At 32.8% G+C, this 144,179-nt stretch overlaps 2 protein-coding genes across 2 annotated transcripts; one reads left to right on the top strand and one right to left on the bottom strand.

Annotated features, from left to right (window-relative positions):
• Nucleotides 1–62,217: 62,217 nt before the first annotated feature.
• On the bottom strand, nt 62,218–83,771 carry LOC129000229 (uncharacterized). The gene is made up of 11 exons (XM_054427184.1): nt 83,730–83,771; nt 83,257–83,392; nt 74,256–74,411; nt 68,989–69,119; nt 68,545–68,665; nt 67,259–67,317; nt 66,564–66,599; nt 65,734–65,857; nt 63,655–63,746; nt 63,059–63,086; nt 62,218–62,341 (listed from the first exon to the last, which is right to left on the bottom strand). Exons 1-11 carry the CDS (start codon nt 83,769–83,771, stop codon nt 62,274–62,276), a joined length of 993 nt encoding a protein of 330 aa, XP_054283159.1. The 3' UTR covers nt 62,218–62,273.
• Nucleotides 83,772–97,490: 13,719 nt separating this feature from the next.
• Nucleotides 97,491–143,811, top strand: LOC128999981 (protein big brother). The gene is made up of 7 exons (XM_054426807.1): nt 97,491–97,685; nt 106,693–106,779; nt 108,186–108,296; nt 133,196–133,312; nt 133,541–133,660; nt 140,356–140,442; nt 143,425–143,811. Exons 1-7 carry the CDS (start codon nt 97,512–97,514, stop codon nt 143,464–143,466), a joined length of 738 nt encoding a protein of 245 aa, XP_054282782.1. The 5' UTR covers nt 97,491–97,511; the 3' UTR covers nt 143,467–143,811.
• Nucleotides 143,812–144,179: the final 368 nt, after the last annotated feature.

The raw sequence follows: 144,179 nt of genomic DNA, 5'->3' as shown, positions 1-144,179 counted from the left end.
TTTGAGAGAATTACGATAAGCCCATATTGATGCAACGGTTTTTTCAATTCATTTTCTTAATTTCAAATCAAAGGACTGCCTGTTTGATTTCAAAACAAACTTTTCAACTGATTTACTTTTTTCTAAGCGTTTCTGTATCACTTAAGTTAATAAAGCCCTTTGGTGGTACCTTTGATAGAGAAAGTAACTTTATAAATTATTTATGAGAAAATAGTTTCAACTACCATCAAAGAGAAAAAATGTTTATCATTCGAGTTTAATCTTAAATTGATAAAGTCAGCATTTTTACATTGAGTACAACACGTATCAAATGGTAAGTATTTTTTTTATTGGATCTACAAGTAAGACTTATAAACATATATTTAAAGAAATGTAGATAAAAAATCTCTTCGAAACTAAAATATTGTAAATATTCTCGGATGCACTCAATACAGTTAAATATTTATGCCCCACTGTATTCATAAAATCTACGTCAAAGAGATTATGACAATATTTTAACCTAAGGTGTGTACATTTTGTTAGATGTTTAATGATAGGGAAGTAGATGGTAATCATGCTAAAACAATACATTAATCTGAATACTTCATTTCATCTATTTTTTGTGTGGCTTGTTTATTTAGTACACACAATTATATATGATTATAGTATTATAGATTATAGTGTTAGAAAAAATGATACTTTTATTATATCATATTTGATTTGATTCCCATACCTCGTTTACAGCATTATTTTTAGTCATTGAAATTATTTCTGTAGTAAATAATACGTTAAATGGTTTCAACAAAATATTTTACTAGTAATAACATTACAAAAGTTGTTTAAGACTTAAGTTTGATTCTCAATGTGTGCACATTTTTTCTTAAACTGGAATTATAAATTAGGCTATGATTACTTTCTTTATCATATAATATCTCTGTACCCCGGAGAACTAGAAACGTTTTCTTGTTCAAGTTATGCATTTAAATAAATTTATGGAATTCCGAAATGTAATGGAACCTATACTTATGTTTATGTCTTCAAAACCCCTCATGCATGCTTAAAAAATGGGTTGCTAAATTTTTAAGTTAAAAGATTTTCAAAACATGGAAGTATTAAGCCAATTTTGATAATCAGACATAATAAAAATGAACTAGTTATTATTAGAGTTATTTAGTTATTAGTATTTGGTGACTGTTTAATAATCAAGCATACGTTTGAATTTATACGTGTAAATAACAATATAACAATGACAATAGAAATCTAAGTATAGAACTCAGAACTTTTAAAACACAATTTCCTTTATTATTATTTATGTCAGATCCTATTATTAACAATTTGGCCTAAAAAAAATACTGGAGGAAAATTAAATTTTACCTAATTTTGTAGCAAGGTTTTCTTAGCATTGAAAGTTTTGTTTTTTAACGATACAAATCCCATTTGCAAATGTAGGGAGTGTTAAGATAACATGTAAGCCCATGTCTTCCACCCGCACTGCGGTTATTTGTTTCTGTGTCGTTTACAATTAATTGCAGAGCCTCACAAAACGTTAATCTCAAATTAATGTAAGATCTTTTGGGGTTTGCAATTTGTTCCTACACTCTTGATTTTTTATATAGCTGAACTTGAATACAAAAAAGAAGGTTGGCTACTAATGAAGTTATAGTTCATTTTTCTTGTCATAGTTTTTACAACAAACCTTTCTTGTAAACAGTTCCTCATTGAGCCAATAGACATATTCTTTGATAATAGTGTTCAGTTGGATTATTTTGGTCTAAATGTTATTTTAAATTTAGTTGTCAAGCTGTGTAGTCTAAATGTTTAGTTAGATAGTTGTCGTTTGCAACTCGTGATAAATAAACAAAACTTCTGTTAGTAGCCAGTAAAATACTACCCGACCTTTGTAAATTCCTGGAATCATTCATTATAATATAATTCTTCTAATTTGCAACTAAATGGCGTAAACAAATTAACATCTGCTTGGTTAAAAGATAGTGAAGATAAATTGTCGAGTTTTATAAAAATTGCATGACACTGAGCCTTGCTTGTTACAAACATTATCTTTCAAGTTTACTAACTAACTTTAATAACTATAACCTAAATTTTGTAAACATAATATCAAATCAATAGAAGTATCTTATCATAAAACAATCTCTTATAAACTAAAGTACTAATCATTATATGAATTTTAAATATATTCAGACATTTATTAATTAATTGTAATTCATTATTTATATTGTAAGGTATTTATTCCGACGGGGGTAAAATTTACACCTTATAAGCCTCGGATCCTTGTAAGTCCGGTGTGTCCAGGGCTCAATTTAATTTTTTTTATTGGCTAGGCTCAGACCACACGATTTTATCATTTACTCAGTAAATCATTGGTCATCATCGTCGCCCAAATTAAAGCCAATACCCCCGATCATGTTTCATTACAATTTCAGTTGGTTGGAAGAGCTAATCAAACGTCACCTGAAATAACCTTTGTTAGCCGTGAACTACAACTACTGCTTGTGTGTTACTTACGCTCACAAAATAAAATTACAACTGAAAAGGTTACTTCACCTTTCAATAAAAGCCGATAAATCGTAAATAAATAATAACTAAAGAAAATTTACTTTACGACTAACAAACTACGTACTTGGTTCTCAGAGTTATTTCACCCGGATGTGACGTGTTGAAAATATCACGATTTTTAAGTGGATTAGACTGGTTTTATTGTACTAATTAATGGACCACCAGACAGGACGGATCCCTTTTACTAGCTACTATCCTCGGCCCTGTGATGAGTGATGAGCAATAAGTGATGGGTGATGAGCAATGAGTGATGAGTAATGAGTAATGAGTGATGAGTGATGATCAATGAGCAATGAGTTATGAGTAATTAGTGATGAGTGTTGAGCAATGAGTAATGAGTGATGAGCAATGAGTAACGAATGATGAGCAATGAGTGTTGAGTGTTGAGACATGAGTGATGAGTGATGAGTTATGAGTGGTGAGCGATGAGCAATGAGTGATGAGTAACGAGTGATGAGCAATGAGTAATGAGCAATGAGAGATGAGCTCTGAGTGATGAGCTCTGAGTGATGAGCAATGAGTGATGAGCAATGAGTGATGAATGATGAGTGATGAGTGATAAAAGATGAGTGATGAGTGATAAGTGATGAGCGATGAGTGATGATGAGGGATGATCAATATTGTTGAATCTTATGAATCAATCGAATCTTTTATCCATTGATTTCTTATTTATAAAAAGCCCCAATACCTAAAACTTCTTTGACTTGTGCAAAACAGTCTATCTGTTACTATGGTAGTGTTTCAGCAATTACTTTGGAAGGTACTCTGAAGGTCATAAATATTTATGAGAAATAATAATATAGTTAACCCTGTGAACTATATACTTAAACATCGTTAGTCATTGAGATGTATACTGTGATACTGCAACATTGTTTATGTGTAATTTGTGTATTACAAAATAATTCTAAACATAGGCTATCTATAGCCCAAGCAAATTAGGAAAAATAGAGGAACAAATCTATGTATTCCCAATTTTTTCAAAAATGTGTCGGGGAGGGTCCCCTAATGAATATATGATAGGTGAGAATAAAATCACCCTGCCGCTCTCTGGTGGTGGGAGGTGTAAATGCCCCAATTTGCAGTTTTTTGCTTATAACTTGAAAACGGCGTGTCGTAGCTTAAATTGTTCAATGTAAACGTTAAAGCTTATTAAATTTGCTACAACTTTGATCGTATACATTATTAGTGAAAGACGCATAGTTTTTAAGATATCCGCGTTCAAAAAGAATTAATAATGTTCAAAAAAAATTATCATCTCACATTTTTTTTTAATCTTATTTGTTCTCCTTCTCTGTTATTTTTCAGAAATATTGACGGAAAGAAGGTTGTAGATAATTAAATTTACTTCAATAGTAGGCTATATACACATATGAAAATAGATAAGATGTAGGTATAAAGTTACAGTGTTTTGAAGATTAAAAGAGAAAATCATGAACTACACAAATAGTTGCAAAGTTTTGATTTTTTATCATTGCACGATTTGTATGGTTTCCGATAGTTGTTTAGGCCAAATATAAGTATAATTAAGGAAACAATTTGTAATAGTTATGTAAATAACAATTTGACAAAAATAAAAAGGTTATCTATTTATTACGACGATCCAAGTTAAAACAATTAAAACATACAAAATAAATACATACTCAATTATAGAACTAATGTTGACTGAGCCTTTGTTCTTGCAAAAACAAAGGCTGAGGTAACATTAGTTCTATAATTAAATATTCTAGTTCTTGCCACAAATTCATGTTATGATCAAGATTGATCTTATTCTTTTCATTGTCTTCTTCATCATCATCTTCACATTGTTGTTGCATGGTTCAGGCAAGCTCCCTCGCAGGTACATACCTGGGAACAGTGGATGCCGTTTTTTCTGCATCCACACCTGGATCCACATTCAGTAGGCTCAGTCAACATTAGTTCTATAATTAAATATGAATGTATTATGTATGTTTTAATTGTTTTAACTTGGATCATCAAAATAAATAGATAACCTTTTTATTTTGTCAAATTGTTATTTACATAACTATTACAATTTTTTCCTTAATTATACTTATATTTGGCCTAAACGACTATCGGAAACCATACAAATCGTGCAATGATAAAAAATCAAAACTTTGCAACTATTTATGTAGTTCATGATTTTCTCTTTTAATCTTAAAAACACTGTAACTTTATACCTACATCTTATCTATTTTCATATGTGTATATACTATTGAAGTAAATTTAATTATCTACAACCTTCTTTCCGTCAATATTTCTGAAAAATAACAGAGAAGGAGAAACAAATAAGATTTTAACAAAAAATGTGAGATGATATTTTTTTTTTGAACATTATTATTATTTTTTTTTTTTTTTTTGAACGCGGATATCTCAGAAACTATGCGTCTTTCACTAATAATGTATATGATCAAAGTTGTAGCAAATTTAATAAGCTTTAACTTTTACATTGAACAATTTAAGCTACAACACGCCGTTTTCAAGTTATAAGCAAAAAACAGCAAATTGGGGTATTTACTCCTCCCACCACCAGAGAGCGGCAGGGTGATTTTATTCTCACCTATCATATATTCATTAGGGGACCCTCCCCGACACATTTTTGAAAAAATTGGGAATACATAGATTTGTTCCTCTATTTTTCCTTATTTGGACTTATTTGCTTGAACTATCTAATATCTATAATGATTCTGAATTGCACCTAATTGTTTATTTGTTTAAGCGTGTTTTTAATATATTCTATCCACTCTCGCACGAGGATTTAGTATGAGATCTGTATTAATTGCACTTGTGTTGTCAAAATATTATGGATACCTATATAGTTTCCTAAGTCTTCCAATATGTACTAAATGAAATTTACATGAAATTGCATGAATAAGGAAAACATTAATAAAGACCAAATATATTATGCATTTAGCGTAAAAGTATTAATACAATTATTTATCATTTTTATTTGGCCAATCTTAATTATTACATTGTCTTCTTACAGTTACTTTAAGAAGTTTGCCTAAATTAGTTATGTTTATCCTAATGTATAACAAAAAATCTGTGTTTACAATATTTCTTACTAGAACAATGCTGCACTATAAGGTGTATAATAGCTGATAGTGTTATTAAACAATCTCATTGCTTACGTTTTATTTCTGCAGACGAATTAATCAAAATCTTTATAATTTATTTCCTCTAACACTGTTTCTGATAATACCTTTAGTTATAATGCAGCAGACAACATACACCTAACTCAGTATAGAGTAAACAGTTTCCAGGTAAACATTGTTCGAAACTTGATAGTTCTACACGTGGTGTAATTGTTATATCAACATTTCATGTCTGTTTAGTCATAGTTGTGATTCTGTTTCAGTTATATTTAACCTGAATATGAATCAACGTAGTGTTCACATGAGGAATAATACACTAATATTAGTGCAGTAGAAATAACTGAAAATATAGCTTAAGGCGGAACTAATTGCAACAGAAATGATTCTTGCTGTGAATGGTAGGTAGTATGCTTCTAATCAACATACTAAAAGTATACATCCGTACTGTGGCGCAAAATACGTTTTTTTGGCCGCCATCTTGAAAAAAATGTCAAAATTTGAATATTCTTAAAAATAACTTTTTGGGTATCAAATTATAGGAAATTTAATGCTGAAAAATATTATAATTGTGGTTATAAGCACTATTTAGAAATACGATCGTAGTACAAAATACCCCTGCCGCAGCAAAGCTGCAGACTAAACGAATTTCCATTTGTCTTAATTGATTTTCAAATAAATCTAGTAATTCAGTTTTAAAAATCTTTGTACAACTAAATCTAGAGTTCTACAAGACCAATTTTATTGCCCAATGGGTCGTTGGAAAGCTTAATTCGTGTAGATTTTCAAATAATTATGAAAGTTTGATTTTTTAAAGATTTGCTAGGTGGAACCAAGATTTGTTGAGGTTGCAAGCATGATCTTTTGACTATAAATCGATGATAAATAACTCCATTTTTAAACAATATAGGTTGTTTGGGATTTAGCAGTGTGCTTTAGGTAGATCCGATCTTAATAATCAATAATTCCAATGGAAGCTGGTTTTCACTGAAGGTTTTTAGATAAAAACCATATAGGATATTTTAACTGCTAGAATACATTTTTAATTGAAGTAAAAAATTAAAATATCCAATTTAATTTTTTTCGTAGAGTAATACATTTGATGGATTAATGATGATGCTTGATGACAAATATGTCCTTGCATAGCTTTGACACCAAAATTATGAAAATCGATCGGAGAGAAGAGCCAAACGAACTCGAAAAAAACAAATTTATCTCCCGTAAGTAATGTACAGGGAGACAGTTTGTGCATGTCTCGAAATATACGTCAAAATGAGTGCTGATGCTTGATGGCAAATCTATGGTGCGTCCATACCTTTAGCTTTAAGCCGGATTTACACTATGTAGCAAAACCTGCTATATAACTTTTGCTATATACCATTGCTATATACTTTTTGCTGTATGAAAAATTTACAAACAATTTTAGTGATTCTGGTGCTCGTGCTATATGTTATATATAGCACAACCTCATTCGCATTCCGTATCGAAATGTGCGCTGAAGAGACATTGTTTGTGGCAGCTATCGTGGTGATCTTGGAAGTCAGAGAGAGATACAGACAGGAGCGAAGATTTTAGCAAGTTTTAGGTTTGACCGCTTCTTGCTTCGAGAAATAAGTACAGTGTAGCAGATTCATTACGGGACCTTAATGACTATGAATACCCTGACAATCCATAATTAAAACGCTAAATAAGGCGACAGTAACTTCAAAAACGTTTTACGTATGATCACAACGCCGATTGTCCACGGAACGTTTCAATTAAGTTTATAGTATCAATAGCCCCGATATTAACATCCCGATCCTAGGCACTGCCACTTTCCGTTTCCAGTCCATCCATTGTAAACAAAGATCGCTGAGCAAAACCGTTCAGTGCTACATATAGCAGATGCTAGACGAAAAATATATGTATATCATTGCTACATATGGCAATGTTAGATGTAGCACGTATTTCTTTTGATATTTACCGACTCCCGATGGATAGCACAATTATTGCCATATATAGCAGGATCTGCTACGTATAGCAGTGTTATATAGCACTTTTGTAAAGTTACTTTTTCTACATCTAGCAAATGTTATATAACATTGCTAGATGTTACACAAATCTGCAATGTAGCAGGTTTAACTACATAGTGTAAACCCGGCTTAAGGCCAAAATTATAAAATCGGCCTTGTAGAAGAGCTAACCCGACTCGGAAATGAAAAACCAATTATTTTTATAGATGGCAATAATTGATTTACCAGTATGCATAATCTAACCATACGAAAAATGAGTTGATAATTTAACAGCTTATTGTTATATTGTTATTTAATTAAATTTTCTTTGATTAAATATTGTTGTTAACAATTTGCATTTGTGTTTAAAGTGTGTTTCTTATGTTAAGTGTGTGATTGTAATGTTATGAGCTTAATATGTACCAAATATTAGTGAGTAAAGTGGTGTATGGATTTCATAACCATTATTTTACTAGAGACCGTTGCATTACTTTAACCACAATGGGCTCTGTTGCTAGTCTATTATATAAATAACATTAGGTTTAACGAAACGAGTACCAAGGTTTGCTGCTACAATGAAACCGATTAAGTGTGTTTTTAGTAAAATATTAATTGTTTAGTTTAAAATAAATAAATCTTCAAAGTTTTATCAAAATATATCCATAAACAAGGAAACTACAACTTTTTACCATATTCTCCATAAGAATAACATGGGGATTTTAAATTTCCAATTTTTTGAATTTTCCCCGTTACCAATACTCGTACAAAACCCCTTTGATATACTTAACTATTTGTTTTTTAAGCTCTTTAATAAGGTCTAGAGAGAAATTGGGAAATTTTACGTTTTAAGGGTCAAAAATGAAAAAACGAATTTTAAAAGTATAAAATAACTTATAAATAAAAAACTTTTCAAACACCACGTTTTTAAACGCATCTTTTTTCGCCCATAGTGCATCACCGTTTACAGTATACAGGGTGTCCGGTCATAAGTGTTAAATAAAATTTTGCATTAAACTACATGGTAATGGTGACAGAATGTCGCAAATTTGAGGTTCCCAACTTCAACAGTTAGAGAATAACAAATAAATTAAGATTTTTCAAAAATTATTGTAGTTGTTATGAAAAAGGTTACTTTACTCTGTTAAAAATTCACTTACTGTCAATTTCAATGTCATTTTCAGAATCTTCACAAAATTTTAAATAGATATAACACATAATCGTTGGGGTACGGAAAAATATTCTATTTAAAATTCTTCGTTAAACAAATTATTTTTATATCGACGAAAATGTAAATAACATTCAGCAATTTATATCTCGGTTGTTGAGTTCCGCTGAGTTGATCAATTATGACTAAAAACTTCCTTATTTAAAGGACTTTACAACGGTGTATATTGTTTTTACCGTATTTAAATTTCCTAATGTAATTCGATCATTATTATGAAAAAACATGGTAGGGCGAAGAAAATCTATTGTGAAGAATAATACATTTAAGTGCAGGCAACAAACAATTTGTATTTTTTCTCGCATGCAACGCTTTGTTTATAACTACCAAGCTAAGAAAAGAAACATAGTAGTAAAATGTGTTTGTGATAAAGTTACGGTTATCGTATATTTTTCATATAAGATTTAAATTATCTCCCGGAATTTCTAGTTTGTTGAATGGATTTAGTCAATAGATTCAGGTATTTTACTGATAACAATACTTTATCCAAGCGATAAGAAAACAAAGCGAACCAGTAGTCATATCTTAAAAAGATCTATCAGTCACATGTGGACAGTTGGCCCTAATCGGTCAACTATGTCTTTTTCGATTCGGGAGTATGTTGAAATGCATTTTATTTATGGTTTGTGTAACGGCAATGCGTCGGCTGCTCAGAGAGAGTACCAGAATCGGTATCCTGATCGCACCACCCCCAGTACTCAGGTGTTTACTAGAGTGCATCAACGTTTGCTGGAAACAGGATCGGCTGAGAAGAAGAAGAAAGAAGTAGGACCTGTGCATGATGTTGCAGCTGAAGAGGGTGTAATTCAGAGAGTTATGGATAATCCTACTACTAGTGTTAGACAGCTTGCCCTTGAAACTAGTATGTCCCGGTGGAAAGTACATAAAGTGTTTAAGGACAATAACTTCCATCCGTATCAATTTACAAAGGTCCAAGGATTGGAGCCTTGGACAAAGTATGTCATTGATTTGTTTAATGTGTTAACTATCCTTTCATATTAAAATTAAAGTGTGTATTGTGTTTTTTACTAATGTATTGTGTTTTTTAATTACAAATTTTCCAAAAGTCTTAAAAAAAAACTCTTTAGTTTGATGGAAGTGTAGTCTGGTCAATCATAAATTATACACACCATCATCATCAGTGGTCAGCTCATAAATAGTAAGTAAAATTTTATTATTTTTACAATATCTGTTTTGGCTTGACCGTGATTTTTCACAATAGTGCGTAAAATTCACCACGGATTTGACAGTAGGTAAAAGTTGTAATACATCATTGTAAAGCCCTTTAAATAAGGAAGTTTTTAGTCATATTTGATAACCTCGCCCGAACTCAACAACCGAGAAATAAATTGCTGAATGTTATTTACATTTTCGTCGATATAAAAATAATTTGTTTAACGAAGAATTTTAAATAGAATATTTTTCCGTATCCCAACGATTATGTGTTATATCTATTTAAAATTTTGTGAGGATTCTGAATATGACATTGAAATTGACAGTAAGTGAATTTTTAACGGAGTATTATAACCTTTTTCATAACAACTACAATAATTTTTGAAAAATCTTAATTTATTTGTTATTCTCTAACTGTTGAAGTTGGGAACCTCAAATTTGCGATATTCTGTCACCATTACCATGTAGTTTAATGCAAAATTTTATTTAACACTTATGACCGGACACCCTGTATTTTAAATTCAACCATTATATTCTTTTCCAGCATGAAATGTTCTATAATTTGATACCAAACCAGATTTTTTAACAATAATTTAAAATTTTACACTTTTTTAAATGGCGACCTAAAAACCGTATTTTGCGTAACAGTACAAATGTATATTTTTAGTATGTTTTTTAAAAGTGTATTACCTACCATTTCTAACTGGAATAATTTCTGTTGCAATTAGTTCCACCTCAAACCCTATTTCTACTGCACTATATGACATGAAGTTGAACAAGACGTTATTTAACATCAGAGTGCTAACGTTATTCCCCATCAAAGGAGTGTTGTTTATTTAACTTACGGTGATATAATTATTTTATTGAGGGGTTTCAATTTAACTCATGAAGTTCCGGTGTCTAAGTTATGAAATTCGTATACAGCTTATTTAATAAGACGAATGGATCTACAAATATATTTCGTAATTTGTGATTGACAATTTAGGACACTCTTAACCATGAAACATATTAAAATCTATATTATGATATTTGTATAATTTTTCTTCTATCCGGAAATTCACTAAATGCGCATAATCCAGTATTTGTTTTCCACCACTAATCTATGTTATCCTCTCATAACAGTGTATCAATGTAGAGCTCTGCTACAGTTAATCCTGGTGTGGATCAGTCGGATAGATTGTGTTGTGATGTAATGCTATTATAAGTAATCAATTTTAGTAGTACAAATATATAAATTGTATTAACTATGTTACATTGTATACCTCCAACAACAATAAGTTTTAAGAAAAACAATTGGATGTGTTCTAGATTACTTGAAATCAAATAAAAATGTATGAACGATATAATTATAATAATTAACTTTGTCACAACAAAGTCAAATATCTCTAATCCAATGATATTTCAACTGTGTTTTGGATTCAAGCTATCCCTTCTGGTGATGTTCACAAAGGGCTATAATTCGCTATAAGATCCGTTTCGAAAGATTTACTTTGCCTAGGGTTTCAGCCTATAGTCGAACGACTTATCTTACCATGACTTACAACTTTCCACTTGAAGAGAATGCCGTTATGCAAATTTAATTAAGTTTGTTGCTTACAGGATAACTTTGTGCCATTTGATGTTGTTTTATTGGAGGTTAAGGCTTGTATTGCCCAGTTTGGAGAAGTGTCCAATGATAGAAGCCAGTACTCTAACAGACTATTGTCAGATCCTGCAAGATGGCTAGGTTGTGGACAGTTAAGATTTGATCATACTCTCAAGTATCTTTTTACGGCATTTCTCAAGGAAACATTTGTCTAGCACTGGTTGCAAAAAACGAAGATTACATGTTAACGTCCCACTATTTTCAACAACCATTTAGCATACAACTTGTCATAGCTCTCACCTAAAATGTGTTACTGGTTCTACTCCATTCGATATCGATTTGACCTAGAAGCAATTTGTCAATGGCCTATCAATCAATATAGTCATTACAGTAACTCGAATTTGTGGTTTAGACCGCTTTCTAACAAGTAAAGTCAAAAAAAATAATAGAAGCATGGATAAACACGAAATAATTGTTTGTTTGTTTGTGTAAGGGTCTTCAATTTTGCATCCCCTCCGAATAAATATACAAAGCGAAACTAAACAGTTTCATAATTTGTTTACACATTAAAAATAAAATTAGATCTGTAAACATAGGGAATTTCCAAAAAAATTTTTTTATCATTAATATAAAATTAATACGACTTATTTGAAAAAAGAACCATGCAAGAAACTGATCATAACAGTTTGGTATAGATACTTTGGTAATTATGTTTAGCTATTTACTTAGAATTATAAATTGGATCCACCTTTCAAAATTGTCTAAAAAGAGAAAAGTCCAAGGTCATAAAGAAATATAAAATATATCTTAAAAATTTAAATTTTTTCAAGTCATTACTCCAAACATAAATGAGCGTAAAATCTTGTGCTGGTCTGTTAAGTGGTGTGTGAACCAAGAGATCAAACTTTCACGCCGGAGGCGTCTAACAGTTTGGTTTGAATATCACGGACACTGTATAACACTTTGATTCAACTACTCAAGTTGTGTTTGATTTATCCCCAGTGGCTATACTACTAACTCAGTAGTATTCTGTGTACCAAACCATGCCTTTGATTACCAGTTAGCTTTGACGTGTAGTTTTCTTCTTTTTTCCACCTTCAAATCCTATGACGCTAGTTCTAGCCCGGAACTGTTATACACATTACTTCAGGCTAGTACTAGTAAGTTGCGGCATTATCACATGGATAAAATGCATTGGTGATTGGCGGGATTTGAACCCAAGGCTTTGAGCACAGAAGCCCTGCGCTCTACCACTAGACCAGCTCGCTCCCATCAAGTGTAGTAAGTTTATCTAAAGTATAAATACACAATAATTTGTTATGCTGTCTTAGTCATTAATGTTATAACATTGAAAAGTTAGATTAACTGTCTGTCACAAACACGAGTTTTTTAGATACCAGTTTCATTTCAATTTATTATAAATTGAAATGGGGACAACACATATGTGCGTATTTTAACCCAAATATAAGTGAAGTATGAGTGTTGAATGTTGTGAGATGATCTGTGTAGCTTTTGTTACTGATGAAGACGTTTCAGGCTGGGATACAGTATTAGACTGGGTAGTATTAGGCAGTATTTGATAGACAGAATTAGGCAGTATTAAGGCTGGGATCATTTATTTAAATCCTAATGATCAGGTACAGCTGGGTCCAGTTTTGAACCATCAAAAAAGCTACTAGCTTTTACTAGTTTTTTTTTTTTTTTGTTTTTTTTTTTTAGCTTTTGTTTGTTTGTAAAGTATTGTAAATAGTGTAAATATTATTTTTAGTTCATCCTTGACACAGTCTATCCAGAAATTCTGGTCAACGACGTTGCAGCAGGTATTAAAGGTATTAAAGGGGTTTTTTTCAAAATTGGTTTACAGAGTATAACACAATATGCCTTTACCCAAGTTGTGTAGAACTTTACAAACGATTATTCAAAAGGAGAAAAATCTTTATAATCATTACAATAATAATTATTTTTTTTCTTTTTTTTCTAACTACTACACCATTTATAATGTAAGCATATGTATGTTGTTTTTTATGGTATACAATTTTTTTTTCCAAAGAAGGAGAACTTGTTAGGGTTAATAGAGGCTAAACCAAGATGATTACAAGCGCAGCTATAAACTGTTCTGCTCCATGAATTCTGTTCCATTGTTCCATTTCTATTTGATCCAAGAAAGATTATACTGGCTTGTCCTATATTTTCAATTGTTACAACACCACTCCTTTGAAGCAAAAATAACATACAGTCAAAATAATACATGTTTTACTTCATAAATTATTAAGTCGATTCAAATTATGACTGATGTAGAATCATTAACAGACGGTTCTCTACAGGTAAATTTACGGTTGTAATTCATATAGTCAAATAAAACATACAAATAAAACTTATGTCACTGTGTTTGGTATGTCATTTTTCCAATAATGAAATTTGTTTTATGTATATGACATTTTGCATTTATCACGCCAATAATTACGATCAAACCTTTCTATTTTTAACCCATTGTCTGAGAGTAATTATCATTCCGTTTAGAAAAATATTATTACTTGTTACAGCAGTTCTCCATCGCTATACCTTTATCTTGAAACAATCACACCACACTGGTAGTTTGGCAAACCTTGCATCCAATATTTCCTTAACATTCCATAAGTATGTAGCAAGTAATTGTACATAACTGTATCCATTTGAAAAAAAAAACACAAGCATTTTATAAAAGTTATATTTTTAACATAGAAAATACAAAATTATAACTTAATTTATAAAATACACATAACCTTAGGAGGCTAATATTTATGCTAATTATTTTTATTACTTTGTTAGACTGGCTAACATTGTTCATTGTTTTCATTGTTTCACCTGAATGAGAAAAACCACTCTTAGACAATGGTTATGGCCTTACTTTTTTCGGCATATAACACTAAAAGATTGTTAATATTTTGAACTCCGCATAACATTACACTTATCAAATTCAAATTACTGCTAAACCATTAGTAATAAATTTACTAACTCATTGGTAGTAAATATAAACTGTATTATGATACTTACCGTTTTGATTGTAAAGAATATGTCTTCTTCTTATCTCAATTTTTCCTTTAGCAATAGCTTCCATCCATTTTAAATGAAAGCACATAAACAAAACTGATATAAAAACAGTAATAAAAGTTACATGTATAAAATAAATGGCAATTAAATAGTCATTTTCAACCACGGCTTGAAGTTCTAAAAACTTTTTAGAATACAGACGGAAGCCATTCGAGGAATTTTATAATTTGCTTGGAAAGGAAGTTAATCCGATACGAAAACTTTTCGTTTTAGCTCTCAAAGCTTTATTGTTTTTCAAACTTTCCCAGGTATGAAATCCTAACTGATACAGTTAGTGATGAAACAAGACTTGGGCATGTTTTCTATCATCCCAAAGATTACCAGTTAATAAGCGGAATATATATATAAATATAAAATTAAGTATTTATAGCTGTCAATACTAGAAGGTATGAATGTGATTTAATCATTTGCCTTTTGAAGGAGATTAGTAAGATTATTGCTCTATAGGGTTTTATTTCTGTTAATGTATTTCACCTATACTTAATATTATATTCATAAGCTGTCGAAATAAAAACTTGCTGAATGGTAAAGTAATACATGATATATGATTATATTGTAAGATTACTCTCTTGCAACTTAACATAATGTAACATGCTAACAATAATCATCATCTCTAAATTATAAACTTTTCCTACAGTCACCCGACAAAGTGGGCTTCCTTGCACTGATTTTAGTACAGAAAGCTGGTAATAGCTGCATTTACTTACTTTGTCACACACTTTTTACTTAGTCGCACACCAGTATTTCAACCACACAACACAAAACAGTGTGCTTTTACTATGCACGTAATCCGTTTAAGCTTGGAAATAGATTGGCAACACAAAGATAGTACCACTACAATCAGCTGGTGTAGCGTTTCCCATTTCGTTCAATGTTTGAATTTAACCTAACCTAAAAACGTGTTGTACAGTGTTTGAAAGTCTAATTTTTATATGCTTTATAGTAACTGTAGAAAAAATATAATGTGTAATACGAGTGCAAACTGCCTTTGCCCACTAGTTACACAAATAAGTAATATATATAATTTAGTTATGATAATTATTTATAACCCTAAACACATGTTATCCGCTAGAAAACTGCAATAATTAGTTCTTACTTTCAGTGAATATTATAGTAGCAACTTCCGTCATAAAGCCAATGCCAATGGTAGAGGAGGGAAAGATAAACAAGAATAACAGTAAGATGGAGTGGAAACAGCTCTCGAAATGGGAACAGGAACTGTTAGGTTCACCATTGACTTTCAGTGGCTTTAATCCTAATACTCGTATACTATTCTACTAATACAGGCATATTTTTCCATAGTAGATTTAAATGTATAGAATGCTTTTTATGATCCTAATCTTTTCATTTAGATTATTGGAATAGCCTCGTAGTAGATAGAAGAATGTCATTTAACGGGTTATAGTATTTTGTTTAAAAAAAATTTAAGTACTGTAATATGATGTATAAATAGTTTATATATTTTTTAAATCAAAGTAAATTCCTTATATTTTATAAATTAAAATTTTGTATTAAATATCGTATAGTTCTGAGAATAGTCAATGAAACAATTTTGAAATTCAATCTACAAAGATATCGAGTAAAGGTTAGGTTCAATTAACAATTATAAGATACTTTTAAAATAACTTTTAATATTAAGTTAACAACTTAAGTAATGCAATTAAATAAATCAGTCATTTATTACAATAACTGCATTAAAAAGTCAACTTTTATAACATTTTACTGGATGAAATTAGTTGCTATTTTCTAATACATGTTCTTTACAGTATAATACATTCAATCTCATCAAAAGCATTGTTTTTTTAGCTAATAGACAAACTGGTAATATGTATAGAATTTATACGTTAAAATAAAAGTATGTTTTGCATCAAAATTGTAATTTTAGAACCAAGTCTTTGGTCGCCTACAGCAGAGAAGTTTAATCTCTGTGGTTTATCCACCACTTAATTTAGCGGCCTGTTCCTCATTTATGGATAAAAGTTATATCGTTGAACTTTGAGCTTAATTTAATTTTTAAAAATATACTTAAATGAAGTTCTAATCCCCTGATTTATTTTGCTGTAATAGTTTGACAACAATGTTTTTTATAACAAAGATCAATTTTTTTTTAATTCAAATAGTAGGCCTACCTTTTAAGTGGAAACTCAATATTTGAAGTCTATTTTCCACCTTATGTAGCAAGTTTTGGTTAGGTTGTAAAGAAAATGTATTTATATTATCTTTGAAAAAAAATCTAAATTTTTGGTTCTAAATGTCTCAAATAGTAAACATTGAGAGCTTTACGTTGTAGTTGTTAAGTTATAACGAAAAATTGTGGAAAATAGCGAGTTTCGATTTTTGTAGCAAATGTCAACCCCATTGAATGATGATCGTATATAATTTAGACAATTCTATTAACTTTGTAGGTATGGGCTATGATTCAAGTTTAAACTATAGCTATACTTTCTGTAACAAGTTTTTTGTTGTTTAAGTAGTTGCAATACTTATCAACTACTTCAATCAATTCAATCAATCAATACTTATTGATTATAGTACACTGTTAATAACAGAAAAATCTTAATGGAAAAATAATTATAAACGTACAGTAAAAAACATAATTTTATGTACAACCAATTAAACATAAGGCTTTGTAAAGCATATTTATAAAATCTCATGTATAATTGTGATTTACTCGTTTATTCCGTTCACTGTGTAGTGGAAAAAAGCCACAATAAATTAAGGACAATAGTACAATTCAATGTTACACTTCACCTCATCATAAATACACCATTGTTTATAATTCCATTGTCTGCCTCAGAATCATTGTCTAAACATTCAAGAGCTCTACTTACCTGTTTTATTTATAGCCAAAATAGTATTAATTTTTTGCTAAAGTAATTTTACTACCTGGATCTGTACGCAGCAGTGTTCATTTTATGAAAATAATCATATTAAAACTGTGTTAAAAGATAATTTTTCGTTGACCCTAAATATAGAATACGTATTTATATTTAAATCTTTTTATATAATCTCTTTCATGGATATATTTCAATGCACTTGTTATTCCACCATAACAGTATTAATACTGTAGGAAGTTTTTTTTTGTGCTAAGACGCTAGAAACGAGCGGGATTTGAACCCGGGACCTCAGCGACCGAAGTACCACGCTCTAACCACTAGACCAGCTCGCTCCCTCATACTCTAGGACGTAGTAAAAACTACGTTTCCTAGATCAAATGTTTAGTATTTGAATTTATTTATTAATTTATTTTACCTTCCAACGATCAAGACAATTTACAATAAATATTAACTTGAATTAATGACTTATTCCAACTTAAATAGTGAATACAAAAATATTTTTTTTTCTTGAAAATGACATGCAATGCAAATAAATTAAATTGAGAAGTAACAAAATAGGTAAACAACGGGCTTAACTAAAATATCTACAAAAATGAGCTCATTTGATATCAGGTACAAAACATATTAGAATAGAAATTTCCTATAACAAATCAATAATTAACGACCAATGAAACATGAACAATAAACTAGAAGTATAAATAAATATATAAATTATCAACAACAATAAAGATAACAAGATGGTGGATGTTAAACTATGATGAGCGGTAGAAGTCTGCCTGAACCCTCTTCCAGATTGTAGTCCATTAAATTGTCGAAACTGGAACAGAAGATATTCCCATTGCGAAGCTAGGTGTCCATGGTAGTGATATCCAATTCCATAGTGTCTCCTTCCGAACATGTCTTGGGATCTTGTTCCAGATGGAATACTGTGTCTAATTCTGACAGCAAAGCAGGACAGTCAATAAGCCCATTTTGAATTACACTACTAGACTGGTACAATTTTGTATTATTCTTATGGCAATGGTTAATAAAGTTCTTGCAACACAGCCATTGAATGGTTAAGTAAATGTTGTCCAGTGATTTGTAACAAGCAAGCTCTAATATACATAAACTCACGACGGTATGGGTTTTAATCTGTGTGTAATGTCTCTGGCTCCATTTACAATAATATTATCAACTCTATGTTACACTTAGGCTTAATTACCATCATATTCATCATAAAGTATGTACACTAAGTGCGTCACTGCTTTCTTGACAAAACAAAGTAATTAATATTAATTTCAAAACAAAACTCACACAATCCATTCTAATTTACACTCGTATGCAGTCTTAGTTTGTTTTAGGGTTAGGTCTTTATGTATTATTTAAAGCTATTTTAGATATCAAATTAATATTTTTATAAAAGGAGCGTGTGATAATTATGTACTAATGACGTAACATTTAGTTGCAAATGTTGACAGTGTAAGATAACATGTAAGCGCCTGTCTTCCACCCGCACTGCAGTTATTTGTTTCCGTGTCCCACGATTCCACAAAATAACAACGCTAAACTTAAGCGTACATACAAAACATAAAATACAAAATTTTCTTGTAATCATTTTCAAATCAAATCATTTCAAATATATCATTCACTTTTAAAGTAAAATATTGTCGTTGAAATTAAACCTTAAATGAATATTAAATGTAATAATTAATGATCTTATCAAGAGACTCAAAAAAGTATCTTTTTAAGCGTGTTCGATTTTCAGTATAGAATTACAGAGCAGCATTACTATACAATTTATCAAAAACCACAATCAAGTATTGGAACCTTTTCTCTATCAATTGTAATAACTTAACCGAGTTTTTGACCCAGTAGCAGTTTTACCATTGTATAACACAGAATAATATTGTAAGCAAAACATGGAATTCTTTCCAAATTTTAAAACAAATACAAAAACCAACCATTTGCCGTTATTGGTATGATTTTCATTGTTGTTGAGGTAATATACTGTAAACTATCAACATGTTAAGAACTTACAAACATAAGAGTTTAGCATTTATAACATAACTTGGCATCTATAGTAAACACACACAAATAATTTTATTGATAATTTTTTTAGTTATAGACAATTATATTGACATGGTAATAGGAAAATAAATTATATTACCATAGATCAATAATTTACAGCCAATGTGATATGTTAATTTGAGTGTCACCGTTTGAAAGCCTTTGTAAGTTAATCAATCACAGCTAATTGTAAGGATTAAATTGGATAATCGTGTGTCACGTAAATGGTTGTTACGAGTATAAAGTGAATAAGCAATTTTCGACACATCTCTCACTGTTCGTATTAATGTTGTAGTAGATTGTTGTAATGTAGTAATGTACATTTTAAAACACCGACAGACTTGTTTTTAATCGCCTCCTTATCTAATATCTTAAAAATAGGAAGTAGATGTTGTTTCAGATATCTTGGTAAGACCTGAATGCATTTTTACAATTTAATAGCTTAAAAACTCGGCATTTTCGTTGTAGCCCCTTCGTTAAGCCTTTTAAAATATTTGTTAAAATGTTTTATGACTTTCATTTTTATTTTAAAGGATGAACTTTGGTATATTTTTTAGAGGTCTAATTCCACCAAAACGACATAACACCTTCTTAAGCGGTGTACCCTTATGGTCATAGGGTTTACGTAGGTTTATTCAAGGTCTCGAATATTATTTTAGTTTGTGAAACAATTTTAGGCTCAATTAATTCTGTGTTAATTGCATTTCTGCGTTCCACCTAAACGTAATTTCTCAATTAGAAAGCCTATATAAAAGGGTATCACAATTCCAATTAGTTTTTCCATGAAAGAACATTCGAACGGTTTTACTGAGTAGTTTTATTTTAATTTTTTTTATAATTTACAATTATTTAAGGCATATGTGATCAAACAAGGTAATCATGCTGGTAATTAGAATTTAATGAAACTGTTTAGCATTATTTTAGGATCTATTAACTAAATTGCAAACAGTGATAATGTTAAATCTAATTGACGATTTTACCTAGAGTAAAATGTCATAATATATAGATATGTCATAACTTATGGAGTAAAGCTATATTAATTATAAGTAGTTTTTTTATTGCAGGCTTAAAATGGAAAAAATAAGGGAACATCCATTTTATTTTATATAATTGAAAAATACAGCACGTATTTTTATAGAATACACTTCTATTTAATTCATTCTTTATTGTTTATTGAAGACTGCATTTATTACACCTAGTATATATTACACGATACACAGTAACTTAAACAATATACAGTAAAGTTTAACAATAATTATAAGTGTGTTTAGGTTATTTTGACAATTTAAAAGACGCTGTTTGTTTTTACGTATTATAACAATACCAATCATTAAAATTGTTTTTTTTTATGCAGGTAACGATTAATAAAAAAACTATATATTAATTTTCCATGAGTTTATTTCAATTCTTTTCTAACGAAACAAGTGATGGGAGTTCAAACTGATGATCATGGGTTATTTGTTTTTTAATTATCCTTGACAAAATACTTTTGTATACTAGAATAAAAATGTATTTTCAACCCACGATAAAATTGGGCACAACTGCTTATAATATAATCCATGTTATTCTAGAATAATATATACTATACACTTAGGTATTGAATTAAACACTTCTACTAACAATTAAGTTCGTCACTGATATATAAATTATTTTTAATTTTTGGTAACACATTGTAAAATAGATGTAAAACACAAAGTGCAGGAGAGGAAAATTTCCAAAATGGTCAGAGCCTTACTTTGGCAGGCTTTGACGGATGGACCAGTCTTACCAATCGTTTTTGGGCTTACATCTCTTTACTCTGCAAGCGTTCCAACCTGTTTTAAAACCCGGCTCGACACCTTCATTTTTTTTATAATGAAACCTATTAGTTACAATCATTTAGAAGATCCACAACAACAAAATCATCACCATTAGAATATATATACATCTGAGGCGAATTAGAAATGAACAAAACATTATTTCTACCAATGGACCAGTTACGCTTTTTTCTTTGATTAAAACTAACCGCTTTAGTTTTAACACTGCCAAGCTTGTATATCCTCTACATCACTAACCTTAATAGATATTTTTACTCTTGTTCATTTACAATGTTATTTTCAATATAGCTAAATCAATCCCATCTTAATCAAACCTCTATTTTAGTCAACATGTAAATACGTATTATAAACTTTAGTTGATATCATATGGGACAACCCACTGCAAGGTAAAGACGTTTGACAAAATAATCTGTTTGCTTTTGTACTTTTTTTTGACAAGCACAAAAGTTTGGCGGTAAACATATTAAAAAAAATGTAACGTTTATTATTTCTATAAATTTATTTTTATTATATCTTTATGTAAAAAAAAATTATTATCTTACACACATAATATCAAATGTTACGCAATTATATCGTTTCCAAATATCCAGTCTTTGTGTTACACTAGAAAGCCAAATCACGTAATCGTTCTAGTTTGTACGAAAACTTTGAATTTTACACTAGATCTGTGTCCTTAAAGTCCTGAAAACTTGTATTTTCAGTAGTTTGGGATTGTGGAACTATGACAGTTTATTACCGTAACACATTGACTTGATGGTTGACTTCAATATTAAAAATTATTTTTCGACACTTTTTTCACAATGGCAAATATTTTTACATGTATAATTTTGAAAACATGGTTTATATAATAAATTGTTCTTCTATATTAAATATTTGAATTGATTAATCCGAAAATTTTAATTTTAATGGGTAGTGATTTGTATTTGTTTTTATTGAAACTTAGCTGTACTGCAGTAAACATAAACTTAAATTATCTTAATACTACTTTTAACATAAAGAAAAAAAAGGATTTTTATATTTTTTTAATTAAGAGTTATGTTTCAGCTTTTGTTTATTAACAATTTGGTAAGCATTTCAGAAGTTCAAAACCATTCGTCGTGAAATACAGGTTCTGTATGCGTCAAACAAAATGTTATTTAAAGTGCTACAATCACAAAAAGTATCGTGGACCACAAAAATCCTGATATTGAGAGTGAAGTGGCTGTCTGTAGAATACAAATGAGTTTTGAGAATTGAGAAACATGTTTTCATTGCTCATACCCATATAAATACTGTAGTTTTAAAACTAGCTATTTTACACTAGAGTTCTTTCAATTAATCAACCGAATATATTTTTCTGGATTTAAATATGTGAGAGAAGCGGGTCAAATAATAACATAACAAAAATTGAATATTTACAATTTCTCCTGTCTCATAATGAATTAAATACATTATAATAATGCAATGGAAATATTTATATAATGACCATATTAATATGCTATCACATAAATGTATTAAATATTTAAATATTTGTATTGACATCGGCATTAATGGAACTTCTAATTAATTTTAAGAGAAAATGTTGTTTGGATTACTAATTGTAATAATTCACCTTTTTAAGTGTGGCAAAATTCCTGGAATGAGCTGCGAGGATTTTTCCTATTGATTTTTGGTTTAATAAAACTATCAAATTATTTAAATAAAATTTAAAAATACATTATATTTACACAAGCTGGAAACACAATGTGTATTTATTTAATTATGCTTAATATGCCTTGGAGTTTCATTACAATATGTCGAGCGGTTTCGGAGTCCATAAGGTGCATTATGTATGTATGTACATAAATACTTACATAGTTCCTTTTTTATAGATATAGATATTAATTACAGCATGCTCTTTAAGATTGACCATTGATATTATTTACAACAACTAATAATTTAATACTACTAGGATTTTTATTCATTAAAATGTAAAGCTGTGAGTATAATGCCAAGCAATAATAATTGGCGACCAATACCGCCCAATATTGACACAACGACGCCAATGGTTGGCAAAAGCAATTGTGTTTACAAATTATTATTACTATGTAATCCAATTTCTAATCAGAGAACACAAACTATATAAAGAAAACGGTTATGTCAAGCAGATATTTCCTGGTTTGGTACAAGTTAATTTATCAATTTCAGATTTTTTTATTATAAGGTTTTATACATTTGGCGTTTTAAAGATTTTTGTAAATGGCCATACAGACTTGTAACTATCTACGAGGATATTTTAGTCAGATCACTATCAATTGGTAGCCAACTGTCAAATAGCTTCTGGGATTGGAAACTATCTCGCTTGGAATCGTTCTAGCTCAGCTACCCAAACAATTATTGCTCGCATAAATGGCAACATACTTAAAAATTATCTTTAAAAAATTCAAAAATAATTATAAGTAAAAAATTTTTTTTATTAAGAATACTTCTTCTTAAGAATACTTAGAATATAAAAAGTATTGTTCTCAATACTTACAGTGGATGGATCACATCTTCCAAATATTCTGTGTGTCAAGTACTCCCAATAACATTAATTTGGAGAAAACTACTAATATGCACATCCAGGATATGGCACATACAGCATAAAAAGCTGTTGGTAAACTTTACTACAAAATTATGAATTATTTTTACGACTCATAAATAACACCATGAATACAGTACCATGAAACATCTTACTAGAATTATAAATGTGAAAGTTTGTGTGTTTGTTTGTTTGTTTGTTTGTATGTTTGTATGTTTGATTGTTTGAAGTTCAATCACGAATTAACTACTGGACGGATTGGGCTGAAACTTTGCATGATGATAGCTAACATTCCCGATTAACATATAGGCATATTCTTATCTCAAAAATCCTTTCGGGCTTCGCCCCAGTGGCTCTGTAAATCCCCTTGTTAACATTATGAGTATTCATATTAAAAGGGAATTTGTAAGGTACCAAATTTTAAGGGGGGTAAAAACGTACTACGAATAAATTAACATCAGAACTTACCCGATTTTTAACCACAATAGCCTACTCCTAGGCCTATGTGTTGGCCATAGCTTGGGCTATGGGCCAAAGAACGTAGGCCTATTTTTATTCACAGTGAAGTACACTTAAACAAATCCACAACTAAATATTTATTCATAATAGCACTTCGTTTCACATAATAAAGCTAAACCGACCGACTTTGCGAGTATTTAACGCCGCCGATGACATAACCCCAAACTGGTGTTTATTTGTTGACAGACGACAGACGAAACTAGACCAGCTCAACAAGTGAATTCGATCAGCTGTTATCTAGTAGTACTAAAGTTTGCCGCTTGAGCGCGTAAAGCCGCGAGCGGGCAGGAACGAAGGATTTTACTAAAAGACAGGATTATTCGTTCGTACGCCGTCTTCGAAGTAACTCCGTCGTTACATTCGCCCGTTATCAACGCTTGCACGATCATCGATAATTTGTTTACCGAAGGTTAGCTATATTAGTTAATCACATTGCTACGATTTACGTTTAAATTTCCGTTTAACATTCGCATTCCCGTTTCCAAATTCGATATTTAATAACTTAAATTTCGCCGACTTGATTCTAGACCCGCCAGTTCCTGCTTGCCAGTGACTAGCGGTGATTATCGTTTGGTTTGATTTAAACCAATTAGTTTCAAATTACGATTTCTACGAATGATTATTACGTACGTTTATTCTAATTAATTCACCATTTTAATGCCCCGAGACTTGTCGTCTGAGTTCTAAACCCCGTCTTTGGCGGGCGAGAGAACCTAGTCTTGGGAGTAGGCTGAGTTGAACAATCAGCTACGTAAATTAATACTAAATTTATTTTAAATCATCCCACGTAAAATTGTCCGTCCAGTTATATTAATTAGGCCCCGACGACTCTGTAGGAATTGATTTTACGCTATATTTCGTTCTATATTATTTACCTAGGCCTTTAGTTAATTATTTTAAAGCTCATTACGAGTAATTGAATCACATTGGCTTCAGATTGAATACTCGTCGGCCCTACAGAGTCATTCTAAAAGTTAGGCAAAATTCTCCAAAACACTTTTACAAGACTGGGATGATATAGCTCCATCTGAGCGTCTGCAGGATTTCCTGAGCGCTTCTAGAGCTCTGAGCCTTCGATTAAATTTAAATAAATTGATCAGTCAAAGCCGTGACAACTTCGTATCGACACCTGGATTTTTCTCGGCTCCTTCTGAGCACTCCGGGGAAGAAATTTGAGTGTGGCCGGTTTTAGGGTAGGCCTAGCCTGACTTGGTGAATACTAGTTTATTCCCCCCCTAGAATTTTTCGTCACAAATTAAAGAATTTAGTCAGCTGTTGTTGTCAGCAAGTTGGTTCTATGATATGCAAAAGCATTAAAAAGTTATAAGATTTACCAACAGGATGCAGCACTATTATTTTTTTGCATTTATGTAATCAGCTAATTTGAACTAAGCAGCAACAAAAAACTGTGATACGCAATGAGAACTGTCAAAGTCGGATTGTTTACAGTTATGTTTATTTTTTAATTTAATGAATAATAATGTGTGATATTTTACGAATTTTTAGTAATTTTTTTTCTCTATTGCTTAGGTGAAGTGGTAGAACATCATGGCTATGGTAGTTGTGTAGTACTATAGTATAGCGTAAATTGTAAGAAGCAAATGTTACCAAACTGTCTCCTCCCCCATTGCAAACGCAGAGCTCGAGTATAACTGCAATAAGCATTTTACACCAACCCCGTATGAAGGACGGGTACTCTGCTAGTTAATTAATAAATAATTGTTTTCACATAATCTATTTGCTAGAGTCAATAGACAAATGGGGATTAAACGTGTATAAATGTGAACGTGTCTTTGGTTTGAAGGATAAATGTGCAACACAGTTAGAGGTAGAATTAGTTGCAACCAGGGCTGTAATGAATGTTCTTGCATCACCTCACTTTGTCTAACATCACGTAGGAAATTGCATCATACAGAGGTTATCAACTAATGTAATTGGTTTCCAGGGTTACACTTTAATATATCTTATATCTTAATTGAAATAATACTAGGGTAAAAGTAGATTTAACAAGGGAGGCTAAAAGGCCATTTGAAACTTGAATTAAAATATAAGCACCCTTTGAGAGGATCTTTAGATTTCCTCTTTTTTATAATTTTCTAGCAATGAATCTAGTTTGAAGTAAGGATTTTTTGTCATGTCTGATTTAACAATTATTAGCGCCTTCTTTATGCTTCTATATGTTTTAGGAAGACTTGAATATCTAATATGTCGTTTAATATTTTTATTTTTTATTTAGCAAAAGATAATTGGAAACAATATGAAGTTTTTACACTTTGAGAAAATATTGTTCAGAGTCAACAAACTAATGATTTATTATAGATACATCAGTAACTATGAAAAGTGGTGTTGATAAATATTTATGTATTAGGTTAATGATTAGGTTTCATCATTAGTCCCACTTATATTATTAATATAGAGTGTATGAAGGGTAAGCGAAATGAGTTCATCTTGTATGAACGAATAATTAAATATCTCTAAACCTGGTGGTCCGGGAATACGTTCAGTGAAAACTTATTTTATGTCAGGTCAGGTTTATAAGAGCAGCGTATTTATGTTAATATTTCAAAAGTGAGATAAAGCAAACAAGAATGTTACTTTAACATTATAAAGTTTTGTGCATGATTTCCATTGCAAAGTCTTCCACACCACTCAATGTAGCTATCATTTTTTTATGCGAAAAGTCATAGAAAGACGTTATTTTTTACAAAATGGACACAAGAGATGAGTAGTTTACAACGGCTTTTTAGCTTATAAAATTGTCACATTTTATAAGAAACTCTTCTTCTTTTTCAATTTTTGTTACAAGGTCTGTGTTACTTTGATCGTACCAGTGATCAAGGGATAATTTATGGTAGTAAACTACTATGGTTTCAGGCTTCTGTCTATCATAAGGTGTGGCAAAAACATAAAGTCATCTATCCCATTTGGTTAGAACCGTCGTTGCCATTGTAGAACACAAATGCAAAAACACTACACTAATACCACCACGATTATTAAATATAATAATGAAAAAATTGTCCAACACATTCATTATAGTTGACAAACCTTTAACCTTTCAATCGCATTATACATCAGTCCATAAAACCTGTTCATTAGAAATTTTTTTTTAGCTTTTACATGTATTTCAAATGCATAAAACACCGTTATATCTACTGCTTATGTATATGAAATGTTAAGATCAATTGATATTAAATTAACAATCATTGCAATATTTTTAACTTGATATGACTTTGAACTTGGATTAAATGTCATAGAGTACAAATGCATTTCGTCCATGTTCTAAATTGATCTGCGAATTCCATCTACATGATAACGTACTGTCCATGATTTAATTAAAAGACAAATAATAATAAAGTGATGAATGTTAACTAACAAGGTGAACTAAATATTGCAACAGATACTTCATTTAAAGGTTTTTTAATTTACAAAAAAAACATTATTTTATTAGATATAGGCTTTACTATAATAATATATTATATGATCTTCTAACATTTTCACTCTTCTAATATTCATCGGAAATGACAATACCAATCTCAATGCAAACACTATAGTAAATTAAAACGCGATCTACCACTCCAAGAAACACGAAAACCCTTTTCATCAATATTTTAAACTTCTCTTATAAATTCAATAATCTTTATCATCTCAGCTCATCAAGAGTTACTTTGTATTATCCAACTTTTAACAACATTTAAATTTATTGCTATTATGTCAAGGATTTATGTCAAGTTAAAATTGATTAATGTCAATGAATAAAATCATTATAAACTGTTGTGTCTATTAAGATAACTTATTTGCAAATATTATTCATAATTAATTACAGGCTGTGTAATGTAGGTTTATGTGTTGCATTAAACACATTACACGAGTGATGAAAGTTACTATTTCAGATATTACAATGTAATTTATAGTTTAGTTTAATATTTTGGAATTCTAATTAATTTAGTCAAAAACAATAAAAACGCTTTGACCTAATGACAATTAATTTAAATAATATATTATGATCTCAAATGATTATATTTCCATAAATAATCAATCAAAGATTGACTTTTCATTGATTTTTTGTAATTTTTTTTTTTGTGAATTCTTAATTTCCCTCAAGAGAATTAATAAGCATGATGTTTTTTTTTTAACAAACACACTTTAAAATATTTCATGAAAAACATTAAAGACTGCTTTGTTGATGTTCACGAATTCAAATATTTGTTAGTTCCTCAATAACTTTTATTTTATTTTTTAATATGAGTACAGTATATATAGTAGCCAACGTAAAAATTAAATACATATTTTTTTACGGTTTAAGCATTCATCGGACATTTTACAAGAAATTAAAGTTACTTTGGCACAACATTAAAAAGCCCCATAACTTACGTCGAGACCACGGTATTTTCTTATATCATAGTAATACTCAAAAACTAAACAACGCATCATTATACAAATTTATACTTGATTCGTTTGTCACACAGTGGCCTAAACATAATTACCAAACTATTTGTAAAAGCCTTTAGCAATGCAGTGTGAGATTGCTTATTTTAACTTACCTATTGGTATAAAAAAGTTATCTTATTTAATAAGAGTGTAATAAATGTGGTGTTTAAAACACAACCTTGAAATGTTGCATTGATTTGATGTTACTGTTTTATACTTCCCATATAAATGTCACTTTACATGAACATGCCACTGTATTACATAAGTCCGAGCCGTGGTCTCCAAGTTATAACAACATTAAAACTTTATAAGAACCTACAGAACCTGTCTGTTCGTTTTATTTTATCGTTGGATTCATTTTACATTCTTTCCCATGTTACCATTGTCTCTTAGACTTAGGTCTTGAACTTTGGCAGTGATCATATCTCCTGAAAACTTATAACCCGAGTAAGTTTGATCTGGAAATTATAAGCTTTAGCATGACAAAAATACTGTCAGCTGTTTAATTCGAAGTGATTTTGTATGTTTATTCTACATGATTTTTCTAATGTACAGTAGACAAATTAAATAGCAAAGTGTTAATAGAAGGTTTGACTGCGATTTGTGATAAAAATAAGTTTACGTGAAATACGTCATGTATTATTTATTTACAATGGTAAAAGCATTTAACATTTGCAACATGATATATCAACTCCTAAAAGGTTGAGCGTTTTAACAAAGTTACCTGTTAGAAAGACATACTGTTGTATAGCTGTACGAAATATATATAACAAGTTTTAAAAATTGATTATTGAAGGGTCACAATAAATATTAAATCCTCACTTAGCGTGTAAATCAAACACAAATTTTATTAAGGCTTTTATTTGGCTTTTATTAGCCAAAAATCATTAGCAGAAAGTAAAAAGAATTGTTAAGACTTAAGAGTATAAAGTATTTAGTTAGTAAACTTTGATTTCAAAAACAAAGTTATAAGCAAAGCCTCCTTCATTAAAACTTATTTTTTGGTTTATATTTTTAACTTTCAAAGCCTGTTACCTGGATATTTGATCAGTTATGCTAAACATGTTTCGCTGACAGAAGATGTTTGTGGTTTTATAAGAAGAATTTACATCAAAATATTCTCCTGTAAACTGTAAATGTTGTCTGAGAAAGTTCAAATCATAAGCAATCAAAAACTTTAACCCTTAGCCTGAAACTTTTAGTTCATCGATCAGGCGTAAAGGTATATATTATAATCGTCAAATGCCATTCAATTTGAAAATGTTATTTTTCTTACAGTTTTTTTATAAAAAACTAATAAAATAATGATACTCCAATTTACGTCTCAAGAGCACTTAATGGAAAATAAGATTTAAAACGTAAATTTGTTTAAGAATGAATAAGCTATGTTCGCGAAACCTTTCTGAATCGGCGAGTATTATTTTGCGTTAATAAGACACACCTAAGTAAAAATACAACCAAACGCGAGATTGGAAATAATTCAACCATTCTAAAATTAAAATTTTTAGTTATTGGACCATGTTGACATATCAGTATATGCACTTCATTAATAATATAAGACCTAAAGTAGAATTTTCGTAACAATCCTAAAAAAAGGCGCGAATTCGATGCTGATACAAAAACCACGATCGAAAACCTCTTGTTAGCCTCATGGTTAACTATATTTTACGTCATATCACTAGCTTGTTTTAAATTGTTTCGAATTCTATATTATTATAAGTTAAACTGACAATCGGAATGGCCTACAAGGTTTCTAATCAACATTAAACGTTTTGATTTTCATTTATAAGCATATTTTAATGGTACAAAACGTTATAAATTTGTTAAGTTAGTCTAGTGTTTAAGTGTTAAATGTGGAATAGTACTGTTGCAGCCTATGGTCTTTACTAATTAGCCCTTAGGTCATTCAAATTACCACTTACTAACTACCAGTAACTACTAGCTAGTCTAATCTCCTTGCCCTAGTTTTAGTACCCAGAAAATACAGGGTTGTAGTGAAAATTACATCATTCCTAAAAGTAAAATCACTTTTACAGGGCAAGTGACAGCCCATGACAACTTATGTTTCCAATAAATAATAATGTGATTATTATGTATTAATTGTGCTTTACCTTTAGGGTATGGTTGGGAAAATGTGTTACAAAATAATCTAATGTGGAAGGATACCCCTACACAGTTATAAATATATTAGTATTTATAAATTTTCAAAGTTAAGTTATTTAAGAGTTATTTTACAAAGATTAGGTTTCCATTTAAATGCATGATTGAAAATTTAAAACTACATGATCAAAATATAAATAAAGTTAAGTTGACCTTATTTAACAACTAGTTCTATTAACATATATATATATTCATATAAAATGTGTTTCATCATACTGCATATTCGCATCAATGCTTTTCAAATGAAAAAGGTTTTAACAATATACTCGTTTGTAAATTGAGGTCGTCTTGTACATCGTGTACGTTGTATATGTGTTACCAGCGGTGATTAATGTAATCTCCCATGTAAACACAGACCTGTACAAGATGTGTCTGTGGTGTTGTACATGGTACGTTGCACATGTGTTACCGTAGTTAAGCATTATTAAGCTATTTGTTAAATAGAATCATAAAATTATTCAATTTATTAAAACTATTTAAGATTATGTTTAAATAGCTTTAACATATATATGAGATCAAATTATAAAAGAATTACGATAGTTGTATTTTTTTACAATTCCACGTAAAACTAAAATGGGTTATGATCTACTGGGTGGCGCATAAAGAACGCATGGATTTGAGTTGAGTGGTGAGAGCAATAGGAGCGTAGTGGAGGGACTGGACCTGGTTGTTTTGTAGGTTAGGGTGTCCAGTTTTAGTAGCAATGGTGCAGTGGTCCGTGGTACATCGCATTTTTGCGGTAGAACATTTATTCAAAAGTAATTAAATCTGTTTAAACTGTTCAACGGCTTTTCTGCACAAAGTATGTTCCGCGAGTCCTCAAAAAGTACGGTAAGGCCCAAGAATTCCCACTTTCGAAAGTTACACCAAACGTAAAGTTTCAAATCGTGTAGTGGTTTTTTATGCAATTTTTTTGAGTCTTCTGCTGCCAAATAGCGCCAGTCCTGCTTATTAACATAACTATCCAAATGAAACTGCGCTCCATCATTAACATCATAAACAAAACGCCATCAGTGGCAAGAACATCAACCATTCTCTCAAAACAGTTTTCATTGTTCGTAATCACGTTCATAAATCTTCTGTACGATCATAATTTTATAAGGATGAAATTTTAACTCATCTTTCAGGTTGCCCTGCAACGAGCGTCAAGACAAGCACACAGTTGTAGCGCATCGCCTAGTGTAGCGGCGAGGGCTTTGAATAACAGACGTCCTTACTCTGTCGACATTTTGTGGAGTTCGTGCCGTGCAAGGACGACCTAACCACTTCTGCTTCATAGCTGATTCAGTTGTGCGAAAAGAAGCTACCCAACAAAGTATTGTGTTGCGATCGGGTTTTGTTTTGAACCATTGAACTGTTATATAAGATTCATTATTTTTGAATAAACGTTCTACAGCAAAAACGCGATGCGCCAGGTCGATTGCACCATTGCTACTAAAACTGGATGCCCTAACCTACAAAACAACCAGGCCCTGTCCCTCCACGGACGCTCTTATTGCTCTCACCACTCAACTCAAATCCATGCGTTCTTTATGCGCCACCCAGTATATAGGTTGTATCTATCTATAAATTTTACTTTTACCGTTTTACCGATGTCCTTTCCATGTTTATCATGTACTTACAATGGCCCCTTAGTGTTAACTTCCCTGCGGATTAAAACGAAATACTAGTACCGAGTGTCCATAAAATAATCATCAGGTTTTAATTACATATACATAACTTATTTTTATCTCACAACACTGGTACTCACACGTGGCTGAAGAGAATGTTTCTAAGTTTTATAATCATATTTACTGTCGATCGTTTTCCTTTTGGTTTACTTTGATTAGTTGTTTTTTTATTCCTACAATTGATGAAACCCTTCTCTGTGTTAAGATGTGATATCAGTGTTCCTAAGTAAATCTAAATGGTGTTTGCATATCATGTTGAAGCAAGGGTCGTTTCTCCAATTTGTTTGACGTGAAGACCATGTTCCAGCATGATGGGACTCCATCTCATTGGAACTGCGATGTCTGAAGTTTTTTTAACTAAGAGACTCCCTTATGGTTCGATTGACAGCTGTGCTGATGATGACTTAGCTCTTCTAAGGTTGCCAGCCCGTTCCTCGGACCTTACTGTATGCGATTTCGCTCTGGGGCTATGTCAAGGACAGGAACATCCTGACATTAGCTCAGACCCTTCCAGAACTTCCACAAAGGATTCGCGTTGCAGTGAAAACAGTAAGCCAACGTTTGGGCAGAGTTACAGCATAGACTGGAAACATATTTTGCTGAGCACATTTTTCAAAGGGCAGGACATTGAGCAACTTTAGTGATATCAAACAAAACTTTAGAGTTTTCACTTTCAACCCACGCAATTTTTCGTTTCATTCATGTATCTGTAAGTTCAATAAAGCATTTTAAACCCGATGAATATTTTATGGACACCCTGTAAATTCCTAAATTGTATTTTTTGTGGATCTTTTTAAATATTTATAAATATAGATATTAGTTCTCAAACGTTAAGTACTTAATTTACCTGCTTAGTCAATTTGATTATAGAAATATTACTCATCAAAAAGCCTTGGAACAATCGTTATTATTGAAATTTTTGTATAAAAAACAGATAAGAAAAGAAAGATGGAAAACGTTTGATATATAAAAATCTACATCAAATAATCCGTCAAAACTGTTCAGCGGAGGAAGATATTCGTTGTTTTATAGCTTTGACAAATACTGGATGAGTGTTAATAGGATTTATTTGTCATTCCGAAATTGTAAGCTTACCAGTTGGTAAAGCACGTTTAAAATGCATTAATCATATTATCCCTATAACACAATAAAGACACTTGAAATCATGGTGTGTGATTATATTTTGTGTTCATTTTAATACTTAATTTGATATAAATGTACAAAGCGTGTTATTTTAATACCCAGACTTTTTCAAACCATCAGACCAGATAATATTGGATTGGATTGTTAAGTCACAAAGTGTTTTAGAGGCATTTGTGTTATGGATCTTTTTATGCTCCTGTTATCCTAATATTTAAGTATGTTTACTACATTATTCACGAAATGTTTACTAACAAATAATACAATTCTACAAACCTAATATAAATTTAAATTGTTTCAGTTTATACACAATAAGAAGGTCTTGATTAAACTTGAACAAGGAAAACATTATGAGCTAAACGAAGCATGTAACGTGACCGTAGTGGTTAAATAAAAGCTTTTAATTAAATCCTTAAAAAGAAATAACCTCTTAGCGACTTATTAAACACTAATGAATCACGACAATGTTTAGTTAAATCTAAAAGTAAATAGCTACCAAATTATTATTTTCAAGCTTTTTGAGTGTCATTTAAAATAGGTTAAGGGACTGAATTTCTTTTCAAATAACAGCTATAGTATTTAAGGAATAGACAAATTTGTAAAATATATATATTGTAGTTTAAAAACGGGTTGTATGGATAATAATAGTTGGTAAACCCTTAGGTGACTACAAATAAATAAGAGCCTTACTCCAAAAACCAATGCAAAATAGTTTTCTTTTGCTTTAAAATAAGGTATTGTTCTACAGTAATATAAACAAGTGTAGGATCTTCGGACTATATTTTGTTATTTAGCTGAAAAGAAATTTTGTTTAATATGATGGAAATGTGGCCGGATTAATTAGATTAGTAAAATTACTATGTAAAATTAATTTAGATCGCAATTTTATTTTTGTAATTAAAATCACAAACCAACAAATGTGTGTTTGGCTTCAGCTAATCTCTCTTTAGTAAAACCTAATTAAACCAGTGATAAGCCTATCGGAAAGTTTAATCAAATAGATTGCTTTATTTGTTTAATATGATTTTAAAAAAATAGATTGTATTATAAATTATTGAATGTGCCTCGATTGTTTACAATTGTATAAATAGCATAAAATAATACTCATGTGTTCAGAGAAATATTGGTTGAAACGATAGTCTAAGACAACATTGAAATTTAGTTGTCGTTTAAAAAAAATCAAAAATTATTTACTGTTTTAACAGTACGATTTTTAGTAAAAATGCGAGTTTTATTCCTGACACTTTTAACTAAAATATGAACTAAAATTCTGTTTACCACCATTAAAAAATATTTTTATACGCATGATGGAATATTTTCGAATACTTTCGAAGCACTTATGATTGAAAGACTTGAACAGTTTTATGATGTCCAACTAAAAATCTCTTTCTATACTTGAGTCGTCCTTTACATAATAACAAATCAGTAAGCTTAGTTAAATAATAAGTACTAAGTTTTTATAAAAATTAGTACTTGTGTTAAAGTAAAAAAACTATGATAAAAAAATCAACAATGTTGAATTTAAAATTTCAAAATGGCAATGGATTTTTTTATTACAAAAGATTTTAGATTTTGTTCAAAAGATTCTAAGAATACTAAGTTATCATTCTGCTGTTTTAGTCAAACAACTCCATGTTCCAAAATATTGTTTGAAAATACGATTTTTAGTTTTAAAGTAAGGCAAAATGAGACGTAATCTTCCTAACAGCCATTTTAACATAAGCAACTACAGTACATTTTCTGCCCCCATTTGCATATATCTAATTCGAATTACTGAAATGTACTCGATTGAAACTAAGATCTTTCAATCATAATCGTTTTGGATGTATTCGAATAAAAACTAAAAATAAGATGTTTATAATCAGAACAAAGAAAGTAAATTTTTGTACGTTTCGCCGATTACACAGTGACTCGTTACTACCCAATTTTTATGGATGTATCTTTGATTATTTTGTATGAAAAACTGACCCTATTTTCCGAACAAGCTAATTCCCGAACACCGCTTGCCAGAAAACTTCGTAAGCTGTTTAATTTATAGCATCTCTTTCGGTAAAGTTGTTTTGGCTGTGGAATTATAAAACTTAACTAGTATTCTAAAATATTATGAGCTAGTTTACTGAATTTAGTGAACTTCGATTTGTAACCATTTGTTAATCAAATAAAAAATAATCAATGTCTAATTTGATTGAAAATGCTCAATGGTAAATTAATCTCATACATAAACCAGGAGCTACAGAGTCTTTGTAAAGTAACGAAAGTTGCCTATTACTGTACAAGAGGAACACGCTTTTAGTATAGAGTAAAACTAGTATAAACAGAAAATGCCCACGACGGCTGGCACAGCTGATATAGGCTATGTGTTACAAACAGCTGTTGGAATTGACGGATAAATCACTTGGTATCTCAAATGTAACAGGTGTTGAAGACAGTTCAATATACAAGATTATACTGTATAAGTTATCCGTGCCGTTGTAAATAACATATATTGCAATATGGCCATTACAAAGCTTCATTTCTTCCATAAAACTTACTCTGGATAAGTAATTTCAAGCAATAAAATAATAATTTATATTATATAATATGGTAAATATTTTTTCGTTCCGTCAAGAAAATAATTAATACCTCGTATACAATATTAACATTTTTTTACGTAGGGTATTCAATATATCCTACGACGGGACAAATAATACAATTTAAAATAGAATAATAAATCGGATATATTTACATGGAATTAGGGAGATTTCAATAAAAGCCCTACGTGTACTTTGATATCAAGAGAAAAGTGGTCCTCTGCTGAATACGAATGTGTTTTTGTATTTCTGGCGCACAACTTCCTGTTTTATTACCTGTAATAAACTTTTTCCTCCCCCTACAAAATAAACTCATTCCCAACGTAATTATTTAAAATCAAATTTCATGTAAATTATATTATCTTTGATAATATTCAACTGTTTTATAACCTCATTTCCACTAAAACGTCTTAACGAAAATGAAGGAAAAATATTTTAGGATAGAACTGGATTACAGAACCGCATCATCAAAATATTTATTAGTAGTGAACACTTAAATCACGTTAGAATTCTTTTAAAATCCACACTAAACATCTAACAACAAAGTTTTGCCTGAGAAATATATAAAATGTCTGACCAAAATGTGTGTGCGATTTGTCACATTGTCACATCAAACTATAGTTTCATTTATCAGAGCACGATTTTAGGCCAACTTGAAGTACCAAACTAAGTGGAACCAAGACATCAAAGTTTAGCTAGTTGGAAGTTAGTTCAGAATTCAAAACTAAAGTCTCAATCACAGCAATTGCCACAAAACTTAGTTTTCCTAGAAAAAGGTAGCATAATCAAATAAAATACTGTAAGGGCTGGGCTGGTAGCGTTTGCACAAGACTTCTAGCATAAAGGACCGAGTTTGAATCTTCCCAAACCCCAAATTTGACAAATCCGTCACCCGTAGGTGAATCCTAACTTAATTACGCTTCAGATACGCCATTTAAGTCAGAGTTTTACTATGAAATATTAGTTTATTTATATACACTATTGTTGTGTTAAAACAAACAGTAACTTTGAGCTAATTAGAATCGACATAAAGAGCTATTTAAACACTCAACAGTAAAAGTAACAAGACCCACGATGTACACCTCATTTGTTCATCTAAGCTTTATAGTAATTAACGCAGCCACTTGAAACACTTTTTACTACATTTTCTTTTTATATGATAACTGTTTTGTGTCGGCGTTCAAAGTTTTTGTACACGATCGTTGGGTGATAAACAATGGAACAAGAATATTTTCTTGTTTGAATTACTACCAAACATACCTACTTATTATGACAATAGAATAAAAATATGGATAGTGTATGTTTTCGATGATGTCTGAAAAATCATTGTTGTAAAAATAATATGTAATTACCGATTTGAATTTATTGCAATTTTAGTCCAAAATTTATATGATTCTGAAGTCAAAATTAGCTAACCTATATCACAGAACTGTGTTGTATTGAGCAAGATTTTGCTTACGTCAACCATTGCTATTTAAAAGCAGGATACATACATTAATAGGGACAGTGACAATATTCAATCAATTTACCAAAATTCACCCCATTTCAATGTTTTTAATAAATGTGCTTACTTGCGAACTCTTATCCTAGAAAAGTGTATGAATTGTGAACAAATTCGCTTTACATCGGTACATTGAGATACAAATACAAAATATATGTCTTCACAAATTGTCCATACAGCTCAAAGAAATATTGTATCCCTGCTTTTAGAACACATTTATGATAAAACTTACAGCTCAGGACATATGGTCACTGTCAAAACTGGTGAACAAAGTATAAGGGACAATGGTAATACGGGATTGTAAAACTAAGGGAAAACGACGATGAAATAAAACTGAACGGACAGGTTTTGTAGGTTCTCCTAAAGTTTTAATGTTGTTACAAGTTTGGGCCACGGTTCGGACTCATAGCGTGGAGGAATGTTTAAGCTATATTACTTTGTTGAAAAATGGTGACTTACAATCTTTTATGTCAAGTTAAATTTAGATGGGCATAAGGAATAGGGTCATTATGTTAAAGTGGTTGTAGTAAGAAAATAATAATAATAATTGGATACTGCTTCATCGTAGTTTCATATTTTTATTACTTTTACCATATTCTATTAACATGATACAGAATTTATATCGCGTCAGTTATAAAATTTATTTAATTAATTATACTAAAAGGTTAGTACGTATTGCATTTTAAATGAGTACTTATTCTAAATGGTATTTTTATTGCATATTACATACTTATTAACTTATAATTTTTGCACATTCGATAGATGCACCATTTCAATTTGTATTATGATTTCAATACAATTTGTTTAATCAAATAGATTTGTTTATTACCAAACATAGCACAATTGATCCATAAAAACTAAAATTATAATTTGGTTTGGTTTTACTTAGATGGTCTAGATTGACTTAAGACCTAAACTTTACCATTGTTTAAAATTTTATTCAAGTACGAAAGCAAGTACTGAGTTGGACTAATAATCCCTAGATAAGTTTTTAAAAGGGTTGAGTTAAATTGTTCTTTAACCAATTTACATGCATAGATTGGACAACCTAACAATATTGATTGTTTTAATGTGTGTTTGCACTATATGAATAATTATACGAATCCAATGGATTTAGGTAAAATGAAAATTTAGTCTCAAAAACCTTCTTATTTAGTTTAAACACTAAAACTAAGTTAGAAACTACTATACTTTTGGTATTTCTAGCTACTAAAAATGAATCATTTCATTGTTCATGAAGGTTCAGGCTTCACAAGGAAGTTAAACTAACCAAAGTACTAAACTGAGCAACACCAAAACAGCAAAGTTCAGCAAGTCCAAACTTAGTTCAGATATCAATGCCAAAGTCTCAATCACAGACTGGTCTCAAAGCTCAAGTTATTCTTGGTAAGTTCTAGTTCAGCATAAAATAAACTATTGGCTGGTTTTTGTTACACACTTTATGTCGTTATCAATAAAAATTTAGAATTTGTAAGTTTCAAAAAGTTTAATTGTTTATCATTCGTTAATTTCGAAGAAATAAGCTGATGTTTTAGGTCAAACTTATTTTAAATATTAATATTGGTATTTAAAATCAAATCCCAGTACTAATTTTTCCGTTACGTTGGTCTGAATAATTGTTTGTGAGAAAATATTTTTTTAACGAATCAAGTAACTTACCACTCTGCCTATATGTACTTAACTTATAACAAATTTATAGATTACTGGTGCTAAACTCTCCTCCTAAAAATGTCTGCAATATTCTAAATTTGTTCAGGAGTTAAGTTTGTTTAGTTGTTGGGTTTTAGCTGTTTAGCTTATTTTTGCACTAGTTGAACTAGAAAGACTCATAGCAAGTAAGTTTAAGATCAATCGATTTGTACCATAGCTTTAATCCAGCTATTTGTTTCTTATCTGGAAAAAACTACATTTGTATCATAAAACTGTGATGGAATTTATTAGACAAAAACTGAACGAGAATTAACTATGCGCTACTATAAATTGATAATATTAAACAGTGCCTATTGGTACATGAGAAACCATCTGGTTTGCTGAGAGAAATTAAAGCATTTATTCCTTAGTTGAGTACCACTTTCATAATTAGTTCAACTAATCAGCCAAGTAATCAGGGGGATTAATGAAGTTATGAAGATAAGTAATCCTCAGTATAATGGTTGGATCTAATTCATCAGAGAGGTTTGATGGCAGCAAATTATTCTTCAGTAAATTCTTCTTATCAAAGCTAGTTTTGTAATCATTGACTTTTTGTGACGGATGCAGAATCGAAAATAGAAAGTATTGAGAAATAAGTCATACTTTTCGTTGATAATATAAATGAGTGTTTTAAAACAGTTATGTTCGGACAGTCAAATTATTTAATTCTTTTAGCACCAAAGCAAACGAGCTATTAGACGTATCTCTTAAACCAAATGTGTAATTTTGATTCAATATAAATCTAATATTACTTTTAATGAAATTTTTTAAGCTACCTATTTCACAAACTATACACAGTATCTCAATTTTTATTTATTTTCTTTCTGAAAATATAAGACGTTTATTAACTTTACTTTAATTAAATTTAAATTTCACATGTTTAAGACTATTGATTGGTAGAGGAAATAATTTCGATGGTTTCATTAATTTTAGTGAGTTAAAACATAAAATTTAACAAGAAAACTATTTTGAGAACATTTATCAATTATATTCGTTTAAATTCCACGTAGAAGTAACTCCATAAAAATTTGACTGAAACATTTAACCTGGAAAGTAACGAGATCCATTAACACAATGTAAAAATTATTTGTCCATCAAAAGTGTTACACAAATCATCTCATAGCAGCACTTAAAATGGGGTTTGCCTCATTCACTTTTCAAACGATAACTGCTATTTATTATTTTTGAAACTAATTAATTCATCGTTTGTGTTTCGCCAAAATTGCATTTAGGCAAAATCGATTTGATTTAAATACCTAAAAACAATTACCATGCACGAATTTAATTATTATATTATTTTTACTTCTACAATTTAAAATCCTGAAAGAGCTTAGAAGGGGCAAAGGAATGAGTGATAGTCGAACAAATTATAGGGTCTGATTGGTTTACTATATATTTTTTACTGCACCCATCGTTAGTACAACTAATTCATTGAACAAATATTTCGTATATAATTAGCTCTTTAATTTAGCTAATATAGATTTTCCATTATTTTGCTGACAATAATGAATCTATTCGGGATTATAATTTGCAATTAATCTCTATTCGTTTTTCCCAATATTATTAGTTATAATGGTTTATTCAGTTTAAATACGAAAGCAAAAACGATAATATGAGCAAACAATTAGTGTGGGTTGTTTACAAAACTAGGAATGACATAGTAACATTTTAAAAGTACATTTAATTACTCGCGTAATGTGTTTGGCGGAGAAATTAAAACTGTATTAACAGTTTGTAATTTGTTCATTCGAAATATTTAGAATATGTTGTTTTTAGCTATACTTAGTTTAAAGATAAGTATTTAGTTAAGAGGATGAGGTTTACAACAATTTCTAAGAAAAGTCCTCAAAAATTTATGAAAAGCTATTGTTACTTCGTAGCGGGATATCAAGTTTATTTTTAATAAAGAAACTAATTTATTAAAGAGTCTTAGTAGCAATTGGTATTATTAATCTCCAAAGAAATTAATGTCACTAATGTATTCTAGCAATTGATGCAAGCCTAGTTGAAAATCTTTTCGCTGAAAAATCAAAATGATTTAGTATATTTATGAAGAAATATAGAACCATGCGAGTGTAGTGATACTCTGACTTTTTCATATTTTTCAGATGATTTAATAAATTATATAATCCTTGAATTTAAGTGTTTTATAGGGTTCTTCTGTATTTTAAAATAATTTTTCGAGATGAAAAGATTAAATCAGAACAAAGCCTGGAGATGGATCATGTTAAAAAGGATCGCAATGTAATACCTTCAAGCACTGTTAATTTATTTAATTTTTTCAGTGAAACGGTTCAAAAGTGATAGAAAACATTTGAAAGTATTTTGGAAATTAGAAATATAAATATATCATACCCAAATATTTAAGTTATTTTTGTAAAAGCAATTAACAACTTCACCATTAATTGATTATTGTACGAAGAAACAGACAGACGTGTTTTCACAGAAAGATAACATGTTCGATATATTAATTTGCATAAAGTAAACATTATTTTTATATGGGGAGAGGTTGTCGATCAATATGATATTTTAGAGCTCCAACAAAAATTGGAAGAGTTTTTACTGGATTTATTTGCTATTTCTAGCTATAATGGCATAAAGTAAACGTCACATTGGGAGAAGTTCTCGATCGCTAAAAATGTTATTTTAAAGCTTCAACACATATTGGAAGGGTTTTTACTGGATTTATTTGGCATTTCTAGGTATAATAGAATAAGGTAAACATTATTTATCACTTGAGGAGAAGTTCTCGATCGCTAAATGTTATTTTAAAGCTTCAACACATATTGGAAGGGTTTTTACTGGATTTATTTGGCATTTCTAGGTATAATAGAATAAGGTAAACATTATTTATCACTTGGGGAGAAGTTCTCGATTGCTAAATGTTATTTTAAAGCTTCAACACATATTGGAAGAGTTTTTACTGGATTTATTTGGCATTTCTAGGTATAATAGAATAAGGTAAACATTATTTATCACTTGGGGAGAAGTTCTCGATCGCTAAATGTTATTTATTGGAAGGGTTTTTACTGGATTTATTTGGCATTTCTAGATTCGAATCTTAACCACGTTTGTAAAACATGTCAATAAATTATGATTTTACATTGTAGCTCAATAGACAGACACTTGTAAAAACAATAGATGTAATTGTAATCCACCTGTGTTTATTTTAATATTCAGTTTTGTAAGAGCGCATTTAAGCACGGTCATAAAACAATTTTGACTTTCTAAAGTATTGTATTTCTGGATACTGTAAAAGACTATAATAGTATGATTTTTTAAATGTTGTGTATTGAATGCGTTGCTATTAAAATGCTTAGACCAATAACATTTTTGACTCAAGTATAATGCCCATGTGTGCATAAAATCTAATATAATAGCATGCTTACGCAAAGTACGCTGTCTTCGAGCCTTATATTTTTTCAGTAAAACCAGAGCATAGTGGGACAATATCGTTAACATTTTATAATATCAGAAAAATTAAGGAATCAGAAATTAAAGGCTCACTTGATTACTTAAAAACTAATTAATTAAGAGCAAAACTCAGGTTAATATATGTAATAAAAACATAAACACTGACAATCGAACAAATACCTTAAGCATACTTGTATTTAAGTTCGTATTGTGCTCAGGTAACAATACAATTCAAGTACCCGAGGAACGAGCTTTGCTCGGGGAAAATCATAAGTACTTTTATAATTGAAGAGCGGATTTTCTCAACAGTATTAAACCAAATGATTTTCATTAACTTAATCTTTCTTTTCATATAATATCGGGAACTGTAAATAATCTATTAAATATTTTGAAAGAAAGGCCTGCAGTTGAAAACTGCTACTCAAATTGTTATTGAAATAAAACCCCAAATCAAATACAATGTAAAACACGTATAAACGTTCTTTAACAAACATTACAGGAATCAAAAAAGCTTAAACAGAAAATAAAGGTTTGGATTAAACTTGAAAGAAGAAAACAATAAGAGCTAAACGAAGCATGTAATGTGACCGTAGTGGTTAAATAAAAGCTTTTAATTAAATCCTAAAATGGAAGCCCTCTTAGCGACTTATTAAACGCAAATGGTTCAGGACAATGTTTGGATTCATTTTAATATAAATATTAAATAAACTTATTAACTTTCAGTCCGAAAAAAGTTGCATCAAGAATATTGGGATATAAATCATAATGCTTAATATGCATTTGATTCATTATTTTGTGTTTTAAGCACTTGTTGTGTGATAAGTATGTTATGCTTCTTCTAATTTAGCAATTCCACTAAATTGTTTAATTTTTACATGCTTAAATTATACATATTAAATACTAAAATTAATTTTTTCTCAATACTAATAATAGCTATACTGATAAATGTTAACCAACCCTTAAGTTTATCTAGTATAAATGAGAATCATAATCAATGAAATCTTTAGATTCATAAAAAAGTTTTTCAGTGTTTTGGGTTTGGATAAAGATGATTTTAACTGCTTTAAATTAAAAATATTGTTAAAAAATAAATCAAATACCTTTCAAATAAAATTATTTTGCCTTTCATTTTCATTATTACAATCACAGATTAAAACAAACGCATGTTTATCATTAGATAATCCGTCTTTAGCAAAAGCTAATTAAACCAGTAATAAGCCTATTTGCGAGATTAATCAACTAAATAACATTATCTGATTTAACACGTGTTCAAATAAATAGCTTGCGCCTCCCCTTGATTGCATTTGCATTAATGGTTCACAGTCTTGCAAAATAGAACAAATAATACTTAGAATCAATTTAGCTAGAACTATCAAAAATAAAATACCCCCAACGTATCAAACCTGCAGACTAAGCTGATTTCCATTTACCAGGATGAATTTTTACTAAAATATTCCCTAAAAATGTTCAAATTTATTTCCTATTTAAATAACATTAATTTTATGAGTACTTAGGTTTGCTACTACAGGAAAGGTAGTTGTTAACATTGAGGGTTTTTTGTGTTGATAGCTTAGTATAAAATAAACAAAATTGACAGATTTGATAAAACATATAAATAAACACGCAGACTACAACAGTTTATTTATTTTTCATAAAAATAACATGGGAATTTTAAATTTACAATTTGTTTATTATCTCCGTAACCGTTAAGCATACAACAACGCTTCAATTTGTTAGAAGTTAACTTTTAATTCAAGTGTAATTTTATAAAAAAACCTCTATGTAACTATAAATAGCTGTGCTACACAATATAAAAGTTGTCAAGAGAAATAAATAAATAAATGTACAAAATTATTTCATAGTCCGGTCATGCTGGTACTCGAACTTTGGACGGAGGGTGTTTTTGGCCTCTGGGGACCTAAAAAAAAGTAAATTGGTCCCGGGTTTTATTCTGCTAGACTAGTATTTTATTTTATTTTATTAATAAACCTTTGTATTCTGTGATCACTGCTGTAAACCTTTTGTCTTGTTAAAACAGTCATGCTAAAATCTAATGTCAGTATAATCTGTTCAATTCAACATTTACAAAATCCTTTAATCTATCCGCAACAGCAAATCCTCCGTGTTTCATTAAATGCGGTTTTATGCTTTGTTTAAATCTCGTCATATATTTAGAGTGACTTTGCAATCGGAATTTTATCCCTCTAAACCCCAAAACTAGTGTTTTACATCAATAACCAAGCATTTGAAACTAAAGAATTTGTTAAAACGTTGTAGCATTATATTTCTAAAGTTATTTAGTTTTTAGAATAATCATAAGTCTTTAATTCATTAGTTTTTATTTGTTAGAAAATTTAATTAAATCCATTTTGTTCGATGCATTGTATTTATTTAAATGGTGTTTTTATAAAGAACAATTGAGAACAAATATTAATGGAAATCAGAAGCAAAAATTAACATGACAAGGGTAAACACTTCATGACTCAATATTCATATTTCCACGAACTAATAGAACTAACTTAAAAACCAATCTAAGCCAATTTAGCATGTTTAAGGTTATTTTCATGATTAAAGTATAGTGCATCATGGTCCCAAAGATACTTACGGATCATCTTACTGTAACAAATTAGTCCCAAAGCAACGTTTAAATACTTTACTTTTGGAAGTATGTTTGGTTAGTAAAGAGGAAACCCCAATTAAGGAGTATAACGGGTTAAATTGCAAAGTATAAACTTTGTATGTAAAATCATCCTATTACAGTTTATTCAGTGAAATTGATTGGTTTGTAACTTCTCTAAAAACAGCCACTTTAACGTCTCAGTAGATAAAACAATTCTTCTGCATCGGCAAGTTGAAGTTGCAGTTTCATGTAACAAGATTACAACTTTGGCTATCTTGTGGAACTTGTCTGCTTGATTTTATATCACCGTTTATCCCCGCAAATTTTATATATTTTACTGCAATATCCTTTTGAGTTGGTTTTATTTTTAGTATTGTTTTCAGTAAAATCATAATGTATTTATTTTCAAAAGGGTCTCAATGAAAAATTTTCTACTATAACATTAAACTAATAAACCATCAGTAGAGACATAGTGATGCGTTTTACCTTGAAACAAGAGTAATTAACTTAATAAACTGGTATTTGTAACAAAAGTCTAAACCTGTATGAATTTCAACACATAACCTACTTCAACTATAACTTACTCTACTCCTAGTGTTATTGATTTCAGGTATTGAATGTTGGATTGAGCGTTTTATCATAGTTAGTTCTACAGGAACAATATCCTAAACCCGTAGCAAATAATAGTGAGCCAAATTCAACAGTTAGAATAAACTGTTCGACGGTGAAACGTAGTGTTTCAACTAGTTTCGTTTCATAGTGAAGCTTAGGTAGTTTAATAGGTAAGCTGGGTTTTATTTATAACTTTTCAGCCAAATCCATAAACACAAGTTTTGTTTTATAAAAATAAATGATCATGTGTCAAGCAAATGATCTGGCAAATAGGTATACATTTTGGAAGCTAATTAACAATCGCGGATTACACATTTCATTTTAGTCTTCATTATAATAAGGTGCATAGATTTGTTTAGTTATTGATAAGATACAATTAAAGTTAACTGATTTCAAAACAGCCATTTAGCAAGACTACATTTTCACTCCCTCCCCCCCCCCCCCCCCACCACATTCAAGCTACTTCCAATAATATAACTATATTTGATTGGTTCTAATTCTATCTACTGAACTGAAATAGAAACTAAGTGGTTTAAACTATCAACATTTTGAATCTATTTGAATACAATATATGCAAATTAGTAATGGGGCGTTAGATTGTAAACTTTTTCGCCTACTTAATATTACGAGGTGTGTACTCATAACGAACCTGTATTTTAAGTTTGTTTATTTGCTATGAACAGACACTATTGCTGAACGAACTAATTCTCGTCAACTGCGTGCCAGAAAACTTTGTAAGTTTTTGAATTTACAGCATCTCTTTTCAGTAAAGTTGTTTTGGCTGTGGAATTAGAAAACTTCACCAGCTTTCTGAAATAGTGCGCTAAATGAGGTTATTTGCTGAGTACTTTTTCAAACTTCGATTTGTAACTATTTGTTACCAAAATAAACATTACTTCAGGTCCATTTTCAGCACTCTTTTCAAATATGCTGATGGTATAGTAGGTCTGAATCCAACTATCCGTAGCTAACAACTATATTCAAAGGTATTTAGTACCATACAAGAACATGTGTAGTTTACACTATGCCAATATATATTATATATTGTTTACGTTCAAGGTTAATTGTATTATATCAAATCAATTAAAGTTGCAAAACGCCCACGACGGCTGGTACAGCTCATATAGGTTATGTTACAAACAGCTGTTGGTATTGACAGATAAATCACTTGTTATATCAAATGTAACAGACAGTTTAGTATACAATACTATAGACGCTGTCCGTGCTGTTATACGTGTAATTTGGGACACATTACACATTTGGGTTCCATTTTTAAAATTAGTTATTTTACACATGAGCTCTTCAACTAATGCAATTTTGTGAAAACATGATAGTTTTAGTACCAATACTCACACCAACACAAAACCACTCGTGTGTTTTTGTTGACATGAAATTGTAATATATCTCAATTTTACGGTAATTTTTCAAAGATTTTGTGGTACGTGTAAAATGTAGTAAATTTTATGCAGCTTATATGATATCGTCAAAACCTGCATAAAATTTACTAAATTTTACGTAGCCTGCAAATATTTTTTTTAATTAACGGTTTTCGTGGAATTTGGCATCAAGTATTTTAAAAAGCCATCATTTTTTTTAATATTCAGTTTTTATTCATATTAAGCACAAAAATAGTGATCAATAAGATAAGTGTTTTTACAGAATTTCAACGCTATAGCTCAAGCAGGAGCTATGAATATTTTTGTAAAAATCACATACAGACTGATAAACCGAAAACGGAATGAGATGGGACACATGCTATACAAGAGTTTTGTTTCTATTGCCATGCTGAATAACGTGACAAAGTTTGTTCATATGGTTTTAAGACACCCTGCATAAAACCAATTAGTCAATATTGCAGTTGTGGGCTACTACAATTAATTTTAGATTTTTGACTAACCAAACGCTCATTGGCTCATAATTTTTTTTATCAGGCGAAGCATAGGCCTACAGTGTGGGCATTAATGGATAGCCTATTGAATGCCTGTATACCAGTGCCTTCATATGAGGACCGCACCTTGTTAAGTCTTAAGGAATCAATTTAATCTAAATATATTTCTGTTTCCACTATTATGCACGTGCCCATAAAGAGTCGTGTAACTAGGTAGTTTTTTACATGAAAGGGACAAGAATATACAAATTTACTACTGTACTACTGGAATCTTTTGGCCAATCAATTTTGGTTTACAGTGTGTTTCGGGGTCTAAATTATTAAAAAAATCATCAAAACCTTCTTTTGCACCTTCTAATCTTCAGCCACTCCACAAACATTTCCCCGTAGGAATAGGCCATATGCCAACGGTGCAAAGTAAACAATTCTTAAATTATAATCAGTTATCATCCTCCCAAGATTTAAGAGAAAATATTATAAACAATAATAAATCTCTCATAAAATCTTTCAACGCTCGGCCTCACTAACTTATCCAACAATCATTAATCTGTCAAGAACGTGTAAAGAGCTGATGCACTTAATTAACTATTATTTTGTGCAAAAAATCCCATGTCGTGACAGGCAAAGCAATATAAGAAGGGATAATGTATGTGATGTGTTTACAACAAATTATGAAGCTCGTAATGAAAACTCTACGTGTGCCTCGATATCAAGAGAAAAGTGGTTCTCTACTGAATACGAATGAGTTTTGATATTTGAGATTCACTGGCGCACCGCTTCCTGTTTTACTACCTGTACTAAACTTTTTTATTTTCCTTCAAAAATGATAAATATACGCGCTTAGCAAAAATATACTAATTAAAATGTCAAGTAAATTATTAAATTTTTGACAGTATTCTTTATTTTAATACCTATTTAGAATCAAAACATTCTTTGATTTAACATTACTATACAGTATTGCACTTCATTACAGTAATTTCAACTACGTATACAAAACATACACTTAAATGTCAGTAGTAAGTTTTGTATTTAGCAATACTAGCCTTCACAATTATATAAATAAATGTTATTACAAATTAGAGTATGACACAATTTTGTTTCTTGTTATACTACTTCAGTCAAAAAGTTCCCAGAATGAATTCCTGTAGACATTTAGAGCGATCGCCAGCGGGAAATTCGCCTTGCAGTAGTTGGTACGACTACTGAGGAGGGCATTTCGGTTATGGGGGTATAGTTAAGGCTGACAAGCCGTAGTCTAGCATTGGAAAGCACTTTTCGTGTACCTGCAGGTCTACATTGTCGGTTACTGTCGGTCGTGTACCTGCATTGAAAATGACATTTCTTGAGTTTTCCTCATCGTAAAAACAGTAAAAGTAAAAACCGAATGCGTATATTTATCATAAATAAATATAATCATATAGCCATTCAAAGAAAAATTTAAGATCCATATACAGGGTTATATAAATAAAGAAGCATGGTTCGGAAAAAAACTTATCTTTATGTAAAGAGAATAATCATTACAGCACAGTGTTGTTGCAGAATGATAGTACAATAAATATGGTGTCATTCGTGGCACAATGCTAGTAATAATAAAGTTTAACCCACTTTTACAACAAAGTATAGTTTCCTAGCCAGAGCACGATTTCTCAAAGACCAATTTTAAGTACTAAACTAAGCAACACCAAGACAGCAAAGTTTAGCTAGTTGGAAGTTAGTTCAGAATTCAAAACTACAGTAGTCTCAATCACATCGGACACAAAGCTAAAGTTTTCTTATGAAAGGATTGCGTAATCATTGAAGATAAACAGTATTATGGGTCTGGCATATAAAATTGTCCGAATTTCTGTAACTTTTGACTATAAGCTGTAAATTTTGTTTTGTGTTTAATTGATTACATGCTGAATGACAATGTTTTTAGCTTTTTAAATCTAAAGACTAGTTAAAGTTGGAGTTAAAAATTGAGGTAAATTTTCAATTACTGTGGTTGTTGTGTTTCAATATTTTATCATATCATGAATTATTAGAGTAGCCTATCAGCAATTATACACAGAAAAGACTTATTTGTGTAAAGTCAATGGTATCAGTTAAAGAGTAGTTTGTTGTGAGCTCAGGTTGTCAAACACATGAGTGAAGAGCTTCTGTCTAGAAGGGCAGGGTTCAAATCCTAACAAACACGGATTTTAGTTAAGAGATCATTTTGTGACCCAAAAGGATTGGATCCTATACTTGAGGCTAGTGTAATATGTATTATATGATTGTAATAATTTGTTTATATGAAACGTTTATCAAATTACGTGTCGTTGAAAATGGAACGCTATAGGGGCTCTATTCTCATGAATATGTACATTATTATGTCGCAAAAACTGTGATATTGTGCTGCTTACTGTCATAATAAAAAGTTAATTAAAAATTATATAATAAATGTAACGAGATCCTTTTACGTGTAAACCTCATTTATTCATCAAAGCTTCTGTAGTAATTATCTCCGCCACTTGAAACAATTTTTACTCATACAACGTTTAAATTTGAAAATGTGATGAATATTTAATTTGTATATTTACATAATATGTAAATATATTATTATTAAATAATAATAATAATAATATATTATTATATTTAAATTATATTATTATTTACAGCTTTTCTAATTATCATTTTAGTAAAAAAGAATTGCTAATGTAAGTTTATTTTACTTTCAGAGATAATATGTCGTTGTAAAAGGCTAGTAAGCTATTATCGATTGGAATTCATCTAGATTCATTTCCTATAATCTCACAGCTGTTTCTTCGATAGAATTACACTGGAATATAATTAAATGATCAGCCAATGGGAGTTGCCGTGGTGTTATGTTACAAGGATTACTGGGCGGTTTTGCTAGTAACTAGAGATAACGTTTTGAATTAATTAATTTTTAAAACTTAGTTTATGTAATTGTAATTGATCTTTGAAAATATGAAAGTCATATTTGTGACCAATAAGTGTTTCAGATTTTTTCCTACAAAACAAAACTGAGTTTTTGCCAAATTGACTGGTGTGGGATCATGATCATGATCATGATGTAACACAAAAATGGGCTTTGGTAATAAGTATTCCTCGGTAAACTGAGTAGTCCAATTCCTTCCTTATTCCAAAATAATAACGTTCAACTGTGCAATAGATATTTTAACATCATTCATGGCCTTTCTTGGAATACTTTCAATATTTCTCAACGTTTCTCTCTTGAAACTACTTCACGTATTATGAAGCCCATACATTTTTTCCCATGAAACCCCAATCAAGGTAATAGTGTATTTTACAAAAATGTATAACAAATTAATTTTGACTTTTAGCGAATTTCCCATATAAGCTATTACTATTACACTATTACCTATATTACCTTACACTATTTACGATCAGTACCATTAGTTACTATTTACTATTTACTACTATTTACTAGTTACTATTTACCATTAGTTATTTACCATTACTATTGCTGAAACTTCTGTCTATTCCTACACTTCCTACTTCCTACACAAATAAAAAAACTCAACTGTTCAGATCACGTTTTCACAAAGGGTTTAAACCAACCAAAGTACTAATCTAAGCAACACCAAGGCAGCAAAGTTGAGCAAGTTCAAAGTTAGTTCAGAATTCAGATATCAATGTCAAAGTCCCAATCACAGACACCGGTCACAAAGCTCAAGTTATCTTATGCAAGTTCTGTGTCATCATAAAATAAACTACGGGGTTTTGTTGTACGAGGGAACAAATTTAATTTAACCCTCATTAGTACGAGTTTTCAACATTGGCTTTCGATAGGATCGAATGCTTTATTACTACTTAATTTCCAGATAAAACATTAACTGTATCGTTTAGAGTTCAAATGTTAATATAAGCATTTTAATCCGTACTGCACCGATACATGGTGTTAATCTAAATGATTACTTGTGAAGAAACAATCGCTACTTACTAGTGGGAGGCTCTGTCTACACAAACCTTAGAGATCATGTTAACAGATTTTCTGGTTCAAAACGTGTTGCTAAAGTTTACTTTAGGAATTAAGTTTCACGAGTCTTAGCTTATATTTACTCAGATTGGACGAAAAAGAATCTTCTCATAACAACTCATAACTCATCTCATCAACCAATCTGAACGTATTAATCTTTCTACAGCTATGTTTCTCATCTAAAAAAAGGTGAACTAGTAATAAATGCAATTAGAATAAATGTATACGGTAATTATTCAATTGGTGGAAATTAAGTGTTGCCAACAGAATTAGAAAACATTTGCTTCAATAAAAAAGTATTTCAAAAATGTATATTTTATACATAGAACATTTTCTTGATTAGTTAAACTTATCAGCCAAGAAATATTAAGGGCTTAGAAATTTATAAGAAAAGTAATTCTCAAAGTAATGGATTGAGCTCATTCATCACAGCTGGCTGAATATTTCATCATATTTTTCTAATATTTGATTTAATTCAAAGTTTTCACTTTTTCTAAATATCTTATGCTTGATCATGATAAAATATTATAATATATTTGTTTAATTTCATATTTTAGACTGCAATTATATAATATAATGAAAATCGTACATAGTTAAGCCTATGTTATATATGTTATATTTTTTTACTTTTCGAAAAATTAAACTCCATGACCAACGAATGCTTGGTTATATTTTGCTATGCCTTGTAATAATTTCATAAATAAATATTTTTAAATGTTTTTTTAGCAAGAGCGTTTATTTGTATTTAACGTTAAACCTTATATCACGAACGTAAATGGGTTATTTTACGTAGATATTTAAGTACGAAAAATATGTACTTTTAAATGAGCATTAATCAAATATTACTTGTAACAAAGATAATTACATTTCACATGTCATTTCTCTCGTGAATTGCCACTGGCGTAGAAGGAAAAGAAAAAAAGGAAAAAATAAATAAAAAAACAGTTTTTACTATTTCAAAAACTGTCTATGTTATTTTACATCAGAACATTTCTTTCAAAAAAATACTATACATTGTTTAAACATTTATGTGAAAACCTCATCTCATTTCAACATCTTCTTGCGCTGCATTTCATTCTTGTGAAAGATGATTACATTTATTTGTATAAGGCTATTGGTTTCAGCCGCTTCATCACATTTTAGTTTATTAAAACTTAAATCTCAACTAAATAACTGGTTTCAGAAGATATTTGAAATTATTTTTGTTTTCATTACATGCTATTCCATGATGATTAATTTGCAATAAACATTGTGACGCTAAAAACTTTAACGCAACCACAAACAATAAAAAGTGAAAGTGACCGTATAAAGTAAAGAGAACATTTAACAAGGTAACAAGTTCTTTAGAAACGGTGTTAAACTCATTTGTCTATCAAAAGTTCTACAGCAATTAACTAATTCATTTGCTTTTTGAATTTACTTTTTATAGGTTTTAAACGCATCTACGCAATGTTTAACTTTTACGAGTTTGTTGCTACGGGGAAGGGAGAAAGTATATGATAAAAGATAGAAACTTCCAAATTTGATGTTTTTAAACCACAAACAAACAAACAACTAGTGCATGAGTTTCTTTTTCACTAAAAGAATAACAAAAAATGTAAAATGTACTTTTTTTGTTTTTTTATTGGAAATCTGCTTTGCTGTACAAAATTGTTTTTCATCCCTACGCAATGGCTGTAATGGACATTAAGTGTTCTTATTAAAAGTTTGAGGATACCCAATTATTTAAAACATGAGAATACCCAAATTCCATTATAGCCATCGTGTAGGGATTTAAAACAGTTTTGTACAAAAAAGCATTGTACTATTAAAGGTTTCAGTGAAAAATGAACAAACCGTACATTTAAAACTCTTATGTTATTGTCATAAATAAAAAGGGATTTAGTTTGTTTGTTTGTGGATATTTTTTTATCACATTTTACCCTTAAAATGTGTACAAATAAAAATAAAAAACAATTTTTTATAATTTCAAACCCCAATGAAATTCCGATCTTATGGTTCTGCTGGCTTGCGAACGCAATGAATGTTATCCAGCTCTACATATTTATGCCAAATTTCATCCAGAGTCTTAAAATAACTCGAGTTCACGGACTTACTGTATATACGTATGTATGAAAATTTAAACGAATAGTGTTTTTTTGGACACTGGGAACATCAAATAAAAAATCTAATCTGTCCCGGGTCTAGATCTTTTCGTGACACCTGTGATAATATCTTATTCCGTACAGGGAAATTCACTAAAATGACTGTTTTATCCGATTAATTTTTACCTTTTTAAACTTAGTAGGCCTACGTGATATTAATTGGTCGAACAATTTGGCTAAAAAGCCGAGGCTTGAGTATTGGCTAGGGTTAAAAAAAATTGTAGCCCTTGCGATGGATTAGGCCCATATTTTTTGTCATACAGCTCTATTCTTTTGAATGATGAATTCATCAAACGATTTTTGTAAATTGGATTTTTTTTCTGCTGATACGGGTTTTATCTATCATACACGAAAGATTGTGTAGTTTTTTTACATTTAATAGGTATTAATCTGCCAAAAATAATACATTTGAGCTCAAATTACTTAAATATATTTTATTTAGAGTTTTCTACATGTTGATAATTGTAATGGATGATATTGCACTAAAATATACAAAACGATAGGTAGTATTTTTCAATTCAGAAATGTTATAGTCTGAAATAGCTGGTGTTCTCCAATTGATTATTTTCTTATTCTTTTCTTTTTTAGACTAAGATCATTGTTTCTGATTAAAAAGCAACAATTAATATAGCATAAGTTTTAACTCGCAATTGGGAAAAATTACCATTTTATAATAGTTAATTAAATTCGTATTATGATTTTCAGTTAATCACGAAACATTTTCCACAATCTCGTAATCAGTTTAATTACAAGGTAAATATGATTACTAGTTTAAACAGTTAGTTTGTTGTGTTATTGTGTTCAAAGGCTAAGCCAATAGCTACGGTTGCAAGTTAATTCATTGTATGTGTTAGAGTGCGTTTATACTATTGCAAACAATTCCAATAAACTGATTAGATTAATGTATAAAAAACTATCATTTGATTATTTTATTCATCAAACTCAAGCTTTTGTATAACTCAGACTTAATGTCTAGTGATTCTCTTAAAATTCCCCATACGGATCAAACAAAAAGCTATGGCGAAAAGTACGGCTCTCCGTTGTACATTAAAATCAGGCTTTCATACAACTAATTTTTTTTAATTTAGTTAATTAATTCTACTCAAATGAGAGTGTTGCTCGATAGTAGGAATATTTTAAGTACATTATAAATTTTATTAAATTTAAAGCATGAGAAAGCATTGAAACTGAATTAAGGTACGGCATTTCTTCGAAGAAGATCTTCAATACAGTGAAGTGTACTTGAACTCCAGATTGTATTGTATTGTATTGTTGTTCAATTGGACCAATGTTACTAACCACTTGTAGACTGAATGACGTTTGACTTTACCTCTCTGGTTACCATTGATAATACATCTGTATAACCAATGGTACCAAAGTGACTGATATGAATGGTTGGCTAAATCACTCGTTCCAGGGAAATCCACAAGAGCAGGCTGCAGTCCCACTTACCCGAGTTTAAGCGCGTAGAGTACCTTGAAGATTTATAATCAATTAAACTACTCACCTCTACCACAACACTACTCCAACACTTAATGTGGTTTAAACACCTGCATTTAAGTAACCCAATTCGTTTCTTTGTGTTACAACCGGTTTCAACGCCGTAGAGACATCTTCAGGGATACAAGGATAAAGTTGTCACTTCATTTGAAGGTCGTCATAGTTTGTAAAATACGGTAAAACACTTAACACGAACATTGAACGGACACTAATGTTTGACTTTACAATTACTTAACATAAATATTATAATTTATTAAAAGTTAGTGTAACAAACAACTTTTATCCTTGTTCGCCTGAAGTAAACTCCACGTTGTTGAGACCGGTTGCAACATAAAGCAACGAATTGGATTACTTAATTGTAGGTTATTTAAACCAATTTAAGTATTATGGTATTATACAGTGATGCAGAGGCTAACATCCATCAATATGATATTCCAACACTCTACTCCAACCAGCACAAGAACCTGTATAATTTTATTCATATTAGGGGTTTTGAGTCCTTTAGACTAATTGTCGCACAGTCCCATCATTGGGTATTTTACAGAACATTCTCCTGAATTCAACACTTTTAAACACAATATTTTTGTTCTGTTTTTCATTATAAAGCCAAAACATATAGATTATTATACATAATGAGTTTTACACAACTTAAAACGACAAATTATGAAACGTATTCTTCATTAGTAAAATATGAAACCAGAAATAGTTATTTGTGTAACTAGTGGGTAAAGTGTCACTTTGCTACACACGAAAGAAATGTTTCTTGAGTGCAACAAAGGCAGTTTGCACTCGCATTACACATTATAATTTTTCCTACAGTTACTACAAAGCATATAAATTACTCTTTCAGACAATACACAACACGTTTTTAGGTTAGGTTAAATCCAAACATTGAACGAAATGGGAAACTCTGCACCAGCTGATCGTAGTCGTAATATTTTTAAGTGTTGCCAACTTATTTTCAAGCGTACACGTATTACGTGCCTAATAAAAGCACGCTGTTTTGTGTTGTTTGGTTGGAATACTGGTGTGTGGAAAAAAACGCTGTGTGGGAAAAGTAAGTAGATGCAGCAATTAGCAATTTTCTGTGCTATTATCAGTGCAAGGAAGGCCACTTTGTCAGGTGACTGTAGGAAAAATAAGATTCCTCAATTATCTTATTCTGATTGAACCCCAAAATTACTCAATCCTCTAATATGGTAAATGCCACTTTTTAATTTCATTAATTTATCTTCGTTGAATTTTACGTGTAATAAGACAAAGCTTTTGTCACTGAAACAATGCAATAGTGTTATTAAATAGAACAAACGATTCTGCTTCATTGTATTCCCAATGTTCATTAGTGTTCGCCTAATGTACTGTGACGGAATTATTGAAAGCACAAAAAGGATTATTTATTTGATTTGGCAAATGCTTTTACCGCGGTTTTAAGGTTAACTTTTCTATTTTTTTCGTTTTCCAATTAGATTACAATGACATTAACACACAAATTTAATGTTTTAAAATTATCAACCCATCACAGACGGTATATGATCTGCATTAAGCTACGTGTGGACATATGTTTTTATTTACATTTCATTTCTAACATGTGTTCAAATTGTTATCATGTTTAGGCTATACTTGTTGAATTGTTTATGTTTACATACATATCGAGAATGAATAAAACCTAACTTATATTTTCTCTTTAAAAGTGTGAACTTTTATTAGTAAAATTTGAGAAATCAACAATGTTTTTTTCAGACTGAGAACAAATGCTCAGATGTGATATAGATGTGGTGATGATTCACATGCAGAATAAATTAAGTTCAAAAATGCATGGTGTAACTTTTGTAAAAGTTTCGATTATCTTAGCACGAGTTTGCTTAAAGAAACAAAACTTTGAAGTAAAACAATTCAACAAATAAACATGATAATAATTTGAACACGTGTTAGAATACAATGTAAATAAATCCTTTGTTGACACCACGTGTTTTACATGACCTTCCTCATTTCCAACCTCGGTTTCGCCTCGATAGTAAAACTTGAGCTAGGGTCGAAAAGAGTTACTTTACGCCAAAGTGATGAAATATAATGTATGTGAAATTGAAAAATAGATACACAATCAATTCTTGCAATAGTATGATTACACAAAATTGAGAAATCTTTTTATTTTCTAAATAAGTGTTAATAAATCAATTTATTAACAGCATAAAAGTAATATAATCAAACTCATAAATAAAACAGCTCATAAATCAAAAGTCATAAACAGCATTAAGCATTAATTAATTTATTGATATTTTCTACTCCAATAAAATCGAATACTAAGGTGCAGGTTCATAAAACCACAGACAAGGGAAAACGTGTAAATTAAGTTGTATACACAACAGCGCAACTGGTGGGCAATGTGCGAACTACTTAGCAACGTCGGCAACGCAGAATCCATACGTAGTTCTATGTTTGTCCTATAGATAGAATCAGCTGTTCATTTGTAATGTAAGATACTGTTCAAAAACCTACGTTTCAAAGATGTCAGCAAATAACTTACAGTATTATATAGCAAATAAACCTGCTAAAATCATGCAAGTAGATTTCTTTCCACGAGTGAAATTTACTCAAACCGAGAAACCCCACTGTTTAATACATGACTATACGTAGGTATTGTTCATAAAAAGTTTAATTTCTTGCCCTTATGTTATAAAGAGTCTACAAATATTTATAATTATGTAATACTTGAATTTATTGTCAAATTTAATTGTTCATTGTTTTTGTAGTGTTTAAGAACTTTTGTGGAATTTAAAAAATGTATTGTTCTGTAAACTGTTGTAAAAATAAGAACTAAATTTCTCTCCCTCTCAGTCAATGAAATTCTCCTATATAAGGAATGAACTGTTACTGTAGATCTCAAGATAGGTTCTAGCCCCGGGACCGTTATACTTTTTTCGTTTTGAGGTCCCCAGAAGCCAAAAGCACCATCCGCTCATATGCACATATACATTATAAAAACGTAGTACAAACATGTAGACCTAATCTATATATTAATTTGAAACTGTTTTTCTTTGTGACAGATAATTTGAGAGAACGGCTGGGCGTAGAAACTTGGTAGGGGTGTCTAAAGAAAGGTATTGGTCTGTAGGTGAGCCCTCAAAAGAGAAACGATGTAAATTTCCTTGGGGCTCTGCCCCAGAGGCCTTTAAAGTTCACTCTGCAATTTTGTTTACATTTCGACCATATGGATAATTTTACACTACTTTTAATGAACCAGCAATAATATTAATATTAAAATGTAAATATGTTAATATTAAAATTGTATTCAAAGGTCTACTGAAACTGTCAAAATTAAATGTTTACATTATTATTTATGATTTTAAATGGATTCTCCACTGCATGGCAAGTTTTTTATAGTTTCAACAAAATGATGAATTTATGATACATTTGAAATGTTTTGTTCAAAAATCTATGCTTTATTGCTCTTAGAAAATTTTAAATTATGAAATAAGTGTGACTTATCAATTTCAAAGGAACATATAACAATTCCTTATCGGGTTAGCTTATACATATTGTAAGGTTGGCACTTGCCTTTTTTTCCTACTTTAAATCACCATTTATTTTTAAATTCAAGAAAGAACACCTGAGATTCATTTATTGGTATAACAGTATATGATAATCAGGTTGAAAATTGTGTCATAGATGAGTACGTTGAGGATGAGAGCTGTGTTCAAGTTTTGGAATAGACTAACTACGGAGTCTATGGTTTTGGTAAAGTAGGTGAACTAATGTCAATTCAGGTATTTAAAAAAAAGTGTACACAGTTTTTACTTTGATGTACACATGTAGCTAGGTTGAACAACGCATCTAAACCTCACTACATACAAAACATTCGGAAACACAACAGTGTCATCACATCTCATCGCATTTGCATAATTTGTTACCAATGCTGGACTAGGTTATGGATTTGGTTCCGCAAATGTTCAAGATTTGTGATACAATTTCCTACAATTATGGTTCATTCCAATCCACGAAATACATGCACAGCTTTATGTGATCTATATGGACAAGGCAAAACTACTCCATAAGTTAATGAATTATCAAGTAAGAACAGGATGATTAAATACATTGGTTGATGTGGCAAGAGAAGGATTTAAAATTGTTGAGATCGAAGTAAGAATGTTACTGCTTTCTAGAGAATCAGATATTTTTATTAAAAAAAAAATATGAAGATTTACTTATAAATCCGGATACAATCTGAATGAATTTCCTAAAGCAGATGGAATTAGTGGTTAGTAATAAATATTGACTATTTCCGTAACATGATAGACTAATGATATGAACTCATTCTCCCATATAGTGAAAGTGGCTTTGGTATGAAACAAACTCATGAACAAACAATTATAAGACTCCTAAAAAACCTTTTGGGCAACCTAAATCCGATAAAAAGAAAGGTAGGATATATTGTGTTAAACGAATTCATCAATCACGTTTTTTAGGGAACACAATCGTCATTATTATTGCTTATCCTCCCTTCATATAACTAAGATTTTAATGACTTCACTCTATCCAACGCAGTTAGCTGAATTTACATAAAACCTTAAGATTAACCGTCGATTTCGACGGGGTTCCACTAGTTTTATTTAAACTGGACTTTATGCGTTAAAAATGGATTTCCACCTATTTTTGACTCTCAAACATAAAATTTTGCAATTTCTTTCATAACCTTAGAACTTAAAAATAAATAATTTAGTATATTGACGCGTTGATATAAGCTAAATAGTTAAGAAGTAATGTTTCAAAAACTGTATATTAGTAATGGATGTTAAAAACTGTAATACTTATTTATGGATATATTTTGATCAAATTCCGATTTTTTTATTTCAGACTAATATACTGATATTTTACTAAAAACACATCTTATTACATTCCCTGTAGCAGCAAACCTAATTACTCATTAAAAATAATTTTAGTTTGAAAGGGGATGAGTGTCATATTATTAAGAAAATATTTGAGTTGAGTTATATCAGGCTAGTGAAAATTCTCTTAGTCTATAGGTTTGCTGCGGCGGGAATGATTTCAATTTGAATTTTTCCATTGCTCAACATTATCCTGCTACTCCTTCAATCTACTCCCCATGTACCACCCATTTTTTCTTGATTTTTCATTTTATTTTCTCAAATAACCAATACCAAACAGGTATTCTGTGCAGTGCATTAAGTATTTGTTGTTCAACTACTTCTAAGTGTCAAATTAATATATGACATGTTTTATGTTTTCTAACTTATCATTTTAATTCACTTTGACTCAATAGGTATGTTGAGAAGGACATTTCCTTGTCTTGTATACGTGAGAGATGTCCGCCCATTGTCACGGCAATCATACTATTATTGTCACCAACAGCTGTGACATTTTCTGCACCTTCCTTGTTAATTTACATCATTTTGTCCATTATTTCATACGTGTGACCAAGGACAATGTCAATTATAGAGTTGCATAATGATAATTGATCTGTTGTTTTGGATTCGAGTGTTATGTTTTGTGTCACTTCAAATTAAAGTTAAAATTTACTTCGCTTGAAGAACACTGCTGAAAAGAATGAACTGTTAGGTCACTTTTAACTTGTTTTGTACCATCTAATAGGTTTCGGATCTTTTCATGATTGGCCAAAGCAAAGTTTTCGTGACGTTTTGGGGTCTGGAAACGTACTGATCTTCAAAAACCAGACCGGAAGGTTGGGGGTTTTGTGTACTAGTCTTGTAATGTTTTGAAACTTCCTTATCTGAGGATGGGCTCAGATTACAGAACTCGAAACTTCTTTAAAAATATATTTTTTACTAATTGTGGTGAAAAATTTCCACAATATTGTGTTGGATAATGTAAACTCTCTATCAATGAAAATTTATTTCATACTGTACAAAGAATGTATTTAAAAGTAACGTTTACTTCATATTATTCATTTTCTAGCTAGGATATGTGGTTGAACTGCTAGTTTTAGCTAGTTTATTTTTTTATTAATGAGTTTCTTGTACAGTAAATCCTTCTGCAATCAAAGGAAAACATTTGAGACCAACAATATTCTAAATAGTTTTAAGATACGTTACAAAACACAGAATAACCACCTAGAGCAGTTCGTGTTAGTTAAAATTATGTGGGAGTTTTGTTACCTCGTTTTCAATAAATTTTACATAACAAATCTCAAAAGTTTAAGTTCCACAAAATGCATTTTTTTAGACATAGAAACAAACCTAAAAGTTTATTCTAAGTTTCATAACCAAGTCATATCGTGGCTTTAAATATTCTGTTAAAACATTTTGAGGTTCAATCCTTGCCTAAATAAATAAATGTAATATATTTCTTTCTTTGTCTTTAAGTACGAATTCCAGTTAGTGGCACATAATGAATTTTTATACGAAATACATACAAAAGTAAATAGTCAGGAAAATAAGCCGTTTTAGATATGGTATGATATGTTTTAATACTAATCTATAATACTACACTTCTTTCAAAAACAATAACTACTAGATTTTTCCTATGTCATTTGGCTTCATGGATTCGTATTTCTCAAAATGTCTCTTGCATTTCTCGTCTGTAAAAAACACACAATTTAAGATTTTATGAAATTCCTGCGTTCCTAAACTACAAAAATTTAATATGTAATTCAATGTCTGATTAAATAAATTTGTATTGAAATTAAATTTTTGTTTCAAAAACAAGATTGTGATCGTAATACTCATCATGACACTCGGCAGGGCTCATCAGGCTCATCAACTAGATGTAGGAATATTGTTCGTTCAATTAGTTAATTAAGTTAATAATTTAAATTCATTAAAATATTATTGATATATTATGTATTATAGGTTCGGTTCAAACATTATTTTGTTGAAATATTAGAATAAAAAACTAAGTTAATAATGTGTAGGTTTTTTTTTTTTATCTAAGCAGTGGACAAAATAAATGAGAAAATTTTAGGCTGTTAACTTCATAAATTTAGGTTCAAGCTATAACTCTGAAACCATTTTAAAGGTTTACTGGTGTTAGGGAACAGCTGCATTGATTAACAATACAATTTTTCATTCAACAAAATAGTCAACAACTGAAGAAAAGAATACCATAAGGTATACAGTATTTAAGCTAAATTTGCTTGAAATAAATAATGAGATTTGCCACTTTATTTGTTTTTTGAAATTTATGACGAGTTTAGATCCCGATTATCTATAAAGAAGTATGAAATAATGCACTTTAAGAGAATAATCAATATTATTTGGTAGATAATAAAATAAAATAGGCTAACATTAAATCTTACCAGTCTTCTTCTGATTTTCCGGGCAGTTCTGAAACAGAAAAATCATACATTTGAATTATTATTCTTTGGTCGCTGATTTTAAGACACTTCTTAACATTAATGATTAGCTAGTAAATTTATTAATATCCATAACAACTACATTCTTTTAAATGTCATCACCATTTCATGCAAGACCTATAAAGTATAAATTGTAGTTTTAGATACTGTACATTTATATTTTTTTTAATATTTGGCGATCTATATTTGCCCAAAGTTGAAACACCCCCGTAAATCAGCCCATTTGATGAAAAACCCAAACTGAGGTCATTGAAAAAGAAATATTTGATTTGTATACAAACCATTCAAAAATTAAATGTATGCAAACGTAATTGAGATAAATGTGCAGAGTAACTGACCAATCTGAGTTAAATGCAGAAAAATTACTAATTAATGCTACTCAAAAATCAAATACAGTAGTTATTACTTAAATGATAGATTTTTATGGCAACAAATTTAAATGTTACCCATCCTGAGTCAGTAACTAATTGTTAATTAATTAAATGATAGGTTAAATGGGATTAATGGGATAAAAATTCATTTTAATGAATTTTACATACCTTTTCACTCTCGACAAATACACAATGCTGGAAACTTATCATTGCCAGGCTGCATGAAATATCACCAGTGTGGGGAGTGGAAACTTTCTCAGCTAAACAAACAAAAACACAAAAATTAAATTTTAAACAAAAATTTTGTTTTATTTATTATTTTAATAACTATGTCTCTCTCTCCTTTGTGTAATGAAAGTATCTGAATCTTTTTAGTTTAGTGTATGAAGGTGTTGAGTTAATCGTCTCATCTTATTTGACTGAGCGATAGGATATTGTAAACTATATTTACAATCCTCCTTCCTTTTATCAATTTTTTACACCTGAACTATAGCATTTTCGTCGTCAATGTTGAACATTAGCGTAGGCAAATTTTAAAATGTAGTAATTTACGGTTAAGTCAAAAATATCACGACGTGCAAGCGATATAACTATTGGCTGATAGTTTTAATTCCAACTACCAATGTATTGAATTAGACATTCAATTCTTATGTTACAACTGTAACTTGTTGTAACTATTGTTTTAATTTTGTACGAAAACAACATACTTTTATATTTAAGTCACTGACAGAGTGTCTTGGTCTAAAATAGTGCTTAATTTCTTGAACCCAAATCTTGTAATGATATGTTGAAAGGGCTACTTATCGTTAACAATATTGTCTTTTTATGTCCCGCATAACTATATTCTGAAAAGGGGGAAACGTAACTAATAGTCCACTGTCAAATGTACACCCGTGTGCTCCTTGGTGAGGCAGGTGTGGGAGTAGTCTTAATCTCTTCGTTTGACCTTTGAGAAATACAATTTCGATGGTGGCACTCTTGAAAATTGTGCGTTTGAACGCTGTGGGTAAAAAACAAAATGGCCGCCATTTAAAATGTTTAAAGTCAAATTCATGAAAACCAGCTATTAAAATAAAGTTTTGCAACACATTATTTAAAGTCCTTTTTATTCCAAATCGAATGACACTTTATTTGCGAAAATCGGATAGTAAATAAAAAAGTTATGTAACTTTTGTTATTAATGCTAATTATCAAAATGGCAGTCATTTTAACACCACAAAGTTAAATTCCATAGAAACTAGTAACAAAAACATTATAAAAGTTACATAACTTTTTTATTTATTATCCGATTTTCGCAAATAAAGTGTCGTTCGATTTGTAATAAAAAGGACTTTACATATTGTGTTTCAAAGTTTTGTTTTAATTGCTGGTTTTCATGGAATTTGACTTTAAAAACTTTTAATGGCCGCCATTTTGAAATTCGATGAGCCTAATCAAAGATTTTTTTGGAGAATGTTAATAGTTTTAGACTTAAAGTTTATACCAAGTTTCATAAAAATATCTTCAAAGGGCTATTGAGTTATGAGTTATTTTCAAAAAATTCAAAATGGTGGATTACGGCTAAACTAAGCCGAAATCGAAACAAATTTATACAACATTTTTGACTTATTTTTGCACATAGAATCTGAATCTGCACAGTCCACAACGCTTTACTGAAACACCCTTTATTACTTTTTGAAATATTTAACTGTCCTGGGACATTACATCCACCCTGATTAATTTTATTTATGAAAAATATAAAATTATGTTTTATGAAATAATGGTTGATCCTACATAAAAACTGTAATCATATTTTTGTGCAGATTTAAAATAGCTACATTTTGGTATCTACAATTCTTTTGTAGCCCTAACGGTTACTGATATAAGTAAGAAAACAAGTTTGCGATGGCGGCCATTTTGTTTTTTACCATTCGGCGTTCAAACGCACAATTTTCAAGAGTGCCACCATCGAAATTGTATTTCTCCAAGGTCAAACGAAGAGATTAAGACTACTCCCACACCTGCCTCATGAAGGAGCACACGGGAGCCTGTATATGTACATTTGACAGGGGACTATAATTGTTGCAGACTCTATCAGATTCTACTATGTTCTCTTTATCCTAATTTACTAAACTCCATAAAGTTAGAATATCTGCATAAAATTCTCAAGTGAATAGTTTAAAGTATTAACAGATATCGTATTCAACATGTATAGTGAAATGTTATTATTTTCTATTTGTATATTCTTTATTTTAACAGCTGTCTTACTCTTGACCAGCGGTGCACACTTGGTGATGGCGTCCACTACGATAGGTTTCTGCCAATCTTCATACTCTATCTTGTCCATGTGGCTGATTGCTTTGTCCGTATTCACAACTCCGTCTTCGTTGATCTGTAACCCATGGACATATTTCACTATTCTCAGTATAATATGACGAGTTACTGAATGCAAACACAATGGATTGAAAAAGAACTTAATATAGACCGTGGTGCGGTTATCATAGGTTCTGGCGCACACTGCTGGGAGCGCTATGTAGTTACGGCTTACTCGCTACGTAACTACACGGCACTCCCAGCGGTGTGCGCCAGAACCTATGGTAACCATGGTAAACGTAGCACGGATGACAGTCTATATTTAATTCTTTTGGTCTATAATTTAAACCATTCACAATAAAAAGTTCACAATGTGTTCATAAGCCCATGTGATAGTTTATCACTTTGATTGAAATATTCGTGCTTATATTACTATTATATGTTCCTGTAATTTTTGTTGGGAATAAATTGAAAATGTACTACTAAACTTGATACAACAGATTGAAATATTGATATTAAACTGTAATATCTTTGAGAAAGTAATACTGTACTACAAATCTACAGAATTTGAAAATTTTATCGGGGGTTATATTGTTACACTATAAAAAACCAGACCAGAAAAGACAAATTTTGAACGTTTTTACCCAAAATTGTTTTAGGTAATTATAAAAAAATTTCAAAGGGCAAACAATGCGAAAAAATATTTGTGGACAAATTGTGTTTAAGGTTTTAATTATCTTACTATTGTAGCTATTATTAAAAAATAAATAATTTTATCAACTTACCAAGTCAGCTTTCTTTGCGATGCATTCAGCAGTACACTGAAACCGATAACATTATCAGTAAACAAAATTGTATTTTTCCCCTAAAAATGTAGGTAAAATGCTTTTGCCAACGTCATTTTGCTGAAATAACTATTAACGGTATGGAGGCCTATATCAGATTTTAACCCCATTATTATTTTAAAATAATTTAGTATGATATATCCATTGTCAAACGTACTATCACTTAGTACCATAGACAAAAAGAATTAAATACATACCGTCAGCTGTGCTGCGGTTACCATAGGTTCTGGCACACACCGCTGGGAACGCAATGTTTAGTTACGGCGTACGCGCTACGTAACTAAACGGCCCTCCCAGTGGTGTGCGCCAGAACCTATGTTAACCATGGTAACCGCAGCTTGGCTGACAGTCTATATTTAATTCGCTATGTCTATATGTGATCGTTGGTTCACCACGGGTGAGGGCTGTAAAATTTACAGCAACTTATTTAGTGATGCAACTTTTTGATAGAAAACCCAGAGTAAAAAAGAGTCTATTGATAAGTAAATTATCAACTTTGACATGCTCATACAATGTTCGACTTTTTTAATTTCTTAAACCTGGAACAATTAATAAGCTCTGGGTCCAATTGATGGCTACAAAACTTAGAGAATCACTTTAGTAGTAAATCATAATTTAAAATGTTTTACACTTACAATAACTTTCATCTTCATCTGGTTGGCGCTTTCGCAGGAGAAAAATGAGACTTCAGCATCTGAAAAATACGGACACATATTAATTGTAAATAACCTAGAAGAATTTCCACCAAAATATAGTTTATAAAAAATATAGTCATATCCAGAAGAATTAGCACAGGAATTTTTGTGATCAGAGGTCTTTCGAGGTTTACCGATTCTCGTGTAACCTTGAGTGCCTATTATGGGCTGATTTGCCCATTATTGTCGTATTTGGTGGCAGTTTGGGGCTGTGAGAGCGTTCGAACAAAGTTTGTCTTCCGTCTTCAGAAAAAAGCCCTAAGAGCAGCCTTCAGAATATCCCGTCGTACTTCTTGCAAGCCTCTCTTCAAGGAATACAATATTCTCACATTTCCATCCATATACATACTCAGTTGTCTATCGTTTTTAAAAAGAAATTATCATCTGTATCAACCGCAGTTCCATTCAATGCAGTACACTCTCAGACAAAAAAAAACAATATTAAGCTACCTAAGCACAGGACAAGTTTCTTTGAGAGACACCTATTTTATAATAGTATCAGGTTTTTCAATGTGTTGCCTGAACCCCTGAAAGTACAGCAAGACAAAGACAAATTTGGGAGAGCGGTCAAACGCATACTCTTGGAACAAGCTCCCTACACTGTGAAAGATTTTTTTAAGTTGCCGATCGAATTAAGATACTGTTCAGTTACGTTTTAGTTCTAAAAGCATTTATAATTTAGTTTTATTATATATTCTTGTGACGCTATTATACAGTTTTTTTCTGAGCAAAAATAAAGATGATTTGATTTGATTTGATTTTAGTTTCCAAGTGGGATTTGCTTTTGTCATGATGTTCCTCTGTAATATAACGATTTAAGTTACATCACAGATGTTTTGGTGTAAATTATCATCCAAAACACGTGATGCAATAAATATGCATAAAATGTCATTCCACAATTCAAAACTTGTTTTAGCTTGACTTTGCAAAAGACAAGGTACATGGAACCGGGTATCCAAATGATAAAACATTGTATACATAAAAGGTACTTTGAACTTTAAATGTTCAAATTCGAGAAAAATTGTATAGGTGTCTATATTTAAGACTCTATCATTGAGATGCAATGAAACCAGATGTTGGTTGTCAAGACAGACGATCACAATTTTTTAATGATTTTGCATACATATCTGTTTTCAACCTGTCCAAGTTTGTCATAAATTACAATTTATGTCTGAAATAGTTAATTTACTAAATTAAATTAGTGGAAACATAAAAATTCAACATACTGGCTTCGCTGGCGTTCAGTCTTTGCTGGAAATCTTTGTAGCACTCCCCGTAAGCCTCCCTGACAGAGTCTTCTATGCCAGGAGCAAAATGTTTCATCCACTTGCCAGTGCCGCAACAAGACTGGGACAAACATTATTGTAAATACATCTTTATCCTGCGCAATGATTTGAAGTAATTGACAGAAGAGAAAGTTATGCCATAAAACATGTTTCCTCTGTTGGTTAGTCTATGGTTATACATAATTACTATACAATACATACTTCTAACATAAGTGTTAATATGGTCGATCAGAATTATTTCTCAACTGTTACTATTTGCACCTAACTGTAGTCAATATTTTTATTAAGTTAAAAACATTCACCTAGATCAATATAACATAGACAACCAAAAACTAAAAAAATAATAACATAAAATAAAGTTTAAATAACTTCAAAGCACCAAACCTTTCCATAGTGGTGCTTGCACTTAAACAGCTTATCAGAAGGATTGGCTGAAGATTCCGACGAGATTCCACGGCGTTGTCTAAAGGAGAAAGCAAGATCCAGGTCCTCTAGTTGATCCGCTAGTATTTCATCTGAAAAATACAAGCAACATGAGCTAAATCTAACAGGAAGGTAAATATGTGTTATTTATACCACCATATTTTTGCAATCTCTAAACCAGTTTTGAAACACCGTTAAGTGGTAAAAACAGTCAGTTTCGATGAGCAATCCATTTAGGATGGGACGAGTTTGAAAACAATGTCTTTTGTTGGGAAAACTTTCGTAGTTATAATAATTTAGAAGGAAAGCAGCTCTGTGTATACTGTATTTCAACTCAAATATGAGTGGAGGGTAGGTGTTGAATGAAGTGGGGTGCTTTGCGTATTTATGTTACCTACTGCCTAAGACCAGTGTTTCTTTAGCTTCAACAATTTTTTTATTACCCTTAATGATCAAAGACGGCTGCATATTAGTTTCAAAATATCAAAAGGTTTCTGCCATTCAAGGATCGAACCGGTTAACATTGTATGGTTAGACTATCCATACCCATCCACCAACGGAGGCTATTGGATTACCTAGCAAAGTTTTAAGCTAAAGATGTAACTGCATTTATATCAATCTACAGGGTAGCGAGCTGGTATAGTAGCACGCGTAGTTATTAGCGCTCAGGGCTTCGGTACCCAAGGTCCTCGGTTCAAATCATGCCAAACACAATGGATTTTAGCTGTGGTTTAGTTATGTGACCCTCTGCCCTAGCTGAAGTATTAAAAAAAAAAATATTAAATTATTTCGGATTAGAGCCTATCTTAGGATGCTTAATTGGGGACACGAAAATGTACTATTCTACAATCTCGCAAATAACTGTGGCAGCCGGTACTTTCTTTGAGATAATATTCATAAGGACATTATTTAAGATGATCAGCTGGATCGTTTATTAAGATTTGAGATGAACTGGAGTGATTCGCCAGTTGTTGGACGAGTTTGCGGGTTTGACCATCAAGATGGTAACGGGTCTCTAACCCGCGGTGCCTGGGGCTTTAATTGTCCTGGTCAAGACCAGACGGGCAACTCAAAATTGGGCCGAGTTCATGGGCTTCCGCAACATATCCAGACGGAAAAGTGTGATAGGGGTCAAGTATGCTATCCTTAACTTTGCATGCTTGAAGTATGCATTCCATCGATACGGACAAGCTTTTATCCAATTTTATAACTTAATACCCCCGCCGCAGCAAACCTGCAGACTAAGCGAATTTCCATTTGACTGATTGGATTTACACTGAAATGTCTACTTAAAAATATAACATTTATTCCCTATTTAAATAGAATTAGTTTAACAAGTACTTAGGTTTGCTGCATCAGGGAGGGTAAAACTGTTCTTTTTTTGTAAAATGTTAATAGTTAGTAAGAAATAAAAATATTTTTCAAATTTGATCAAAATATGTTCATAAACAAGCAAACTACAACAGTTTACTTATTCTCCATAAGAATAACATTGGAATTTTAAATTTACAATTTTTTGGAATTTTCTCCGTAACCATTAGGCGCATAATAACGCTTCAATATACTAAATTATTTGTTTTTTTAAGCTCTACAAAATGGTTTGAAAAGAAATTGCTAAATTTTATGTTTTTTGGGTAAAAAATAGGAAAAACCTATTTTTACCCCATAAAACCCCCCGTAAACCCCCGTTCCCATGGTCCGATCATGCTGGATTGCGAACTCGTTCGAATAAACGTAGGTTTACACGTTTGTACCAAATTTCATCAAAATCGGATCATTTTTGCTCGAGTTATCGTGCTAACGGACACATATATATATATATATAAATATATAAATATATATATATATATATATGAATTTGAACGGATGGTGTTTTTGGCCTCTAGGGACCTCAAAACGAAAAAAAAAATCGGTCCCGCGTCCAGGTCTTACCATGAGTACTACGGTAATAGCTTATTCCCTATATGGGAAATTCGCTAAAAAGAACAAAGTTGAATCACTCACGGGGTACGTTACAGTCTACAATACTAGTTATTCCTTCAGTTTTTGTTACTGTAATACAAAAGTAGTTGATTTGACAAAAATGATACGATAGCTTGCAATAAATTGTCCTTTTGGTTAGGCTAGGTAAAAAATGGAAATCAGTAATTTAGGCTACATCTTCGCACTCTGTTGGTAGTATTCAACTCTATTTCAATTTAATTTTTACTCTACCTGTTGCTCGAATTCGAGCAATTGCGAAGCATTACAGGCGACTCAAAGATTATGGAAATACTCACGATCTACACAACAGTTAGAAATAATCAAAATCTTTTGTAAATATCTTATCTTTTTTTCAAAAAGCAGATCTTGTTTTTTAGTGTTTCTACAAATGTTTCCCTCTCATAGCCGCATTAGGGCATTAGGTCTATAATAACGATTATAAATTAAAAAAAAACATTATTTCTTTTCTCCTACTTTTCTTCTAATTTTCTTCTACTTTGTTGTGTTCTTTGACTTTTTCTATGTTTCCATTGTTTGCAAATCGGTTATTTCAATGATTGCTCAAGAAATGTAGCATATTGTTAATTCAGTTTTATTTTAGCCTATATCAAATTGTCCAGGATTTCTCGTTTTTTTCTATTGTAATAATTTCACCAACCCAAGTTTCGTCTACAGATGCAATACGCCAAAGAATGTCACCTACGTACAATCTCCAAGAAGTGGTAAAAGAGGCAGAAACCAAGCCAAACAATAGATATAAGTTAACTCCATAAGAAATAATTTTAAGAGTTACTGTGATGTTAGGATTTTCCACTGATTTGGTAATAGAACATTATATTGCAAAACATGACACGATGCAGAATAAAATCGATTTTTAAATCAGAAAAACCCATTGCAAATCCTGTATTTGAAAAATTCAATAAATCACAATTTAAATATTAACAGCTGTTTTATTAAAAGGTAGTGTAGAATTATGCATATGGTCGTAATGTAAACAAATCTGAAGAGGCAACTTTAAAGGCTTCTGGGGCAAAGCCCAAAGGGAATTTACCACGTTTCTCTTTTGATGGCTCATCTACAGACCAAGACCTTTCTTTAGACACCTCTACCGAGTTTCTACGCCCAGCCGTTCTCTCAATTTAGCTATGACAAAGAAAAACAGTTTCAAATTAATATATAGATTCTAAAACTGGCAAAAACTTCAACGTGTAAACGGAAGGACTGGTTCTATCAATGTTATTATGTGAAAACTCAACGTAGGGACCAGCATAGACAAACAGTGTAAATAGATCATGTGTAAATAGTTTAACCGTCACATAGAATAAAGACACACGTCTCTTTGGATTGCTTTTAATATGACAATCATTAAAACTGATTATGAATGGTACCAAATTATTAAGGTTTTAATTTTGTTGTAGGGATAAGTTACTCTATCATTTCATGGAATAAAAAACTAGTTGCTGTTTATTTTCTAATATTTTTATCTTCCAAATTCATGCATAATCATTCATTCATATAACTGTATTTGGCATTACACATACCGTATATCATTGCATTTTCAAAAGACAACTTTATTCGTCATCAATTTTTAAGGGAAATTTTCCTAGATACCTATATTTTTCATGTAAAACATTAAATGAAACCCGTCACTTTATCATCGATGTAAACGCCATCACTGAAGCTTAGTAACACACATTTTGAGCGGGTCTAGGAACTATTATGTTGAGTGAACTGCATGGAAGCTGCTATAGTTTAACTAACTTGTAAATAACAATTAACAATATCCTAAGAAATATGACAAAAAAGTGTGTATTCCAACTCTGTAAATTATAAAAGATTATTCAAACGATATTTGGTCAAATTATTTACATTCGGAATCTCCGATTAATTTATTGTTGTTATTTTACAAAAAATTGAATTTACTTAAACAGCTACAAAGTATTAATAAACAAGTCAAGACTTAGCAGTTCAAAACTACATCGTGTGACAACCACTCCGAGAATCATAACACTCAAGGGCAATAAAATTCACATGGATGTGGGACTCTTGCACGGTTTTAAGCATACGTCATCAAAGAGTTGGTTTGTAACCTAATTTTGGCCTAAATGATAAACTATAATTTTCGTATTGCACTGACCTTTAAGCTGATTAACTCACAAAACATACGTTAAACGATATAAATTACCTCCCAAAATTGTTGTTGTCTAGTTTTGCTATTAAAAATGTACATCTATTGTCCTGAAATTCGCTTGTTAACTTACTGATTTGGAGACAAAAAGTGCTTGTATTGAAAACAGCCGTGTTTGTTGCAGAATAACAAAAGTAACTTTATTTTGTAATCTTTTATTGGAAATGTGAAGAAATTTATCATTAACCATGCAATTAAGTCAAGAATTCAAATTAAATTAGCCCTGCAAAGGCATGCATTTAAATTTGTTTAATGATCTTAAAACAATTCGCTCGAAAAAAGGAATATTTTCGGTTTTTTCTATATTTTTAAGCTAACATTAATCATACTTTGAAATGCCTAACGTTTAAACCCAAACATACAAGCGTGTCTATAAATTTCACTGTCACTGTTTTAAAATTTAAAAAAGTAGAACTTTCCAGATTATACAACTTTGACTTGAATACAAAGAGAGTCCGTATTTTACTATATGCCATCAATACTTACAGTTTAGTTTTAATTTGGATTTCTTTTAACAACGTCTTTAAAATTTTCAAAAAACATTAAATTTTCCAATACTATCTTTACTGTTTATTTGTGTTTTCTTGTAACAAAGTTTACATGAAGCCAAACACAAATCTCATTGATAGGGTAGGTACCCTGTAAGTAAGTCAAAATGATAGGAAACATTAAACATAGGTAGGAAATTTTGTTTTGGCTGTGAAATATAGATTTTTGTTTATTAGTTATTAGCAAACACAATTATTGTGTTTTACCAACATACGGAGTAAGAGAAAATACGGTTCTTTTTTTATAAAGATAAATCACTAATACTAATATTTTCCCAAGAGAAATTAACTACGCTTACCTTTACTTTACATAGAGTTAATGTTAGTAGTGACTTCTCTCTTTAAAAACACCTATATCCTCACAAAATAGTTTGACACCTTAAAATATAAGATAGGATAAACCCATTTTTACATAAATAAAACTGCTAGAATTTTAAGGTGGAAATCTTAAATTAAATTTTCTACCGATTTAGTATGGATTAAGGCCCAAACTAATAAGTAAGACTTACTGAAGTTGGAATCTTGGAAGTCATAAGCGATAACGGAGGAGCAGACCGCTAGAACCAACACGACCACTGAGGACACCATGGCTGTAGTGAGGCACAGAAGAGGTCTGCGTGGCCTGTATATATACTGCCACTGGCTGGGCCACCACGCTGACGTCACTATATATCCTCATAGCCATACACCTCATAATCACAAGTTTGCCAGTTCGATCCTGAGAAGTCAGGAGCTTTTGATGGCTCAAAACCCAGCCAAGCTGTTTTTTATCATTAATTTTTTTTTGGTCCTGGTTATAAAACCGCCTGATGTTAGTCAGTAAATAGCATAATTCATCACTAGGGTGTAAAGTGACTCTTTGTTCACCCTAGCTCGAGTTTTACGAACGATGCAAAGCCGAGGTCGGAAAATGAATGAGGATTGAAAAGACACTTTTTGTCTATTACGAATGTCTATCGGTATATCGAACTATAATAATGCCTCAATACACTAAAACCTTACCTAATAAATCAATCGATAAATAATTTTGATCCATGCGATTGCACAATCAAAATACAACTGTTTACGACGGATGATATTTGCTCCCTAGGGACTACAAAGGCTTTTTGCTCTCTAGGGAGTAAAAATGCCACACTTTAGACCCGCAACGCATACATTTAAAAATCGGGTTTTGCTGCAGTATGATGAAAAAGGTAATTATTTCATCCATTTAACATCATCCTTCAGTGATCTTATAGTGTCGGTGTTGAACAATTTTAATACAATTTGATTGTAAGATTTCGTTAAGCCCTAGTCCACACATGGCCACATGGCCACCACCATTGGCCTCGTGTGAAAGGGCCCTTAGATATTATGTATTAATTTGTAGATGTTCATATGTGCGGAGCGCTTGTTGTGGATTTTTTTGCGTACAGCTTCATTTTGTGGGTGGAATTGAAATGGTGCACCTAACTTTATAATCTAAACATTTTAGATTATAATAAAAACAACTAAACCATCCTCAAACGTTTTTATTCATGTTGAAGCCTTCCGGAATTGGTAATCAATTATAACGGGTTATGTCACGGTGTTCTAATTTAGGTAAATTATATAAATGTGGAAGTGTGAAAGAAGTTTTATTTTTGACAATTGAATTAGTTTAAGTTTCAGTTAACATTATCCTTTTGCTATTAGTTCAACTAGTACAACTCAAATTGTTTTCTTTTTATATTCACAACATATAGCATTAATTACATATGTTAAAAACAGTCCTTTGTTATGGCTTTGCCACAGGTTACGTACCTTGATTTCCACAATTACTCAGTCTAACTTCTGTTGACTAGTTTCGACTACTAAGTAGTCATTTTCAAAACGAACGTTAAAATATTAAATTCATTGAATGTTGTAAAAATTTTCTTAAATACATTAAACACACATGCATAAAACGGGTGTCCGGCCGGCACACGTCACTGAACTAACGTGACGTCACTGAACTAACGTGACGTGTGCCGGCCGTCCAGCAGTGCTACGTGATTTTTATCGGTAATGACAATAAAAACAGAATACACTTTTTTAACATCTCGACTATTATTCTAACTTAGAAACGTATAAGAAAAAGGCCAACGTTAAATTAATAATTGTCAAATCTTTTGAAACAAGAAATCCCAGGGAACAAGGACTGGTGGACATCATTCAAACTACTAGCCCACGTCGGTAAAGCAGATTGCTGATTTTAGTTTATCTGATAGATAACAGCAGCTGTTCTACTGTATATTAGTAGGAACTGTGTAATTCTCTGTAAAACTTTATCACTTTATTAATCACCTTATTAATACTCGTGTATTTTTCTAAACCCAAATGAGATGATAATATACAGGGTTTTCATAAAATGATGGTGGGGTTTAGCTATGAAATAAAAAGAAAACGAGAAAAGAAACACAAAAATATGATTTATGTTGTTGAATTCCTAACATCAAAAAGATTGTATACATAGCTATTAAGCTTCAACATAACTACCATTTCTTGCTCTACGGACGTCCAGACGATGATTAATTTCAGCTCTCACGAGCAACATTTCTCTTGTTACAATGGAGACTGTATCTCTGGTTTCTTTATTTCTTTAGAGTTTAGAATAAACTATGTTTTTGACATCCTAAATGGCCGTTATACTAGAGTCACGGACCTTAGTTCATTTAGTTACAAACTTAGCCTTTTCTTGCCGGAAAACATGTTAAAAAGAAAATACAACTTGTTTATTTAAAAAGAATAAGTAGGTTTTCAATTAGCACGACAATCAACACAGTTTTTTTCAACTAATTTAAACAAAACTGTTTGAGCTACCGAATGCTGGGGTACCAATATGAAATATGTAATTTGAAATATGTAATATGTAATTCTTATAATAGTTTTAAAGACAGATAAAACCCCACCATCATTGTATTAAAACCCTATATTATTTTATTGTTATATTCAGTGTCCATTTATGAATTAATTACTTTTACTTTTTTTCCATTTTCAGTTCTAAATACCTAGGTAGACAGTGAATATTTTAATATTACCATACCTGCACCATGTTTGACCAATAAGTCACGTGTTCGTTTTATAAATGATGTTCAAGACAATAAGAATACAGTAGTCCAGTGGAGCTAGTTCGCCCGGTCCCCGATAGGTTGTAAGCGGTTCACTTATTTGCCGTTAGAGTTCGCTCACATCGTTATCTCTTTGTCTTTCGTTTGAGTATTATAATTATTCAAATTTTATTGTCTAAACTAGCTTAAATGCTGATATGATTGCCGTAACAAGAGATAAAAGGTAAAAATGGAATTTAAAATTGACTAGTTTTTTATTTTATGTCCAGGCAGTTTCCCAAATTAGCTCCGTTTCCGCTAGACTCTCGCACTGCTTCTAGCGTAGCTACTATAAGACAATCCGATTTGGATTGTCATACTTTATCATTTTGCATTTAAAAAAATTTAAATATTTTATTTGAAAAGCCGAAAGTCGATGCCCTCACTAGGAGGTTTCGATGATTGGCTCATAATCCTTCACTATGTCTGCTGTCACCGGAAGATAGCTAAGCAACCTATAGTACGGGTTATACAGTAGTATAGAATATTTAGAAATCTTTCTATCTGCAGTTCAGTTAATAAATCAGTTAATGGATAATCGAATACTTTTGAGAATTCGAATACATGTATTCGAATACTTGTGGTCGAATACTTATATATATATGGTGTAACAATATGGCAATTAATTTCATTTTTCCCAAGTCTAGTTTTGTAAATCAAGTATTGCAATTCATGTATAAATATATTTAAATGAAAATAAATGTAGTTAGGTTTTCCTCTAACATAAATAGGTTATATTTTCAAACAAACTAAAACCCAAATTAAATAAATTATTGTTCACTCTCATTCAATTAGGTAATGAATCAATTAATCTTGTGATATAACTATAAGTATGCATTATAGATTAAGTGAGAAGTGAATTACAATTTTAAAACAGTGCGATTCATTACTTCATTGAGTTATTTAATATAATAATTAATAACGCTGATAGGCTAGTATCCGAATTTAACATTTTAATGAGACAATTAATTATTGATCCCTCCTGAGTCGGGTACAGTGAAGATTCCATTCCATGTCAGTAAACTTATAAGCTTTTGTTGTGAAGTGAATTAAGCAAAGGTATTCATAACACTAGTATTCAGTGTATTCGAACTCGGAACGCATCGGCCGAATTCGAATTCATTCGCTCTGGCTATTCAAACTAGATTGGTTTGGCTTCAATGTCAGTATTCGAATACAGCCAGAAGTATTCGAGTCTTTGTTGTGTTGTATTCGATATAAGTATTCGATTCTGTATTCGAATGCCCCATCACTAAGTTCAGTTTATTCATAGACAAACCAGCCACAAGTAGACTTCTCATCCCGTTGAAAATTTTGAAGCTTGTTTTTAGTGTTTAGTTCAAGTCCGATGACACTGGGCGTACGTGTCAACGCCAAGACATGTTCGTCATGACGAGACATCTTGCGCAAAACTACCCATTATATCAAAAATTGCCCTTTAACGTCGTAATTCTTTTCTAAAGGTAACTTTCAATATGTTAAAAATACCCCAGCTGTACTTATTTGTACCGTATTCTTTTGATTTATAACCTTATTACAATCAGATGTGATTATTTGTTTCTATTAACTGAATTCTGTTTTGTTTATTACAACTTAGTTTTACCAATCAATCGTTTTATAATACTTATGAAGTCAAACGGGTTGAAGCCCGTGGGTAACAGCTACTTTCACATACATGCAGTTTTAAAGGTAGTTCGTACATTTCTGGTTAAAATAGGCCTACTACTACCATATAAGTATTAATGGGTGTTACGTTATTTCCAATACAGACCCGTGGTGTACGAAATTTAAATTAAATACAACAATATTATTGGCATCAAATATTATATTATTACAAATTTAACTTAGGCTATATTTGTCAATTCAATACATTTTTGCTATATTTGTTGGGTTTTAAATTTTACGAACAGAACATTAGAGAATTGACTTACAAATAAGTAACCTACGTGGCAGTATTATTAACTATGCATACTCGCGTAAATCCATTACATAGTTTACATTGATGGCAATAAAAACAGAATAATGGTTTGAACATATCGATTATTAATATACTGACAAAAGTATCGCGTAAAATTAATTGTCAAGTCTTTTGAAACAAGTACGAAAGATCAGAGACTGGTGGCCATGATGCGAACTACCAGCCGACATCGGTAAAGCAGAATGCAGGTTTTAGTTTATCTCATAGATAGCGTTAGCTGTACAATCTATCTATAAAAGAGGAACTATGTATGTATGTATATATATATATATATATATTTGTGTGTGTGTGTGTGTGTGTGTGTGTGTGTGTGTGTGTGTATACGTTATGGACTCTGAAACCGCTCTACAGATTGTAATGAAACTTTCAGGCATTATTAAGCATCTTTCAAGGATGGTTCGAGTGAAGTTTGGTGCAGATCCGTCAAAAGGGCTCTACCCCAGAGGGTTTTAGGTGGGCCAATGTCAGACTTTTTGATCTAGAATGTTTACAAATAAATATAATTTAAAAGCAGATGATTACTTTCACCAACTGTTTTGTACGTTTGAATAACTACAACATTCTGTATTAGCATTAGTCATGATTTGAAATAGTGCCACAGTGTTTCTACAGATTGCAGCACAGAAAACTATTTTACTTTTGAATAAGTCCAAATGTATTAAACCCCAATTGCAGCACACCTGTGCACTTAACCACGTTTAAATTCTCCATTGTTAAAGATTAAAACATAAAAACCTTTATAAAAGTACTGTATTATAAACAATAAAAGGGATGACTTTTTTACATGTATGACAACAACTAATTTGCAACCAAAAGGTGAGTGAGCGTAGCGAACGAACACCAACCTGGAGGCGAGTAAGCGTAGCGAACGAGCTAACCTGAAAATAAGTGAGCGCAGCGAACAATTTCCAACCTGAAGGTGAGTGAGCGTAGCGAACGAACTTCAACCAGGACGTGATTGAGCCATGCGAATACTTATGAAGTTAAGCGGGGCAAAGCCCGCGGGTACAGCTAGTTGTATATATTTATGTAAAATACTGATTAGTCATAAAACTGTAATATGTCTATTTATTGTCTTTATCACGTACAGTGGAAGACAGTTAGTTTTTTAGTATTACCATACCTGCCCATGTTTGACCAATAAGATAGATGGATCGATAGATAGATAGATAGATGGATAGATAGATAGATGGATAGATAGATAGATTTATTTGCTCATTAAACATTATACATAAAATACAATAGATCATGTCAATAAATAGTAAACAAGGTAATCAGAGAGATACATGCAATCAAGCTATACATCAATTAAGTTTACATGCACAAAAAATAGGTACCTATAAGATAAATTATAAATAATACAGACAGGCTTACTAAATGACTACTTACTATTACTAAGTATTAGTCTTACTAGGCGTAGTATTAGTCTATGACGAGGCTTACTATTGTAATAAGTCCCGTGTTCGTTTTATAAATTATGTTCAGGACGATTAACTGTATTTCATTCTCAATATTAGAAAATGTAAAATAAGTAACATCACAGTGGAGTAATTTGAATAAACTGCCGCCAAGAATCCTCAATTTTTTGCTTCCTTTCAATAGTCGATAGGATCGCATTTTTTAATCAAGACAAATAGAATAAAGTAGTCCAGTGGAGATAGTTCGCCCGCTCCCCGATATGATGTCAACAGTTCACTTATTTGCCGTTAGAGTTCGCTTACATCGTTATTGTCTTTGTCATTCGTTTGATTATTCATTTTTCAATTGTTATTGACTAAACCAACTTTAATACTCATTTGATTATCTTAACTATGGGTAAAAGGTAAAAATATAATTTAAAATTAACATATTTGTAATTTTATGTCCTGGCAGTTTCCCAAATTCGCTCTGTTTCCGCTAGACTCTCGCACTGAATCTAGCGTAGCTACTATAAGACAATCCGATTTGGATTTTCATACTTCATCACTTTAGCATTTGAAAAAATCTAAATATTTTATTTGTAAAGCCGAAAGTCGTTGCCCTCAATAAGAGGGTTCGATGATTGGCTTATAATCCTTTACTATGTCTGCTGTCACCTGAAGATAGCTGGGCAACCTTTAGTACGGTATATACGGTATTATAGTATATTTAGAAATCTTTCTATCTGCAGTTCAGTTTATTTATAGACAAACAAGTAGACTTCTTGTTCCGTTGAAAATTTTGAAGCTTGTTTTTAGTGTTTAGTTCAAGTCCGATGACAATGGGCGTTCGTGTCAACGCCAAGACATGTTCGTCATGACGAAACACCTTGCGCAAAACTACCCATTATTTCATAAATTGCCCTTTAACGTCGTAATTCAATTCTAAAGGTAACTTTCAATATGTTAAAAATACCTCAGCTGTGCCCATTCCTATTTGCATGGTATTATTTTGATGTATAACCTTATTAAAATCAGGTGTGATTATGTGTTTGTATTAACTGTATTCTGCTTTGTTTATTACATCTTAACCAATCAAAAGTTTTATAATACTTATGAAGTCAAACGGGTTGAAGCCCGTGGTTAACAGCTAGTTTCACATACATGCAGTTTTAAAGGTAGTTCCTACATTTTAGGTTAAAATACTACTACCATGTAAGTATTAATTTGTGTTACATTATTTCCAGTACAGACCCGTAGTGTACGAAATTAAAACTAAATACAACAATATTATTGGCATCAAATATTATGTTCTTCGTTTGAAGATCATTGTTGGTGATGGCACGGATAACATACTACTATATTAGTTTGTTTTCTGTGGTGATGGTGAGTTAATGTTGTTCAAAGGTTTATTGCAGACATTTCCCATTACGATGGTAATAAGCAATACACATTGTTTTGGAATCTGGAATCAAAATCCGTTCTCAGGTGAAAAAACTTAACTAACACATTAGAACTAACAATACACAAACGAACAACCTAACTTGGAATACACTACAGAGGGAAGCAATCAAAAAATACAAAAATAAACAAACAAAATCAAAATACAAAAATAAAATAGGGTTTGTGTATTGTTAATTGTAATGTGTTAGTTAAGTTTGTTCACCTGAGGACGGGATAAGATTCCAGATCCCGAAACGTTGTGTATTGTCTTTTGCCATCGTGATGGAAGAAGTCCGCAATAATCCTTCGAACAACAAATATTGTACTCTTACAAATTTAAGTTAGAAAATTTTTGTCAATTCAATAATAAATTTTTGCGATATTTGTTGGATTTTAACATTATATGAACTGAACATTGCAGAGGTTACTTAATAAGTAACCCACGTGGCAGTACCAAATCACGTAATTACGTTACGTGGTTTACATTGATAATGACAATAAAAACAGAATAATGGTTTGAACATATCGATTATCCATTTTACTGATAAACGTATTACATAAAATTAATTGTCAAGTCCTTTGAAACAACTACGAAAGAACAGACACTGGTGGCTGTGATGCGAACTACTAGCTGACATCGGTAAAGCAGAATGCATATTTTAGTTTATCTCATAGATAGCGTCAGCTGTACAATTGTATATTTTTGTAAAGTACTGAATACGCATAAAACTGTAATATGTCTTTTATTGTCTTTAACACGTACAGTGGAAGACAGTTAATTTTTTAGTATTACTATACCTGCACCATGTTTGACCAATAAGTCACGTGTTCGTTTTATAAATTATGTTCAGGACGATTAACACTATTTCATTCGCAATATTAGAAAATGTAAAATAAGTCACAACAGTGGAGTAATTTGAATAAACTGCCACCAAGAATCCTCTATTTTTTGCTTCCTTTCAATAGTCGATAGGATCGCATTTTTTTATCAAGACATATAGAATAAAGTAGTCCAGTGGAGCTAGTTTGCCCGCTCCCCGATAGGTTGTCAACAGTTCAGTTATTTGCCAATAGAGTTCGCTTACATCGTTATTCTCTTTGTCATTCATTTGATTATTCATTTTTCAAATGTTATTGACTAAACAAACTTTAATACTGATTTGATTATCGTACCTAGAGATAAAAGGTAAAACTAGAATTTAAAATTGACGTATAAGTGATTTTATGTCCAGGCAGTTTCCCAAATTGGCTCCGTTTCCGCTAGACTCTCGCACTGAATCTAGCGTAGCTGCTATAAGACATCCCGATTTGAATTTTCACACAACAGTTGCAGTAGTTGATATGACATAACAATATACTCTTTATTCTTTGAAAAGCCGAAACTCGGTACCCTCACTAGGAGGGTTCGATGATTGGCCATCGATGTATAATAACTCCCTGGATTGCGCGCTCAGGTTGCAGTAGGTCTCGAAAAACGGTCCGCCGCTGCCTCGCTCTATCCGCGAGGAGTGGGGATAAAGGCATGAGTCACCCTAGTGGCGAGCGTCGCGCCCGCTCTCGCCGTGTATTGCTATGTTAGGCCTACCATACACGTTCCGTCCCGGACTGAAGGCCGAGCCTTGAGACCGGAACTGCACAGTTTGGCCGGAGTCGTGACCTCCCCACACACGCTCAGTCCGGAACTGCACAGTTTGGCAGGAGTCGTCTTGCCTCCTCTTGGTCTAATAGGAAGTTAAGCTCACTGAAGTACCACTTTTGTGAAGATTTTACTTTTTAACTCTTTTCTAAATGCACTCCGTAAGTTTTTTATTTTTTCACCACAGTGTCCTTTGTTCTTTTTGTGTCAGATTTGTTCATAAATCTAATAATTCTTTATAAGCTGCTTCCCTCATGTACCTGTTGTGGTATTCTTTGCTTATTGAAGTAAAAAAATCACGTGCACATGCGATAAAGCTGAAAATGTGGTGGGAGGGGGGAAGCAGCACTGTCTTGGACTGCGGGATTCGCCATACACGTTCAAATCGGCCTCAAGGCCGGGCCTGGACGGATGTGATTCACATCCGGCCGTCCGGCCAACGATCTGCCTGAAGGAATCGACATACACGTTCAGTTTTTCCTTCAGTCCAGGACTGTACAGTCCGGGACTGAAGGAAAACCGGAACGTGTATGGTAGGCCTTAGTTTTGTGGAAATATTCTGAGGATAATTGATTGTAACGAACTTAATGAGGTTTTAATAGGCAGATATAATTAATCTACGTACTTGCTCACACTTTATAAACTATGTGTCAAAAGTAAATTTCATAAGAAATTTAGTGATGTTATGAAAGATTTAGATCTATTAATATTTGAACATTAAACAGAGCAAAATATATCACAATAATTATTTGATCACAAAGCATGTCATCATTTGCTGCTGTGACGCCCAATTATTATTGAGATACTTTGCAACATTTAAGATATTTTGTTTATAGCGTATGTCTCTTTATCATACTGTGATTAACTTGTTTGGAAAACATATTATGTTGCTAAATAAAATGAGTCTAGCCTATAATATTTAATGCCAATGTCTCAAATGTATTGATTATTCTCACTGAAGTAAAATAATAACAAAATATTTTCTCAGGTACTAAATACTACTGTGGAATCCAACATTTATTCTTTGATTCAAAGAATTTAGTTAACTATAGACTACCGGTAAGCATTAAAATGCATAAACATACGCTTGTAAATTTAGTTACCATTCTTCGTAATGTAATGACATATTTGATGTAATAAAATGATAATTAAATGCTAGAAACGCAGTTTCTAGATCCCGTAAACTGATGCAGAGCCGGCCGAGCCCCTAGCGCCAATGCCGCGCCAAGCGATTTTATGCCTATTTTTAATCGCTTAAAAAGGATACAAGCAGACTCCGTATCAAAATAAGCTTCAAATAAAAAATAAAATTCATACTTTGATTTAAAACTTTGCCGCAGGAATTTTTTTCCTGACCAAAAAATAAAAAAGTTCCTCGCTTACTACATTTTTCATGTTTTTAATGGTGTTAAAAAACAATCATCAGTTTTAATTTGACTAAATAAATTATAAAAAAATATGTTAAGGTAAAAACTAACTACATAGTAATAAGCACTGGTTTTTCCAGAAAAACAATATATCAATTTGAAATTTTTATGTTAACAAATAAATGTAGCAGAGCAGGTTGAGTGAATGTATGTTTGTGTAAAACAGTGAGGTTCATTCGGACCGTTCGCCTCAGTATCCCGCCAATTCGATTGGCGGGCACGGACCGTTTTTCCACCACCTAGCGCGCTATCCATACATCGATGTGATTGGCTTGTAATCCTTGATTATGACTTCTGTCACCTGAAGATACCTGGCCAACTTAATACAGTAGTATAGTATATTTATAAATAATGCTATCTGTTCAGTTTATTCATAGACAAACCAACCACAAGTAGACTTACAGAAAGTAAATAAAGATACGTGTTATAACACTTAAAATACTTAGTAGACTTACTACTTAAGTAGACTTCTCATCCCATTGTAAATTTTGAAGCTTGTTTTATTGTTTAGTTCATGTCCCATGACACTGGGTGCTAGAGTCATCAATGACATTTCGTTTCTATTATTTTAGGGTTAATGCCATGATTTGTGATTTACTGTTTGGTTATATAACTAGGGTACGAGTTATTGTTTATTATTTGAAATGACAAGAAACAAATTGTAAAAAAACACGACCACTAAAGTGCAACGGACATAACTAACAATAAAATTGGCTTCAGCTGTTCCATAAGGATGAGAAATCTACTAAGGGAGTATGTTTCGTCATTGGCTTATTATTTTACATTCTAAAATTACATTAGTTTTTATTTGTGTGATTAACAAAAATATAAGCGAAGCACTTTTCAAAAATTGTTAATCATTCTAAACATGACAGCCTGATGGCTAACGTTAGTTTTGTGGGTACGATGTTCGCACACCTTATTTTACATAATTTAAACATTTTAAATCACATCACGAAACAACTGAAAACTGAACCAACCTCGAACTGTTGTAATGAATAATGAGGGAAGCATACTTCTGTAATACTAATTAATTGTACTTTGATTGGATTAATCCATATATAATTCTCAAACTACCCACGAACTTTTGAGAAAACTACAAGTCACACCCCCATAAACCATTTAATTAAAATGTTCTTCATGACGAGACACCATGCACAAAACTACCCATTATTTCATAAATTGCCCTTTAAGGTCATAATTCTTTTCTAAAGGTAACTTTCAATATGTTTTAAATACCTCAGCTGTACTTATTTGTATGTTATTCTTGTAATTTTACCTTATTAAAATCAGGTGTAATTATTTTTTGTATTAACTGTATTCTATTTTGTATATTACGACTTAACTTAACCAATCAATAGTTTTATAATACTTAAGAAGTCAAACGGGTTGAAGCCCGTGAGTAACAGCTTTTAACAGTAACAGCCTCTGTATCCAATCCAATAGTCAATGGTAACAGCTAGTTTCACATACATGCAGTTTTAAAGGTAGTTCCTACATTTCTGGTTAAAATAGGCCTACTACTACCATAAAAGTATTAAAGGGTGTTACGTTATTTCCAGTACAGACCCGTGGTGTACGAAATTTTAATAATATACAACAATATTATTGGAATCAACAATATTATTACAAATTTAAGTTAGGCTATATTTGTCAATTCAATAATACATTTTTGCGATATTTTTTGGATTTTAACATTTTATGAACTAAACATTGCAGAGCTTACTTACAAATAAGTAACCTACGTGGCAGTAGCATTAAGTCGAAGGCCTGATCGTGTAATTCCGTTACGTGGTTAACATTGATGAAAATATTATCGGAATCACATAATAATGAATAAAAATAAAATAATGGTTTGAACATATCGATTATTAATACTGATAAACGTATCACGTAAAATTAATTGTCAACTTTTAAAACAAGTCCGAAAGAACAGAGACTGGTGGCCATGATGCGAACTACTAGCCGACATCGGTAAAGCAGAATGTAGATTCTAGTTTATCTCATAGATAGCGTCAGCTGTACAATTGCATATTTTTGTAAAATAATGAATAATCATAAATCTGTAATATGTCTTTTTACTGACTTAATCACGGACAGTGGAAAACAGTTAGTTTTTTAGTATTACCATATGCATCGTGTTTGACCAATAAGTCACGTGTTCGATTTTTAAATGATGTTCAGGACAATTATCACTATTTCATTATGTAAAATAAGTCATATAAACGTAGATAAATCTAAATGAACTGCCTCCAAGAAATTTTTTCATCTTTCCAATAGATTGAGGATCGAATATTTTGATCAAACATGCATCGAAATCTGTTTAATGAGATTGGTAAGTCAATAAAGTAGTCCAGTGGAGCTAGTTCGCCCGGTCCCCGATAGGTTGTAAACGGTTCACTTATTTGCCGTTAGAGTTCGCTTACATCGTTATTATCTTTTTCATTCGTTTGATTATTCATTTTTCAATTGTTATTGACTAAACAAACTTTAATTCTGATTTGATTATCTTAACTATAGATAAAAGGTAAAAATAGAGTTTAAAATTGACTTATTTGTGATTTTATGTCCAGGCAGTTTCCCAAATTCGCTCCGTTTCCGCTAGACTCTCGCACTGAATCTAGCGTAGCTGCTATAAGACATCCCGATTTGAATTTTCACACCTGCAGTAGTTGATATGACATAATAATATACTCCTTATTCTTTGAAAAGCTGATAGTCGTTACCCTCACTAGGAGGGTTCGATGATTGGCTTATAACCATTGCCTATGACTTCTATCGCCGTGAAGATAGCTGGCCAAATTAATGTAACAGTATAGTTTATTTAGAAATCTTTCTTTCTGCAGTTTAGTTTATTCATTCATAGACAAACCAACTACAAGTAGACTTCTCATCCCATTGAAAATTTTGAAGCTTGTTTTAGTGTTTAGTTCATGTCCAATGACACTGGGTGCTAGAGTCAATGACATTTCGTTTCTATTATTTTAGAGTTAATGCCATGACTTGAGCTTTACTGTTTGGTTATATAACTAGGGTACGAGTTATTGTTGAGATGACAAGAAAAATTGTAAAAAACACGACTCTTAAAGTGCACCGGACATAACTAACAATAGAATTGGCTTCAGCTGTTCCATGAGGATGAGAAATCTACGAAGGGAGTATGTTTTGTCATTGGCTTATTATTTTAAATTCTAAAATTACATTAGTTTTGTATTTGTGTGATTAACAAAAATATATGCGAAGCACTTTTTAAATATTGTTAATCATTCTAAACATGACAGCCATTCGTTTTGTGGGTTCGATGTTCGCACACCTTATTTTACTTAATTTAAACATTTTAAATCACATCACGAAACAACTGAAAACTGAACCAACCTCGAACTGTTGTAATGAATAGTGAGGGAGGCATACTTTTGTAATACTAATTAATTGTACTTTGATTGGATCAATCCATATATAATTCCCAAACTACCCACGAACTTTTGAGAAAACTACAAGTCACACCCACATAAACCATATACTTAAAATGTTCTTCATGACGAGACACCTTGCGCAAAACTACCCATTATTTCATAAATTGCCCTTTAAGGTCGTAATCTATATCTATATCTATATACTATTATAAAGAAGAGGTGGTGTCTGTGTGTGTGTTTGTATGAGCTAATCTCAAAAACTACTGAACCTATTGGGCTCAAATTGCACACACATGAAGCTACAGTTCCGAGGATACATATAGAACTATTTCCGCTTCAATATTGTCCTAGGGCTCTGCCCCGTGGGCTTTCAAAAATCGGAGGTGAGAGATTTCAAAGTAAATTTTGATTGATGGTATCCATGACAACAAAGAACAAACCTACAAAGTTTAAAAATGTAAACAAGCAGTACTAACTGTCAAATTAATTTTGATTTCACAATTCCATACAGCTGGTTCAAACATTCATTTAAATACTGCATGAATATTAGAACAGAGAGCGTAAGGATCATATTTAAAATAATGATGTCACTATCCTGAATGTAAACATTATTTAACATTACTTAAATGGAGCTGTCAAACCATACGCTAATGTCACTTTATACTTACATGCCAACCCCGTACAAGGACGGGTACTCTGCTAGTTCTTTTCTAAAGTAACTTTCGATATGTTAAAAATACCTCAGCTGTACTTATTTGTTAGTTATTCTTTTAATTTATTACCTTATTAAAATCAGGTGTGATTATTTGTTTGTATTAACTGTATTCTGTTTTATTTATTGCAACTTAACCAATCGATAGTTTTATAATACTTATGAAGTCAAACGGGTTGAAGCCCGTGGGTAACAGCTAGTTTACATACATCACAATCACATACAACCTAAGTTGGAATACACTACAGAGGGTAGCAATCAAAAAATACAAAATTGAAAGAAAGAACAGACACTGGTGGCCATGATGCGAACTACTAGCCGATATCGGTAAAGCAGAATGCAGATTTTAGTTTATCTCATAGATAGCGTCAGCTGTACAATTGTTTATTTTTGTACAGCTATAGTTGGTTGTAGCTATAGTTTGTATAGCCTAATGACTATAGTTGACTACAAACCAGTAGCATCCAAAAAATAAAACTTATTGCTAGCTAGCATGCCTGTATTATTTATTAAGCACTGTGATTTATTTTATAATTACTTAATTTAGCTTGCATGTTTTTTTTTTTTCTCAATTTAGCCTATCATTAAAGTTAAAGACGCATTTTGAGGAAATATTAAAAATACAATTATTGAGATTTAGTAAATCCTATATATAATACGAGTAAAGTTTGAATAATTGTTACTTCGATCTGGGAATCGGCTCTAACAAAAACGTTTATATTTACGGAATAACTAAGTTCTGTGTCAAAAATAAGTTCTAGACCAGTGGTATAGCCAGGAAAAATCTATTTTCACCATAATATGAGTAAAAACTTTTGAAAATTTAACATGGGCCTTATGAGAAAACATTCCGCCATTGTTGTCATTTTGTTTACATTTTAAGACATAACTCGACGTTCTGTACCCACGGGCATCTCAGCTTACGCATGCGCAGAAAGCTCTTGAAGCACTTTCCGAGGTAAACTAACTGTTACTTCTGATGTGTATTAGCTTCTGAAATACAATTTTGTCAACTAACTTGAGACAAGAGAGAAAGAGAACGATTCGACTTTGCGTTCATTAAATCGTTTGATTTATAAGGATTTGTATTGCATTATAAAACTTTCCAGAGTAATGAGTTTCTAATCCATTTAAAAAAATCCATTCTTATATTATCCACAGCTTTATTAACTGTTTATTTAATACTTTTGCCAATATAAACGAGCTATATATCTTATTTTTTATATTTTTAATGGTTTTAATTATAATTATCATCACTAAATTACTCTTTTCCTTGGCTGCCGTGTCGTGTCGTTGTCAATAACGTCGTCTGATTCTAGTACACTGAATCGGTCACGGCCACAAGGATAATAATTAATTGTAACATACCACACTAGCTTACCTAACTAAGTTTGAGTGTTGCAATGTGGGATGATTGCACTGGATAATTTAGCTATCTATTTCAGAAAAATAAAGTTTAAAATAAATCAAAAAACTAGGATCTGTTCTTAAGTTTTGGCCGTTTTGAGATGGGTCCGCCTTCAGGATTCAGGTTAGCCTAGCCTGAACAACTGGGTTAGTAGCTTGACTTAGTGGTTCATCCATGTTTACTCCATTAACACTAATCAATATCTAATCTAGATTATACGTGCCTTATTCTACTCCGTTTCAAAACTAATATACATAGGCATAAGCCTTAATTTTTGTATTAAATACTAGGTACATCATTAAGGTAACTCGGTTAGGTTGTTTTTTATAAATGGATAATTTCATGAATCACTAATAACCTGTATCCATCTAGGTGTGTTCAGTACATAATGACACTCAAAAAAGTACTAATCCTAACCCAAATAAAATATTGGTAGGTAGCTTTAGGCCTTCAGAGGATGAGTGTTTATATTTATATTACTTCTCTATGGTTAGGTTTTAGTTATTTTTGCCAACTAAATGGCTATAAATTTAGGTCTAGATATCAAATAAACTTCCAATTAAGTTATAGGGCAGCCTAGCCTATCATTTGTCAGTGTCAATAAAATAGTGCAATTATATCGAGGACAAACAAACGTGGATATGCAACCATTTTTATACCTAGGTTTCTTTTTTTCGTACTCACCAACAAGGATCAACCCGGCAAACGTTTACCCCCAGTCGAGCTAGTCCTGGCCTATGTGTCTTAGCTAACCAACTTTGTTAGGCATATGACATGGCCTTCTCATTGTATAGCTTATGTACAATGATATATGATATAGATACACCATAAGCTAAGTGTGACAAATTCATATGAAAGGTTATGAATTTCAGCTAAGTTGGTTAAAGGTTGGATCAGCATGCGTCCGTAGCATGTCGCCTGTCGACAAATGTTGCAAACTGACAAATGCCAATGCCTAAACTTGCTTTAGAGGCTAATCCATCAATATACTCTAGCATTGTACAAACTTTAGTGTAGGCCTATATTAGATGATGATTTATAAAATGTCAAGAGATTAATTTTGGTCTTAAAATAACACCTAAGTTAACCAACAGCTGCTTGTAAATGTTGTTTATAGAAAAAGTATAATATAACCGAACCTAATAAAAGTTGGGACTATAATGTGTCTCCTTACTGAGTTCTTCTTGCTAAATCAAAAAATGTAATAGTTTTCAGTCGGAAAGAGTCTTGTAACTTATTACATTTAAAAAATTAAGGGTAAATTAAAGGTTCCGGTTGTACTTTCGCAGCGAGCCCAAGTTCTTGCAGCAGTGACTAATATTTCAAAAAAAGGAAGGTGAGAACATTTTCTTACTGCTGATAGCCTTTTTCGAATTCAATGTGAAAAATACTAGGTATTTTCTATAGTTTGGGCCGTTTAGAATAACCAAACAAATTGTTAAAAACTCTTCTTGCTCATCATTTCAGAAAACTATGATATTTTAATTTTATTATAAGTTAAATAGATGTCAAGAAAAGATAGACCGCAAAATAATATTTTTGGGATGGATTTACATTGATCAAAGAACAATTTCAGAGTATAGTGATAAAGTTTCCCGAGCAAAGCTCGGTCCCCAGGTACTACTATTTATTATAGTACGTCTGGAGCCTCCTATAAATATGCTAAAACAAAATAGTAATCAAAAGGAGGGATAATAAATCCTTGAAACACTTTTGTATTAAATTCGGAACATGAATATAATATATTTCATCACTAGGGCCTAAAAAGACTCTTTTCGACCCGAGCTCAAGTTTTAATGATCGATGCGACTCGAGATCGGAAAATGAGCGAGGGTTGAAAAAACACATAGTGCCCGTGTTATGAACTATATTTTCGTCATATTTCCCCATTATTTGAACAAACTATGATACAGAACTAAAATAGTTTAGTTTAAAACCTCTCAAAATGACATCTAACTTGTTATCAATTTAATTGGCTAAAACAGGCAGGTGTTTAGTAAGTGATTAATTCGTTTCGTCTATTACGAACGTGTTGGTGTACATTATACGATCGATATGTCGAACTATTTTAAATAATGCAACAATAACCTACAACCGATTAAACAGCTGATACATACTTTTCAAACATTTCATAAAAACACTTGTACCACGGATATTTTGAGATGGAAAAACCCCCTGGTTCTTGGCTTTCACATTTCAAGTGAAATAGTCAAGTATTATTTTATTCTGTGGAATAGGAAAAGTGTTTTATTGTGAACACTTTCATTTCATTTCTTTATTTCGACGGCAATCGCCATTTTACAAAACAGTACATGAGATGCAGTATGTGAGATGAGTACATGATATACATGCAACAAGATTTCAAAATACAAAAGAAAACATGGTACGGAAGCGTAAGAAATTGTGGTCGTGGTGGTGAACAATGTGCGTGAAATTACAACAGTTAGTTACAATATTTGAAAAAAAAAACAACAACTACCTGTGTGAATAATAACAATCAGTAAGTATCAAAATGACATCGTTGTGAATAAATTAATAACAATAACAACAAACAATGTAACAAAACAATAACAACAAAAACAGCAGTGTAAATAATTAACAACAATAACAATCAGTGTAAATAGTAACAAAAAGACAACATGTAAATAATTAACAGCAATAAATTTACTATAACAATAATAAACTAAGGCAACATAATAAACTGTAACAGGAAGCTAACGTAACATAAAAAAGAAACAAAAGTATATACAATCTCTGAAAAATAATCTTTTAGTAGAATGCCAACAACAAAGAAGATTCAGCACTTTACACTGGTCCTTTAAAGGCACCACCAAGGAACTACGAGACCTTGTGTTTTGTGATCGGGAAAGGCCCTTAATGGTGATAAGAGTGCCAAAAAGCTAGCTGTCATACTGAAGAATACGATTATTTGTTGATTGTACAAATTATTTCATTTTAACCTTGATTCAGAGTGCTTCACATTTTGAGCTGATTCTTTTCTTTTCGATCGCAGAATGTTTAATGTGTTTTAAGTTCAATTTAGGCTTTTAGAATTGTATTGAACGCAGCAATAACATTTAAAATAATGCATCAAAATAGTGTTCAGACGAAATCATTAGCTATTTGCATTTAGTAGGTCTACTATCTATTGAGTAATTTGCTTAGTTAAGACAGTTTAAAACATGTATGCCCACTGATCGTTTTCGTTTGAGTTTACTTTCCCCTTTTTTCAGAATAGAGTAGCCTAAGGACTTTATTTATTTATTTATTTATTTATTTATTTATTCATTCCGACGGCAATCGCCATTTTACAAAACAATACATTAGACAAGATTTACATGCAACAAGATAATACAATAGAAAACATCAATAAATGAGTAAGAAGTTTGGTGGTGGTGGTGGACAGTTTGAGTGAAATTGCAACAGTTACAACATTGTGAAAAAAAGTAACAATAACAAGAAACAGTGTAAATAATTAACATCAATAACAATAACAAGAAACAGTGTAAATAATTAACATCAATAACAATAACAAGACAAAGTGTAAATAATAAACATCAATGACAATAACAAGAAAACAGTGTAAATAATTAACTACAATAACAATAAGTGTGAATAATTAACATCAATAACAATCAGTAATCATCAAAATGACAACATTGTGAATAATTAACATTAATAAATTTACTATACATAACAATAATAGATTATGGCAATAGATAACAATATAATAAACTGTGAAAAAGCTAACGTAACATAAAAACAAAACTATATAACAAAAGGATGGATCTGGAGGGAGAAAAACCTTTTGATAGAATGCTGACAACAAGACATTTCATCACTTGGCCCTCTAAAGGCACCACCAAGGAACTCCAAGAGCACAAATCCCATCACTTGACACGAATCAGCACTTCCCGGCACCCAGCATGTGGCCCTTTAGAGGCACCACCAAATAACCAACACTTATAGAGAGCGGAGAGGTGTCAGTAGAGCAGCCTCTGGACATCACGTCTGAAGGATGCTGGTGATGGCCCAAAGAAATCCAAGTGTGGGCAGACGTCTTCGCTAAATCTCAGCAGTCTGGAGATTCCGTGGTGAAGGGTATAGTTCGTGGGCTGATACCTCCTTCTGAAGACAGCTCTGGATCGGGTTCCTCTGGGAGCGTTAAAGTCCACTTCGTTCAAGAGTTCGATGCAGTCAATGATCCCATTTGCCACTTTGAAAAGGAAAACAATATCGTTGACTTGTCGTCTCAGGGGAAGTGGTTGAAGGCCAAAGTGCACCTCGATCGAGGTCTGATGTGATGGGATGATGTTTGTCCCATAGGTAAAAGTAATGTACTAATAGCTCATAAAATGTGAAGAGCCCTCACAACCGTTGACGGAGTGACATCAAAGAACACTGCAAATCAATTTTCTCAAATAGCCATTAATCTTATAATTTTTTGCGGCGTGAGTAGTCTCCGGATTACGAATAATAACTATGAAAGTGGTTTAAATACCATATTCTTGCAATCCGATTGTTGTCTTCACAACTAGTTTCAACCTGCTAGGAGGTCACTATCATATGAAGTAATATCATCCTTTTGCACACCTGATGATGACCTCCTAGCAGGTTGAAACTAGTTGTGAATACAACAATCGGATTGCAAGAATAAGGTATTCAAACCACTATCATAGTTATAATTTTTGCATGACTTATACAAGAAATATTAGACAAACACAACATAAACAGGCCATGTACAAGAATTACTAAGGTTCTGACATCCTTCAAATTTAAAGTTCACTTTTCAATTTTTACCCTTGCCTACCCAGCGTGTAATGGTTGGTTGCAGTAGACTGTCTCAAATCATCAAATCAACTTAAAGTAGTCAATTTATCTTTATTTTGGTGCAATAAACTATTCGCAACATGTGGAAAATTGCAGGATATGTCACATTACGTTATTCCAATAAATAAAACGTCACTTCATCTTGACTCACAAATTCAAATTCGTTTATCCAGCTAAAAATTAACAAAAACATTTTTGCATTAGCTAAGTAAGAAAAAAAGTACAACTCAAGGCTAATCTTACAAATAATATTTACAAATAAGCTACAAAACTGTTTTTTAAGTTTCTGTTTTCCAGTTTCAATTTGTAGCAATCTTTTGGCTGCCTTAATTAGGTATTTTCAAGAAATACAGTAATTTGTAGGACATTTTATTCTCTCTCAAAACATTACATCCAATTTTGTCGACTTTCCGACAGCTTGAAAACTATTGCCAAATAAGCCAAGCGATTCCAAATTTATAGTTGTTAGAAAATACTAAATTAGAGATATTACTGTTAAACGTTGAACCGTACAACTAAATCCAGACTTCTACTGTACCGATTTTATTAAATAATAGGTCAATGGACAATAATAAGTCAATTTGTAGATTTGCAAACAATTAAGGAAGTTAGATTTTTTAAAGATTTATGGCAGTAGGCCTACTGTAATTGGTTTTCCTGTAAGAAACATCTACTCATTATGATTATGAAACATCTACTTACAGTATATATTTATTTGTTAATTCGGAATTCAAATTCTTTGTACAACTAAATCTAGAGTTCTACTGGACCGATTTTATTAATTAGTGGGTCATTGGAAAACTTAATACGTGTAGATTTTCAAACAATTATGAACGTTTGTTTTTTATTATGATTTATGGTGAAAATTAAAAATAAAACATGTTTTCCAGAAAAAATACATTGGATACTGTGTTTTTCCCATTTTTTATTTGGAGGCAACTTATGACTGCCTTTTTTGGGTATTTTCGAGAAATTCATAGTACTAATTTGTAGGATATAATATTCTCTTTCAGAATATTACCTACCACTTTGTTCGATTTCGCTTCCATTTAAAAGTTATTTACAAAATGGCTAAGCAGCCTATAGTGCGAAGAAAATACTAAGTTCGAGATATTTTTGTTAGACTTTGAACAACTAAATCTACAGTTCTACTGGATCGATTTTGTCAATTAATAGGCTGTAAAAACCCCTAATTCGTGTTGATTAGCAAAATAATTATGAAAGTTAGATTTTATTAACAACTTGTAATGAAAAAAAACAAGAGGAGATTAAAAACGGCTTTATTCAAGTTTCTATTTCTAAGATTCTTTTTGTAGCCAAATTTAGGCTGCCTTTATTGAGTATTTTCAAGAAATACATTTAGCAATTTGTAGGAAATTTTATTCTCTTTCCGAATATCACTCTCCACGTTGGTAGATTTCCTCACCATTTGAAAGGTATTTGCAAAAGGGCGAAGCTTCCTCTGAATTTTGTAGTTTAATACCGAATTAGAGATTTCTGTAAACTTTGTAGAAGTGTTCAAGGGTATTCAACATGTATTGTGTGTGTTTCTAAAGCTATGTGCTTTATCTGTACCATTAAATTTGTGAGTAAAATGGTGCATGGATTTCATAAATGTTATTTTCTTAGAGACCGTTGGATTTAATTAACCACAACGGGCTCTGTTGCTGGTACAGAAAATAAATTGTATTATGCGGTTTCAATCATAAAAAACACAACATGCACATATATTTACATGCCAGAAAAATAGAATAATAAAAAGTACTCAAGCAACATCAATTGCATGTTTTTCTTTTCAAACTGTCTATTTCGTATTGTATTATGTCTTGTAAATGGCCTTTCAGACACTAATTGTTAGGGTTTGGTGGTTTTAATTGGTTATTAATACGGCAAAAGGTTGTAGCCTAAGTTTAAATTGTTAAAAAAAACCACTAACATGAGCATTGAACCTTAAAACTGGAGGTGCACTAGGCAATGTTATAGGTAAGTTAAATTACTAAACACACTTTGCTATACGTCATATGGATAAATTAATTGTTTGTCTTTTCAAGCTATCAGAATTTTTCAAATATATCTATCCATAGCTGCCGGAATACCAAAAGTGGTTTAAATTCACGTATAGGCCTAATTTTGGAAGTGTAGGGAAACCTGATATTATATTTTTTTTTAATTTCAGTAAGCACCAGGTTTTTTATAATCTTCCACAATGTTCTCGTAAATCTTAAACACGGCAACTCCACGGTCTTCATCGGCACACGGACGCGCTCCGGAGCGCTCTGAACTCCAAGCAAACCGCAGACTTGTGGTTGGTGGTGGGCGGGGCGTCGCTACTATTGGTCCAGGAGGAGAGCCAATCAGCGCGCTCGTCTTCCCCCTCTCCACCAACCGCCGGCCTAACCGCAGTTTACCTCGGCATGTTGTCGATGAACGACGCGCCAGCTCTTCCGGGCATGCTACCGTTCGATTCCATCGGTCTGTACGAACAACCCAAACCGCGGTTCATCTTCAAGATGCCTCGGGTGGTTCCTGATCAGAAGGCCAAGTTTGAGTCGGACGAGTTGTTCAGAAGATTGAGTCGCGAAAGTGAGGTGGGTTTGTGTTGTGATTGATAAGATTTGTGATAACAGGTTTGTTGTGATTTTCTGAGCGACTTGGTCGGTGTGTCTGTGATGATTGGGTAATGGGTAGGGTGTTATAAGTGTAATATGTTATATTTATTAATTTGAGTCACATTGTATTGTCATCATAAGTTGAATGCTTGTATTCGTCAAGCTATTTTTTCCAATCACGAATCCAGATTTATTTATCTGCATAAAATAATAAATAGTATGGAAACTCGTCATTTTAATTTAATATTAGTGTTTTGGAATTTATATTAAATTATATTTCTTCACTAATAGAAAGTCAAGTCTTTATTTTCAATTCAATGATTAAACGCTATAAGTAGTATACAATAGGTTCGACATACTCAAAATAAAAACATGCAAAAATCAAAACCAATTAACAAATGCAAAATAAACAATCTCAAGGCAATTTTTTTTACTTTATTTTATTTTACAATCTGTTCAGTAATGTGAACAATTAGTAAAAGGGATTATATAAATAAGTGTTTTGACCAAAGAATCTCCCCAGTGAAAGATCTTGCGTCAAGGCAAAAATGAAAAAAATGCATGCACAAACCGTACAGGTATACCTGAATATGACCACCCCACATGCTCAACTAGTGCTTTAGTCACAGTTATAAAATTCAGTGATGTGGTAAAACGGATTGCGAATAAGCCTATTCTTAACTAAGGTTGGTAATTTTGGTTTATTACAAAAAAAATCTCTAAGTTTTGGTTTATTTCGAGTGTTTATTACGCGCATCAACAAATAATTAACTTACTGTAAGGATGCCATAAAAACGCATAAAGCCCCGCTATATCCTGTCCCCAGTATGAATATAATTTTATTTATTTATTTTATTACGTGCATGGCAAACGCCATTTTACAATAGGGATTTATTGGTACGGACTGGTAATAGAAAAAGCTCAGCATTTATAATTCCAACTTGATTTTCACATCAGCATGAACTCATCAGGTTTGTTGAGTTGCCTGCATTACATTATTACTGTAGTACAACAAAAGCATATAATTTCCTTTTGTACGCGTCGGGCTTTAAAATCCATTTATAAATCATATTGTAAATAATTAACAAACCGGAAAAGAGGGGAGGGTCCCCCGACTGGTATGTAGGGGACGACCCCCTGTTACGCCCCTCCCCCTTGATAGAATCACATTTCGAGGGGTTGCTGATAAAAATGTTCTTTATGAGCTGATGTACTTCCCCCTCCATAGGCTGTAATTGAAACAAGCATACAGCCATGGAGTGAATTGAGATTGTTAGAGGAAATTTTGAATTAATTATTTTATTTAACCTAACAAAGAGTATGACAAGTTTTTTGACACGATTTCAGCTTGTCTAAATCAATATGTTCATAAACACAGCTCAACTGTTGTTTTGGGAGATTTCAATATTGACCTTTCCAAAAACAATTTTATAAGTCAACGTTTTGTGTCACTGATGTCAACTTTTAACCTTTACAATGTGATAACATCTTTTACAAGGGAGTTTAAGGGTTCTAAATCTCTTATAGATCCAATCTTCACAAATGAACGAAATAATAAAGGTTCAGTCACAGTAACTGGATTATCAGACCACCACGCTACGTCGATAATAGTGGAAACAATTCCTGCCACCCATAACCGTATAAAGTCTAAGGAAGTTAGAAAGATTGACGATGCTAATTTGAATGTATTTAGATATTATCTGACCTATGAGGAATGGCTTGATGTCTTTAATTCTGACGAAATGAATCTAAAATACAACACGTTCATTGACAAGTTAAAATACTATCTTGACTTATCTTTTCCTAAGACCATAAAAAAGACTAAACAGAGGAAAGTACAGAAGATAACTCTTAGTCCACAAGCTTTACAGCTTAAGACTGAACTGAATGATCTCTACTTGAAAACAAAAGACTTGGAGTCCACCCACTTTATGCGGGAATATTATAAGCGACTAAAATATAAATACCGTGCAGTCATTAAAGAAGAGAGGTCCAATGAGATATTTAAAAGAATTCAGTCGTCTGATAACAAAGCGAAAGAAATCTGGCAAATCATCAATAGCAGAAGACCAAAGAAATCAAACGATTTTAAAGAAATGTGTATCAGAGATGATAACGGTGAGCCGACTTACGATCCCTTGCACATTGCCTCCAGATTCAATGATAGTTTTGTCAAAGTCAATGTTAATAACTCAGAGAATGGATTGAAAACAAGCGTGGCATTGGTAGGACGACCTAAAGGCTCACTCTTCCTCCATCCAACATCAAAGGAAGAAGTAAAAGAAGTCATTGCCTCTCTGAAAAACAAAAATTCTGCTGGTTCAGATGAAATTTCAGTACAAATCTTAAAGAGTATGTCAGATCTACTAGCTGGACCAATTAGCCACCTGATTAATTTCTCTTTTGTCTCGGGTTGTTTTCCAGATGCCTTAAAACTTTCGATAGTCAGACCAGTACATAAAAAGGGTGATGAAAAAGACCTCAATAACTATCGGCCTATATCCATTTTGACTGCTATCTCGAAGATTTTTGAAAAGGTTGTTTCAATTCGTTTGACAAATTTTTTTAAACAACATAATATAATATGTGAAAACCAACACGGATTTGTGAAGGATAGATCTACGACGAGTGCAATGTTTGCCCTCATTGATGACATAGTCTGCTCTCTTGATAAAGGAAACTGTTCCACGGGACTGCTTTTTGACTTGAGTAGAGCTTTTGACTCTGTTAATCATGACCTTCTAATAGAAAAATTACATAACTATGGGATAAGAGGTTTGGCGTTAGAATGGTTCAGGTCATACCTGAGGGACAGGAGGCAGTGTGTACGGGTATCGTCAGTCGATGAGCATGGATTTCTGCGGAAATTCAATTCACCTGAGCTCCCTGTCTCGAGAGGTGTGCCCCAGGGCTCCATCTTAGGCCCTACACTTTTTCTCCTGTTCATTAACGACCTTCCCTTGGGTGTTGAATCGGCCAGGACCATTCTTTATGCCGACGATACATCCCTTTCCTTGTCCAGCCCTGATGTAGAGACTCTTGAGCAATTGACCTTCTCTGAAGCCAACAAGCTAGTTCAGTGGTTTGAGAATAATCTGCTTTCGATAAACTCTCAAAAGACTCAACTTCTCAATTTTCATATCTCTGATCGATCTTCTAAGTATTTTAGTTTTCACTTGGATGAAGTTCCAGTACACCCAATAGAGAAGACACCGTTTCTTGGGCTGATCTTAGATGAGAAGATTAATTTCCATGACCACATTCAATACGTCATCAATAGGGTAAGTTCAGGGATATTTGCCATCCGCACCCTTGCAAAGCTATCTAAGCCCGATGTCCTTCTTTCTGCTTATTACGGTCTCATCTTCCCTCATCTCGTGTACGCCTTGCCTATCTGGGGGTGTGAGAACAAAAGAACTCTATTTTTATTCCGCCTTCAAAAGAGGGCAATCAGAGCCATCTTTTCAATGAATAGACGTCAGACTTGTAAACCAGTTTTTCTATCATCCGAAATATTAACGTTCCCATGTCTCTACATCTACAAGACATTATCCTTTCTGCACCAAAACACTGGCAAGTTTAACACTCCAACAGACCATCATTATAGTTTGAGATCCACAAATACCCTCCCAGTTCCTAGACACCACACTTCCTTCTTTCAAAACCATCTCCGATATAATGCAATAAAAATGTTCAACCATCTTCCCTCTCACCTCAAAGCAGTATCAAACCATCTGAAATTTAAAAAAACCCTAAAATCTTTTCTTTTAAAAAAAGCTTATTACAGCGTCCGTAAGTTCCTGGCTGACGGCTAAAATAAACTATCAAACTTGTTTGATCATAGGTATCCTTAGTGTAAAAAAAAAGAACAGTTATTATTTCTTATTTAAGTCAAGAAACTGTATGTTTTGCTAAATGACATGACCAATGCATGTAATTGTTATTTTTGGTTAAATAAATGAGTTATTGAGTTATTGAGTTATTGAGTTATTTATTTACCAACGGCAATACACCAATTTACAAAAATAAAGTTTGACAGCTATAACAGTGAATGTTTGTGTTTTGTACTAGGCATTAACAATGATAAACAATGAAAATAATTATTTACAGACCCTATTGCCATATTACCAAAGCAAAGTTGTTGCAATAAATATTTACATCGCAAAAATAATTTAAAAGATAAATGAAATGTAATGTCTTTATTTGCTTTTAACATGAAAAACATGCAAGTTTGCCTTTGCGCTTAATTCACTTTCATAAAACGATCGCAGAGATTCGTGTGCAATTTATTTATTTATACACGGTAATCACCATTTTACATAGTACATTCCTTTGTTTGCAGATCAATATACCTTAAGATGCCATGTATATCTGTAGCCCTGCCATATAGGTGCCTATTGTAGAGATGTCTACACAAATAATAAATGCACATGAATTACACCATTGCAAACTACCAATTAGAAAACTTCACGCTCTTATACAGTACAAGATTCACTTAAAAAAGTTATTAATTCAGATAGTTGAGCTTTCAATAATCTAAAACACTTTGGAAATAAATATCATCAACGCAGTTTTATGAAAATCAGTAAATACATAAACGTATACATACATTTATCAAAATCAAACTAATCTATTAAAATATGGAGATTTACGGGTTTTCATAAAAGAGATCAATATGTGCCCTTTTACGAAAATTAATCTTCAATTCACTGCATAGCAATCCTAAAAGCGATCCATGACAAAGAAATAATTAAGACCTTTGAGGAGCGTCTGATTTATATTTTTCACTCACATTTCGTATCCAAACATTAAATTTCGTATCTAAACTCAAATAAAAACATTTAAATATAAATTCAAATTTATCATTTTTTATACTATAAAAACGACATTTAATTTGAGTTTATGGTTATGAATAAGCCCTTATGCGTATTTCTACGCTCTGCCAGATCATTTTTGTCTATTGTAGCAAATTTCCAAATAAGTGATTATATAAGGAAATATTTTGTACAGATCTAATACGACAATAGAAAAATCGCTTAGTATGTAGGTTTGCTGCGGTAGTATGCAGTTTGCTTAATTGTAACAGCTGTTGCGCACATCGATGGTTGCGCATAGCTGGTGCTTGTATGCGCCTCGCCTGTTGCCGCTCTCTACGCATGACTAATGCGTAGTTCAGGGAACGGTGTGATATCACAGCGCTGTCACTTCCTGGGGTTTCCCATGTGTGATGCATGTGTGCGCGGGCCAACAACTCTCAAACTGTACACACTTTTCAGCACAGTAACAACAAGTTTAGCTTAGTTCCCGTTCTAATGTGATGGAAATCTGTACAAGTCAAACAAACAAGCAATAACACAGTCGTGGCGTTGCTAAGTAGGTCGATTTTTTATATATAAAATCACTACAACGGTCGTTTGAATGGCAATGCTAATGCAGTCAATTCGCAACACATGTAACATAGCTATACATTTTTATTGTGAGCGTGTAAGATTGAATAATTAATTTAGCTAATTGGTTTGCAATGCTTTTTAAGTATCTACATAGGTCACATAACCCTGTAGTATATACATAACCTATCTATGCCTTTTTGTCGTAATAACATAAATAATACTATTAATTAACTACCCAACATATTAATGCGTTTTAATAAAGAAGTTAATAAATTCTACAACGTTTAATCGATGTGAAATCCTACCAGGGAGGTGAGGTAAATCACGGTTTTATGCAAATTTGTTTTTAACAAAAAAAATTATTATTAGGGAATTTCGAATTTATTGTCAAGTAGCCTACTGTTTAATGTTTTACCATTCTCAACTTTTCATTATTTTTACATTGGTCATGCAGGTAGTTCAGCGTTATTTCACAGTTGTCCACACCACAAAAAGTGTATAGGCCTAATTTATCATTAATCCAAAAGGGGTCATGCTTTTAGGTTTTAAGTTTTTCTTGATCATACGGGCTAAACTATTTTTCAACAAATGCATGAAAACATTAATTAGATTAACTATATGACTGTTAGGAATGGGGAAAAGACAGTAATAATGTTATAGTGACATAAGAATGGAAACCAATCAATATAGTTCGATCTTGTTTGTCAACAAGTATGAAATTGAAATTGTTTTAACTTAATATTTTATAAGGTTTCATTTTAACTTGTTTAAAACAGCTATTTTGACATATCACTAGACTTGTATATTTAACACTAGCTGGCCCGACAGACGTCGTCCTGTCCTATGATGTGGTTTTATATCAAATGCTCGCTCATTTTCAAGATGAGCTCGTTCGCATGGCTCAATCTCGTCCTGGTTGAAGTTCGTTCGCTACGCTCACTCACCTTTAGGTTTTAGCTCAGGTTAGCTCGTTCGCTATGCTAACTTGCCTCCAGGTTGAAGTTCGTTCGATACGCTCACTCACCTTTTGGTTGCAAATTAGCTTTTGTCATAAAAAAATAATAGTGCTGCACCCTGTTGGTAAATCTATTAACTTTTTAATGCTATTGAACATCACAGAATCAAATATGTAGTTTAGTTGAACCAGCTGTTAGGATTCTTTAATTCCATTTAAATATGAGTACTCATAAAATTAACATGGGAAACTCCAGAGCCACTGGGGCGGAGCCCTTTTGACGGATCTGCTCCAAACTTCACACAAACCATCCTTGAATAATGCTTAATAATGCCTGAAAGTATCATTACAATCTGTCAAGCGGTTTTGGAGTCCATAAAGGACAAACAAACAAACATACATTGGATTTAAATATATAGATGTGTCAATGGAACCAGTACGTGCAGTAGTGACTTCAGCATAAAAATTACTGTTGACTGATCCATGTCAAAGAACCAGAGACGTAAAGAATTGACTTTGATAAATGACTTAAACTTTAATGCTTGGCTTACACAAAATAAACTGGAGTAGCGCAAAAGTGAGTGACTTTGAGCAAACACTATGGACTAATGCCTAATCTGGACTAAAGAAACGAGAAACGTACAGTAATGACTTAGACGGAACCAATAATGCCTGACCCGTGCCAAAGAAACTAGGGACATACAGTAGTGACTTTGACAGAACCAATGACTAATGCCTGACCCGTGCTAAAGAAACTACGGACATACAGTAGTGACTTTGTTACATTACTAGCCTAGCTCGAGCCAAAGAAACTAGGGACATACAGTAGTGACTTTGTTACATTACTAGCCTAGCTCGAGCCAAAGAAACCAGAAACATACAGTAGTGACTTTGACAGAACCAATGACTAATGCCTGACCCGTGCCAAAGAAACTAGGGAAATACAGTAGTTACTTTGAGATAACAATTATGGACTGATGTCTAGCCTGGCCAAAGGAACCAGAAACATACAGTAGTGACTTTGACAGAACCAATGACTAATGCCTGACCCGTGCCAAAGAAACTAGGGACATACAGTAGTGACTTTGACAGAACCAATGAGTAATGCCTGACCCGTGCCAAAGAAACTAGGGACATACAGTAGTGACTTTGTTACATTACTAGCCTAGCTCGAGCCAAAGAAACTAGGGACATACAGTAGTGACTTTGTTACATTACTAGCCTAGCTCGAGCCAAAGAAACCAGAAACATACAGTAGTGACTTTGACAGAACCAATGACTAATGCCTGACCCGTGCCAAAGAAACTAGGGAAATACAGTAGTTACTTTGAGATAACAATTATGGACTGATGTCTAGCCTGGCCAAAGGAACCAGAAACATACAGTAGTGACTTTGACAGAACCAATGACTAATGCCTGACCCGTGCCAAAGGGCATCCTCTAGGGATCCGCCCTGCGACCCTCAACACTTCCTTGTTTTCAGAAATAGCTGTATTGTCGGGCTAATCCTTCCAGTCAAAACACCTCAGCGTCCCACCCTCCCAAGATCAGCTGTCATAGCTTCAATTTTGGCCAGTCTTGCCTTGGACTCACTCATATACTTTCTGTTCCGATTGGCCCGTCTCTCGTTACTATATAACCAGTTTAAACGGATGCTGTTAAAAAGTATTATGATTTAAACATTTTATTTATTAATGTTAAGCTGTATTCAAAATTAATATTAGACAATATTTATCGAGAATTGCAGTCAGAAAGGTGAACGAAAGATCTTTCAAAATGTCACTGAACTTGACTCGCTGCCTTTCTTTTTTCTTTTTTTTTTTTTTTTTGTGATGGAAAGTTAGCCAAGTAAGTCTAGTTAGTATAAGCGTTGAACGCGATGTGGTTTTGCCTGATGAACTGCATGTTCCCGATCCACATAGACTTCTTGTAGTTGATTGAACCACATGAATCAGCACGGTCTCATAAATGTAACAAACTCACCCCCACAAGGAATGCCATCGTGCCAACCAAAAAATAAAATAAAACCTTGTGAGTGGTCAACCGATTGATATTCTCGTAGAGGAAGGGAGTTTGTTCCATTAGAAAAAAATTATTTCATAGAATATACTGACAACAGGCCAAGCACTATAATTGGCTTTGGCAATAACATTTGATCAAAGAAACCAGGAGTCCAGTGAAGATGCGGTTTGCAGTAAAAGGGATTTGGTTTTACCTGATCAATAACATTATCCAAGTTATTCTTCGTATTTTATCTTTTCCCCGCTCTGACTTTGTGAGCTCTTTGTGCCTAGGTTCAAAAGTCTAAATTGATTTTTGAGACTAACAGGTCTAACGTCAGTGGCAATAACTATGTATGTACAGTATTTTCATATGAAGTATTTTTTTTCACTAAATTATATCTTGTTATCTATTTTTTCTGTAAGTATACCGTAGTCTTCACTGTGCCATCTAAATGACCTTTGTATCTATTTGATTTTTTTGTTTATGCCTTATTTGTTATGTACTGTAATTTATCTTTGACTTGTGTTTTTGCAGCATGTATTCAACTTTTTTGACGTATCCTAATGCATGTACATGTCTAATAGAATAAAATATTGATTCTGATTCTGATTCTGATTCTATGAACCGTATGTTTCAGGTCCGATACACCGGTTTCAGGGACAGGCCGCAAGAAGAGAGAATAGTTAGGTTTCAAAATGGCTGCCGAGAAGGACACACTGAAATTGTAAGTGATTGTGAACTTCAGCTTTAGTGTATTTTAGCTTTTTATTATTTTTTTATTTTAGCTTTTTTTTAGCTTATGTGTTGTGTCAAATTAGATTCTTGGAAACTAATAAACAATGAGAATATCTTAGTCTACAAACTAAAGTAGAACACTGTTTTTTTAGTCTTGAAATGTGCTGCTGTCTTAAGAGTCTTCCGTAGTGGAAGCCATGTTGGATTTCTTCCCCATAACAACAATGTTAACTTTGGGTCCAAATATCTCATCAGCAAATTGTCATATAATTATGGATAAGGAGTTAAATTTAAGGAATTGCGGTCCTCTAGAGATTGACGTTTTTTATTTCACAGTTTTTAATTTTTATAATGAATAATTGATTATTAATTAGCTTAAAATTAAGCTAATTATTGAAAGGAAATGAAAATGGATTTTCGAAATTCAAAAACCTCAGTCAAGAGTCTATTATGTTAAAAATACAAATTATAAATTTCAAAGCTATATCTTAACAAATAACGCCGTTACGTGTCCACAAATGATGTATGTTCTAACATTGTTCTTAAGGGGAAGAAATCCAACATGGCTTCCACTACGGAAGACTCTTAAATACACCACAGTTTTGATTACTTTAGTACTTAAGAAAAAGCAAGTTTTATTTGGAAAAATTACTAGATTTCTGGTCTCAACTTTTCAAGATTTATTTTAAAAGTTTTAATTTCCTTCATTATTGTTTACTTATATATTATGATAGTTAGATAAAACGGTTCCTTTAAGTTCTTTCATTATGATTTTGATTCTAACTTTTATATGTATTATAACAAAATCCATTTAGAGGTTATTATTTATTAATATAACCAAACCAATATTAGTGGTGTTGTATATTATGTAAAACGAATAGTATTGGTAATTACGAGTTCTACTGTATAAACAAACATATACATTTAAAACTAAAACATTCAAGTTATTGTTATATTGATTTTTACTGTAAGGATTCATTAACTGTGTACATTTTCCATGGATTGAAAAAAGTTACTTTACTTTTTATGTGTTTTAGGCGTGGTTAAAATACTCTGAAGAAATGGTTCTTTACTAGAAAATATGTTATATACCTTTTGTCGTTGCAAAACCATTATTTATTTAAGACGAGATATTTTGGAGCATTTTTTCGGTCCATACTTCTGAAATCTGACCAACAATCTCGCCACAAAAAGCATTTAAAATACACCGCAATAGATTTTAGGAACATGCAATCATTCAAATACAATTGCAAAGTTGACGTAATTTCTTAACGAAACAAATCCATCCAAGGAAAATTCACCAAGGAATCTGACTTGCCGCTTCTTTACTTCCAATGACACTGAAGATGTAAATATTCCTTGCATGTTTTGAACAATTTAAATGTTTTCTTGTAGGCGTTCGTTGCGACGGGCACCAACCTCCAGCTGGCGTTCAACCCATCTGCCAACGGCTACCACCTCGGCACTGCTGGCAGAGAGTGCGACTTTGATAAGGAACATGGCAAGGTAGGCTGAACACTTTATACTTTCATATCCAAAATACATCTAATATCTTGTACTGTGTCGTTTAAGTAGTGATTAATTAATATAGCTAGTATGTTGTATTATGTGTGCTATCACACAAAAAGAAGATTTAGTGTTGTGGGATTCCAACATTGCATGATACCGAGTTATTTGTTTGAAAGTTTATTGGTATGGGAAGAAATTTGAAAATGTCCTAGAGCACCGAAATAATTCGGATCCTGAGTTGATATGGTGACCCCACCCATTTACTGCCAAATATTTTACTTCTGTATCATTATGACATTTTCACTATAAAATACATGTGCTAGAATCTGATACCTATATTGTTTGTGACATTACTGTATTTTTAAACTGTACAGTTTTTGGTTTTCGTATTTCATCCATAGAAGTCGGAACAATGCTTCATATAATTTTAATATTACTGTTTTTGAAGATGCATTTTTATTGCTTCACCACTTCACGTGCTATGAAACAGGATGTATAATGAACACTCTGGAAAATGTGTGTGTTCATTTGGTTAAAACAAAATTGGAAAAACATCATACTGTATTAACGTGGATTTAAATAGCTCAAATCCCCGACGCTTTGAAAAAAGTAGAAAACCTAATTCTTTATATCATGAAATTCTTCTATAGTTGAATTCTAGTTCATAGTTCATTTCTAGTTGATTCATTACAATGATTTTTCCATGATTTTGCCAATATTTTATTTCTGCGTCGTTTTCACCTCCCCCCCCCCTCAACCGTTACCCCTAAGTATCTAAGGTCCCAAGGCTATAATTATTCAGTCAGTTGACATGCAGCTGGGTCACCCTGCTATACTTATAATACAATACGTTAATCCTGTGCCTATACAACATGTCGCCGCCATGGCGTCGCTGTCATGGCGGCCTACCCTCGCCCCTCCTTGCAACCCTTACAATATCAATATCTAGGGGTGACATTCTCGATGGACGATAAGTTCATTGTATCTGATAATCCCATAGGACAAAAAGCCGGATCCGTTTAAAGCTTTAGTAACATGAGCTCCTGTTTGGATGGTTTTTGTTGACGAGTTTGACAACGTATTGTAGTCTCGAGGAGGAGGGATTATCGGCTGTTTACTTTTTTATGTGTCCTGAGATTCTTTTGAGTTGATTACAGCTCAATTTTGAGTTACACTATATATATATATATATATATATATATATTACAATATATTTTTTAATCGAATTTACAAACGAAGCCGTTCTTACGATGCAATTTTGTTGGAGGGTTTTCTAGAGCCAAAAACGCGTTTGGATATTTTACGTTTCATATTATTTAAATAAAAATCACTCATGGTGATATGTTTTCTCATATAATCATGATCTAAGTCAAAATATGTGTATATATAAGTTAACGCTTTAAGGTTGTCGTCAATGTAGTTTAGGGAATGCTTACAAAATAGCTCATGTATACTAGACAACATTGACAACGTAGTATTTTTGTTTTGGTAAATATCGCAGTACAAAGAATAGTTATAAGTTATTGATCGTAAGCAAATATAAATGGTCAATAATGTATTGGGCTGATAACCATTATCTTTCTGGACCTTTAAATAAATTACGTTTTAAAACATAAATGTAGGCTACATATATCTTAAATACTACCGTAAATTGTATTTGTATAGTGAACCGTTTGCTAAGTTAAGATGTAAATGTGAATATATCAATTTAACGAATTTTGTAAATTGTTTTGGAATGTTTCAGGGAACCAAACAATGTTTTTAATATGTAAACAATCTTGCATTAAGTACAAACATGTTTAATAAAATACAATAAATGCACTGTGATAGAAATAATGTAAACTTGTGGCATTATAGTACACAAAGCAGTACAAATTGAATAGACTTACTAAAATAAATCTCGTGCATATTTTTAAATAGTTTTGTTTGAAGTTTGTTGTATATATGATCCTAGAAACATTTTGTAGAAAGCAATTTTAAATCATCAATGGCTTATAAAAATAAGAAAGTTAATAATTTTTCGTTTATTTTTAGTTCAGAATCACACCTTTCTACTTTAAAACAATCGACACACTTTTATAGTAACCACCTAAATCTCCTATAAATCGTATGTAACGTTCATATAATTTGTATTTTTCAAAAACACAGTACGATAGTTTGGTTTAACTAGCGAAAAGTGTTATTTTATTAATTTGGAAAATAGACTTTAGCTGAGGGAGTAATTCTCATAGTTGTAGGCATATTTGTATAGGCTACAACCATGTGTGGGCTTGCTAGGTTATTTCGGACCATCAAATTCTTCACAAGTATGAAACGTCTTCAAAAACACTTCATAGTTTCAACAGCGACAATCGATCTTTTTTAGTTTGAAATGTAAAAAAAGTTTGTTTTAAAGTTTCGACTCGATAGCCAAGCGTGTGAATATTTCCCCTCTTCCGCCGGATTTTAACTGATAACAACCGCTTATTATCACCAGCTTATCACTAGATTGGGTCTTTACAGCGGTCAAAGTGTTATCACCAGAAAAACAACAACAAACACTCTTGAGGATTCAGGATCAGAGATTATTTTATTTTTATAATCAAATGAGATTTTTTGCGATGTTTAACTGTTAATCACGTGAGAAATAAGTAGGTTTAAACAGCACTTATAAATTAAAGAACAGGGTTTTGGACATGGTAATGTAGGAACAATGTTAAATGAACATAAATTTATTTAATCATTAAGTCTCACAAAATATATGTTCGGAAAGTAAATAAAATAAACGTCTTATAACACTTAAAACATATATTTACGCTTATACTGTTACTCACAAGACGGTAAATATACAAAAAATATGTTATGGTTATCGAACATCAGACCCAATAGGCAAAACCACTACTGTAAAACTATGTAAAAACTATGTTACGACAAAGGCGTATTTATTTGACTATGTAGATCACATTTTATTCCTAAACAAGCTCAAGACAATGGACATTAATGGTGTTGCACATAAATGGTTTACTTCTTATTTGGAGAATCGCTATCAATTTGTACTACTCTCGTATTTTACAAAAAACAATTGTATACAGAAGACAAACTCAGATTTACTAAAAATGCATCTAGAAGTCTCACAGGGATATGTTATGAGCCCTATATTCTTTTTAAGTTAAACTCCAAAAATAAATGTGAAATGTTATAGTTAAGTAGTTTTTTTTATTGTATAACTTATTTGTATAATAGCTTTGGCACTATTGATTTATAATTGTATAAAATGAATAAATGTCATTTGATTTGATATCAAGGGCTTGTTTTCTCACTGATTACAAGTTTTATTTATCATGCTGCGTTTTATGTGTAATAATACATAGATCGTATGGGTTCTGGATATAGTCTCCAAAGATAATTTAAGTTGCAAACCTGCTGCTTAGTGATTGCGTGCAATACATAGTATATATCAACCTATTCCAAACGTATTTTATCGGATAATTACAAAATAGTTAATTTTCTGTTTTAATTTTATGTTGGGTACCTACTTAGAAAGTAAACTCAAACTCACAAGGGCCAGCGCTTGTCCAAAAGAAAATGGTCGCCAACTCAACCAAACTTTCTTAGGTCATCATGGATTTTGGAGGAGCTTTTATAAGCAAAAACTTTACAACTTATTATGCTACTGTTACTGGCAGTGTTATAGCAAAGCTTTTATAGAAGTTAGTTAGTTCCATGCCTAGAATTTGAGATTAGAAATAATCAAAATTTCAAAGTCTGTAGAGCTTTTAAGAAATAAAAAAATCGTCAACTACATTCTTGAAAATAGGGAGATATGAATACGTAGCTTACCACAAAAAATGTTTACGGTAACTTTTTGAAACTTCAATCCCTGTACCATCAGGATCCACACTTAAGAATCAGCTCGCGGACGAGAATGAGACTGTAGGAGTTAGATAGAAAATTTAATTTCTACAATTTTCGCATAAGTTAGAAAGATGAATACATTAGGTAGGTCTATAAAATCAACCATAAATTGTTTTTGAAGTCGCTATTTCAGAGAAGTACTTCTCTGTGTAGTAGACATCTTAGCCCATACGGAGATGCCCGTTGCCCGGTATCTTGCCCATCTTGCCCATCTGTGGCCGGTGCCACGTGCCGAGCCGAACACCCTGATGGCCTAATTTGAGTGATTTACGGTTCACGGCTAATTTAGACTCTTCCACAAATTTCAGTCTTCAATTCCAGGAGGACGCCCACCAAGAGAGTCGAAAACCCACTCCAAAAAGTGTTTGTTGATTTTAGCGTCTCTGAAATATTCATGGCTGTTGGGTATTGCGTTGGGTATTGTTTTACAGAGTCAATTTTTCATATTATCTACAGAAGGCCTATGTATAAAGCTTTTTGCGGTGGCCATCGATTTTGATCAATCCGATATCATATTCAGCCCAATCGAAGACTACAAATCAATTTAAGCAAATTACAAGACTTTTAGTAAATTATATTATATAGTCCACGAATTTGAACTAATTCAGCACATGATAAATACAAATCATACAAACCGGTACATGATAAATAAAACTACAGGATTGGCATGAGTTCGGTTACTATACTGATAGTAAATAGGTTCTAGAGAGTTATTCATATTAGGCTTATAGACTACCAAGCTATTCTTGTGGTGCAAAGGTTTTAAACTGCTGTAGTAGTATTTCAGTTGCATTTAAGATGTGCACATTACAGTTAATATTTTTATTGTATTTTCCTGTAATTAATTACACAATGTTTCGTTGTTTAAAGTAAAAACAACATTTTTGCTGCAAATAGTTTTAATATGCATTAGGATTGTTCATCATGTGTCGTATTTAGAGCTTTGTCTAGGTAATTTATTCCATAACTCCAAACTACTATACATCTATACGCTAAAAATTAAATTAAATAAAAATATGTGAGATTAAATTACATGTTTCGTATCTCATTCCTCCTACATGGATAATTTTGGACAGTTCGCGTCCAAATTAACATTTCAGAACCTCGTGACACATCTAAAGAGCAGTGTGACTAAGTGGGCCCAGCATTAGACACGATGTCTGTTGCTTTTCACAAAGCCAGTTCAACAGAAGGCCAGCACGTGTCCGAAAGACAAAGCCTATTTGGAGCCCCGAGCGGCGTTTTTGCCCCAAATTTCGTTTCCGCTGCCCCAAACTGACGTAACTAAACTCGACAGCTGACCACCGTAACATTTCTGGCATTGTGAAGGTTTACAGGATAGTATCTGGTCCTTACTAGAAATTCCACTTATGATTTAATATTCTGTAATCCGCTTATAGAGGATAAAACATTTCGGTTTGAAATGGTAAAGGAATCTTTGCCCGATCATGTGTAGTTTTGCAAATACTGTATAGACATCGGTTTAAGTGAATCTGTGGAGGAGTTTTTAAGAACTTCCGTCTTTTAGAATTCTGAAAATGGTGTAGCTTAGTGGTTAGTACAAAAAAATAATAATCCACGCATTTGAATCAGAAGGCTGGCTTTTTATCCTGAGAAAATCAGTAGCTTTATGATGGTTCAAAACTAAAATCAGCTGTTCATTATCATTGGGCATTATCATTAGTCAAAGGCATCATCAAAGAAATGGAGTTGACAGGTAATCTTAGCAAAGTTAGAAAGCTGTCATAACACTTGATGTGTCGGCGTCGTCAAAATATCAATATCCAATTCAACGATAGTGACCGATTCTTAATCAATATTTACAAATCATTTAGGCCTCTCTTACGAAAACAAAGGTACGATAGCCTGAATATATCATTGATTACGACTTGACCACCCGTTTTCTATGCACAGTTTCAGGAATTCTGTTTGAATTTTTCTAGTAAACCCTAGGACAGATACTGTTTTACCAAGCAATAATAACGGGTTCAGAGCTATCACATATCACGGATGACAAACACAATCATGATGGCTCAAAACTAAAATCAGCTGTTCATTATCATTTGGCATTATCATTAGTCAAAGGCATTATTAAAGAAATGGAGTTGAAAGGTAATCTTAACAAAGTTAGTAAGAAAGCTGTCTTTAACACTTGATGTGTCGGTGTCGTCAAAATATCAATATCCAATTCAACGATAGTGACAGATTCTTAATCAATATTTACAAATCATTTAGGCCTATCTTACGAAAACAAAGGTACGATAGCCTGAATATATCATTGATTACGACTTGACCACCCGTTTTCTATGCACAGTTTCAGGAATTCTCTTTGAATTTTTCTAACAAACCATGGGACAGATACTGTATTACCAAGCAAATCGGGTTCAGAGCTAACATAACACGCATGGCAAAAACAATCAGGGGCAAAAATCATCAGTCGTTCCTTTGAAGCTGGTTTTCCAACAGGGAAAAACAAAACGACAAAACCGCCAAGACAATACACTATGCAGCATTGACTCGCCGTGCGCCGTGCGTGGTGGTCCGATTCCCGCGGAGCTGTCTCGTGACGTCAGCAGGACGCGTGTCGTCAGTCGTGCTCGTTAACGGGTTTGCAAACACGGGATAATTAGCGCGAGCGTGTGGCACCACTGCAGGCCGGCATTGTGGCGGGAACAAAGCGCGGGAAACAATGCACTGCATTGTACAAGCAGCGTCGGGAGAACAAGGTAGATAAGATGTGACTGGTGATAAGGGTCATTTGACGAATCATGTGTAGAGTCTCGTTGGTTCCAGTATCAGCTTCAGCCCTAGGTCTGTAGAGATCATACGATGAGGTCAATAATCAATCTTAGGTGGATAGGTTACACAAATTTTCACATTTTCAATTTTGGATCAAAGATCATTGGGCTCCATCCATTTACATCATTGGATGTTGGAAGATTGAGCAAGTCCTACTTATAGATTACACCACTTACCCCAATCCTCTACTCCGCTCTCAAAATGACAAATGTCAGCTGTACAATGATCAGCTGGGAGGAATGCAATGCCAATTCTTGAAAGTGATCTGGCTATGGAGGTAATATGGGTGGTTTATTCTTGATTTCAATAAGCTTAAGTGCCCTTAGAAGCCTCGTGACTTCTTTGCATGCATGAAATTCGTCATTAGATCAATCTCTTTATGAAGAGCTGGTTTGGCGAAAATCATGTTCTTTTTGGAATCCGGGCCATAACTTTTAACGATTTTGCTGTACTCGTGACGTAAGGTATACAGGTATAGTACGATTACAGCAAAGCTAATTCTCAAATCTCAAAGGATAGGAAAAGGAAGAGATAAATTCCATAAACGAATCAATAATCTCTAATTTTCTCCACATTGACCAAACTGACATTCGTGCGAAACTTACAGAATTTTGCAGACTATCTGTCTTGACTCTAGTAGTTTTACAACAAACCACCACGGCTTTGTTGCTGATTTGTTTAGACCAAAATACAATTTTCTGTCTGGTCGTGTCTTTTGACGCCGCAGTCGGTGTCTCTGTAGCCGGGTGGTCTTTCTGTGTTGTTTGTTGTCGGGTTTCCGACTCATTGCTCGAGTACTCTCCAGTGAGAGCCCTCGGGCTGCGCCCCTCTGCCCTCCCCACGCGCTGCTGGAGTCCGCTCTCGTGCTAATCACTGTTTAAACTGCCCTTGTCACTAACGAGGGCGATTTTAAAAATTGACAGTCTTCAAATGATTCGTGGAATGATTTTCAAAGACTGCAATTTAAATTGTCTAAGTATGACTAGGATGCACTTCAAAATTGATTTGGGGAGAGGTGCACTTTGAAAGTTCAACTAAAAATACAATAGTAAAATGATTGTTCACTATGTTAGGAATTGCAACCACGAACTAGAAATATAAAGACGGCCAACATAACGAATCTTGAGAACATTTATTGATTCGGAATGCAATATTGCACGGTTCTTGGATTCTAATCATGTTTTTCATACATGTTCTCATCAGAATTTTAATTTGTCTTATTATGAAAATGTAATCAAAAGGCCCATAAGATCAAGATCGAAAAACGTAATACCTTGTTGTTGAGAAACTATGGGTTTCGTGTTATTAAGGAATATGATAGTTTGAGGTGCGATGTTGAGAGGTTTGAAAAAGGCTAATTCTTCAAAACTTAGCCTAGTAAAACTGTTGTGGCAAAAAGTTAAAATTGACCTTTCTTCTGTGACCGAGGCATATACCGTACCAAAGGAGCATCAGCAGCTTGGTATGTCTTTTACAAAATAATCAAACTCCACACAAACAATTATACCACAAAATATTCTGAAAACTGTTTTGAACTTGGCAACGCTTTATGCCGATTCGCCATGACGTGTCTGTGCAGTGTGCAGTAGTTGGCAGTTAATCTGTTGGCCTGGTGACGCGGGTGGCATGATTAGTATTGTTGTCATTGGCAGGACAAAGACCGCTAAAACAAAGAGTTTAATAGGCAATAGCGCGAGATCTGCCAGCTTCCCCGCCACGCCGCGCTTTGAGGCGTCACTCACTGACAACCTCCCACGACCAACTTGATATGCTTTATCAGTCGGTGTAAATGGCACTCGATGGGGGTTTCCAGATTTAAAATCTGGTCGTGAACGCAGTTAATTGTGGTAAAACAAAATTATTTCGTCCATGTAGCAGTATTTAGTCACTACTTTGATGATCTAGAAAAGTTAATCCAAAGAGACACCAGTTAATGATCCAAAATCTTACTTACAACTGTATCTGTATCAGTATCAAAAGAGAAAACTCTTGGTTGTTTACAAACGTCGCTCAAAGATGCTGAAGGTGTTGGAGATGATGAGGGCCTCGGCCACCCACCAGCAGAGCTACCTGACAAGTATATATACAGGTCGAGTTACAACCGCAAGTTATCCGGGACGAAGGACCACATCCGAACCGGTCAGTCGGACATAATGGAATCACTAGAGACTCAGGCCTAGGGGTGAGCTTGGAGCTTGGATACTGTAGCAACAAAACATGCCAGAGTGATCTTGGATAGGGTAGGAACAAAACTTGTCAGGATGATCTTGGATAGTGTAGGAACAAAACGTTTTAGGTGATCTTGGATACTGTAGCAACAAAACATGCCAGAGTGATCTTGGATAGGGTAGGAACAAAACTTGTCAGGATGATCTTGGATAGTGTAGGAACAAAACGTTTTAGGTGATCTTGGATACTGTAGCAACAAAACATGCCAGAGTGATCTTGGATAGGGTAGGAACAAAACTTGTCAGGATGATCTTGGATAGTGTAGGAACAAAACGTTTTAGGTGATCTTGGATACTGTAGCAACAAAACATGCCAGAGTGATCTTGGATAGGGTAGGAACAAAACTTGTCAGGATGATCTTGGATAGTGTAGGAACAAAACGTTTTAGAGTGATCTTGGATACTGTAGCAACAAAACATGCCAGAGTGGATATTGTATGAATAAAACTTGCCAGAGTGATCTTGAGTAGGGTAGGAACAAGACGTTTTATAGTGATCTTGGATACTGTAGGAACAAAACTTGTCAGGGTGATCTTGGATAGGGTAGGATCAAAACTAGTCATGGTTGATTTTGGATACTGTAGGAACAATACTTGTCAGGGTGATCTTGGATACTATAGGAACAAAACTTGTCAGGGTGATCTTGGATACTGTAGGGATAATACTTGTCAGTGTGATCCTGGATACTGTATGAACAAAATTTACCAAGGGTGATTTTGGATACTGTAGGAACGAAACTTGCAATGGGTGATTTTGAATACTGTAGGAATAATTATCAGGGTGATCCTGGATACTGTATGAACAAAATTTACCAAGGGTGATATTGGATACTGTAGGAACGAAACTTGCAATGGGTGATTTTGAATACTGTAGGAACAATAATTATCAGGGTGATCCTGGATACTGTAGGAACAAAACTGGCCATGGGTGATTTTGGATACTGTAGGAACAATACTTGTCAGGGTGATCTTGGATATTGTATGAACAATACTTGTCATGGTGATCTTGGATATTGTATGAACAATAATTGTCAGGGTGATGATCTTGGATAGTCTACAACAACTTGGTAGGAACAAAACTGATAGATATTTCGGAATCACCAGAGAGGTGAACAATGTAAAATCCCCTAATCTCGATCTCGATGTTCTCATGTGTATAGAATTAGAAGTATTGGGTAAGCGTTGTGTATCCCTGCCATAGTAAAAAAAATCTATTATGTCCCGAATATTAACCAATCAAGTCTCCATTTCCCCGATACTGGTTTATGAAGACTCCATCTAATTTTGTTTTCATTACGATAGCACTTGGGTTTTATATCACTTGTTTAGGACAAATCCCCCAAGTATAATCTGTTTATTTTAATGAATGATAACGCTTTAAATTATTATTCCTCATGACTGTTTTACATATCCAGCGTAAAAAACATCCAATTCTTGTCGCTATTTCCCTCAACAAATCCCTCCACGTCACCACTAAACACCCTCAATTAATCAAAAGCTAAGACAATACGAAAGCAAACACTAAACGTTTCTCACAACTAGGGCGCCCAGTTCTCACGACGGACGAATGTTGCCTTTTCACGTTTAATGGTCGCGACAGACAGCTATTTAACAGACAGTTAATTATGACGGCTAAATATGACAACAAAAACAAGCAGAAGTGGGAATCTAGGCGACAAATTAACACGGGGTAGACGAGGGGTTGACAGCCCCAACACAGGGGAGGTATTGTCGGCTAAACTGTTTGTCAGACATACCTTCCGTAACCGGCTCAAGCTGTTTGGATGGCAAGATTGAGAGTGAAATTGGAGTGAGAACGTAAATTATACTAGTTTTTGGGAAGTACATTTTTTACCTAATACACTAAGAAAAAAATAAGTTAAAGTATTTTTAAATGTGCTAAACACTACTAGAGCTAATGCAATGTTATACTTTAAATTGAGTATAGTTTAACATTTGACTTATTAAATTGAGATTTAAACGCTGCAGTGTAGAAAATTGTGTTTCCTTTAAAAGCTGTAGTACTTATTCGTTTTATACTATGTGTGTTTAGTAAATACAAATTTAGAATAAGAATTGCATTTAATTTTAGGTACCAATTTTATTTGCACAAGATTAATTTTGAACTATTGTATGACACTGTGATTTATGTGTAAGGATTTTAAAAAGAGTAAATTTAAAATTTCAACCTTTTCACGAAAATGTGAATGAAAAATAATAAAGCATAATAAACCGGTCCCAGCCCTTGATTATTTAACATTATATGGGGGACCAGTTGATATTATTCACTTAAAGACAATAATTTACAAACAAAAATCAACTCAAACTCATACCCCTCCCCTGCATAATATGTATATCTGTTAAGTGTTATTAATATATCCTATTAATGTGTTAAAAACCTTTTTGCACGTGACTTCCCGTACGTTACAAGAACGATTCAAGATCCAAATCAATGCATGCAGCATCATCACAGCCACACATGCTGTCCGGTGCTGGTGTCAAGTTCCCCTCTGTTTATGCAGATCATTGGACGAGAGTTTAATGTAGTCTGTAGTGTCATCCTGTCATTCAATAGTGACTTGCAACAGGCATCGTGACACAACCCTTGTCCATATGTCCTCATCTCACTGTCTCAAAGCGTGTTTTGGAAAATATAAAATTGTTTAAGATAACTCTTTATAAGATTGTCCCGAAAATGGGATACTGCTATGCATCCGAAAAGTCATCTAGGCTACTATCTTACACCAGAAAACATTCTTGATTATGTTTTACTAATGGTTTTGATTTAATTCACTATTTGGTCCTTCGAGCCGGATTTATTCAATCCGTTCTATGACAATACTTTCCATAACTTTACTTGTGTGTTAAGACATTTTCTGATTTATTTATATCTTCCTCCAATATTAAAACGACGTCTTCCGAATACTATCAAGATCCGAAAAACTATGAATTTTATAAAATATAAATTCTTCTGTGAAATATTCATTTGCAGCCTTGTTTCGGTTATATTTTTGAATTGGATTGATTAGATATCTCCCATTCGCACCATTCCATTTCCCTTTTGGGTTCTCGATTTCAAACCATAGACCACTCTCCTACCTGAGCCAAATCACTGTAATTTTGATCCAGACCGCAAAATCTCATTTGGGAATAGTTGGTTTCGATTTATCCCTCCCTTTCCCCATGATTTATGTTCCATTCGCACCTCTACACTTACTACTGTACTTTGCCCGACTAAATTAATGCAATCTTGCATGTTGTACTAGGCAGTACAGTACTCCTTGTATGAAAGGATTTTTGATGGAGGTTTAGAATAAAATCTGATATGTCATGTTGGAAAACCAATCCAAATATTTGTAAATTAAACACCCGCGTTTGGATTTAGAGACTCCTTATATTCTTTTACGATTTGTATGAATAAATAAGCGTACAAGCTTAACATTTTGCAGTAGTTTAGCAATGTAAGGAACCCTTTTCGTATCTCAACCGCGTAGTGAAGCTGTAATGTGCACAGAAACTTAAGTTGTAAACAGTTCTATGTGATTAAAAAAAAAAATATTTTTATCGGTTTAAACTTTAGGGCTGCAACAAGGTAGTTCATGAGTAATTATCAGCTGGTCTTACATTTAGAAACGTCTACAGTCAATAATGGTTCAGAAGTTTTAAAACATTTAGGCAAATAAAAAGAATCGTGTTTAACAATTTTAATAAACCCATACCTTTGTTCGCTCTTTGTTGTTCTTCACTATCGGTTTGCAATAACAGCAGTAATGAAATTCTGCACATTCTCGCTTCACAATCAGTGTTGAACACAGCAGGGGTTGGGGGCATTTTCAACCCTTGCGCCCCTAGATCGGACACGAGGGGAACATCCCGTTATCAAATTTGACTCTTTGTTCGATCTGTTGATTAATAACGTTGTAATTCCAATTCGAATCGCGTTAGTTTTTTTACGGCGTTACTCAGCAAGATGCAATATGTTAATAGAACATGTGCGCTATAGTACAGGGGTGGTTGATAATTGAGAGCACTAAATCACTGCATGTCTCACTCTAACTCTTTAGAGATGGAGTTGCCTCAACATTTTAGTCATAGTTCCAAAAGTCCTTTTGCTACAAAATAATAAATAGTGATTGGAATAAACTGCTACTCCAAAGATACAATCTAAAAAGAAAGAAGTAAATAGTTATTTGTGCAACTAGTGAGAAAAGTGAGCAATTGACTCACTCGAGAGAAATCCTTACTCACGAGCCGTAGGCGAGTGAGGAATGGTTTCTCGAGTGAGGCAATTGTACTTTGAACTCGAGTTGCACATTATACTTTTCCTACAGTTACCATAAAACAAATAAATTAGTGAAGAAACATAACCTATTTTTACACAGAAGTGAACTTTTAATATAACATTTAATGTGAAGTGACAAATACAACAGTACAACAGCTGACCCGCGCTGTTACGCGCTCACTATTTCGTGCCTTCACGTTGCAAATTTGGAGTGGGACAATGTTAACATTGTCTCACTGATGAGCGAATTGGCCACTTTGCTTTCTCAAATCAGTGAGAGAACATGTATATTGTTAGGTAACTGTAGGAAAATTGCCATTGTTATGTTATACTGTATATAGTTTTACCAACCGTGATCTCTAAGAACTAAGCGAATCCATGTTTGGATGGTTGCCATTTTACGGCAAGTTGTATAAACTGTTACATACTAATATACCCTCCTATATCTTAAAAACCAATTCATGATCCTAAAATCTAAAACTAATACTTTAGAACTTACCTACAGGGACGAATCGTTTGAAACCCAAAAGCCTTTTAAGATAGCATTTTTTTGACGTCCAAATTGTTACTGAATTGTTCTCCACTGTGTGTATGAGTAGCGTACATTTTACTATTGAAACGTTCTACCACTATCTAAGCGAATATAGTCTATGTCAGATAACTAAGTTAAGTTAAACCACCCACCTTGGTGTACAGGAGTTAATCACGTCGTTAAATTTGCATAAACAGTGTCCGACATTTCTGATATATTGTGTTGCAATAATCGGGGAAAATTTCAATTCAAAATTCAAACTGAATATGAATTGCTAAAAAGCACCCAAACGTCGGCCAATTTACTTTTAACCATCTTCACCAATTTACCAAGATTTGACTGTGGGAATATACAATCAAGATTGATGTAAAGTAACTTAACAACTACATACATCAAGCTTTACTTCCATCTGTATTTCAACCCCTTGCTCCCTTCTCCACCCTTTCCCCAATCTTTACGCCTCCTCCCAAGTCGTTAGCACCGCCGAGAAACATCTGTTGACCTGTAATAAACTGCCCAATATGTCCGATGGCCAAATGTTGCGCCGTTTGTAACCCTTTGTAGTCGGACAGGCGGTTTATTAAAATGGCTCCATTAGATGTGACAAATGGCCTCATATATGTCTTCTCATTTTCCGTCTGTCCTAGCCTCACTGAGGGCACACGTTTGTGTTGTGCATCTTATATAATATAGCTGTTCGTCTCTTTAACATTATTAGATGTGAAACATCTGTAGTATTCACTTTTGACTTTGTTCCATGAAATAATTTTGCAAAAATAGAAGACTTTCACTTTTTTAATTTGTTTCCATGAAATATTTTTGCAAAGATAGAATACTTCCACTTTAGATTTTCCAATTACTAGTTGTAAATGTATAGCCGATATTTATATTTACTCCTGCAGTGTATTCGTTTTGTAGAAATGAGGATACCGAAACACTTTTAAACTTCTCAAACTGATTTTAAAATCTCCTAAGAATTCAATGCGTATTATTTTGCATTCAGATATGTGATTTCCAAAACAATTCTACAACCTCCATCCTTTTAAGATTCACCAATCATTGTTGCTAATGATAAGTTTAGGATGTTACTTATTTTGCTTATATTAATTAAATAATTTCTTGATCAGCATCGTACGTGTTATTAAATTACCTGAAAAGAAACAAAAATATATTCCTCTAATAACATTAGTACCTAATAATATATTTACACTTAAACTGTTGACTCACAAGATGGTAAATACACATGAAAGATGGTAAGTGGTGACCGATTTCGATTGTACACTCCAATCATCATGAGAACCAATAGGCGAATTGGAATCATCATCAGACCCATCTTTCATATGTATTACCCGCACATTCAAAGTTCATTTGACTTTATGTCCTGTGAGTCAACAGAATAAGTGTAAATATATTATTACTAGTGTTATTAGAAGTATATCTTTTTCAGGTGTTTTTCAGGTTATATTAATTTTCTTTTCACCTTTTCTAGTTGACAAATTTTACACAAAATTACTTTTAACTAATTGTTATGGTACATAGATTCACACAATAATTTTTGCAAATTCCAATTCCTACTTACGATTTTTTTCAATTTCAAAGCATTTCGGATTAACAATTCATAGCCGCGAGCTCTACCCATTCTACCCACCCAGTAGTATTGAAGCTGGACGGAGTGAAATTGGCCGTGTGGCGATTTGACATTTTCCCGCCCATTTTGACCCGGGGCCAGTAAGGGCGGGGGAGGGAGTTTCCAAATTTGACTCCGCGCCGCCCAGTTGCGTCCCGAGTCCCCGGCGTCCCGCAGCGTCCTTTTGACTTTACCCTTTATGTGTTGTCGTTACATTAGTGCCCAGCAGGAGCTACTGTAGCGCTTTATGAAATTATCGGGTTTTTATGCTCTGAATTGTGCTGTTTTCGCATCTGCGGCCGCCCGCTGGCTGGGCGTAACCCTTGCTTCCATTCCATTAAGTCCTTTGATTCTTACGCAGGTAGAGGCGTGAAGTCGCGAAGCAAAAAAGCGAAATCGAATCGAATTAATACAGACTGTTGCCTTTGTCGACCCTGTGTTACCGTGAGAGTGAGGTGTTGAAATGTTGTCTGCTGGGGACTGGACTCTCCGGGTGGCGACGGAGCTGGAGAAATCCTTTACGTTCTAAAAGTAGTGTCGAAGCAGGATTAGATTAGATATTTGATTACTGCAGTAAATTTTCATCAATAAAACTAATTTTACCCAAATGGTTCTTTCAAATACAGTTGAAGCAATAACATAAATGGAAATGTCAAAATTTACTTCAAACTAATGTTCTCAAATATTCAAGAACAAAAGTTATGAAGACATGCCTACTTTGATTGTTTATCAGCACCAAAATAGTATACGTCATAAGAGTAGAAAATGAGTCATTACATATTTGAGACCATGTTTGAAGTGCGAGATTTTTTATCGAGTACTTTAAATGGTCGAAGTTATGTATAGATCCACTGTCACTAATGTTTTGAACGTTAGTTTTCGCTACACTACAAAGGCTAATTATTTTCTGAATTAAAACAGACATTTGATATTTCTTCATTCCAATTAGGAATATGACAAAAGTTATAGCATTTTTAGGTTATGCCTTCAATTTAAAGTTAAAACACTTGGTTGTACAATTTTGGTTGTTGAAAATTTGAATCAGTTGACGAAACAATAACAAATCGTTGATCTTTTACGTCGGCAAAATCCAAAATACACAGTAAACATTACTTTCGCATAGTAAACATGCTTTTGCCGTGTAGTAAACAATGTAATAATGCTTTTGCCGTGTAGTAAACAATGTAATGATGCTTTTGCCGTGTAGTAAACAATGTAATGATGCATTTTCGCAGGTGATAAACATGTAACGAAAACAGTTTCACAGTAGTGTAGGTAGAAAAATCGTGTCATATGTTAAATATTATTCTGCTTTTTACGTGGGCAAACGGTAAACAATTCGATCTCACACTAAATTTTACTAGTATAAATACAACAAAAAACTATAAAGAATATATGTCATATTCTAAAGATATGATGCAATATGTTTTGAGTAGTTTAAATTATCTCACGCATAAGTTCCTTACTTTATTGTGCCGTTACATAGTTGCTTTACTTTTTCTTGCAGATATCATAGCTAAAGTGGTTTAAATTGTTAATCTCAAGTTTTAGATGTATGAGAATGTAGTTTTTTTTTCTTTTTCGTGTAGTTATCTTTCAATAAAACTAATTATTGCAGCAAACGTATTAATATTGTGTTATAAACAGCTATAAGCTATTCTCAGTAAATCATAATTTTCTTCGGAAGCAACGAAAGAGTTGTAGACTTGAGACGCTAACACAACAGACACGTTTCACCATATCCCTGCCTTGACGGTAGAAATATCATTCTCTAAACTGTACAATTACCCGAAATTACTTTTATCCGAGGTAATTTACCGGGACGAAATTACAGGCTCGAGATAACATGGTCTAAGGTCCAATCTGGGAAGTGTATAGTGGATATAGCTTCTGCCTGAGGCACTCTATCTCGAGTTAGACATCCGTGGTAGAGCAAATATTCGGTATTCTTACACAATAATAAATGTATTGATCATTGGGCTGATATATTTTCCTGACTGAAGAAACAGCTGACTAACAAAACGCTCACTTCGCTCAACACACATCACTCACTTGGGTTGAAATTCACCCGGTTTCGTCTCATACCAAAATGGTATGGTAATTAAACTAAATTTGTGATAAAGATTATTATCAACTGGGTTTTGTGTTTCAAATAACTGTTATCGAAAGATCGACTTATTCAGTGCATATGGAAGTGATCTTGGTCACAAACATACAAAATCAAATTGTAGATTTGATACAAAAGTATGCAGGTTTGAATTCGGTGTGTATACTGTGTAGACCTACTATTGGCGTTTGACAACATAAAACTTATTATTATCACTCAATATCTCTAAACATGTTATCCTTTTTTAAGGCTGAGATAGACTTGATCTCTAAGCTCTCCTGACTGACAAATTACATTGTCTGATGTGTGCGAAGGTTGATGCTCTACTAGTAAAAACTTGACTTCGACGTTCAACAAGTTTTTTATACTGTTCAAACAATGCAGGGTCATTCCGCTAAACGGTGAGTCTTTTGTCAGAGTAATAAATTTGTTTATTAAAGAAGGGCAGGGCGCGACGCGCGGGCAGCAAAAAACCTAAATCATTCTTGTTACAAGGTGTTAAAGGATTTGAATAGTGACCCTGTGATTAATTATGGCATTAAGACGTGCGACAGACACAATAGGTCTGGCCGTTAGTACGAACGCTTTGTACCACAGTTTTGTACGTCTACTGTACAACCTATTTGGAGTTTGGAAAATTTCATGTTAAAAAACAATCAGGTATATTTTGGGGTAATTTGCTCTTATTTAGTTGGTAATGCTGAATTGTGACATAAAGTCTAATTTTTTATCTGGAAGGTTTGCACAAGTTTTGAAACTACAAAGCTTAACACTATTATTTTATTTCTGTTGCATATGGCACACGCACTCATGTGTTATACTTTGAACTGTCAGCCTATGAGGCTATTGCAAGAGTAAATAGTTTAATTTACTCAAACTTTTATTTTAATCAGCTGATCGGCGACAAAAATGCTTCGTAAATTTGATTTGTTTCTTCTGGTTTTCAATTATGTGATTATGTGGAATAAGAAGTATGAACAACCCAACAAGAGTATATAAAATGTCAATTTTGAAGTTATTACTCAGTATTCTGATCATTTTCTACGTTCCTATATGTTCCTATATGTTATGTCCTTATATGTTCCTATGCCTCAGTTTGAATTTCTGTCCCAAACATTTCAAAATTCCAATCTAACACAAGCAGGTACAAGGGTTCGTCCCAAGAAGGCACTTTATGGGCCCCATATAAGCCCTCCCTTGTTTCAATTTTCTAGAAGCGCCGCTTTCTATTCACAGAAGTGGGAGGGTCGGCCAAAGTGCCGCGGGCAATATTTCAAAAAGCCATCCCGACCGAGTCGCAATAACAATAAATATGACTTTGTATCGTCCGCGTCTGAAGACCTTTGTCTGCAGTTGTAAATATTTTACTCCCTGTCCTTCTCGGATTCTCGCCCTTGTGTTTCCTCAGAAAAGCCAGTTTGGCAAAACTATTTGTTCAAAAGGCTTTTACTTTATTTGTGTTGCTTAAATTGGTTAATTTAACAAATTGCTGATCTAGGATATGTTTGTGTGCATTTGAAAAATATTTGTTTTCAAGACAATAAGGTTAAAATGTGTTAAAATGATATTTGACGGGTATATTCCGCAATGTGCTTTAAAGTACTCAATTTTAGGAAGGTCTTGCTAATTTAACAGTTTGTAACAAACTGTTAAACCTTGGTAGGATGGACATCCAACTGGTTCCTTTTAGTCCTTAGTCTATAAAGCAAAAACGTAGTAAAAATTAACTTAAAATGATTTTAAACAGATTATAATTAATCAAAATGTGGGGGAAACTTGTGACCAAACTGTACTTAAAAGTGAAATAAGCAAGAAGGCCTAAATATCTTTGGGTCCCAGTTGAATCAAGACTAAACAAGTATTTTGTTTATTTAACTCTTTTATAGCATGATTGGCAATTAAAAAAAAAAAAAAAAACTGCAACTACATAAAAAAAACGGCCATGTTTATTATTCCTGCCATTCAACTTCCCTTCAGAGTAAAAATAGTTATCTTGGGCGGGATATTTACTGTCGGGGAAATAAATATGTGCACTCGAGTTTGAGCCTAAATATCTCTGAGATGAATTATCCGATTTTGTTGAAACAAAAATTAAATGTAAGCTTGTTTAAATATATTTTACGTGGTAACAATTTAAAAATTTTCCGTTTACCAGAAAAATTTATATAGTTGAAAGATCCTAAAAAGTACCGGTTTTTAAGGAACTCTGCACTAACACTGAAGTTTAAAAATTAATTGTAAACAAACCACTGAGCCAATCTTTCTGAAATTTTTATGGCTTATTGGTAGGTTTATTGTTAACATTTCCATGCATTTTAAAATTTTTACTCACAAAAGTTTTTATGCTGCTGTTAATTTTTAAAACCTATGCTAACATCGTTAATAAGACGCTAAAAATTTCGTTCAAAATACCATCGTGTTTGTCGTGACACAAGAAATAACACCAATATGATAGATTTATAATGCGAACAAAGGCGTTTTTTAAACAGATTTATATTTGTAAACAAAAATTTCTCCCGCGACTGGCAGCGGGCCGCCTGGTGTGCGTACGATATTTCCCAGCCGGGCGGGGGCGCGGCGAATCTGCGACGTTGCCGATGTGTATCTGGCCAGTGGCCACCACACTGACATTGCATCGGTATTAACTCACGGCAAACAACTGTGTATATCAATATTTAGTTTGAAATTTACATAAATTTACTAACAATATATTCTAATTAACTAGTCATGAAACAAATACATTATAATAAGTTAACTATGGTGGTATGAAAAATTAATTTTGTATTACAAGCAACAAGCCAACTGTTTTGTGTTGATTGAGCTAGTTAAAAAATTATAACAGCTAAACGCCAAGTAAATATTTTCCACCAGTATTTATTTTATGGTTTCTTTAATTTGCCACTTTTAAATATACAACTGAGAGTAGAAATCGGAGCGGTCATCACCCTTTCCGGGAAGTGTTGCGTTCAGCTGGAATATCCGATGAGTAATGGAATGTAAACATTAGCTCCCACCTTTCTTGAACTATGGTCGCTATGAGAGATGACTAACCAAGCTAACCAGTTCGTCTTAGATTTTTACACCGGTCGGTAACATCTATTCGAAAATGGCTCCTCGCCGGAATTTTTTCGATGGTGAAATACAGATGATAGTTAGTGCGATTTGTTTCTTTCATGCGGAAAAAGAAAAGTGCTGTGACAAACGTTATCCCGTGTATGATCATGTGGCCAATTGTTTTAACATCGGAACAAGGATAAATGTGGACCAATTTACCGTGGGAGCGATACGAAGGTACTTATATGATTTTTACGTGCAAAAAATGTTTCCAACGATCGAAAAATTAAGGCAGAAGCTAAATATTGATTTTCAAAGTTGTTTGCCGTGAGTGAATAGGCTGCCCATGCAATGTCAGTGTGGTGGCCACTGGCCAGGTACACATCGGCAACGTCGCAGATTCGCCGCGCTCCCGCCCGGCTGGGAAATATCGTACGCACACCAGGCGGCCCGCTGCCAGTCGCGGGAGAAATTTTTGTTTACAAATATAAATCTGTTTAAAAACACCTTTGTTCGCATTATAAATCTATCATATTGGTGTTATTTCTTGTGTCACGACAAACACGATGGTATTTTGAACGAAATTTTTAGCGTCTTATTAACGATGTTAGCATAGGTTTTAAAAATTAACAGCAGCATAAAAACTATTGTGAGTAAAAATTTTAAAATGCATGGAAATGTTAACAATAAACCTACCAATAAGCCATAAAAATTTCAGAAAGATTGGCTCAGTGGTTTGTTTACAATTAATTTTTAAAGTTCAGTGTTAGTGCAGAGTTCCTTAAAAACCGGTACTTTTTAGGATCTTTCAACTATATAAATTTTTCTGGTAAACGGAAAATTTTTAAATTGTTACCACGTAAAATGTATTTAAACAAACTTACATTTAATTTTTGTTTCAACAAAATCTGATAATTCATCTCAGAGATATTTAGGCTCAAACTCGAGTGCACATATTTATTTCCCCGACAATTCACACCACAGTTTTTGCGGCTGTGAAGACCAAGTTATGCTAACAAGCAAAAAGAGGTTGTAAAACATGCCGAACAATGTTTTGTGCTTGCCTGACGTTATAATCGTTGTAATAATTTCTTTGAAACTTCAAACGATTGCAAAAAGCTTAATATTATTATTGCAAGCTTTATATTATCAGCATATGAAAGAAGGATAAGCAAACAGTATACGCTTAGACTTGTATGGATTGTAGTTATGTAACTGTAATACAAATAACATGTTAAAAGTAATGTTTAGAAACATTGGGAGAGTTGTGATAAATATTTTTTCCCGTTTTCTTCTTGAACACAAATCCACACACACTTCCTTTGGGTAGATTCGACTTTTGGCCCTCCTGTCCAGTTCTTTCTCCGTTTTACAATGCCTGCTGACAGACTGATATGGATAGGTGACAAGGGTCTTTTCATTCCTAGATTCACAGCAAAATGTTCAGAATTTGTGATAATACATTTCAGTTTGTTTTACAAATAACTCTCTATCACAAGGCTATCGTGTAAAACAATAGTCAAGGAAATTAGAAAACATTTGGTTATGCATATACAATAGGTAACAACATACGTAATGTATTTTCAGGTAGTAAAAAAATAAAACGTTAAAAATGAAATAATTCATCAAAATTCACCAAATTTCTCAAAAACATTGACTTCATCACAACCACGCATTCAAGTCGTTTTAGAACCATGGAAAGTAAACAATAATTATTATTTTAATGCACCCCACGGAGTTTTAATTTTAACACAGTCCTTCGTTAAAACTATGTCAAAGCAATGTTGATAATATTTCAAAAAATTTAAAAAGGTTTGAAAATAAAACGAAGCCAATAACAATTGTTTTGCTTGATGATTACGGACATTCATTAAACGCTGTCGGTTCAACTAGCTAGAAAGAAATATGGCTTCTGAGACAAGGGGAATATTTTAATCAATAATTGATTAGTACGTTGAAACGAGTGCGTTTGGGTGTAAACAAAAACTGTGAAATTTGTCCATAAGCTTATAAACATCGTATAACTGATCCCTTAATAGCTAGGTTTGTACCAGAGAGCACAGGATTTCTATTCTGTGCTCTCTGGTGTGTACATTATTCTACTTTAGATTCTGCTATAGTATCCGGTATCAAATAAAGTAGTCCAGAGTCTCAACAATAGATCCTTGTATCCGTACCTGCCAAACAACAGATCCTTGCTGTGAAGAAGGACACTTTGTACGTCTTTGTCAGGGATTCTTTTGATATATATCTCGCTGAAAGTGATATAGCAATGACCTCTCTTAGTTGCCTTTGCCTTTGACGACCCCTCGAGGACTGTTTCAGATTTAATCTACAGATTCTTTTTTTCCTCTTCAGGCACACTTTGAACGCCTTTGTCGGCAGTGATGTCCTTTCTTTTTCCTTAGAAATGAATCCTAAAAAGGTCACAGCATCGTTTTAAACGCCTCCGATGGACCTTTTGTTGGTGTAAAAGATCTTTTTTATGTTGATTCTTTCTTTTCGCATTCGCAAATGTTTTGGGATTTTCTCCAGAAATTTAGTTACACGCCAGGTTCATTTAGGGACAACTGGACTGTCAAAAAGACCAAATGTGGACGTGGTAACTGTGTTAATGAGCTGTGTTCTGAACTTTTAACCTACCCACGAAAAAGTGTTAGTATGATCATTGACAATAACCACATTTTTATGCAGCACGAAAAGTGGATGGTACGAATGTTAAGTCAAGAATATTACTCGAGTAACTGATAAGAAAAACAAAGTTCTGGTTCTACTAGAACCATTGGTACAACACAATAAAATACCATAGACACTTACCGTTTTGTATCTTATAAAGTGTGATATGAGAGTAGTGAATATGGTTTGGATGCATTTTCGACTGACAGAAGGTATTTTTGCTTCGATTTTCCGTTAGAAGCACTAGTGTTACACATCACTTGGATTTCTCAACCAAATTTTCTTTTCACACTGTCGACACTAAACTCTAATTTGGACCAGTTAATGTACTTCACGCAACGGCCAGACGCCAAATCCGTGTCGGCTTTGTAAACAGTCGTTTCTATTATTTGTTTAGTTTATCGTCCCTCTGCCTGAAATGTTGTTGGCTCGACTCTTTATTGTGGCTATAACCAGTGCCGGAACAGATACTGATTGATTTATTCACAAAAGTACCGATAATCCTACAAAAGTGTAAATGTTAAACTCGAAATGTATCAATATATAAACTTGAAATTGTATTTGTAATCTATTCTGATGGGTTTACGATCTTTTGGACGCTAACATCCCACTCCGATGGAAGACTTAAAGCCAGTTTACATAAAAATGAACGTAGCTGAATCAATTACAGACGACAGTATGCTGCTTTAAATTATATTTCTGTCTGAATGTGCTTCTCTACCTTCTCCCTCTTATCTAGTTTGTATCGTTGCCTACTCCATACACTGGAGTAAGCTTCTGGGCAATTTACACTCATTGTAACCTAAGAAACACAAATTCACGAGCTGCGTTTTCACAATTTGTCATGCGGCGTTTGCCATGTGACGACTTTATCGCAATCTAAATTTGATGGATATGTGTACAAATCCGAAATTACAATGGATTTCACGCCGATCGAGTTTGAAAGCGGCCCTTGAAAGTGACCCCCTATTTAGTCAATCTCCACAAGAGGGTCTTCTTGAGTAGCAACACCTGGAGGGGGGCTTTGGACCATCCGTCACCGGATATCATTACCCGACAACTGCCGACAATGGCCGAAAACTTCCGACAATAGCCGTCCGGCTTGATATTGTAATAATGCTTATTGTAAACACGGTCGCGCTTCGCTGCTCGTCTGACTTCTGTTGATGTCTGTGTCAAATCGACACTCCTGTCTGGGGGAGACTTTTGTCCTTAGAATTTCCTTACTTCAACCTTCTGTGAAACCGTTTTATTCGGTAGAGACGGAAATTGTATTACATTGGGTTGAGAAAGTCTGATTGGATCAAATAGAGTTTGACGAGTCCATTAGGGCAGGTTTTAAATTATTTGTGCAGTTTTTGCTTCCAACTAGGCCTACTACTTTGTAATTGTTTGCATATTTCATTAATCGAATTACGTTTCAATCCGATACACTTTAATGCAGGTTTCAGGATTGCTCGGAACACCATTTTGTAGCTTTGTTTATTGGTGGCTTACGCATTGAATGTACCATATGTTCCTTGACTGTTTGTGTTTGGAAGTAACATTAGAACTCATTTACGAGAGCGGCCTCTTTGAGTTATCACGTCACTCAAACAAATTGAAGCAATGAGTTGTTAATAAAACCTTCAGCCATTAAAACCGGAATAGCTGTACACTTATATGTTGCGATATTAACAAAAAAATCACCTGTTGCAGGTCCACATCAGGTCCCACTTCATCATGAACGGCGTCTGCGTGCGATGGAGAGGATGGGTCGATCTGGAGAGGCTAGACGGCGTCGGCTGTCTAGAGTTTGACGAAGAAAAGGCAATGGTAAGTAAAACGCATTGATTTATTACTTACAATTGACTCAACCAATTTATATTCCAACAATTTAGACAGTCGGAAATGTAGTTTTCATTGCTCTTCGCGAGTCATGATTGCAGTCTAATCAAAATTTCATGAAATTTCAAAGCAACGAACATTTTAAGAGACACTTCTGCTTGATATACTTTGATTTTATAGTTTACACTCCACCTAACGTCATTTGTTGTTCCACAGTACGAAGACTCGTTGTTGAGGGAACAGATCGAGCGATACAACTCCAGATTAAGAGAATTCGAGGAGAAGCAAAGACAGTACAGAGGTCAGCAGGACCGAGCACCAGATCAAGACCTAGAGGTAAAATCCTTAGATTGGTTGAACTGTCATAATGTTTCCATCTACTAATCATTGCGTCTCATTAGAATCATGGGAAATTTCGTATAGGCCTAAATTCCAACTTTCAATATTGCAAAACATCTGGTGTATCTTGAGGATAAAATTTTAAATCAACCGTTTGATATAACAAATAATGTTTTCCTTGTTCTTTGGGTTGGTTTTCAGGAAATGCCGTAGTTTGACTTTTCTTCTCATGTCACTCCGATTCCCTGTGATTAGAAAATTGATCGTGACCTTTTAGCGTTTCAATAGATCATTTGAACATACACACCGCAAATAAGCAGAACCTTTCATATAGCATTTCCAACCCTAATTAAAACTAACTTTGAAAAATTTGCAATTTCAAGACACAAAACGCCCATAAACTATTTGTTACGCACTAAAATCGTTTCTTTCAAACAATCTATCCTGACAAGCTCTCTCAGCGGAGCAGCCCTTCCCAGATTAGATTCTTTGAATTGATAATTGTGCCTAATCCGTTGATAAACATTGAGAGCCGGATGCAGTGGCAGGCCCCGCGGCTCGGAAGGGTTGGGGGCGTTAGACTGTGCAGAGCTAGATCAACCCCCACCACCTGCACCCTGTCTGCAAACACGTCAATCATAATCCTTCCCGCCGGATTGTTACTTACAAGATTATTGTAGGGGTAACTTCTCGGATATCATAATCTGCTCAAACAAACTTTGCTTTGAAAACTGTTTGGGGGTGAGGATGGGCCTCCTTGATACACCGTAAATATGTCAATCAATGTGTTTTTTGATGAAAATAATTTTAAGGCCTTTTGTAAACATTTTATATCAAAAGGATATATATAAGTATCAAGACTGGTTTTTTAAGACTTATTGTAGCCAAAAATGCTTTTGGTTTTGTAAGTGGTGTAGGTAATGGCATTTCATATAGCCTTTTGTGTTGATATTAATTTGTCAACAATTTCATGAATATTTTGATAACCACTGGTTGGATTTTGAATTTCATTTTTACGTTCCACATGGTAGGAAAAAACACCTCACGATAACTTAAACTACATTTTGACATTTAAATGAGTTGTTTAATAAGTTTTGTTTTAATTTCTTGTTATTGCATTTTGTGCAAAATGCATTAGGTTGTAATTGCTAACAAACTTTAAGGTTCTCGACTAAACAAACCGTGTGCTAAAAATCCTTTCTTCCTTGACACTTTCAATCTGATCTCAACGCTTAAGTTCACCTTGACTGAAACCTCCGGATCAAGCTAATCCAATTCCTTTTCACGCCCGCTGCCTTTTCACTCTCCACAGTCACAGTAACATCTCAGTCAAGGGTTGTCTGTTCTAATCCGCTGGAAGGCAGCTGTCCACCGCTTCACTGTTCCAAATGAAGCTCTCCTCACATTCCACCCATTGTGTGCCCCGGGTCGCAAATCACGGTGACACGTTGCCCATTCGCACCCCATTTAACTCTCGCGACAATATTTGTGCTGAACTATCGCAGCGTTACCCCGTGTCACCTTTGTTGCTGGACAACGCTGTGTTGTTGGACGAGGCGTGCTGATGGAAATTAATGGTGGATATGTGATACGCCATTTAGGACTTCAGGGATATAGGCTGTAAATTTCGTGTATGAAAAGACGTTTAGACTATTTGATTTCACAGGGGCTTCCTGAAGGACATTTCGCTGTGCGGTAAATATGAGTTTTACTCCCAGTACTAAAGCATAATTTCATATTGCGTCACGCTTAGATGTTATGATATATAATATTTAAGTAAAAAAATCTGTTTTGTATGTACAGTAAATTATTTTCACTTGCATAGTCTAACATAGCCGAAAACAATCGTATATCTATTCCTGTTTGTCTGGGTGATGGCAGAGACCAAAATGGTAATTTACGCTGCCAGCTCTTGGAAAATTAGAGAGCCAAGATAACTCGTAACATCAATAGATGTTCTTTATTCACTAAATTCTCTAAATATTACACCATTTCTTCATTAAGAGTCTTCCGTAGTGGAAGCCATGTTGGATTTCTTCCCCATAAGAACAATGTTAAACATTACATCATTTGTGGACACGTAACGGCATTATTTGTTAAGATATAGCTTTGCAATTTATAATTTGTATTTTGAACATAATAGACTCGTGACTGAGGTTTTTGAATTTCGAAAATCCATTTTCATTTCCTTTCAATAATTAGCTTAATTTTAAGCTAATTAATAATCAATTATTCATTATAAAAATTAAAAATTGTGAAATAAAAAACGTCAATCTCTAGAGGACCGCAATTCCTTAAATTTAACTCCTTATCCATAATTATATGACAATTTGCTGATGAGATATTTGGACCCAAAGTTAACATTGTTCTTATGGGGAAGAAATCCAACATGGCTTCCACTACGGAAGACTCTTAAGGAACATTCTACCTCAAGGTCACAGACATGAAGTGTTGCACAAATTTAACATCGAAACCTCTCAACTAGTTTTAGCAGGCAACGATTACATAATCAGAAAACTCAGTCCAAAATTATGCAAAGCCTTTAAGTGTCACAATCAAAGGTTCTTCTTTTTATCCCTTGCCGGAAGCCATTATCACCCATCTCGCAATGAAGATTTGATTTATCCATTTCTTTCCGAATAGAGTAAATACAACCGGAGAGACGGGAGCCGGACAAAAGTCTTTTCATCAGTCGTAAACCCGGACGTGATATATCGATCCAGGACGTCTCAATCCCAATCGCTGCTATAAATCCACCTGCCACTGCTTTGTAGGCTTCTCGCGACATTGTCCTCTCCAGATCGTGATCTATGCCGTGTCATCCCCGCGTTCCTGGAAGTAAGCACCTGTAGTCCGTGGGAATCCGCCCCCGTGGCTACTGTCCTGTGTCCACTCCGCATTAACGGCTTAGGCGGACGATTGCATCACTGATAGCTTTGTGCACATTCCTCTGTAAAGTGAGCTCTTTTGCTCCTTTCAAGTTGCAAAACGACCGCTCGCTTGACGAGTGTTTTCACTGTTAAGTGATCAAGGGAAACAGCTTAGTGTGTGAAGAAGTAGTGAATACTGAAGAGATGGCCTACGTTTTGTTTAGAGAGACCAAAGAGAAAGTAAAATTGATATTCCATTCAGGGAACTTATAAAAAGCTCTAATGCACCCAGTCAGCCCAGTTTGATTATGCGCTGACAAACTAGAAGACAGAAACATACGCACCAACACGGATAACACGTTTAGCGCATAATTAATGATCCGTCGCGCAAGGGTGCAAGGGTGGCAGGCCGTAACATCGCATACACGGCCTGCTTGATATGCGCGTTGCGTGACGATCAAAACGGCGACGTAATCACGAAGGCAGGTGCTTCCTTGCGATTGTTGCGATCACTGCCACCCCTATCGCAATCGCACTTGTTTTCCATTTAGGAGGCTTTGCCGAATGAACCCTCCCCCTCTAATCTACGCGTATTTTCTTAATTAAATTCCGGATAAAGGATTTGCCCTTTGTCGGGATGGCGATCGATACGCAGATTTGACCCGGGTTCGCATATTTAGAGCGCTTTGTCAAGCTGATATTTGAATATGTTCTCTGCTAAATTAATTGCCCTTGGCCCTCGATATGGCTTAGCGCTGAAATGCTGCAACATAACTCACTCCGATTATCAATTTGACTAAACTCCCCTCACCCCTTACTCTGATAGTGTGGTTAAATAGGAGGTAAACTGGCTTGGGGGCGATAGTTATTTGGATCAGCAAAATCTACTTATCTAAATTACATAAGGTATTTTACAAATAATATGGATGGTGACTACACTATGGATTCAAAATCCCCTGGAATATATTTTACTATGTTAATAATGATATTTTTGAAACTTAGTTAGTTATTTGTTTTCATCCCAAACTCACAACAAACGGTGGTAGAAGACCTCGATAAAGTTCCAACAAAAATCAAACAACACATTTTCTGAAGACAAAAAATCTACTATTTATTCACCAGAGGTAGGATGTCCTTCACATCGCTTCTTTACAGCTATACAATATCATAGTACAGAATGAATTGCTGATCTCGATGTATCAGAAGTGTACAATCCCCGTGATCGTCTCCCCAAGCTAATTCCAACACCCCTGCAAGTTTCTCCCCCACTTGTGATAAAGAACCCTCCTATCCCTCTTTAATGGTACAAAAGGACTTCACAATTGTTCGTTTTCTTTTTCTTTAGATCCTTATAGATGATGTACTTCTTTGATGACTTACATGCTACTATGACAATTGATTGGATAGACTAACACAACAAGCCATCGGTTATGTTGTACTTTATCCCACAAATTTCATCAAGCTTAAAATTTATGCTTGATTAAATTATTTTATTGAATGTCTGATTGTTTACGACATTAGATTGTTGTAAATCCAACTGTAAAAATATTTTCTGGATTTCGAAACAAAAAAGGAGTTAAAAACATATGAAAAATAGATCTAATTTGTCAAGGGTTCGTAGAAAGCCACAAATGTTACTCTAAAAGTTTGTCGAACCTATTCTCGCCAATCAAGGCACCTAACCGTGACAAGCCGTATCCCGGGGCGCGGGAGGGTTTAGTATAATGATTATTTAGACTGGTAATCAACGGATGATCGGATTTTCGCTTTGAAGATCAACAAGGTGCCCGGGGCAGGTAGGTGGAGGGTGATACCTCGTCTAATGTACGGCAAACAACTACTGAGGATAATCCTGACAAAAACCGTGGGAGAGAGTCCATCCTGCGCGGAGCAGGCGCAGGCGGTGGGATCCTCGAGAAGTAATCAAATTCGTAATTTACCTACTGAGCTATCTTCTGTTTGATGAGTACTCTCTGTGTACTCAACGTTAATTTAATTCATATTTTCACGATTCTCATCAAAATTATGATATGGACTTTTAAAAAACAAATATGTATTTTTCCCGGATGTGGTGAATATTAAGAATAAGATTTCATAGCTTTTCTGATTGATGAGAAGCTTATCAGTGTCTTATTTGTACAGAACGTTAGTTTAGTTAAAACGTTAATAATTCTCATTAAAATTAAGATCGTGACAATTGTTTTACTTTTTGAATGTGGCAAATAAACGCTAAATCAAGTGCTAAATATGTAAGATTTAATCTTAAAAATAACATTATTGTTATTTTCAGTAATTTTTGTTATTTTCTGATTATTTAAAAAGAACAAGGTAATGTGCATACCATACTGTATATTTTACACTTTAATAAAGTCAGTGACCCTGTCTCAATACATCTCTGATCTCTTCGCGCTCTTATTATTTTGTCAAATTATCTAATCCTATAGTAAACCAATAAAGAAAACCAGCCAAAGCATCAAGAATCAATTTCAATCGATCACATTATCACTTTGTCAATGTTTTTTACTCCAAACAATAAGCCGACAATCCCTGGACGCAATCTTCTTTAATGTAATTCACCCGTCGGGCAGTGAAAACAGCAGTTTTAATAATGTATACAACACATTAGAAAACATAAGGGTGACAAGGACGTTTGGAGCGCCCCGTAGTGGAGCATTGTTGATGCAAACTCGCAGCACGGGCGGCGTGGACTCCCTGCTGCCCCCAAAAACAATCCCGGGAGTAATTTGGGCCCCGGGGCTAAAAATGTCAATATGTCAATCGCCCCCGGGAGGCCTCGCCATTTTGGACGCCTCCGACAGTTCTAAATGTCTTCATTACTCACTGGTCCTAATGGTCGGTATTTGTGGAATTAAAAAGGTGGATGAAATGAAAGGAATTGTGGGTGTTTTAGGTTTCTTACGTTCAGCAGAATTTTAGTCCAAATCCATATAGATTTAACTGGTGTAGATCTCACAAAACTTACTCCAATACCATGCAGATTATAATTTTCTTATAGCTGTAACTTACAAATATGCAAGTTTGCATGAAGAATTATTTCATCGCATGTCTTATGATGGGTCTGCAATGAAACGCGTCTTGCTACAAAGTCCTGTTTAAGCTATATAAAAAATGTGGTGGGGGACATGCAAGTCACACTCTTATCATTTTTGATCTATGGTCTACAGAACTACATTAATAAAATAATAATAGTAAATAATAATATTACACAACCACTCTCTCTTTTATTGACTTGAAGTTCTGAGATTCGTCTTTTTTAGTCCCAATCTCATTTTGACTTCGTTTTGACCATATTCATCTACAAGTGACAAAATCTCCGAATCAATCATGGCTTCCCTCTCCAGTCTCTCAACTTCTTATAAAAATTGTACACTATTATTTGTTTACCACACTCGATCCTACTTTTGCTTATACAATGTTCTTTCTATCATTGCACATAAGGCTGTCTCATTTGAACTGTTTGATGTGCTTGTGCAAACAATATACATTTAATACACCAATTACTTTTTTCCAATTCCACGATTTTATTTTGCGACAGTTTGCTGTTTATCTCCATTATCCTCTTCACTGGTCCTTTTATACATTTTTCTGTCCCAATTCTCCTATCATATTCCCTACTCTCTTCATTACTGCCCTGACCTACATCGCAGACCTTGTTTTTTCCTGTAACATCCTCCATTAATTATTCCCTATTAAACCTTATATAATTCCATTACTTATCCCAAAGTTCCACTGCCACCTCTCGGTTCTCCCACCTTCCTGCTCTAGCAACGTCCCCGACTGACTCCTGGTTTTCTGTTGCAGCTCCGCATGGGTGGAGGTCTTCAGCAGCCCACGCACCACCAAGGACGTTGTCACGGGGCTCCGCCAAGGGTCGGCCTTAGCTTACAAGTAGGACTAACACCCCCGTAGACCTCCCCTCCCAACGTCTTGTACATATCGTTACGTTCAGTTTTGTTATGTAAATGCAACGCTTTTGTTTAAGATTTTATTTTAGTTTTACGTTCTGTCCCACTTGTCTGTTGTGGAAAACGCTTGAATATTTGGTGTTTTGGAAAAAGGATTGAAAAAGATTATCTTAAAAATCTCAAGATTTGTTTGTGAATGAATGTAGTATTAAAAGTTAAAATACAAACTATGAATGTGCAAAATATTTAGGTCTTATAGAAAATTTTGTTTAAAAAGAGTTAGTTTACGTCACAGAAATCATTAACAAGTGAAATGTGATCATAGTTCTTGAAGCATGTACGTTAATTTTAACTCCCGGTTTTTTCTTATATTTTTAGTATTCACTGTCATGTATGAACCATTTTAGCATGAAAATATTATTTTTATTTTTACATACAAATCTTGGAAATCTTACAAACAATTTCGTGATTTTATTTTATAAACTTTTGTTTTGTATGTCACCCTAATGCTTATTTAAAAGTTTAAACTTTATAATGTAATCTCTTAGTGCATTTCAACACTGAACATGTTAGTAACTGTATAAATTATTACTTGAACGTTTATTACCTTTACGTTCCCAGACTAGCATTGATCTCGACCCATTATTCATCCTATGAATAGTAGACATTTACAAATAGCCCTGGCAGTCCGGTTGTTGGCAGATGTGTATTATTTATATCAGGGCGTGAAGGACATTAGTCAAAGGGCTGTGTCCAGCTAAATGACCTTTGCCCTTGTAATGGCCCTACGCCCTTCCCTTGTCGCTGCCATTGTTTTAAAGGGACGCGGACACGTAAAAACCAGTCGTTAGTTTGTTAAATGACTGTTTTGTTCCTTTGTGCTGGTTGTTTTGGCCTGAATAATTAGATAATTATTTCGACCCTTGCACAAGGGTTAAATACGTTGTAAGGAAGTTTTAATAGGGTGAAAATCACCGGTCTTAGGATTCAAATCTTTTGTCTAAATACTGTAGTCTATTAATTCATGTTGTGCCAAAAACAGTGATGTGAATATAATTTTTGTGCAGTCAATGTGCACATTTGGGATATATTTTTTTCTGAATTTATTCAAGCCCTTAACACTTCTTTTTGTTACTACAGAATTTCTAAACGAACAACCTATATTTTTACAAGTAAAACCACATTTTTTTAATTTAATAAATGGTAAAAACCATTTATTTTATTTTACCAACTACCAAGCTCATTGATCATATTTTCCACCGTCGCGTTGAAATTAAATTATCACATTTAACGAAGAATCAAACAACTGTTCGTATTTCCAAAGTAAACCAAGCTAAGGGACATATAAAGAAACGAGCTGTATTCAGATACGTTTAAAGATCATCAGGATTTACTAAGTCTTTCTGTATTTCGAACTTAGTCAATTTACATTCTCCTTAATATATAGCCACACTTGATGTGTTAAGACGGTGACAATGAATAGTTTCCCTGACAACAATGCCAGCTCATGAAGAGTTTAAACTAATCCTCCAAAGCTGTAGTCCGTGAGTTTGCCCGGACGGGAGGGATCTCTCGTGTGATCAGGCTGGCGTTCTCAGCGTCGATTGCGCTGAGGATTATGGGACGCGCAAGTGTTAGAATTCTCATTGCACTGCCTAAGAGCTCAGTCAACAAAGGGCGTAAATCGGAATTGTAGTGTTTATTCTCTCTTTGTACTGGAAATTATAATTGCTGTGACATTGATTGGTAATTGGATTATGTAGTGTTCAGTGTTGAAGCGATGGTTAAATTATCGGAATTTGGTAGTTTTGGTATTTTAAATATAAATGTTTGATATTATCGTATAAGCCTGTTAATAGATTGACAATCGTGCACTATACTCGAATCTAAAATGTATTATGCTTCAATTTATTACTATTTTTCAGTATTGTTAATAGATTTTTTGTCGAAAATCAAAATTAAAAATGATAAACTGTTAGATTTTATAATATTTAAAAAATCTAAATTTCATCAGTTCAATTTGTAAATATTTCACTCTTATGTTGCATTTTCTTATTTTTATGTATGCATGTAGATAGTTTTATTACAGATTTACCAAAGCATGTATTTAAAATAAAAATATTGTTTATGACTTGTTTGTTTTTATTATTTCCTTTTGTTTTTATTATTGTCCTTTTGTTATCATTTCCTTTAATAATCACAGGGTTTAATAATTCTATGGTATTTTGTAAAAAAAGAAAGCATATCACTTCAATTCTACTTGGTGACCCATTATGTTCAGACAAGTTTAAACTATTTAGCATGTTAACGTTTTCTCTAATATTGATGTAATACAGTGTATATCTTAATTTTTTTTTATTTTTACCATATTTTCTTGAGCAATTTTTTTTTAAAGAAGCATATAATATTTATTTTTGACTCTCGCAATGATCTTTATAGTTTTGATTACGTACGTAACCAGACTTCTCTTATATTTATGCAGAAAATTGTGACTCTGAAAAGAAGTATGTAACTATATAAGCTTATATTCTTATAGCTTATACTTAAAATCAAATTATCTATCCTAGGTTGTTTGTTCTAAATGAAATATCTAACGAAATGTTAAAATTTCGAACTTATTTACTCACATAGTAAACTATTTTTATTTTTTAGGACATTTCGATAAGCCCAGTACAGTATCAATGTAAAAGTATTAAATACGTTATTAGCCTGGTAAAATACGATACATTCAGCGCAAATTCTATGATGTGAGCAGATTTATCAGATAAAACCAAGTTATTAAACTAACCAATGTACTGTAACAGTTACTGCTCTAAGTAAACATAGAATAACAAACTAAACTGTGTGACATCAATAAATGCAACAATGGACATAGTTGACCTTCCATAGCACAGTGAATCAAGATAAAAATAAGTGGAGTGTTACTCTTTGTAACTTATTACTCTTTTATTACTCTTTGTTTTAGGGCCGCAAGAAAACAGAGATGCCTCACGGTCATCACAACTGAACCGCCATTATTTGTGTTTTAGGATAGAATCGATATTTTTTATGTGTCACAACTATTTGTGAACAGACCCCAACATGTGTTTAATGATAAATAACCTCTCAGTGTCACATTCATTTTTATGTTAGGTGATGTTAGATTTCAATAGTCTCGATGAAACTTGGTGTTAATGAGTTGTCAATAGTGTATAAAACAAAAGGTATGTTAAAATCTTGATTTACGTTTTTTTTCAATTTCTGTAAATGTAATCAAATGCAATTGTTTGTTGACAACTTACTGGTTAAATACTAATCAAAAACAATTTTTTACTGTAGTTCAGTATCTCTTATAAACGTTATTGATTTAAAGGGTCTAAAATGTTTTACATCTACCACTTTAGTTTATTGTACATAATTTATTATGGCCTTTCTTCGTTTTCATTTTACAAGAAAGTTTTCGATTAAATATTTGTATTATGTTATTAAAATAAATCTTTATTTTAAGTCTTGGTATTTTCAAAGCTAAGCCCTGTTCCCTCCAGCACTTTGCAAGATTTAAAATTTCTACATTCATATTGAATGCTCCAAAACCTGCTCTACATTCTGTAATGATTTTTGTATAATTCATATCGTTCATCAAAAATCGTATAAATAAGTATATTTACTTTAAACACAGGTTTATAAGTAATTTTCTAAAGATGGTAATTTCAGTGTTGAAATTAGACTTGATCATTGACA

This window comes from Macrosteles quadrilineatus, unplaced genomic scaffold, assembly GCF_028750875.1.
Source record: "Macrosteles quadrilineatus isolate MER2022 unplaced genomic scaffold, UCM_ALF_1.0 Scaffold_8__2_contigs__length_117827958, whole genome shotgun sequence".
Classification (NCBI taxonomy): domain Eukaryota; kingdom Metazoa; phylum Arthropoda; class Insecta; order Hemiptera; family Cicadellidae; genus Macrosteles; species Macrosteles quadrilineatus.
This window is presented reverse-complemented; position numbering and strand designations above follow the sequence as displayed.

Coding starts and splice junctions, on each gene's coding strand:
- LOC129000229 (XM_054427184.1), bottom strand. CDS start 83,771: ATGTCGATTCCTTCAGGCAGATCGTTGGCCGGACGGCCGGAT. Junction 69,120..74,255: donor CTTCCAAGATTCCAACTTCA/GTAAGTCTTACT, acceptor TGTATTTTTCAG/ATGAAATACTAGCGGATCAA. Junction 68,666..68,988: donor GCAAGCACCACTATGGAAAG/GTTTGGTGCTTT, acceptor TGTTTGTCCCAG/TCTTGTTGCGGCACTGGCAA.
- LOC128999981 (XM_054426807.1), top strand. CDS start 97,512: ATGTTGTCGATGAACGACGCGCCAGCTCTTCCGGGCATGCTACCGTTC. Junction 133,313..133,540: donor TTGACGAAGAAAAGGCAATG/GTAAGTAAAACG, acceptor GTTGTTCCACAG/TACGAAGACTCGTTGTTGAG. Junction 140,443..143,424: donor GGGTCGGCCTTAGCTTACAA/GTAGGACTAACA, acceptor TCTTTGTTTTAG/GGCCGCAAGAAAACAGAGAT.